Consider the following 144,179-nt stretch of genomic DNA (forward strand, 5'->3'; position numbering starts at 1 on the left):
CGCTTCCTCAACGGAGGCATCTACCAGAAGTATGGGAGGCCTTTTTTCCCTTCCCTTCATGCCATTAGAGGATCTCCAGCAGCAGAGGCGTCAGCAGCAGTACCAGTAACAGCAGCATCATCAGCAGGAGCACCAGGCTGCTGCTCACTCGCCTGAAGCTGCAAAGGCCAGAAGGGGCCAGCGCTTGGATGTGGCTTGAGAGCACCTTGCTGCGCATCAGGGGGCCATGGGGACCCGTATCTGCACTGGCAGTCCTACTCAGAAGGACTTCCATGAAGGTCTGGTTTCTCTGTTCAAAGGATGCCCATCGCTCCTCAAGAGATGTCATTCTATTATGAACACTCACCATGTTTTCCATACCCTGGTGAGTTATCTCCGCCATGGAGGTTGCCAACCTTTCCATGGTGATGCGTTCATGCGCCAATGACTACGCAAAGGCTCAGCTCATCTTCGCTATGGACTCCTCCATTCGCTCCACACTCGCAGCGACCCTGGAGACAAAACCTGCCAGAGATTCCTGCATCTGTGCATGGAGATCCATCACTTCTTCTCTTGCGGATGGATCCAGAGGCAGAGGGTCGACATGCAACTGAGCTGAGCTGGCAGAGTCCTGCGCCCTCCGAAAAGGACTCTCCACTGCTGTCCCTGTCTCCACAATCTGCTGATGCTCACTTGTGAGCTGTGAAACACCAGGTGACAACACTACTCTATGTCCCGAAGGTCCCCCCGAGGTGTGAGTGTCTGCACTGGTGCTGGGTGCGCTTACTTCTGCTGACGCTGCGCCCTCAGAGGTTGGAGCTTCCTCTGAGGAGTCTGGCTGCTCAGCCTCTTCCTCCTCCACAGTGGGGACGGGGGCTCTGGATGGTACTGTGGGGGAGTAAAGGAAGGAGTTAGAGATGTAATGGCAAGGTTCTTCTGGTGACTCGCAGCGAGTTGACATCTGCTGACACCTGCATCCATGCAGCCTTGGTCTCAGTGGGAGGCCTCTTCCTCCCTGACCTAGGGAAGAGGACCTCCCTGTGGGCCCTAACCCCATCCAATAATGCCTGCAGTGAAGCCTCGTCGAATTTGGAGGCAGCTCAGGGCCTGGCACTGGCCACAGCTGCTGCAGGCTCATCTGCCATCCTGTATGGTTCGTTTGGAAGCCTTCAGAGGATGCAGTGCTTGCTGTGGACCTTGAAAGCACCACGAATGATGACATCATACTGTGGGGCTTTCTGACTGGAAATAGTCAATTAGCAAGGGTTCCCACACGCTGGAAATGAATTGGCCAATTGAGGGGAAATTGCATCGATGTGGCAGACCCATTTAGATTCGTGTGGGAACCCCGACATTCGGGGAACCCGACAATTCACCGCACCTGCGGGAAAATCGACCCCCTTGTATTCAGCTTGTTTCTCCATTCAACTATGAACCTGACATTTATCATAAGTCTCCTTTTCCTGCTTCATTTTAATCTCTATATGTTGAGTCATCCCAGAAGCTTTAGCTTTGGATGCCTTTCCTTTCCCCCTCGTGTGAATATGTCTAGTCTGTACTCAAACTATCTCTTCTTTGCAGACCTCCCATTGCTCATTTACTGTTTTGCCTACCAATCTTTGATTCCAATCCACCTGGGCCAAATCCCTTTTCAACTCACTGAAATTAGCTTTCCTCCAATTGAGTATTTTCACATTACGTACTGACTGGCACTCAAAATGTTGGGCGGTTTGCATGTAGGCATACTATTAATGTAACAATTGACATTTTTCTGTTGGTCAGATTCATTTTTGACAGACACAATTTTATTATTTACTCAATAATGCTTCAGCATGAGCAGAACAGAATAGTTATTTGAACATTTTATTGGAATTTTAACTGTTAATTCATAATTGAGTTAAGTTTCTACATGAATAATTTTATTGATGGTGCACCTCTCAAAAGCAAAACATGCAAAAAATATATATAAAAGCATATTTTTTGTACTAAACACAACTTTTAGACACATTTATAGCAAGAAATAATAGCAAGTTCATTGGATGTTTGAAGTACTCAACATCATCTAGTAGCGGTCAAAATAACATTTAGTAAAAGCAAGAAGAATACATTAAAAGAAAGCTTAATACTTGTGATTTTCTTGCATTCAAGCGTTAAATGTTACTTTGGGAATGATGTTGCTTGTTTATCGATATCTGTTACATTAGGTAGGCTATTTTTTAATAAGAAAATTGAATATCAGACACAGGTGCATTGAACTATTCCAGACTATGTTCCCTTTAACCAGGCAACAGCTTGGGCACACACGAGCTGTTATGTTAATAGCTACTTTTGTGCATTATGTTGCAACTGAGTATAGAAACCACGTAGGAATTAAAAGGAATGTTATTATTCAGCAAAGCCAAATCCATATCATGTTTGTGTTAGATGATCTATTCCAAAATCCTAAGTAACGAGTATAATTGTTGGCTATAAGAGATCCCAAACCTATCTTTGATCATTTACGAGACAATTAACTGAATTCTTTGAACAGCGAGTTTGATTTGGATGCCTAGGGATCAGTGTGATTTCATCAACTGGCAGTGTCTTTTAGCCCGACGTCTGAGGTTGTATCAGGTGGATTGATGACCTGGTAAATAATTTTGAAACCTTTTGCTGTAACTGAAGAATCTGACAAGAACTTCAAAGTCATAACATTGCCTATAACAGAAGGAAAACACAATTGGTGAGTTTCATTTACCTTGTACTGTAGTACCTTGACATCCTCATCAATGCCAATAAATTATAACCTGTCATTAAGTTAACCTGTCAGCCATGGCTCAGTTGGCAGCACTCTTGCCTCAGAGTCAGAAGGTTGTGGGTTCAAGTCCCACTCCAGGGACTTTAGCACATAAATCTAGGCTGACACGCCAGTGCATGCTGAGGGAGTGCTGCACTGTCGGAGGTGCCGTCTTTCAGATGAGATGTCAAACCGAGGCCCCGTCTACTTCCTCAGGTGGACGTAAAAGATCCCATGGTGCTATTTCGAAGAAGAACAAGGGAGTTATCCCTGGTGTCCTAGCCTGCTGTGCGCAAATTGGCTGCCACATTTCCCACATTACAACAGTGACTACACTCCAAAACTACTTCATTGGCTGTAAAGCGATTTGAAACATCCGGTGGTTGTGAAAGGCGCTATATAAATGTAAGTCAGTCTTTCTTTAATCGCCATTTTGTAGCAGAATCAAAAATAGAGCAACTAGTCATACAAGTGAGTAGTAAACATTGAACATCCATAGAAAAATATATTTTCTTGTGGATAGTATTATACAGCTGGAGAAATCTAGGGCTTCAATCAAGATATTCGACAAAGGAGTGAAAAGTGTGTGATATACGAACAGGCCATGATCAGTTGGATTTTTTTTACCGATAGAGACTATAACAGCGCTTAAAATGCAAACAAATAAACATGAAAAAGGGGAGAAAACAAAAGGATACAGGAAAAGGGTTAGGGAAATAAGATTAGAGTAGATGGCCCAAACTTCCTCAGGGTTCTAGTCTTACTGGGGACATTATTGGGGCAGATGGGGCTTGCCGGAGCAGAAATTGGGGCATGACTGTTACGCCGTAACCCCGAGTTGTTTGTGTGCTGGGGTTTCCGATTGGTAAGCAGGGGGTCAAGGGCAGGGCTCCTTTGAAACTGATGTCACAGAAGGAGGTGGGACTGGTGGGATAACATCACCGATACTTGGTAGACACAGCATTCTGTATGCCTGCTATATGTTACATGGCACAAGTGGGGCCCAACAAAGTGGTAAAGACTTGGGGGGAGAAATTCAGTATAGCCCCGTTTGGGGCACTAACTTCGCCGGGGCGCTACCCGGAAAAATTAGCTCCCCCGCACCAGAAATTGGTCAGTTGCGCCCCAAAGGGAAGCGGGGCGCTACTGGAGGTGCCCCGCCTCCCTCTTGGGGCGCTGCGAGTGAATATCATGGCGCTACGTGCCGCAGTGCCACACGCTGCGGCATGTCGCGCTGCGGTATTGCAGGCCTTCCTCCCCTTCTTAAAGGGGAGGGGCCTTGTGCAGCGCGACCTGGGGCCCCGCTGGGCCCCCGGGGATCGGGAGTGCAGGCATAAGAGCCCGGCACCCAAGAGAAGTGCCGGGCTCTTGGAGCACAGCTAGCACTCCGCGGGGGGGTGGGGGGGTCCTGGAGATAAGCCTTAGACGTAACTTTATCAGTTATATCCAAGTTTGGCAGAAGACTGATTGTGACATGTGAAATTTATTGGGCTGTGAGCTGAGCCTTATATTAATTCAACTTTCCTTTTGCCAACATTACCTGTTGTAGTTCCAGAACCAAAGGGATTAGAATTCATTGTCCTCCTGAGGTCAGTCACTTTCTTACATGCATCTGCATTATTGGTTTGAGGTTGTTTTGACATGAAAGATAGTCCATGGACCTCAGCAACAATCTGTATGAGTCAGTTAAGTTTAAAGGGAACAGTTTGCTGCAGTTGTATTGGACTGGAATGGCTATTAGTAACTAGTGCCGCCATAGGTTGTAACAGAAGTGAAGCCATATTTACTTGTATTGATGATTTGCTCAGATACTGCTATCACAAATAATTTAAGCTTTGACTTCATATTCAATGGAGGGTGTGTTATAAAAAATATTTTCAACATATTGCTTAAGGTGGGTTGATCTCAGAATATTATAACACATTCAAAAGTATTTCTAATCCAGCATATTGTTCTATAGGGATTTGTATTAAGTTGTATGGTTACCTGTGCTAATGATGTCGCTTGGTAATTTATTTCCACAAAATCTGAAAGCACACAAAATATGAAGTTTGAAATTGAACATTAGACATGGATAGGTTCACTAGTAAAGATTTAAGTTTGAAACTGAACATTGGATTTGAGGTCTGCAAAATAATCAGAGACTTGTTTTTAAAGGCGTACTAAGTCAAAATTAATCAGAGACTCATTATTAGCTCAACCATATTTACCAGTGTGGAACACAACCGTTGCATTACATTTACTGATATGCACCGAAGAGTTTTAGTTTTGGGAGACAGAAAGAAATCTTGTTTATGAACTTCCAAGATGGTAATCCTGAGGAGTTGAACACTTTTTGCCTTCCCAGGTTAGACTTGGCACAAGTAGATCTATGGGATGGCACTCTCTCTCTTCACATTGTCCCAAAAGTGTACTAAAAAAATCAACTTATAGAAGAGCAGACCTCCTATTACAACAGCTCTGTTTGCCACTCCTTGAATAGAGCGTTTTTGATGGTGTTACACACTGGGGGTGCGTCTCTTTGCTATTATGAGATTCCCAGAATGGTCTATGACAGAAGAGCACACAAAAAAATCCAATAGAGAAAGATGAACATCTGTAACATTAGATATAGGTACAGTAACTATGAAAGAACAAGAGCACAGGACGGCTACTCAGTATTCGTGACTGAGACATAAACCACCAATTACATTTCAACTGGTTACTCAGCATGTGCTGGAATCTGCCACCTGGACAGGTGAACTGGGCATTTCAAGTATACCAAATACCTGTAAAGTGAATGTTGCGACATGTGATGTTCCGTTGAGCATGGGATGGATTGTTATATATGTTTTGCTTTACCATAACTCTTGATGAAAGGGCTACGTGTTGTCCTTTTACTTACTCTTTTGCGCCCTTCTCCGTTGAGCATTTAGCAACTTGCTGTTGATATAGTCTCCCAGCCTGTTTACTTTTTTGTCCAGCATCTTTTTCAGAGCAGGCTACCAAGGTGCTTGAGCCTTGCTTGGTCCATATAAAAGGAGACTGACAATTGATTTTTGCTGCTGTTGGGAGGCTGGGTGGGTGGGGGGGGTGGGCGTGGGGGGGGAGGGGGAGGTGGGGGGGGGAGGGGCGGTGGGGGGGGAGGGGGGCGGTGGGGGTGCTGGACACAGGCAGGAAAAGAATCTTTTCAAGATGTTCCATTCACTCCACAAATTCCCCTAGACAAGACTATGTCCAGAATATCGATGTAAGCTTTCACGATATGGAAATCCATATGGAAAGTGGATAAATTACAATACAGAAACAAATGTTCAGCCCAACCAGTCTGTGTTGGTGGTTACCTTCCACACGAGCAGCAGTCCTAATTCCATGTGTCCACCCTGCTCCCTTATCCCTTTATTCCCCTTTCCTTCAATCATCTATTTAGCCTATTCTTAAATGTCTCTGTTTCAATGACTAACTCTGGTAGTGCATTCCACAGCCTAACTACCTTCTGTGTAAAAAAACCTTTGAAAGCACTTTGTTCTTGGGCAGTAGCCAAAATGGGCGATAGTGAATCGGCTGTCCATTTTATACTCCGTTCGGTTTGTTATGAGGAAAGATTAGAGGAGTGTAAAAGTCGAGGAAGAAGAAAATTAAGGGACAATCTCATTTTGGGAGAGAAAAGGTTAAGGAACAAGGTAAATTCATATTATTGTTTTAAAGTCAGCCAGACTAGTAGAACACAATGGAATAACATTAAATTTAAAAAAAAAATTAATTTAAGAAGATATTGACCTGGAACTTGTGGTTGTAATGACAGCGAAACTGTCAACGTTCGCCGTCATTACTCTGTAAAACTGACAGCAACCTCTGGCATCTGCACATGCACAGTTAAACGTGGAAATCTGGAGGTTTCTGCCAGTGATGCCCTGCTCTTTCACAGGGTGCGCTGTTTCAGTCCTCGCAGATGGAATCGATGAGAAATCACTGAATTGACGTGCACTTCAACTTTTTACGCACTATTCTCGCTGTAAAAACCCTCAAAAAAGTTGAACCTTGTTGAATGAGGTGCAACTATGTTTTTAAAGGCGCACTAAGTCACAATTACTGCTGACCAGCCTCTCTGGCCCTGAAAAACTAATTTTAGATTGTGGAATCTCATTTCCTCCATTACATCATGAAAATTCCATAGATTTTTAAAATAATAAAAAATCATTTTTATTTTAGTTTTCTAAAGTTTGTTATATGATATTTCAGCTTCTACCTTAATCTCATGTGTATGTCTCAATCTTTATTTCACTTTCTGTAATTTTATTAAAAAGTGAATGATAAAACCTGCTTTTTACATCCTGGTTTGCTGACTGTGAGAATTCTTCAATGTGATTGGCTGCTTAGCCTGCTTGATGACATCACTGTTGCTGGATGCCACAGATGCCCTATGGATGGCATCAGATGGAAATTCATGTCAGAAAAGGTTAAATTGTTGCCAGAGAGGCCGCTAAATGTTTGTGAGTAGCTTTTTTTGAGTTCAGTGGCGAGCGCTGTCACTTCACCACTGACCGCAAAATCCAGGCTCTTATAAAAAAAAATTCTTTACTCCATGGCTAACAAACATATGCCAGCTTAGGGCTAATATTACAGTAATAAAGCTACTCGATATTTGGTACTAGATCTTTCATGGCATTGCTCATAGGTGGTGAGTGAACTAGTTCCAAGATTGTCGGTTCTCATCGTTCTGGGATCTGATTGGTTTCTGCCAAGCATGTGATGATTAGCATGGACCAAACAGAAAGCCAGGAATAAATCCTACAGATAGACACAAAACTTTTGGTCAGTAAGATTAGCTTTTTTCAGCATCACAGTGTGTGAGATGAAAACTTTAATGCTAAATACAAAAAACATAATAGAAGACAAAAATCAATAATGCACTCTAATAACTTTAAAGTTGATAAAAATATTGCATTACACCATAGCCTCACTCACCTGAAAACATGACCAGTAGGAGTTGGATGTTTGACTTGAGTCAGATCAGGTAATGGCCCAGAAATTCGGGTCGGGGGCTTCCCGCGGGTGCAAGCCCCCGACCTGCACTTACCTTGCGCGCCGGCAGTTGAGCTCTGGGCTCCTGTGGAATTCCGCTCCGGGGCCTGCTCCAACTCCCGGCACGCTGTGCTTGTGTGTCCCAGGGGCGTAGTTAGTGCGATGCGTCCCCTGGGATCACGTGAGCCATGGGCAGCCAATCAGAGGAGGGAAAAGCCCATTCATAAGATTGACAGGAAGACCTGTCAAAATTATGAATATACGGGCCCCAAAATAACAGTAAACCTTCAAATAATTTTATTTTTAAATCACACTTTTTAAATAAACTATAAATTACATTAAATAACTATTTTAAACAATAATTTAAATTTTTGAAAAAGATAATTTTATAAAAAAACGGGGCTAAAAATAAACTTACCTTGCTTTAAAGTATTTAAAAATAATAAACCTGTGGAAAAAATATTTTAATTTTAATTAATTGACCACTTACCTTTTAAAATGCAGGCCTTACGCCTGGTTTTTACATTTCTAAAATCTAAAGACTTACCCTCACGGAAAAACCTGTAAAAAAAACTTAAGTTCAAAGCGCACGCGCAGACTCCCGCGCGCACGCGTTCGACCTCTGAACCCCTTCATTCAGAGGAACGGAAGTGCCGGTTTCCCGTGCATGCAGGAAACTGGCACTTCCATCGGGTCCACGCGTGAGTACCCCGTGCGTACTCACGCGTTGGGACCCGAATTTCTGGGCCAATATCTTTTATGTGCTCTCAATTCCAACTTCTATTTGTATGGGGTTGCAATTTTTGGTCAGATAGGGTCAGGATAGATTGGATGGGGGCATAAGATCATCTGGATTGGAAACTGTCAGAAATCTTGATTATTTTCCAATTTCAGTTAATTGGTGCACCTCCAATATGGTGCATATTTGAGGTACCACATGTGTACATTGGATTGTGACACTTCAAAAGATGTGGGTTAGAAGCAACATTTATTTCTCCACAATTCTTTTCTAATCCAGATATATAATTGATGGTGACTTAATTGTTTGTCCAGCTAACTCCGATCAATGGATGCGGAATGACAACAATCAGTTTTTCCACATAGAAATCAATTAAAATTTTATCAACTATAAAACTCATTTATTCTACACATTTCTGATTTATACCAAAATAAGCCCATGACCCTGGTCTTTCGTGGGGAAAGGGGTCACCCATTGACATGAATCTTGCCATTCATGTGGAAATGACTTATGAAATAATACTGGGCGGCCTGCTGGTGGTGCTGTCCAGGGAGAGTATAAATACTCGGGCATGGGCCCAGCTTGCTCAGGACATTCTTTAACAGGAACTAGTGAAGGACACAACTAGATCTCCATGTTGAAAAACAGTTGATTAAAGCTTTGTTTAACGCTTAGACCAAGTACCTAGTCGTTTTCTTACATCACCCATGTCTTAAATTCCTAAATATTTCCAATGCATCTCTTGCAGTACCAAGTGGATTTTCACAGAAATCACAGAAACCCCACAGTGCAGATAGAGGCCATTTCGGCCCATCGAGCCTGCACCGACACATATCCCACCCGATCCCTGTAACCCCTACACCAACACATATCCCACCCTATCCCCGTAACCCCACGTATTTAATCCCCCTAACACTAAGGGTCAATTTATCATAGCCAAACAACCTAACCCGCACATCTTTGGACTGTGGGAGGAAACCGGAGCACCCGGAGAAAACCCACGCAAACACGGGGAGAATGTGCAAACTCCACACAGACAGTCACCCGAGGCCGGATTCGAACCCGGGTCCCTGGCGCTGTGAGGCAACAGTGCTAACCACTATGCCACCATTCTGAATTTTAGTTAATTTCAACATTTCGTGCACAAACATGATAGCTGCTACAAGAGCAAATCTGAAATCTATGTGAAACTGGGATGGTTTGACATTTGCCCAAACTCACTGTATTACCATAATGCAGTTCTATCACATTATTAGTCCATTGTAACAATAAACATTTACCTGCCAACCAAGCCTAGCAAGTCATCGTAACTGTCATAAACCTCAAGGTAGTCAGACAAGCAGGATGGGTCATCTTCTACATCAAATTCCAGAAAATGTAAATGGATGCGCTGCTTGTACTTTAGTCGGATGTGCCAGTAACAGATCTGTTGATGCTCATACTCATCTGGGTAGTCTGGGGACTTGATAATGCGCTCTGGATCTGTTAGAACACCACCACATTGTTTTGCTGAGGAACGGAAAACACAAGTAAAGGAATTATACTTTGTAATAACCTTGGGGGTAAAAAGCTTCTGTGTGGAAGATATACACAGGAAAAACAGCTAGGGCAAAATTCTGTCTTTATTTCTTCACCCTGAGATATCTATCCGAACCTGTACCTCCCACTGTAGAGCAGTATTCCTACATTCAACCACGTCCTTTTTTATTGAGAGGTTAGGATAGTCTAAGCCACAAACATTGCTGTGATTCTCAGTTGGCCTTGAGCGGAAGCATTTTGTTGTTTCGTGGCTGATCTGGTAGTAGCCACACCTAAGGAAGGGACCTCCAAATCGCCCTCCAGTCTCACGCGAGACAACAAAGGAAATGAAAGGAACTGTTTTCCTCACACCCATTGACAGTTCAGCTGAGATTGTATAAACTTAGCCTATAAGGGAGGCTCGATGTAACTGCAACTCAAGACTGACTTTTGAACTCCTAATGGACATGTCACTTTCTAGCATTATAACCACTGGACCAACCATCATCTTCACTTTAAATGAAAGTAGAAAAAAAAAACAATTTTCTATTTTACTAATGTTTTATATATTAATCCTGACATGAATCTTGTCATTCACGTGGAAAGACATGAAATAATACTGGGCGGCCTGCTGGTGGTGCTGTCCAGGGAGAGTATAAATACTCGGGCATGGGCCCAGCTTGCTCAGGACATTCTTTAACAGGAACTAGTGAAGGACACAACTAGATCTCCATGTTGTGAAACAGTTGATTAAAGCCTTGTTTAATACACAGACCAAGGGCCTAGTAGTTTTCTTATGTCAAATCCTGTTCACAAATTTAGTACTCCTCAATAACACATAACGATTTGTATGATTATAGTTTATGTGGCTGTACTGTCACAGTTGTAACTTATGTGACTGGCATTTGTGTGTAGCTGCATTTGTAATTACTATAACTGAATAACTTTCAAAATTGAGGTAATGAAATATAACGCAGCTGCATCGAACGAACCATGCAGATTGTAGCAGTAAGCATCCCACAGTTCCGTTTTATTAATTCGATATCCGTAGTTAATGATGCCAGTTTTTCCGTGTCCACAGTTGGTTCCAGCTTTTACGATTGGATACCCGACTTTTCCTCCAGCAAGCCATCCAGCTGCACACACGTGAAACCCTGCATATATAATAAACAGCAGAGTTAACCTGATCAGTGTAGGGTACTTGAAAATTGTTTCAAGCAGATCTCCAGATTGGTCACTCGGGATTAGTTGTTTCCAGAAGTCTTTAGCAGTTTCTCAGCGGCAGTTTTCTGGTTGGTTGGTTGATTTTTGATTCGTATGAGAGGTGATCCCATTGAAACATATAAGATTCTGCGGGGGATTGACAGGGTAGATGCTGAGAGGTTGTTTCCCCCTGGCTGGAGTGTCTAGAACCAGGGGGCATAGTCTCAGGATAAGGGGTCAGCCATTTAAGACCGAGAGGAGGAGGAATTTCTTCACTCTGAGGGTTGTGAATCTTTGGAATTCCCTGCCCCAGAGGGCTGTGGATGCTGAGTTGTTGAGTATATTCAAGGCTGAGGTTGATAGATTTTTGGACTTAAGGGGAATCAAGGGATATGGAGATCGGGCAGGAAAGTGGAATTAAGGTGGATGATCAGCTATGATCTTATTGAATGGCGGAGCAGGCTCGGGGGGCCATATGGCCCACTCATAGAATCATAGAAAGTTACAGCACGGAAGGAGGCCATTTCGGCCCATCGTGTCCGCGCTGGCCAACAAAGAGCTATCCAGCCTAATCCCACTTCCCAGCTCTTGGTCCGTAGCCCTGTAGGTTAGAGCATCCCAAGTGCACATCCAAGTACTTTTTAAATGTGGTTAGGGTTCCTCCCTCTACCACCCTTTCAGGCAGTGAGTTCCAGACCCCCACAACCCTCTGGGTGAAGACATTTCACCTCAAATTCCCTCTAAACCTTCCCCCAGTTACTTTAAATCTGTGCCCCCTGGTTTTTGACCACTCTGCTAAGGGAAATAGGTCCTTTCTATCCACTTTATCTAGGCCCCTCATAATTTTATACACCTCAATAAGGTCTCCCCTCAGCCTCCTCTGTTCCAAGGAAAACAGACCCAGCTATCCAGTCTTTCCTCATAGCTAAGATTCTTTACTCCCAGCAACATTCTTGTAAATCTTCTCTGTACCCTCTCTAGTGCAATCACATCTTTGCTGTAATGTGACCAGAACTGCACGCAGTACTCTAGCTGAGGCCTAACTAGTGTTTTATACAGTTGAAGCATAACCCCCCTACTCTTGTATTCTATGCCACGGTTAATAAAGGCAAGCATTCTGTATGCCTTCTTAACCACCTTATCTACCTGGCCTGCTACCTTCAGGGATCTGTGGACATGCACTCCAAGGTCCCTTTGTTCCTCTACACTACTCAGTGTCCTACCATTTAATGTGTATTCCCTTTCCTTGTTAGCCCTCCCCAAATGCATTACCTCACACTTCTCTGGATTGAATTCCATTTGCCACTGTTCTGCCCACCTGACCAATTTATTGATATCTTCCTGCAGTCCACAGCTTCCTTCTTCAGTATCAACCACACAGCTGATTTTAGTATCATCTGCAAACTTCTTAATCATACCCCCTATATTCAAGTCTATATCATTGATATATACCACAAAAAGCAAGGGACCTAGTACTGAGCCCTGCGGAACCCCACTGGAAACAGCCTTCCAGTCACAAAAACACCCATCAACCATTACCCAGTGCTTCCTGTCTCCGAGCCAGTTTTGAATCCAACTTGACACTTTGCCCTGGATCCCATGGGCTTTTAACTTCATGACCAGTCTGCCATGTGAATCTTTATCAAAAGCCTTGCTAAAGTCCATATACACTACATCAAACGCACTACCCTCATCGACCCTCCTTGTTACCGCCTCAAAAAATTCAATCAAGTTTGTCAGACACGACCTTCCCTTAACAAATCCGTGCTGACTATCCTTGATTAATCCGTGTCTTTCTAAATGAAGATTTATCCTGTCCTTCAGAATTCTTTCCAATATTTTTCCCACCACCGAGGTTAGGCTGACTGGCCTGTAATTACCCGGTCTATCCTTTTCTCCCTTTTTAAACAAGGGTACCACATTAGCAGTCCTCCAGTCCTCCGGCACCACACCTGAAGCCAGAGAGGATTGAAAAATGATGGTCAGGGCCTCTGCTATTTCCTCTTTTGCTTCGCTTAACAGCCTGGGATACATTTCATCCAGGCCTGGGGATTTCTCCACTTTTAAAGCTGCTAAACCCCTCGATACTTCCTCTCTCACTATGTTTATTTCATATAATATTTCACACACCTCCCCCCCGATAGCAATGTCTGCTTCGCCCCTCTCCTTTGTAAAAACAGACGCAAAGTATTCATTAAGAACCCTACTGACATCTCCCGCCTCCACACACAGATTACCCTCATGATCTCTACTAGGCCCTACCCTTTCTTCAGTTATCTTCTTACTCTTAATATATTTATAAAACATCTTTGGGTTTTCCTTGATTTTACTTGCCAAAAATTTTCATGCTCTCTCTTTGCTTTCCTAATATCCTTGTTAATTGCACCCCTGCACTTTCTGTACTCCTCTAAAGATTCTGGAGTATTTAGCCCTCGGTATCTGTCATACGCCTCCCTTTTTTTCTTTATCCTACCCTGTATGTCCCTAGACATCCAGGGGGCTCTAGATTTGTTAGTCCCACCTTTTTTCTTTAAGGGCACGTATTTGGTCTGAACCCTCCAGATCTCCTCCTTGAATGCCTCCCACTGCTCTGACACTGATTTACCTTCAAGTAGCTGTTTCCAGTCCACTATGGCTAAATCCCCTTTGAGTTTAGCAAAATTTGCTTTTTCCCAATTTAGAATTTTTATTCCTGGTCTATTCTTGTCCTTTTCCATAATTACCTTAAATCTAACAGAATTATGGTCACTAGCACCAAAATGCTCCCCCACCGATACGCCTTCTACCTGCCCAGCATCATTCCCTAAAACTAAATCCAGAACCACCCCCTCCATTGTTGGGCTTGCTACATACTGGCTAAAAAAGTTCGCCTGAATGCATTTTAGGAATTCCGCACCCTCCATACCCTTCACACTAATTTTATCCTAGTTGAAATCCCCTACTATTACTATTTTTGTACTTCTCAGAAATTTGTCTACATATTTGTTCTTCTATCTCCCTCTCACTGTTTGGGGGTCTGTAGTACACTCCCAGCAGTGTGATCGCCCCTTTTTTATTTTTCAGTTTGACCCATATGGCCTCGTTTGATGATCACTCCAACATATCATCCCTTCTCACAGCTGTAATAGTTTCTTTAATCAATACCACGACCCCCCCTCCCTTTTTACCTCCCTCTCTATCCCATCTGAAAATACTGTAACCAGGAATGTTGAGCTGCCATACATGCCCCTTTCAGCCATGTCTCTATAATAGCTATAATATCATCGTCCCAAGTATCTACCTGTGCCCTCAGCTCATCTGCCTTGTTCGCTATACTCCTTGCATTGAAGTATATACCATTTAGTACAGGCAAACCTCCTTGTTGACTACTATCTAGCCCTGGATTCCTCTGTCCTCCCAATTTACTTTCTACATTTTTGTTTTCCAATTCCAGTTTTTCTTCCCTCCCTATTGACTCTATACTTAGGTTCCCATCCCCCTGCCAAGCTAGTTTAAACCCTCCCCAACAGCACTAGCAAACCCTCCCGCGAGGATATTGGTCCCGTTCCCGTTGAGGTGCAACCCGTCTGGCTTGTAGAGGTCCCACCTCCCCCAGAAACGGTTCCAATTCCTCAGGAATCTAAAGCCCTCCCTCCTACACCATCTCTCCAGCCATGCATTCATCTGCTCTATCTTCCTATTTCTGTACTCACTAGCACGTGGCACTGGTAGTAATCTGGAGATTACTACCTTTGAGGTCCTGCTTTTTAACCTCTTTCCTAGCTCCCTAAACTCTTCCTGCAGGACCTCATCCCTCTTCCTACCTATGTCGTTGGTACAGATATGGACCACAACCTCTGGCTGTTCACCCTCCCCCCTCAGAGTGCCCTGCAGCCGTTCAGTGACATCCTTGACCCTGGAACCAGGGAGGCAACATACTATCCTGGTATGTTGGAACCGCTCCAATTTCTTATGTTCTTATGTCCCCCAACATCTTCCGTTCTGATTTGCTGCTGTTTTACTTTGAGATTGTGGCGGATCGCCACCTAAACGGGCGCAATCCACTTTTCCGTCCGTGGACAATAAATCGGGCACCTTGCCTTTAAGAAGCATGCTGCCTTTAAGGCATGACAAAGGAGCGGGCGTCGCCCTCAGTGTGTACACAAAAGCGCGGGCGTCGCCCTCATTCGGTTTTCGGGTTTAGCAGAGAGAAGAGCTGGGGCAGCCATCTCTCAAGAGAATGTAATAAAAAGCCATGTGTTCCTCAGATCGGTTCGGCCTCCATTCGTGTTCCATGGCAGCCTCAACAAGATAATCAATAAAGTGGAATGGCTTCACCTTAACAGCAGAACAATACATTCTGCATTATATGGCACAGATGGTCCTTTTAAAGCAACATATCATCCAAAGTAACAAAGCAAATGGGCGATCTGCTACGGTACAACTCTGTTCATGCTTCAAGCGTTGCACTCAGGCTCATGGTAAGTTAGAAGACATACTGTTTTGTAATAATACAAGATAACTTTAAATTGACTTCAATGGAAATAAAAATCAGGAGAGATGTAAAACGAGCTGCTGATTTGATATCACTCGTTTTACACTATTGCACAAAGTTAAAATTACCCCCATAGTTTCTTTCCTCATTAAAATTTGATTTCTTTAAACAAAAAATTATTTTTTTAAAGCAAATGATAGTTCTCTTGCGTTAAACAAATAGGAAGTGAGGGTAGGAATTAAAATGGTGGAGGTCGAGGAGGCCTCTTAACATCCACCCTTGGAGCGCAGGGATTTAGATGGAGGCTTAAGGGTGAGGTGAGTGACAGCAGAGCAAGGTGGAAAGGCAGATACAGGGACAGAGCCTGTTGTTCAAAGGGGAAAAGGTAGAAGTAGTGATGGGAGCGCGGTGGTGCTAGGAGGGAGAGCAGCTGTAGGAAGGGGTAGGGGACACGATGAGAATGAGGGGATGGGGAGGGAGACACTCAATGGTCACATTTTCCAAGCAGACCCACCCTAATGCAGCCTTGTAGCCATTGGTGGCTTCTTTTCCATTATACTGTGGCAGAGCCACCAAGGGACTCTTATATCGATGTACATAATTATCTGTAACAGAATGAATCTGTACCTGTATTCGTTTTACTACATGTAAATAGCGCGGTCTCTAAAGGGTTAAGACCAAACGCGATGGCATCACCACGTGGGTCACGTGACGTTCCCAACGGCGGGAAACGTGATGACGTCATGATGTCAGAGGGAGGAGCCCTCTCTCTCAGTCCTCGTGGAGCCAGCATTGAGCATAGACCTGTTTGTTAGTTCTCCTGCATTTGTTTGTTACTTCTGCAAAACAGTATTAAACTTAGTTTAGTTAACAGACTGACTTGATCTCAGTCTTTTGATTAGGAATCTGACAATTCCTACAGTGGTGACCCCGAACTTTCGCGAACGATCTTCACGGAGGAAGCGACGCGCAACGAGATGATGGAAGCGAACGCGGTGGCTTTGAAGCTCCCTCAGTTCTGGGAACAACAGGCGGCCTCCTGGTTCGTGCAAGCGGAAGCTCAGTTTGAACTGCGAAACATCGTGGCAGATCAGACCCGTTACCGCTACGTGGTCTCCGCACTCGACGGCTCCACGGCTTCAAGGATCATCAACCTGCTTGAAAACCCCCCGGTCGACGGCAAGTACGAAATGCTAAAAGCACGGTTAATTCGGGTCTTCGGCCTCATGAAGGCGGAACGCACACGCCGTTTACTTACGCTGCCCGGGTTAGGCGACTCCAAGCCATCGGAGATGATGTGCCAGATGCTCGCACTCCTTGGCTCCGAACCGCAATGCTTCCTCTTTCGAGAGTTGTTTTTGAGCCAATTGCCCGAGCAGGTACAGGCAGCCCTCGCAAGATCGGATGCTACGGATTGCGTCGCACTTGCTGCTGAGGCAGACACCATTTATGCGGTCACGCAGCAGTACTGCGCCGCCACGAGGCGACCCCCCTCGCGGATTCCGCCCCGACGCCTCCATCGCCCGGCTTGTGCTTTTACCACGCCCATTTCGGTGCGAGAGCCAGATGCTGCCGGCCTCCCTGCAGTTTCACGCCTCAACCGAAGAAAAAACACCAGCGCCAAGTCTGGGAAAGGAAGCCCGAGCCTGAGGGATGTCCCACGGCCGCGATGGTGATCAGCGATTCCAGGAAGCTCCTTTATATTACTGATTCCATCTCCGGCCGACGGTTTCTATGCGACACAGGGGCGCAGTGTAGCATCCTGCCCGCCTCCGTCCTCGACATCCAGACTGGGAGGCGTGGTTTTCCCCTCCAGGCCGCCAACGGCGGTGCTATCCGTACTTTCGGTAAACGGCGAGCCCAGGTGTGTTTCGGCGGACAGCGTTTTCAATGGGACTTAATCACCGCCAAAATCTCGCAAGCCATCCTCAGTGCCGATTTTTTATGCGCCAACAGCCTTTTGGTGGACGTGAGAAATCGCCGTCTGATTAACGCGGCCACTTTCAACTCCATCCCTTGTTTCCGCAGCACAGTTGTGTCGCACACGGTTTCCTGTGCTACGCCCGCGTCTAACGATTTCACTCGCCTGCTCGGGGAATTTCCGGAGCTAACCAAGCCTACTTTCTCCTCATCCACCGCCAAACACGGCGTGGAGCACCACATCGCAACGACCGGCTCTCCGGTTTACGCACGAGCTCGGCGCCTGGAACCCACCAAACTCGCGGCCGCTAAAGCAGAATTCGCCGCAATGGAGCGGTTGGGGATTATTCGCCGGTCGAATAGTCCCTGGTCCTCACCACTCCATATCGTCCCGAAACCTGGTGGCGGATGGCAGCCATGCGGTGACTACCGACGCCTTAATGACGTTACAACCCCCGATCGGTACCCAATACCCCATATACAGGATTTCTCCGCGCATTTGGCGGGAAAGTCAATATTCTCGAAGGTCGACCTCGTACGGGGATACCATCAAGTGCTGGTACACCCCCAAGACATCCAAAAGACGGCGGTCATTACTCCCTTCGGCCTCTTTGAGTTCCTCCGGATGCCTTTTGGGCTTAAGAATGTGGCGCAGGCATTTCAGTGTCTGATGGATTCAGTGCTGCGGGACCTTCCCTTTTTATTCGTCTACCTTGACGATATTCTGATCGCCAGCTCCACCAAAGAGGAACACATCTGCCAGTTGCGCACTCTCTTTCGCCGCCTCCATCAACATGGTTTGATAATCAACCCGGCCAAATGTCAGTTCGGACTACCACATATCGACTTCTTGGGCCACCGCATCACTTCGGAGGGTGTGATGCCGCTTCAGTCGAAGGTAGAGGCGATTACAGCGTTCCCACGGCCGCAGTCCATCAAGGCCCTCCAGGAGTTCCTGGGTATGGTAAATTTTTACCACCGTTTCGTTCCCAGGGCCACTCAACTAATGCAACCACTCTACGAGGCTCTCAGGGGAAAGCCGGGTAAAGGGCCCGTGGTTTGGATGCCCGAGATGGACTGCGCCTTCAGCGACACGAAGACCGCTCTTGCAAACGCCACTATGTTGGCACACCCACTGCCGGGTGCCACTATCGCTTTCACGACCGAGGCTTTGGACTAGGTGCCGTGCAAGAACAGTGGGTCGGCGGCACGTGGCAGCCACTGGCGTTTTTTAGTTGCCAACTACGACATAATGAGCGCAAATACAGCACGTTTGACAGGGAGTTGTTGGCGCTGTTTCTGGCTATCCGCCATTTTCGATTTTTATTAGAGGGACGCCACTTCACCGCCTTCGTGGATCACAAGCCACTGACATTTGCCATGGCCAAGACCGCCGAACCGTGGTCGGCTCGACAGCAGCGACAACTTACCTTTATTTCGGAGTTTACTACCGACATCCAGCACGTGGCCGGAAAGGACAACGTGGTGGCTGATTGCCTTTCGCGTGCAACCGTCCAAGCCGTTCAGCTGGGGATCGACTATTCCCAACTGGCTGCCGACCAAGCCACCGATCCGGACACACAGGTGTTCCGTTCCGACTCCTCCTGTCTTGGGGGATCCCCGCCCGATCGTTCCGACCTCCTGGCGTCGCAAAGTTTTCGATGCCATACACGGACTTTTGCATCCTGGCGTGAAGGCATCTCAAAGATTACTGGCATCTAAATTCGTCTGGAGAGGGATGCGTAAAGATGTTCGCGACTAGGCTAACACCTGCATCGTGTGTCAAAAATCTAAGGTTCAACGACATGTAAAAGCCCCCTTGGCCACTTTCAAAGTGCCAGAACGCCGTTTCGACCATGTCCACGTCGACCTCGTTGGGCCGCTTCCGCCATCACAAGGGTTCACACACCTCCTGACCATGGTCGACCACACTACAAGATGGCCAGAGGCGGTTCCTTTGACATCTACCACCTCCGCTGATGTCGCCAGGGCTTTTATCTCCTCGTGGGTCGCACATTTCGGTGTCCCGTCAGATATTTCGTCTGACCGCGGTCCACAGTTTTCGTCTGAATTTTGGAACACTGTAGCCTGAGGTTTGGGCACCAAGCTCCATTGCACCACGGCCTACCACCCGCAGGCGAACGGGTTATGTGAGCGGTTCCATCGGTCGCTAAAAGCATCGCTAAGGGCCACCCTTCAGGGCACGGCATAGGTGGATCGGCTTCCGTGGGTTCTGCTTGGTTTGCGCACAGCGCCTAAAGAAGACCTGCAGTCATCTTCCGCGGAACTGGTGTACGGCCAACCACTCCGGGTGCCGGGTGATTTCTTGCCATCGCCAACTAAGCCGTGGTCCGCGGCTGATCAACTCAGCACCCACCGAGAAACGGCCGACTCCTTTAAGCCGATTCCGACGTCGCACCACGGCCTTCCTTCCTCTCATACTCCAACGGAGTTAAGGCAGGCCGAGTTTGTCTTCGTTCGCCATGATGCCCATCGCAGTCCACTCCAGCCTCCTTATACGGGCCCCTTCTGGGTGTGGGAGGCAGGCGACAAGAGCTTTTTGGTCGACATCGGGGGCAAACCTAACTACATTTTGATTGACCGACTCAAGCCCGCGCACCTGGATCTCGACCGGCCGGTCGAAACTGCACAGCCACCACGCCGTGGTCGACCGTCTGCTGCTACTACGTCCGAACGGATCGTTCCACCTGTCAGCCCATCTACCGCTCAACAAATTCCTCTCCGGGAATATAGGAGTCGTTCGAACAGACTTGTCCAACCTCCTCTTCGATTGACTTTCACTGTTAAAGACAATTCTGGGGGGGCGCATGTGGCAGAGCCACCAAGGGACTCTTATATCGATGTACATAATTATCTGTAACAGAATGAATCTGTACCTGTATTCGTTTTACTACATGTAAATAGCGCGGTCTCTAAAGGGTTAAGACCAAACGCGATGACGTCACCACGTGGGTCACGTGACGTTCCCAACGGCGGGAAACGTGATGATGTCATGACGTCAGAGGGAGGAGCCCTCTCTCTCAGTCCTCGTGGAGCCAGCATTGAGCACAGGCCTGTTTGTTAGTTCTCCTGCGTTTGATTGTTACTTCTACAAAACAGTATTAAACTTAGTTTAGTTGACAGACTGACTTGATCTCAGTCTTTTGGTTAGGAACCTGACAATTCCTACAATACCATGCCATGCCACCGGCCATCTCCCACCCAAAGGAAAAGACCAAGAGAGAAGTAGAAAAAGACAAAGAGAGGGGAAAGAAAGAGTTAAAGGAAGAGAACCAGAAGAAAAGACAAAAATTGTCAGAAGAATAGGAGTAACAAAGAGACAAACACAAATACACTGGGAGAAGTAAGAACTATATTCTCCAAGTTACCATGTGCAACAGCATGGGAGAGAGAGACTAGTAATATATCATATTTGCTAAATAGGGCCTCACATGCCCTATTTAGGCATCACCACTCTGTGATGCTTCTGGTTTCAACCTGAATAGGATTTCCTATCAGGAAATGAAGAACTACTGGTATCACTGGCCCCCGGTCACATCTGCAGCTGCACATTTCTATCACTAGACAGTGCTTCAAATACTCCAGTTCCCCAAGTTTCTTGAAATTTTCAGAGAAACTCCATCCGCCATCTTGGCTTTGTGCAGGTAAGTTTGATTGTATTTTTATTTAGATGTTTAGTTTTTGTGTATTTTGTAATATTTTTGCTCATTGTAGGTTTCCTGGTACCATGTTCAGTCACCAACCCACCTGTCCCCTGCTCTAAAACAATAGTTTTAATCCATGTTTTCAATTTTGAATTCCCAGTATGGTAGGGATTGCTTAATGTGCCCAATGTCGCACAAGTGCACATCAATGCCAAATTAATTGCAGAATCTCCCCTGAACTGATAAAATTCACTAGGGTCAGTGGTGGAGCTTCCCGATGGGTGCAATTCTGGTATAAGTGCTGGTACTGCAGGCATGTGCATTTCTGTACCTTTTTAACCAACTAAAACCATGTCTTACTTTCCTGTGGAGACACAGTCCCACTTCCTTGTCAGCTCTTCTAATTCTGAAACTTGAAATTGTATTCTTTAAACTAAAGGATGACGGGGTGGGGTGGGGGGGGGGGGTTTCCTAGAAGTTGTAGTGAACCTGAGAACTCTGGAATATAGTTTCTTTCATTCATTAATGTTACCAAAAATATGTCAGCATGAGTAGAAATTAGGGAAGCTTGCTTACTCGTGTGACTTTTTTTGCTAACATTTGCAACAAGTGACAAATATACTGCGCTGTTAGCACTATTTCCACAAGATTATAAAACATCAGAACTTTCCGGTTGTGCGATAAGGAGTTTGGCTGTGATGCCAAAGCTTGACTACTTGCTAACCATAATCTGAACCTTGAGGTTAAATTACAACCTTTAAATCACTCCAGAGTGATAGTTTTGCTTTTAATCTAATCTGGAGATTCACTCCAGTTTTGATATTCCGTTTGCTGGTGGCAGTGTTAGGCATCAATTCTATGGACCATCAAAAGGCGTTTGATGAAGTACCACATGTAATGATCAGTAACATGTCATTCTAGAATGGTACACTAGGTGGAGCTGTATGTTTAATAGTGGGCTACCCACAAGGCAGTAGTCAAGATGGATGCCTGTACACTAGTCCACATGGCTGAATAAATGACTAGCTCAAGCTAGCTGTTCATAATGAAAACGTCTAGTTATTTATGAACATAACACGGTACCAGGATTGGTAATATCTGCTGAATATTGTGAAACGCGACATGAAGAATTTGGAGCCACCGGAGGGTTTGAAACTCACGGGGAATGTCGACTGCAATTGGCGGACTTTCAAACAACAATTCGAACTCTACATTGCTGCCATCGGGTTCGGTACGATGCCAGACGCAAGGAAAATAGAGTTACTGCTCATGGTTGCAGGCCCGCAGGCGATAGAGGTATTTAATACATTTGTATTTGATCAAGAGGAGGACAGAGAAAAAATGGACGATGTGCTAAAGAAGTTTGATACACATTGTTCTCCCAAAAAGAACAAGACCTATGAGACGTACGTGTTCCGTTCACGGACACAGCAGCAAAATGAGACTTTTGATAGCTTTGTGACCGATCTGAAACTGAAAGCACAGACATGTAATTTCTCTGAACTGAAATCATCCATGATTCGTGACCAGATTGTGTTTGGTATTCATGATAAAAAGGTCAGGGAACGTTTGTTGAGAGAAACTGAACTAACATTGGAGAAAGCTGTGAAAATATGCCATGCCAGTGAGCTAGCTCAACAGCACACAAAGACTTTCAGTGAAATTAATAATAATGCGACTGTAGTAAGTGATAGTGCTGCTGTCGGTGCTGTGTCCTACAAGGGGAAGAAACATGGGCAGAACAGAAATGCAAAGCAATCGGAGGATGGAATTTTTAATTGTAAACGCTGTGGTTACCAACACCAGTCAAGACAATGCCCAGCATTTGGCAAAATGTGCACAAAATGTAATGGAAAGAATCACTTTGCCAAACAATGCTTTTCAAAAGTAAAAACAAAGAAAGGGCAACAAGTCAATGTGATTGAGGACACTGATTTAAGTGAGACATTTTTTGTAGGAATGGTGTCAAGTGACAATATCGAAAAGGATACAGAAAATGTGCAGCCCTCAGGAATGGACAATGCTGAACATAAAGTTAATGCAGTAAAAGAGGACAAATGGATAATGCCAGTGCAAGTAAATGGAGCATTAGTTACATTGAAACGAGACACTGGGGCAAAAGCAAACTTAATCAGTATGAGTGACATTAAAAATATGAAAGAAAAGCCCAAAATACAGAAAAAGTCAGTACTACTGAAGAACTATAATGGACAGAAAATAGATAGCTTAGGTGTATGCAGACTTAAAGTGACAGTCAAAGACAAAGTGCATCATCTCATGTTTTCTGTTGTGGCTGAAGGACTTGATTCACTATTAGGTGACAAAGCTTGTGAGGACTTAGAACTGGTCAAGAGAGTCTACCGTATAAACTGTGCCATAAGCAGACCAGATGACTCAGTGGATTCTGTAGTGAGTAATTTCCAGGATGTGTTCAAAGGATTTGGAGTTCTACCATTCACTTACAAGATCCAGCTAAAGGAGGATGCTCAGCCAGTGGTACGTGCTCCACGGAGAGTTCCAGCACCCCTGCGTGACCGGCTCAAGAAAGAACTGGACAGAATGATCACACTAGGAGTCATCAGGAAAGTCGAAGAGCCAACAGACTGGGTTAACTCCATGGTATGTGTAAAGAAAAAGAACAATGATCTAAGAGTATGCATGGATCCAAAGGACTTAAATGCAAACATAAAATGTGAACACTACCAGATTCCCAAGCGAGAAGAAATCACCAGTGAAATGTCAGGTGCCAGATACTTCACAAAGCTCGATGCCTCACAAGGATTTTGGCAACTAAAACTGGATGAGGAGAGCACCAAATACTGTACCTTCAACACACCATTTGGCAGGTATTGTTTCCTCAGAATGCCTTTCGGGATAATATCTGCATCTGAAATCTTTCATAGAGTGATGGAACACATAATTGAAGGTCTGGAAGGAGTTTGGGTCTATGTTGATGACATCATCATCTGGGGCTCCACACTGAAAGAACACAATGAGAGACTGACTAAAGTGCTACAGAGCATACGCTGGAATGAACTGAAGCTCAACAAAGCCAAGTGTCAGTTTGGCATCCAGGAAGTCACTTTCCTAGGAGATAATCTATCTGGTAAAGGAATAGAGCCAGATATGGAAAAAGTAAACGCCATACTCAAAATGCCCCGACCCACTGACAAAAAAGGAGTGCTATGCATCATGGGGATGATAAACTTCATTGGAAAGTTCATTCCTAACTTGTCAGCCAAGACAGCCTGTCTGCGAGACCTGCTACATAAAACAAATGAGTTCGCATGGACAGAAAGACATGAACAAGAGTGGATGAACCTCAAAACCGTGCTGACAACCACACCTGTACTCACCTTCTTTGACCCAACAAAGAGGATCAAAGTGTCAACGGATGCATCAAAAGATGGCCTAGGCGCGGTCTTGCTACAAGCAGAGGGTGAAGATTGGAAGCCTGTTGCCTATGCCTTCAGGTCTATGACTGACTCTGAGTGTCGATACACCCAGATTGAAAAGGAATGTCTAGGCTTGGTAGTTGGACTAGAAAAGTTCCATGGCTACATATATGGACTTCCCACCTTCACAGTTGAGACAGACCACTGCCCACTGGTTGCCATCATAAAAAAAAATCTGAATGAGATGTCTCCAAGGATTCAACGACTCATGATGAAGCTGCAAAGATATGACTTTGAACTGATCTACACACCAGGCAAACACATAGTGTTAGCAGATGCACTATCCCGAGCACCCACAATGAGTCATGTGAGCTCTACTGAGGAAGACGTGGATGTTCATGTGAGTATGGTCACTGCTGCGCTGCCCATGTCAGACACAAAATCAAAGCAAATAGCAGAAGAAACAGTAAAAGATACAGTGTTACAAACAGTAATAGAGAACATTCATCATGGTTGGCCAAAAGGTTCCTGTCCAAAGTACTATCACATCAGGTCAGAGTTAAGTGTCGCAAGGGGACTATTACTAAAACAGAACAGAATAGTCATTCCACAGGCTCTACGTCAAGACATGCTCAAAAGGATTCATGAGGGACACCTCGGAATTGAAAAATGCAAAAGGAGAGCAAGAGACACTGTTTATTGGCCTGGCATAAATAAGGACATTGAGAATATGATAGGCGAATGTGAGACATGTCAGAAACACCAAAACAAACAAGCAAAGGAACCAATGATAGTAGCTGACTTACCAACAGCACCATGGCAAAAGGTTGGTATGGACCTCTTTCATTTGAATGGTAAAGACTATCTAATAGTGATCGACTACTATTCTAACTATCCTGAGATGGCGCTGCTCTCAAGCACATCAGCAAGCAGTGTCATAATGCATGTTAAATCCATCTTCGCCAGACATGGAATTCCCAGGATTGCCATTAGCGACAATGGTCCGTGCTTCAACTGTAAGGAGTGGCAACAGTTTGCAGCACATTATGACTTTCAACACATCACATCCAGTCCTCTGTATGCTCGTCGAATGGTAAGGCAGAGAAAGGTGTTCAAGTTCTCAAACAGCTACTGAAGAAAGCAACAGAAAGCAAGTCTGATCCTTATCTCGCCCTGCTGAGCTACCGAGCCTCCCCTTTAGACTGTGGTTCTTCACCTGCTGAACTCCTAATGGGTCGCAAGTTGCGCACCACGCTACCCTGCTGTGCAAAAGAAAAGCAGAGTAAGGAACTGAGTCAGAGACTTCAACTGTTAAAGCTGAAACAGAAATCACACTATGACAAGTCATCCAAAACTCTGAAACCATTGACAAGGGATGATGTCAGGATTGAGGATCCAGATGCATGGAACAGGAAAGCTACAGTTCTTGAGGAAGTAGGACCAAGGTCATACACTGTTAGAACTGAGGAAGGACAGATTCTCAGGAGGAACCACCGTTCCCTCCTGAAAACACAAGAAACTATCCAAGAGCAAATCGATGACAATGCCGCAACTGAATCTTGTCACTCACCACCAGAACAATCTAACACAAACACACATACAGGCTCTCATGCAAACGCATCAGACTTACCTGTGCTGAGAAGATCCACACGTGAAGTGAAAAAGCCTGATAGACTTAATCTTTGAGGACAAAGAAAACTATAATAAAAGAATGAAAAGCTTAGATTTCATAAAGTAAAGCTTTGAAAATGTGTTGACTGTTGTGAAGATGTTGATGTCGCTATGATTGATTGATATTGATTGATATTGATTTTGTTTAACCTCTAAGGAAGGGGGATGTAATGATCAGTAACATGTTATTCTAGAATGGTACACTAGGTGGAGCTGTATGTTTAGTAGTGGGCTACCCACAAGGCAGTAGTCAATATGGATGCCTGTACACTAGTCCACATGGCTGAATAAATGACTAGCTCAAGCTAGCTGTTCATAATGAAAACGTCTATTTATTTATGAACATAACACCACGTATTAGGCTTGTTTGCAAAATTGAAGCCCATGGGATAAAAGGGGCAGTAGCAGCATGGATACAAAAGTGTCTAAGGGGTAGAAAACAGAGAGTTGTGGTGAATGGCTGTTTTTTGGACTGGAGAGAGGTATACAGTGGCGTTCCCCAGGGTTCAGTACTCGGACGAAAACCAAGTACTACGGATGCTGGAAAGCTGAAATAACAGAAAATGCTGGAAATACTCAGCAGGTCAGGCAGCATCTGTGGAGAGAGAAAGAGAGTTAACTTTTCCGGTCGATAACATTTCATCAGAACTGGAAAAAGTTAGAGAGGTAACAGTTTTTAAGCAAGTACAGAGGCAGGGTGGTGGTGGGGGAGGCGGGGAAGAACAAAAGGGAAGGTTTGTGATAGGGTGGAAGGCAGGAGTGATTAAATAACGAAAGGGATGATGGTGCAAGGTAATAGGGGGTGGTAATGAGACAAGAAAAGGACCAAAAGATGGGTCTAGAGGAGCTGTAAATAACAACAGCAGAATCATTATCATGAGCTGCTGTTCGGAAAAATGGGAGCACTGATTATGATCTGAAATTGTTGAACTTCGTGTTGAGTCCGGAAGGCTGTAAAGTGCCTAATTGAAAGATGAGGTTTCTCTTCCTCAAGCTTCCGTTCAGCTTCATTAGAACAGTGTATGAGGCCGAGGACAGAAAGGTCAGAGTGGGAGTGGGGCAGAGAATTAAAATGACAAGCAACCGGAAGCTCAGGCTCGTGCTTGTGGACTGAATGGAGGTGTCCCGCAAAGCAATTACCCAATCTGCATTTGGTCTCCCCAGTGTAGAGGAGACCGCCTCATGGGCCGCGAATACAGTATACTAAATTGAAAGAAGTACAAATACTGAACCATTGCTCTTTTTGATATACATTAAGGACTTGGACTTGGGGGTACAGGGCACAATTTCAACATTTGTAGATGGCACGAAACTTGGAAGTGTAGTAAACAGTGAGGAGGATAGTGATAGACTTCAAGAGGACATAGACAGGCTGGTGGAATGGGCGGACACATGGCAGATGAAATTCAATGCAGGAAAGTGTGAGGTGATACATTTTGGTAGGAAGATTGAGGAGAGACCGTTCACGCTAAATGGTACAATTTTAAAGGGGGTGCAAGAAGAGAGAGACCTGGGGGTGTTTGTGCACAAATCTTTGAAGATGGCAGGACAGGTTAACAAAGCAGTTAATGAAGCATATGGGATTCTGGGCTTTATAAATAGAGGCATAGAGTACAAAAGCAAGGAAGTTACACTAAACCTATATAAAACACTAGTTTGGCCCCAGCTGGAATATTGTATCCAATTCTGGGCACCGCACTTTTGGAAGGACAAGAAAGCTTTGGAGAGAGTACAGGAAAGATTTACTAGAATGGTTCCAGGCATGAGAGCTTACAGTTACATGGATAGACTGGAACATACGAACATACAAATTAGGAGCAGGAGTAGGCCACTCAGCCCCTCTAGCCTGCTCCGCCATTCAATAAGATCATGGCTGATCTGATTACTCCACATTCCCACCCACGCCCGGGAGAAGCTGGGGTTGTTCTCCTTAGAGCAGAGAAGGCTAAGAGGAAATTTGATAGAGGTGTTTAAAATCATGTAGGGTTTAGATAGAGTAAATAAAGAGAAACTTTTTCTAATGGCTGAAGGGTCGATAACCAGAGGGCACAGATTTAAGGTGATTGGCCAAAGAACCAGAGGCGACATGAGGAAAAGCTTTTTTATGCAACGAGTGGTTAGGATTTGGAATGCACTGCCTGATAGAGTGGTGGATACAGATTCAATAGTAGTCTTCAAAGGGGAATCGGATAAATACTTGAAGGAGAAGAAATTGCAGGGATATGGGGAAAGAACGGGGGAGTGGGGACTAACTGGATTGGTCTTCGAAAGCACTGGTGCCGACTCGATGGGTCGAAATGCCTCCTTCTGTGCTGTACTATTCTATGATTCTATGATCTTGGCTGTCAATGTCAGTGTAGATATCATTCGTAAACTCTGTAGAGCGTCGGCCATCAATGTTAAGAACATCCATAAAGTTGATGTATGACATCTATACTGAAGGATTGGCAATCGTAATCTTTGGCAGTTTATTGAGTGATAATCTACAGTTGGTCATTTGGAAATAATTCAGTGGCAGCCTTTTGACGCATGGCCACCCTATTTCTGTTTTTGGGTTTATATTTTACCTCTGTTTTCCATTCCTTGTTCTGGTTTCCTGTGTTTTAAAGCGACGACTCTAATAATCCAACCTCTGGTAGCAGAGTGCTTGTTTCCATCAGAAACATGATGGGAAAATGGAACTTGGAATTAAAAAAATGGATAAAAATACCAACTTCGATCCATCTATATATATAAATGAAAGGATACTTCTGTCTGTCATTCCATCTGTCTGTCTGTCTTGAATTAACTCGAAAGTTATAGAGCATACCTACACGTGCATTACGTCAAAAGAAAGCTGACAATTCCAGAACCGTCCTAAGTGTATTTACGTTTCGGCCGGACAAAAATTGTTCGCGTGTTATGCAAAAAACCTTCAAAATTAAACTCATTATCTGCAAAGTAGCATTGATTGACTGACGTCAAGGTCGACCAATCCTGTGCCGGCATGATTGACCAATCCTACAGTTCAGTCGCCTGATGGTTGGCCAATCGCTGCGTCTGTGGGCGGGACTAATGCTTTTCAACTCAGGCATCGGGCAGCCATTGCTTCACTACTTCCAGCTCAAACTCTGCTAATCCAGCTTTGAAAAAGTTAGTATCTCTTTTAAAAATTACATAACATTTACCAAAAACGTTTTATAAGTACTTTCACTTTCATCTTTGAAGCTATTAAAAGGTAGAAATGTTGCCCGGCAGCAGATTCACACAGGGACAGACAGACAGGCCCCAAAGCCTGGGACTCGATTTAAACCGCCCGGCCCAAAACAGCCCTGGCAAAGCCGGGCTCCCCCAGCTTTCTTTACAAAGCACTGTTGCTTAAATTGAGATATTGTGGCCAAAACATAACATACTAGTTTTGCTCACAGGGGTAGATTAAAGGTTTCAATAAAATCAGATTTACTCTTTGAGGAGGGTTCTATTAAACTTTGAAAAAAGTTATATCATGGTAATTGAAAGTGGCAGCGAGTCAACAGAATTAATTCCTTTCCCAAAATGTAATTTCCATCTGACAAGAATTGCTTGTTCTCCCAGAGCAGAAACTCAATAAGTGTAATTTGGTTTTGTATTTTTGTCTCTGTGTGCTGCCAATGACATTTATAGTTTACATAAGCTGCAGTAATGACAAGTTAAAAAAAGTTCTAGAAAATGTTTAAATTTTAACACTTAAGCATCCTCAAAAAAATGAAGAAAATGCAAAGGTTACAGTTCTGTACAAAACAGTCCTTTAACTCTTTGTTTTGTTGATGTATAACATGTGGTCAGACCCCATTTGGAGTAGTGTGCAGTTCTGGTCTCTTGACCCTAGAAAGGATATAATTACCAAATCTAGCAACAAAGACGATCTTTGAAAGAGCCGGCACAGGTACGAAGGGCCAAATGGCCTCCTTCTGTGCTGTATGATTCTATAAGGAACTTAAGTTGGCAAAGGCGAATTTAGACGATCTGGTCACTATGGTGAAGTGCCAAATACCAAGGGGCATGAGTTATCTGGTTAGCAATAGAATTGAGGGTTCTCAGCAGAAGCACAGAGCTAAATGATCAAATGCTATGTGCGACATAATGGTCCTTAAGCTGCTAGGACTGTGGAAATGCCATGACAAGGAAGGCATTTAAGGATGAATAATGCAGAAAATAAGGTTAGACAAATATCCTGACATTTTGCTGGATTCACCTTTTTAGGAGGTGGACAGGGAGAAACACGTTGTTAGGGAATCAAATGGGTTGAGTAGAGTTCATTCTGGATAAGATTGCACATAATCCATGAGGCTAGTCGGCTGAATGACCTCTGTTATTCTGTGCTCTCTTATAATATTACTGAGAAGACTCTTTCAGATATTGTTGGCATGATCCCAAGCAGCCAATTGAACACACTCCAAAACATGCACAAATTAAATTTATCTGACATACTCTCTGGGGAACTTTACATAGAAATATAGAAGATAGGAGCAGGAGTAGGCCATTCGGCCCCTCGAGCCTGCACCGCCATTCAATGAGATCATGGCTGATCCTCCAAATTCAGTACCCCGTTCCTGCCTTCTCCCCATATCTCTTGATCCCTTTAACCTTAAGAAATATATCCAACTCCTTCTTGAATATATTTAATGAATTGGCCTCAACTGCCTTCTGTGGTAGAGAATTCCACAGGTTCACCATTCTCTGGGTGAAGAAATTCCTCCTCATCTCAGTCCTAAATGGCTTACCCCTTATCCTTAGACTGTGACCCGTGGTTCTGGACTCCCCGCCATCGGGAACATCAACTTTCTAATTGACAGCACATGTGGTTGGCAATGTAATCCCCCTGCAGAAAGTTCCATGTCAGTTTTTTTGCTTGTTACATGGAGATGGTGCTTATTTCATCCTTGTAGGAACTGAAGTTCAGTTAATCTTTTGAGTATTATTGTTTCTCATCCCTCTCTGAAGGCTCTGACTCACGCAATATAATTTTACAGCTGACAAACATCTCTCGGTACCTTGTCCAAGTGGCCATTCTACAGGTGCCAGCCGAGACTGTGAGTCTTGCCATAATTCGAGACCACATTAGTAAGGATTTAGAAATTCATTGGTTAATCAAGGATGGTCAGTATGGATTTGTTAAAGACAAGTTATATTTGACAAATTTAATAGAGTTTTTTTTGAAGAAGTGACTGACTGAATAGATAATGAAAATGCAGTGGATGTAGCATATGTGGATTGGAAGGCGTTTGATAAAGTGTCTGGCGAGACTTGTTAGAAAAATTCAAGTGTACGGTATACGAGGAAATGAAGCAGTATGAATGCAGAGTTGGTTACTGGACAGGAAGCAAAGAGGTAAATGGGTTTGCTCAGACAGGAGAAGGTTGGGAGCGATGTGCCCCAGCAATAAGAGCTGGATTCAGTCTTATTTGCAGTTCCTATAGATTATTTGGACTTGGGTATAGGGAAGAAAACCTCATAATTTTCTGATGACACAAAAAAGGGAGATTTGGCCAACAGTGAGGTTGACTGTAAAAGACTTCAGGAAGGCAGAGGTTAACAGAGTGGACAGACAAGCGGCAGATGCAATTTAATGTGGCTAAGTGTGAGGTAATACATTTAGGGAGAAATATACACTGAAATAGACACTGAAGGTGGTGGATGAGCAGAGAGACCTATGCGTCCAAGTCCATGAAACTGTGAGTGCAGATAGATAAAGTCATGTAAAGGCCAATAGGATTTTATCTATATATATAAAGCGGTTCTTCTGTCTGTCATTCCGTCTGTCTGTCTGTATTGAATAAACTCAAAAGTTATAGAGCGTACCTACACGTGTGTTACATCGAAAGAAAGCTTACGATTCCAGAACCGTCATAAGCGTATTTACTTTTCGGTTGGACAAAAATTGTTCACGCGTTATGCAAAAAACCTTCAAAATTAAACTCATCTGCTAAGTAGCATTGATTGACTGACGTCAAGGTCGACCAATCCTGTGCCGGCACGATTGACCAATCCTACAGTTCAGTCGCCTGATGGTTGGCCAATCGCTGCGTCTGTGGGTGGGACTAATGCTTTTCAACTCAGGCATCAGGCAGCCATTGCTTCACTACTTCCAGCTCAAAATCTGCTAATCCAGCTTCGAAAAAGTTAGTATCTCTTTTAAAAATTACATAACATTTACCAAAAACGTTTTATAAGTACTTTCACTTTCATCTTTGAAGCTATTAAAAGGTAGCAATGTTGCCCGGCAGCAGATTCACACAGGGACAGACAGACAGGCCCCAAAGCCTGGGACTCGATTTAAACCGCCCGGCCCAAAACAGCCCTGGCAAAGCCAGGCTCCCCCAGCTAGTTTTTATAAATAAGGGCATAAAGTTCATGAGTAAATAAGTAGTGATGAATTTGTAGCTAGGCCATAGTTAGAGTACAGTGTACAGTTTTGGGCATCCCATTATAGAAAAAAACATTAAAGCCTTTGTAAGTGCATAATGTAGATTCACCAGGATGATGCCAGAGATGGAAAACTATAGTTATGAGGAAGGACTTGAGGTACCAAGACTATTTCCACTGGAGCAGAGAAGGCTAAGTGGAAATTTAAGAGGCTTTTAAAGTTATGAAAGGATTTGATAGGGTGAAAAGGGAAAGACTCCTTCCTCTGGTTGGGGAGCCACTGACAAGGGGTCATCAATTTAAAATTAACCTAAAGAGGGAGGTGAGAGGATCGGAGAAATTTCTTTACACTAGGGTTATTGGAGCATGGAATGCTTTGCCATAGCGAGTGGTTGAGGCAGAAGCTATTGTGTCCTTAAAGGAAAATTGGATAAATATTTGAAGTGGAGGAAGATACAAGGCTATGTGGAGAGAACAGGACAGTGTGAGTAGTTTTGGATTGTTCCAGCAAATTGCTAACAAAGACACGATGGGCTGAATTGGCTTCCTTCTGTGCTGTAAAGTTCTGTGGTATTTTAATGGCCTCCGCAGCTTGGGAAACATCATGGCCTAGATATTGGGTATAGCCCCGCCAGCACGTTTGCGCCGAAAATTTTGCGCCCGCCGCGGAGCCAGTTGTGCCCACCCCATATTCACTTTCAGCACCCCAAAGCGGAACCGGGCGCTGGTACAGGGTGTGTCCGCCCCGCTTGGGGCGCTGAAAGTGAATTTCAGCGCTCCCGGTCCCGCTGCGCCACCCGATGCGGTGCGGCAGGCTGCTGTACTGCAGGCCTCCCCCTTCTCTTAAGGGGGAGGTGCCTGCAACGGCCGGAGCCCCGATTGCAAGTGCCGGCAAAAGAGCCCGGCACAACGGAGAAGTGCCGGGCTCCACGGAAACCAGCCGGCAATGCCGCGGGGGGGGGCGGTGGAGGAGGCCGGGGAAGGAGGTGCGGGCAGGCGGCCGCTGAAAAAGCGGCCGCCCCGCACCTCCACCTTAACTTGCGCCGCTAAGGCTGCAGTAAGGACCCGGTCTCCCGATGTTGTTAGCGGCCGCCACGGAAGAGGCGGCCGCTACTGAAGATGGGGATCGGCGTGGTTTTGGGCGGTACCGGGGCACTGCGCACACCGATGACGTCATCGGTGCCGGCGCAGCGCTACCGGCTAACGCCGATGTTAGGGCCCACCTAATTTCGGGCGCGACGCAACTTCCGGCGCAACCCACTCTTTCGCCCCTAATTGGGCGCAAACGCAACTGAATTTCTAGGCCCATGTTCCACACTCTATTCAATTCAATTCAATTCAAATCGCTTTATTGGCATGACAAGTTACATCTTATGTTGCCAAAGCATCGGAAAACATTCATGTTTTTTCACAAAAATACAGATCTATCCATACAGTGTATAAACAGATATATCCCTGAGTGTATAAATATACTTTCATATAATTTATATATACTCTTTTCTTATATTTAGTGGTTGTCCCTCTGTTTATGGCAAGCTGTAACATAGTGTGCCGCTAGTGTTACGCAATTTCTCTCTTCCCCTAGTAGGTATGGGAGTTTTTGGTCGTCATTCAAATTTCTGAACTCCTGGCATATTTTTGTGAATTTTGGGTAGAAATTCTCCCTTATGCCCTGATATTTTCTACAAGCTGTGAGGAAGTGGATCTCTGTCTCCACCACTCCCTGACTGCAGTGAGAGCATATCCTGTCCTCTCTTGGTAGCCGGGTCTGCCTGTGTCTACCTTTTTCGATCGCCAGGCAAAGTTTTTCTCAGTTTGCTATCCTTTACCATGGTCAGGTAATCAGCCATGTTGTATTGTCTGTTTAGGGCCAAGTAGCAATTGAGTTTGCTTTGGGTTTTTGTTGTTTCTGCCCAATATGACAGATATTTTTCCTTTTGCTTAGCGACGATTGTGTTGGGTCGAATTCTTTGTGTTCCGCTGTCACTGTCCTGGGGCTGGTTATTGTTAGTAGTCTAGAGTTGTAGGCCATTCAACCAAAGGGAGGGGTAATCATCACAAATTATTCCAATGCTGCCCTTGCCTAATACCCACATGAACACGCTTTTCATCATTGTATTGTGATCATCGGTGAGAACCCTGGCAGATTTCCCTTTCTCGCCCTAACCCAGATGTCTTGAGACTAATTGTAGTGCCCTACTGTCGCTCCACCTGTGATTAACTAATTCAGGACAGACCAGGAATGGAGCCTGGGGCTCTCGGGGTTGCATGGTTCAACTCCAATTACATTTACCAACTGACCCATCAGAATACATTATCATTGTTTAATTCAAATGGTGCTTAGCTTGTTTTTCCAAAGCAAGTTATGTGGAGAGACTGGAGAATCTGGGGTTGTTCTCCTTCGAGCAGAGAAGGTTCAGAGGAGAGTGGCTAGAGGTGTCCAAAATCATGAAGGAATTTGATAGAGTAAATAAAGAGAAACTGTTTCCAGTGGCAGAAGGGTCGGTAAGCAAAGGACAGTGATTTAAGGTAATTGGCAAAAGAACCAGAGGCGACATGACAAAACATTTTTTTACACAGTGAGTTGTGATCTGGAATGCACTGTCTGAAAGAATGGTGGAAGCAGATACCATAGTGACATTCAAAAGAGAATTGGATAAATAGTTGAAGGCAAAAATATTGCAGGATTATGGGGAAAGAGCAGGGGAGCGGGATTAATTGGATAGCTCTACCAAAATGCCAGCATGGGCTGAATGGCCTCCTTCTAAGAACATAAGAACATAAGAAATAGGAGCAGGAGTAGGCCATTCGGCCCTTCAAGCCTGCACCGCCATTCAATGATCTTCTGCCTCAGTTCTATTCACCGGCCTTATCGCCATATCCCTTGATGCCCTCACTAGTCAGAAATCTATCGACTTCTGTTTTGAATATACCCAATGACTGAGCCTCCACAGCCCTCTGGGGTAGAGAATTCCAAAGATTCACCACCCTCTGTGTGAATAAATTTCTTCTCATCTCAGTCCTGAATGGCCTTCCCTTTATCCTGAGGCTGTGGCCCCTGGTTCTAGACTCCCCAGCCAAGGGAAACATTCTCCCAGCATCCACCCTATCAAGCCCTGTAATAATTTTGTATGCTTCAATGAGATCCCCTCTCATTCTTCTGAATTCAAGAGAATACAGGCCTAGTTTACTCAATCTCTTCTCATACGACAGTCCCGCCATCTCAGGAATCAATCTCGTGAACCTTCGTTGCACTCCCTCTATGGCAAGTATATCCTTCCTTAGGTAAGGAGACCAAAATTGTACACAGTACTCCAGGTGTGGTCTCACCAAGGCCCTATATAATTGGAGTAAGACTTCTTTACTCCTGTACTCAAATCCTCTTGTAATGAAGGCCAGCATACCATTTGCCTTCCTAATGACTTGCTGCACCTGCACATTCACTTTCAGTGGCTCATGTACAAGGACACCCAGGTCCCTTTGAGCATCTGCATTCCCCAATCTTTCACCATTTAGGAAATACTCTGCCTTTCTGTTTTTTCTACCAAACTGGATAACTTCACATTTATCGACATTATATTCCATCTGCCATGTTCTCGCCCACTCACTGAGCCTGTCGGGATCCCCTTGAAGCCTCTTCACACCCTCTTCACAACTGACACTGCCACCTAGCTTTGTATCATCAGCAAATTTGGAAATGTTACATTTAGTCCCCTGTATCAGTCTATGATTCTATGATAAGTTGAATTAAGTATTTATGACACAGCCCAAAGCTCCCACATTTGAATTTGCAGTAGGGCTTGTTGTTTTTATTTTCATTCCTTTTATTTTCTAACCTAGATTTTCAAAAACTCCGTTTCAACTCTGAAACGACCGCAATCCAGAGTTAATGCTAAGTTGGCTTCTTGAAAATGCACTGCAGCAAATTCTAGTTGGAGGTTCAAAATCCGTTATCAAAAGCTGTGCTTTTTTTTCAACAAAGGAAATTAAATTCTGTAATCTAAGTCACAATAAAAATCTTGGAAGAAAATTAAAAGAAAGATTTCTGTATAAAAAAAAATGTTTCCTTTAGAATAATGTAACAGATGTTTGAATAGGAGCCTGTGGCTAGTCTGATCTTTGTCAGCCATTTTGGGCCAGATCTTGCTGGTGTCAAATTTTGTTTGATAACGCTCCTGTGACGCGCCTTGGGATGTTTTACTATGTTAATGGCGCTATATGTTGTTACTGGAGGGGGGCATCTCACGGCATGCCCCATTAATTGGACTTTTTCCTGCACCCTTCAGTTCGAAAATTTTTTTGCGCCGTAACTTGCTGGAAGTGCGAGCTGATAACTGCGTGGCGGGGGCAACGCGGCATCTGTGACCTTAGTGAACGGCGGGACCAACAGTGTATCTCCCTAACCAATGTTAAGTGTTGAGAAAGAGACAGAGGAACAACCGAAAAGGAAATGGGGTGAATTAGTCAAATCAGGTACAGAAAGAGAAATAAAGAGAGGCAAAGAAAGATTGGATTAGAGAGAGAGAAATTATTTTAATGCAGACTCCGGCCCATTGTTTTCTCTTGGAAAATAGGGGAACAACTTTCTACAGTTGCAACACTGCAGATTGACTCTTAAGTTGACAGCAGCTCTGAGGAATTCCAGTGTCACCAGGCAGATCTTTTTATATTAAAAAAGTTTTAGTTGAAAAAATGGTCAGAATATTAAACTGGAGGCAGGTAAGGAGTGGGCGGGGGTGGGCGGGGGTGAAGAGAGGGGAGAGGAGCTAGAAAGCGGTCGGGAAACCCAGGGGAACAGATTTCCTGCAGGCCCTGCCGAATTTAACGGCAGGGTCTGATTAGCATTTCAATGCTCTGTTTCCTGCCCACAGCCAGCTAGACGGAGAGGATGGCTGGCTGTCGGGTGGGTAGGCCTGCGGCACTAGGCCGTAGAGAGGAGGAAGGGAGGGAGGGATTGGGGGAGTGGTTGGGGGCCGGAGGAGGATTGGGGGTGGGGGGGATCAGGGGCTGGAGGAGGGATGCCGGAAAGGCGATCAGGGGCTGGAGGGGGGAGGTTGGGAAGGCGATCAGGGGTCAGAGGTGGGAGGTTGGGATGGCGATCAGGGGTCAGAGGGGGGAGGTTGGGTAGGCAATCAGGGGTCGGAGGGAGGAGGTTGGGTAGGCGATCAGGGGTCGGGGGGGGAGGTTGGAAAGGCGATCAGGGGTCGGAGGGGGGAGGTTGGGAAGGCCATTGGGGGCTGGAGGGTGGATTGGATTGGAGGGGGATTTAGAGGCCGGGGGGAGGTGGGGGGTGGGTGGTCAGAGGCCTCGGGGTGGGAGGTGGTTGGGGGGAGATCCTTGCCTCCCTTTAGCTGGCAGGTTCCCCGATGCCAGGGAAACCCGCCCGCCCACAGTTAAATTTAAAATGGTGGATCACCATGAGGCATGCCAGCCTGATTATAGTATTTAAATAGGCGACCTGCCTCCTGGGAGTGGATTGGCTAACCCCCTCCCCCCCCCACCCCCATCCCGCCTCCGTTAAAACCGGAAGTGGGCAGGTTGGGGTCGAGATTCAGTTTTTTAACTCTTTAACCTCACACCCGACCCTAACCCACCTGTTTTTTGGGGGTTATAATTCCCCCCAATATCTGATATAACTGTGAAAACTAGTCCAATAACAGGAGGAACTTTGTTACTGTAAATTAACTCGATAGAACCAAACAAAACCCACAAAACAATCTATTAAACAAACTGCTTTAAACAATTCACTTTTACTTGCCTAGTTTTCTTTCCCTTTTCCCTCATTCTGTCTTCTAACTCTCATCCTGACGTCTTCTAATATGTTGCATTCAAACTAATCATAGCTTTTTTCTAAATACTTGCCCTCTATTTTCCCTCTGCCTCCCTGATCTCTCAATTCAAATTGGAAGACAGACCCACATCGTAACATTGGCATCCAATTGGATGAAAACTGCTCCAAAGGATTCTTTCCTGCGAGTCTTGGCCCAGAACTCCGAAGATTAACGTGATTATGTCATAGACACAACCAGATCAGCTTTTGACATGCACTTGACACACATAACACAGGCACACTACCGTCTATCATCCAGTCAGCTGGCAGCCTGATTGTATACAGATGAGTTAATTCATCAGTGCTACTCAAATGGTTAATTTGCAATTCCAAGTGAACTCCTTACACAATAGTTTGTGGTTTTGTAGGATAGGTTGTGTGACACTCAATGCAGATAAGCCGTTGAATGCAATGCAAGTATTAAAGTAGGGGAAGCAGGTGATCTGTTGTCTCATCTGCTAGTCTGCTGTCTATACGCAGGGGCGAAGGGTCAATTATGTAGGAAAGCTCCAGTTATTTTCCACACCTTTTGAAGAGCCTGTCTATCTACTTCATTGGCCAGTGTCAGGAACACATTGTTCTGCACAGTATAGAATGATTCCCTGTAATTGGCACAGTATTTCCTTGCCAGGCTATTTCTGCTGCCCTTCACGTAAGTTACAGAGGGCTTTGAGGAGAAGTCGCAAGAAGCGGTGAGCATTTCTTTCCTGCACGTGATGTATCCTCTACGAGTTGAGACGCAGGCCACCACCTGCTTCCCATGCTTTGAAGATTCGAGACCTGAGTGCTTCTGCCAGCAAATTCACTGACACTCCTGCATTCAAAGTCCACCAGGTAGCCCACAGATCTGTGCAATGGATGAATTCTGGCACAGGTTTTTATTTTCACTCTGACATTTGCAGAAAAATCAGTGGATGGGGGAAAAAAATGTCACAACTCAGGAGCTCATCCTTCATGATCCAGTCACATGGATTTCGTGTTAGTTTTGCAATTATTTTTGTAACAAACAGGACTTGCGTGTAATTGGTTTATAAGTATTTATAACCGTCATGAGTAGTGGGGATTAGGTAAACTGTTCACAAAATAATTATGATGGGACGATTAGGGACTTAAAAGAAATATATTAGCAATTATGGAATAAAATAACATAGGGGAATACCATAACTTATATTTATACATTATAATACAGCAATATAAAAAGGTTGTTATTTAACATGTGCTATTCAATTGCTGTGAATAACCAGTGTTATTCAATACTTTGAAATGTCTCACCTGCACTATGAAGAAAGCCTATTACACCCCACATCCCCTCAACCCACAATCTCTTCTGATTTACAAGCTGCAAATGGTGTAAGCATGCACCTCTTAATTTAACCCCTCCCCTCACCACAACCCTACCCTTGCACCTTTCTCCTTTCAGATACCCAAGAACTGCAACCTGCCCAGGCAGTGGTGGAAGAGCAAGAAGGGAGTGATGATGAAGACACACCGTCACTCGATTTCACACTTTGGCACTGCGTGTAATTTAGAGGATAACATAGAGGTGGGATCTGCACATGGCGAGACAACGGGCACTGAGTGGCCTGCAGCCAGGGCAGGGGGCAAGCATAGCACAGGTATTAGCTCACCGGAGGGCAGGCTCGCACATGAGTTCTGCTGCAGAGGACTCAGATGAGGACTTCGATGGGGCAGGCTACAGAAGAAGGCTGATGGATATGTGCAATGAAATGCTTGGTGCATTGGGAAGCCTGCTGTCAATGCCAAGGAGCATGGAGGAGTCCAGCACCAACTTGGCACAGGGCTTTGCGCAGAGCTTGGAGCCCATCCTTTCCAGCATGGAACTGGTGGCCAACTCCATTAGCACACTTGTGAACCCAACCATGATGCAGCGTCTGATGGCCGCTGTCTCATCTTCCATTGCAGCACGAGAAGCAGCCAGCCAATGTCTGAGTGCTGCAGTGGAAGCTCAGACTTCTGCCATGCAAGGTCAACTTGCTGCCATATAAGTTCAGAGGGCTGCCATCATGGATTACAGTGTCCTCCAACAGATTACTAGGATTGCTGAGGCCCCAGGGGAGTGGCAGTGGCTCCATGGAACTCAAACCTGCTGTCCTCTCTCAGGATGACCGCATTCGTCCTCCCATCACCAGTGCCCTTGCTGTTGCCTGTCAGCCCAGGCTGTTGCCTGTCAGCCCAGACTGCTGCCGCCCATGCTGAGATGGTGCAGTCTGCAGCAGGGCCTTCTAGGACCAGAGCTGCTCAAGGTCGCCCTCCAAGGTGATTTGTAGTCTCCTCCACTGAAAGTCAGCAGCCTTCCACCAGCCATGCTGCAGCCACTGGGGTAGCACTGTGTAGGAGCACTAGGACAGACAAAGGCACACGGAAGACAGGCACTAAAGAAATGCACAAGGGTGATTGGTTTACGTTTGTGTGCAATATGGCATGATTTGATTTATAAATTTGGTTTTGAATGTTTATTTTGTGGTAGCTTTTATTTTTACATTGTGGCCAAGTGGGCACGGTGATAGTCAGTGACAAAGGGAATGTAAGGTGTGGGACTGTTGGTGAATGGAGAATTGGGGTTGCGTTTACCAGTATCACCCTAATGAGTTCTTCAAGGATAGCCCCAGGAGAAAGGGGCTATCTAGGTTGCCTCCTCCCTACCCCTTCCTCCTCCTCAGCTGCTCGCCCTGTAGCTGGTGGCAAGGGCTGAGCCCTCATGATGGCGAGGTTGTGCAGCATGCAGCAGACCACCACAATTTTGACATCTGCTCTGCCGAGTACTGCAGGGCTCCTTCAAAGCGGTCCAGGCAGTGGAAGCACATCAATGGTTTTGTGTGGCAGCATGGCTTTCATTGTATGCATGCTGCGCACATGTGTGTGGGTTGTGCACTGCAGTAATGAGCCATGTTGTCAGCGGATAGCCCTTGTCGCCCAGTAGCCACCATTTGGTTTGCTATGATGGCTGAAATGCAGCTGGCACAGTGGACTGCTGCAGAATGAAGGCATCATGTCTGCTGCCAGGATACCGAGCATTGACCTGCATGATGCACTGCCTATGGTCACACACCAGCTGGACGCTGAGGGAGTGGAATCTCTTTCGGTTCCGGTTCATGGCCAAATTGAAAAGCGTTGCCTGCAAAGCGAAGTGCATGCAGTCAATGGCACCCTGCACCACTGGGAAGCCTGCAATCTTAGCGCATCAGCGAGCACAAGGGTTTGCTATCAATTACTCATAAAAGACGGAGAGTTAGGAGAGTAACTAAAGGCTTTTATTAGCAAAGAACAGAGCATGTCTCGCGTGGTTGACTGGGTTCCAAGAAGGCAGGGGGCTGCAGAGCGGTCACCTTTATACCTGGGCCTGTGGGTGGAGCCAGGGGCGGAGCCAGCAGAGACATGCTGAGGCATGCATAGGTACAACAGTGTGCAACAACAACAACAACAATAACAGTGGTTTACCACATTCACCCCTTGTTTAAAATTGAGTCCGGCGGGGTGAAGTGTACTAAAGGTTCGTGTAAGTAAGTCTATCAGGTGGCCTTGTATGCCGTCCTGATCGTCGTGGTGGCGGCGGTGATGGTGCAGCATCCAACGTTGAATCAGGCGTCTCATTGAGTGGTTGGGTGGTCAATGACGGGTCCTGGGGCTGCGGCATGCCGTCTAGCAGGGTTGGGTTGTGGGTAGTGGTGGATGGAAATGGTAGTGTTTCAGGGACACCCGAAGGTGCGAGATCTCGTGTGGAGGCTGTGTCCTCCCGCCCATCCGGGTACGCTACGTAAGCGTACTGGGGGTAGGCGTGGGTAGCGAAGGAGGTGTTTCGGGGGCACCCGAAGGTGCGAGGTCTCGTATGGAGACTGTGTCCTCCCGCCCGTCCGGGTACAACACGTAAGCATACTGAGGGTTGGCATGGAGGAGGCTCACCCTCTCGACCAGGGGGTCCGTCTTATGGGACCTCACGTGCTTCCGCAGTAGGACGGGTCCTGGAGAAGTCAGCCATGTCGGTAACGAGATCCCCGATGTAGACTTCCTGGGGAAGGAGAACATTCTCTCATGAGGGGTGGCATTGGTGGCTGTACAGAGCAGTGACCGAATGGAGTGGAGCGTCGCAGGGAGGACCTCCTGCCAGCGAGAGGTCGGAAGGCCCTTAGATTTCAAGTTTAAAAGGACTGCCTTCCAGACCGTCGCATTCTCCCTTTCCATCTGGCCATTCCCCCGGGGGTTGTAGCTGGTGGTCCTGCTTGTAGCAATACTTCTCGCGAGCAGGTACTGACGAAGTTCATCGCTCATAAAGGATGAGCCCCTGTCGCTATGAATATAGCTAGGGAAACTGAACAAGGCGAAGAGGTCATTCAGACATTTAATGAACGTGGTACTGGTCATGTCTGAGCAAGGGATGGCAAACGGGAAACGGGAGTACTCGTCAATTATGTTGAGGAAGTACACATTGCGGTCAGAGGAGGGGAGGGGCCCTTTAAAATCGACGCTCAGCCATTCAAAGGGGCGCGTGGCTTTGACCAGGCTTGCTCTGTCTGGCCTATAAAAATGCGGTTTGCACTCGGCACAGATTTGGCAGTTCCTGGTCATGGTCCTGACCTCCTCGATGGAGTAGGGCAGGTTACGGGATTTGATGAAGTGAAAAAACCTGGTGACCCCCGGGTGGCAGAGGTCATTGTGGAGGGTCTTCAGTCTATCAACCTGCGCGTTGGCGCATGTACCACGTGATAGGGCATCTGGGGGCTCATTGAGTTTCCCGGGCCGGTACAAGATATCGTAATTGTAGGTGGAGAGTTCGATTCTCCACCTCAAGATCTTGTCCTTCTTGATTTTGCCCCTCTGCTTATTATTAAACATAAAAGCTACTGAACGCTGGTCAGTGAGCAGGGTAAATCGTTTTCCGGCCAGGTAATGCCTCCAATGTCACACAGCTTCCACAATGGCCTGGGCCTCCTTTTCGACAGAGGAGTGTCGAATCTCGGGGCCCTGGAGGGTCCTTGAGGAAAAAGGCCATGGGTCTCCCCGCCTGGTTAAGGGTTGCAGCTAGGGCAAAGTCGGATGCGTCGCTCTCCACTTGGAAAGTGATGGACTCATCCACTGCGTGCATCGTGGCCCTCGCAATATCTCTTTTTATGAGAGTGAAGGCTGCACAGGCCTCTGCTGCCAGGGGGAAGGAGGTGGACTTGATGAGGGGTCTGGCTTTGTCCGCATAGTTGGGCACCCACTGAGCATAGTACGAGAAAAACCCTAGGCATCTCTTCAGTGCTTTTTGGCAGTGGGGGAGGGGGAGCTCCATAAGGGGGCGCATCCTGTCGGGGTCGGGGCCGATGACTCCGTCCTCCACTACACAGCCAAGAATGGCAAGGCGCTTGGTACGAACAAGGAGGGGGGGGGGATTTTAAGGGTGGAGAGGCTGCAAATGGTGCGCGGCGGGCAATTTAAAAGCTGCTGGCTGCAGACTGTGAGTGGGGGGAGGAGTCCGTCGTACGCTAATGTGACACTCTTAAGGTGGCACTGAAAATCCAACCCCAGTAGAACGGCAGCGCAGAGATGGGGCAGGACCAGGAGTTTAACATTTTTGTATTCTGTGCCCCTTACTGAAAGGGTCACTACACAGTAGCCACCGACGTCCGCTGACTGGGCTTTGGAAGCCAAAGAGATCCGATGGCGCGTCGGCAGGACCGGGAGAGAGTAACTGCGCACCGCGTCGGGGTGGATAAAGCTCTTCGTGCTCCCGCTGTCAAAAAGGCAGGTAGTGACGCGGCCGTTTACCGTAATGTCCATCATGGACCTGGACAGTTGATGAGGGAGAGATTGGTCCAGCGTCACGGAGGCCAGCGTATGGTCGAGCGAGTCGATGTGGCCGTCAGATGAGGCGGTGGTTGAGTCCGGGTCCCCCGTGGTTGAAGTTGGAGACGTCCAAGATGGCGGACAAAATGGCGGCGCCCATGATCCCGATCCCCACGCGGCTGGGGGAGCCCAAGATGGCGGACAAGATGGCTGCCCCCACGGTTCACACGCGGCGCTGCTGGCGTTAGCGGTTTTACCTTTGCAGGCGCTGACATAGTGTCCTTTCTTCCCGCAGCCGGAGCAGGTAGCGTTTCTCGCCGGGCAGCGTGCTCTGGGGTGTTTTGCCTGGCCACAAAAATAACATTTCTGTGCCTTGGACATCGCAGCAGCAGTTGAAGGTGGCGGTCCCATGACCCAAGGTTGTGGCGTCCACGTTGCGGAGCGGTTAGGGGAGAAGGCGTCCATATTCCTGTGGGCCGCGTCGAGCGAGAGCGCGAGGGACACTGCCTTTCTCAGGTCCATTTCTCCCTTTTCCAACAGTCTCTGCCGGGAGTAGTCGGACCTTAGACCCGCAACGAAAGCATCTCGGATCAGTCCCTCCGTGTGTGCTGCGGCTGGTACTTCTTTGCAATCGCAGTCTCGGCCGAGTATCCGTAGTGCCCGTAGGAAGGCCTCCACCGATTCCCCGGGCTGCTGTCTGCGGGATCTTAAGAGGGGCCGGGCATAGACCGTATTTACCGGGCGTGCGTATTGCCCTTTTAGCAGATCGATAGCCGCCGCGTAGGTCGTCGCGTCCTGGATTATTGTATAAACTTGGTGGCTCACCTTTGAGGCCAGGATTTCCAACTTGTTTTCGTCCAGGGTCACAGTTGAGGCTTGCAGGTAGGCCTCGAAGCAACGCAGCCAATGCGCAAATTTGGTAGCCGAACCCGCTTCTTGGGGGTCTAGGTCCAGGCATGTTGGTCTGAGGGCTCGCAGCAGCTCCTGCTGCTCAGCGTTTGGTGCAGCAGCCTGCTGCTCAGCGTTTGTTGTCGACATTTTGTTTTTGCTAATAAAATTGATGCACTATCAATTACTCATAAAAGACGGAGAGTTAGGAGAGTAACTAAAGGCTTTTATTAGCAAAGAACAGAGCATGTCTCGCGTGGTTGACTGGGTTCCAAGAAGGCAGGGGGCTGCAGAGCGGTCACCTTTATACCTGGGCCTGTGGGTGGAGCCAGGGGCGGAGCCAGCAGAGACATGCTGAGGCATGCATAGGTACAACAGTGTGCAACAACAACAACAACAATAACAGTGGTTTACCACACTCGCTCTACCTGCTTGTCTCTGATAAGAGAGAATGAAATGTAGTCAGCTCTCTTTGAATAGAGAGCCTCAGTGACCTCCCTTACGCAACAGTGGACAGCAAACTGCGAGATGTTGCAAATATCTCCAGCTCCAGCCTGAAAGGAGCCAGGTGCATTAAAGTTCATCGCCATGGTCAACATCACAGCCACTGGCAATGTGGTCCTTGCCCTGCTCTGAGGTTGCAGTTGTGGAACAGCAGGTGGCAGATTTCAGTGAGGACGTCCTTACCGAAGCACAGACATCTCACACATTGTTCCACACTGAGGTTCAGATAGGAGAATTGCTCCCTGAACACCCTGGGCAGATATGGCATCCTGCTGAGAGCTCTTCTCCCCCTCCTCATCCTCCTCCCTCTTCCAGCAGCTTGTCCTGCTCTGTGTGGCCTCTGTTCATTCTGCAAGTCATGCTGTATTCCTAGGGGAATTCCCACTAGTGCACCCATGTCTGGCAGCAACTGGTTTGGGCAGAAGCCTTAAAGTCAGCAAAAAGTCCTTCAGCACCTGCCACACTTGAGCAACTTTAAAGAACTCTAGAAGGCACCGCACACTGGTACAATCATGCCAACAGCCAGAAGAAATCAACCAGCAACTAACCTGTAAGTAGTTGATGATTCCTTTAAATTGCGCTGGTGGGGGACCCTTCCTGCTGCTGAATGTGTGTCCAGCTGTGCGAGGTTAAGGGAGGGTGCTAACTGGAGCGTTGAGCTCCAAAATGGCACTGTTGGCACAAAATTGCGTTGCACGTTGATTGACGTCATGATCTGCCTGCTCTGCATACTTCCGGTGGACGTTCACTGCATGTGCGCTAACGCCCGCAACAATATGGTGATTCGCCCCACAAGTGTGCACGCGTGCCGCAGATGTCATTTTGCAGCTCTAAGGGCACTCATAGCGCCCAAAAAACAGGCGCTAACAATCCCAATTTTGCACCCATAATGTCTATTATTTGCAAGTCAAGAATTGGAGCAAATAGGTAAATAATAACAATATGCAAAACATACACTTCTAAGTTCAACTCTCTGATACTATCAAACAAAAAGACACAGAATTGTATAGAATCTACAGCACAGAAACAGGCCATTCAGCCCAACTGGTCTATGCTGGTGTTTATGCTTCACACGAGCCTCCCCCCACCTTACTTCATCTCATTCTACCAGCATATCCTTCTATCCCTTTCTCCCTCATGCACTTATCTAGCTTCCCCTTAAATGAATCTAGACTATTCGCCTCAACTAAACATTCTAACCACTCTCTGATACAATAGGAATCTGATATTTTCCCCACAGTTGAAGTTCTTTAATTCTGCCCTGTCCCAAGGAAAAAAATAATAACGTAACAGTACACCTATAAATATCATTGCTTACTGTCCTAGTGCAATCAATATTACAAAATACAAAGTGGATCATTTAACTTCGAACTGTATTAATAGTCTGTTTAAATAAGTGATATTCCATCTCATGTGTTAAATGCGCAAACTCTTTCCTACCTATTCGCTGAGCCATCTTTAACTGATTGATTGTTGCGAGGCTGCCTCCCTCATATTGACAGACCACTTTCGCTTCTCTGAAGGTGAGCTGGTATTTCCCTTTGCGTGACTCTCTGTGATAAACGCCAGCTGCTTGCTCTGTAATTACATGAAAAAGCAATAAGTCAGTTTCTAATAATTCTATATAATCCACTTTCATTATTACTGCATCAAGAAGTCAAGTCTTTCAATTTAGGTTTTATTTCATATATAAACATAGACCAAGATATTTTTTGGTTTCTACTTTTGTCATTTTTTTTTTAGTGCTGTGAAAGTGAAGCAGAGAAAATTTCACTGTTGAAATATAAAAAAACTGCAGAAATACAGGACAAATTTAAGCTAAAAACTGTGGAACTACTTATTTATTAGATCAAATACTACAGTGTGGGAGGATGTTATAATAGTACAGGTAGACTAGAAACGGGCAACAAAGGCTGTGGCTCCAATTACTGTCGAAGACACTCAATTACATTTTTAGAACAAAGGCCTAGAAATTCAGTAAGGCCCCGCCAGGTCTTTAGCGCCCGAAATTTAGCGCTCGCCCGGATTCCCGTAGCACCCGCCTGAAATTCAGTTGCGGCGCCCCAAGACGGAGGCGGGTGCTATTGCAGGGTTTGGCCGCCTCGCTTGGGGCGATGAAAGTCAATTGCAGGCGTCCAGCTGCCGCTGCGGCACCCAATGCGGTGCGGCAGGCTGGGGTACTGCAGGCCTCCTCCTTCTCTTAAGGAGGAGCTGCCTGCAGCCGTGAGATCGCCGCTGGATTCCCCCGGCAAATGAGCCCGGCACCACGGAGAAGTGCCGGGCTCGCGGGAGTCAGACACCAATGCCGCGGGGGGGTGGTGCAGGAGTCCGGGTAGGGAGGTGCGGCCAGGCGGCCGCCGGGAAAGCGGCCGACCGCCCGTCCACCTTTATGCGCCGGCCTCTCGGAGCTGCAAGGCACCGTTTTTCAAACGCTGTTTGCGGCCGCCACGGGCGAGGCGGCCGCAACTGAATTTGGCGGTCGGCACGGAATCGCATTGGAGCCGGGGCGCTGCGCACACCGATGACGTCATCGGTGCCGGCGCAGCGCTACCGGCTAACGCCGATGTTAGGGACCAACTGAATTTCGGGCGCTAAAAAACTTCCGGCGCAAACCACTCTTTAGCCAATAAGTGGGCGCAAACGCGACTGAATTTCTAGGCCAAACAGTTTTAAATGCCTTGGGAAGGGTGGAAGTTCAGATTTTGGAGAACAAGTAACAAATAATCTTTCATTTTAGAGGAAATGGTTTGGAAAAGCTTGAGTCACTTTTTATGCAAACATTTTTTATCACGTTCCCTTACAATAAAGATGTTGGGGAGTGTCTTATAATGCAATACTACAAGAGTGAATCCCAGCATGAAGGAATAATGTTGGTCAAAAACTTTTGTCAACTAAAACAAAGATGAAACTTTAAACCCAGTTAAAAAACAACAAATCACAAAGTCCGGCTGTATAATATTAGAATCTTAGGGCTGGATTTTCATCGGGCCGTCGAGGCGGAATTGGAGGCGTGTGGGGGGTTAAAATTGCAAAAACTGGCGGAAACTGGCGGGCGGGCCCAACCCCGCCTCCAAGCAATTTTCAAAAAATCGTGTCTACTGGTCCCGTCTCCGTCCCACCTCCAAGAGGCGGGATAGGCCGTTAACAAGCTCTAAATTGCCTCTATAATGCCATTTTGATAGGCCTCGGTGATTTTACCCCTTTTCCGACGTGAAGCACGCCTGCTCTGAAACACGACGGTGAAACCTGGCGGGAGCACAATTGGATTGCTGACTATCAGCTGCAGCTCCACCATTAAAGAGGATATTTGATCAGCGATCATTTGCAGGTGGCAGGACTTTGTTGTCTCAGGTCTGGGATAACTTTTAGAAGGCATAACCACAGCTGTGGAAGTTTGGAGCCTGACACCCATCTCCAGTGTGACCTCCTGGGAAACCCCTCTCGCCACCTTCACTGAGCGCTTCCTCAACTGAGGCATATACCAAGTAATCCTAAACCCTCAATGTGGAAGTCCCATTAGCAAAATGACACACGCCACAATTACAGCAGTAGCCATCAGATTTTTTATTTACAGTAATCATCTGATGGCTTTTTAACATAAAACATTATTTTTCTCCCAAGTGACTACCCTTGTGACTATTTGTGCAGTATCTTTCTCTTACGCGTGCTCCTACGTGGTGTTTCCCCTGTGGCTTCAGCAGATGTGGAGGCCCCTTGCTCACTTTCTTGCTGCTCCTGTCTCGACACCTTTGGCAGGCGTCCTCTGGGGTTGCGAACCTGTGAAGGCTCGTCAACAGTCTGCTGCTCCTGCGGCTGTGCAGGGGTTGAGACGCCGATCTCAGTTGGGTGTGGACTCTGGTGGGGCTCTGACCGAGGGCTCTGCAGTGGCATGGAAGTGTGAGCGCTTGGAGAGGAGCCCCCACTTCCTTGATGTCTGCCACCAACTTCCCTCTCATGGGTCAGGTCCCCCGCAGCGCTTGCAAGTGGCTTGAGAGCACCTTGTTGCACATCATGGGGACCTGTATCTGCACTGGCAGTCCTACTCAGAAGGACTTCCATGAAGGTCTGGTTTCTCTGTTCAATAGATGACCATCGCTCCTCCAGAGATGTCATTCTATTCAGAACACTCACCATGTTTTCTGCACTCTGGTTACTTATCACCTCCATGGAGGTTGCCATCCTTTCCATGGTGATGCGTTCATGTGCCAATAACTCCACAAAGGCTCTGCTCATGTTCGCAATGGACTCCTCCATTCGCTCCACACTCACAGCGACCCTGGAGACAAAACCTGCCAGAGACTCCTGCATCTGTTCCTGGAGTTCCAGCACCACTGATCTTATGGATGGACCCAGAGGCAGAGGGTCGACATGCAGCTGAGACGAGCTGGCAGAGTCCTGCGCCCTCCGACTAGGACTCTAGTCCCTGTCTCCACAATCTGCTGATGCTCACTTGTGAGCTGTGATACACCAGGTGACAACACTACTCTATCTCACGATGGCCCCACCGAGGTGTGAGTGTCTGTGCTGGTGCTGGGTGCGCTGAATTCTGCTGACGCAGCGCCCTCAGAGGTTGCAGCTTCCTCTGAGGATTCTGGAGACTCAGGCTGTTCCCCCTGGCTAGTGGGGACGGGTGCTTGCGATGGTCCTGTGGGGAAGTAAAGGAAAGAGTCAGAGATGTGATGCCAAGGCTACATGCACATTGCATATTGCAGATGATCATAAGTCCATCTGTTAGAGCTTCAGAATCGTTACCAGCGACTCATGCAATGTCATTGAGAGAGATGGAAAACTATTCTGTCACCAGCTTGCTGTGATGCACCCGTCTGTCCGTCCCCCACTTGCGCATCATCCTCCACTCCCACAATCTCCAGGACCGCATCCTCCCAGGGGGTGAGGTGGGCTACTGAGGGTGGCCCTTCTCCTGTCCTCGCTCTTTCTCTCTTATTGCGAGCTCTCTTTTCCTGCAATGAGGGAGACAAGTGGAGGTTGAGTGAGAATGAAGGAGTGAGTGTAGAGAATCCATAGCATAGATGCTTAGAAGGAGACAAAGATGGAGTGAGGTGGCAAAACCAAGGGCCCTCCCTGTGTGTTGTAAGTTGTTTTCATAGCATCACAGTGATAGGGAGTGTGAGGGCTGCATAGTCGAATAGTTAGGTGAATGTGACCATAGAGAGAGAGGGAATGGGTAAGGGTGCATGGATGTCAGTGTCAAGTGGGATGTGGAGGAAGATTGCTGAAGCTGAGTGCTGGTGAGGAGAGGCAATGGGGATCAGATTGAGGGTGATGGGAAATTCATACTCACTTTTCCAGTGTGCAGAAGGTCATGAAATCTCTTCCTGCATTGAATCCAGGTTCTGTGGGTTACTGACAAGGAGTTGACCTCCTCTGCCACCTGGATCCACACAGCCTTGGTTTGCTGGGGAGGCTTCTTCCTCCCTGAAGGGAAGAGCACCTCTTTATGTGCTCTTGCTCCCTCTACTGCAGGGCAACATCATCGAAGCGGGGTGCAGACCTAGGTCTCTGGCTGGCCATTCTTCCTGCAGGTGCCTCTCACTGCAAAGGCCAAAAGCTTGACAGTCTGCAGAAGAAGCAAGGCTTGTTGCAGACCTTAAATGCAGCAGCAATGATGATGTCATTGGAGGCGACTTTCAGACTGGAAAAACTCATTGGCCATGGGTTCCCACACGTTGGAACTCAATTGGCCAATTAAGTTAAAATCGCATCATTCTCCCACATCGATTTAGAATCGGGTGGATAATGCGAAATGAGGATTACACGACCCCAGCTCGCCCCAGTATCAAAATCCAGCCCATAGAGTCATACAGCACAGAAAGAGGCCCTTCGGCCCATCGTTTCTGTTAAGTCCGTGAATGATTTAGACACGGACTAGCAGGAGAGAAAACAAAATGATCTTTACTGGTGGAAGGCATAAACGAATCTAAACAACAGAGGCTCTCTAGCGCCTTTTATACAGGGGTGGTCACTGCCGGTACTGCAGTCTGAGACCAGTTATTCTCTTAAAGGTACATACACAACAATTCCTCCCCTTTTAGATAAACAGTACATAACATTCATTTAACAACTAATGATAATGAATTACAATCACAATTACTGTTGCTAGATACATTGGTTAAGTTTAAGCAATTATAAGTTCAGTCTTTGAGGAGGCTTCCTGATTCTGTCTGGATAACGCCTCTTTGGAGTATCAGGTTCTTCTGGCAATGTTGAGTCGGAATCAATGTCGTTGTTTGGTTCATCTGCTTCCAATATTACCGGTTCTGCGGTAGCTGCAATTGGAACGTCGATTTCATTACCAGGTGTATCAGATCGTGGTGTGGAGTTGACGTTTTCCAGTGACTCTAGAATCTGGTCAGCATGGCGTCTTACAATGCTCTCCCCAACGTCCACGGTATACATGAGAGGTCCTTGTCGTGTACAAATCGTTCCTGGCTGCCATTTCTCAGTGCGGTAGTCCCGGGCCAAAACTGGTTGACATATCTTAAAACTCCTGGTCGGCCTTTCATTCATATTCTGAAACTGCCTGTTCTCCACATCTCTTCGGACGTTTGGCTTAACCAAATCCAAGCGGCATCGTAGTCTTCGATTGAAGAACATCATGGCTGGAGTTTGGTTGGTAACCGCATGTGTCGCATTCCGGTAGGCAAACAAGAAGTTGTCCACCTTGTGTTGTAGGGGTATATCTTCATTACACATTGCCTTGATAGCCTTCTTGAATGTTTGGACAAACCTCTTGGCCAATCCATTAGTGGCTGGATGATATGGGGCAGATGTGTAATGCTTAACACCATTGTTCTTTAAGAACCTCCGGAACTCTTCAGACACAAACTGTGGTCCATTGTCAGAGCAAATCTGTTCAGGCAGCCCATTCCTGGCGAATATGGTTCGTAAAACTGCGATAGTTTTTCCCGTGGTGGTTGAGGACATTTTTATTACCTCTGGCCACTTTGAATGTGCATCCACCGCAATTAAAAACATCGAGTCCATGAAGGGACCAGCAAAATCAATGTGCACCCTTTGCCATGGAGATGAGGGCCACTCCCATGGATGCAGAGGAGCTTGTGGTGGGGCGTTTTGGACCTTCTGGCATCCTGCACAGCTCTTGGTCATCTCTTCGATTTCTCTATCGATTCCCGGCCACCACACAAACGCTCTGGCTAAGCTCTTCATTTTTACCCCACCCAGATGACCCTCATGAAGCTCATTGAGCACTCTATCCGTCAACTTAGGTGGAATTACTACTCTGGATCCACACATCAAGGTTCCTCTGCACACTGACAGCTGTTCTCTTCTTGGCGAAAATGCTGGCAGCAGTGGTTCGCCATGTGCTGGCCATCCCTTCACCGTTAAATCATAGACCCGTGATAGTGTCGGGTCATTCCGTGTTTCCTTTTCTATGTTTGCATTCGTCACAGGGAGACATTCGACTATGGTCGAGTGGAATAACTCCATTGGATCCACTGCAAGGTCTTCTTCTTCCACCGTCGGCAACGGTAGACGTGACAATCCATCAGCATTTCCATGCTGTTTAGTTCCCCTGTACTCGATGTCATATTGGTGTGCCCCTAGGAAAAGGGACCATCTCTGCAGCTGTTGTGCTGTCATTATCGGTACGCCCTTCTGAGGGTTGAAAATGGAGACAAGAGCTTGATGATCGGTTAGTAGAGTAAATTTTTGACCGTGCAGATAGTGATTGAACTTCTTCACCCCCCACACTAGGCTGAGGGCCTCTCTGTCAATCTGGGCGTAGTTATGCTCGGCAGAAGTTAACGAGCGTGACGCAAAAGCTATCGGCCTCTCCAAACCATCAAGGAATTTATGTGACAGTACCGCCCCAATGCCGCAGGGAGACGCATCACACGCCAGCCTGATTGGCAGTGCTGGGTTGTAGTGAGCCAATACTTCCTTCGAAGTGATTAAGTCCTTACTCTTCTGAAAAGCACGTTTACAATCATCGCTCCATTTCCATGCTACCCCCGTTCGTAGCAGGGCGTTCAGTGGATGCAGAATTGTCGACAAATTCGGCAAAAACTTATGATAGTAATTCACCAACTCGAGGAATGACCTCAGTTGTGACACATTTTCAGGCGCTGGGGTCTTAACAACCGCTTCAATTTTGTCAGGGGACTTATGTAACCCCTCTTCATCAATCACGTGGCCACAATACGATATCTGTTTCTTAAAAAATTCGCACTTGAGGCGGTTGGCTCGCAGCCCATGTTCCCGTAGTCTAGTGAGCACCTGTTCTAGGTTGTTAAGGTGTTCACTGTCATCTTCACCTGTTACAAGGATGTCGTCCAAGTAACACTGAGTCCCCGGAATCCTTGCAGGACTTGTTCCATCACTCTTTGCCATATCGCCGGAGCCAATGCTACTCCGAATACCAATCGATGATACTGGTAAAGACCTTTGTGAGTGTTTATCGTGAGAAACTTCCTAGAGGACTCTTCAACCTCCATCTGCAAATATGCTTGTGCTAGGTCAATTTTTGTAAAACGCTTCCCTCCAGACAGTGAGGCGAAGATGTCTTCTATCCTTGGAAGAGGATATTGTATTGTGTGAAGGACAGGGTTCACCGTCACCTTGAAATCCCCACAGATGCGAATCTTCCTTGGCTCTCCGGACTTATTGCTTAACGTTTTCTTCATGACAGGAACGATGGGTGTCGCCCACTCGCTCCAGTCGACCTTAGACAACACGCCCGCCTTCTCCAGATTCTCCAGCTCTGCCTCGACGGCTGGACGAATTGCATATGGTACCGGTCTCGCTTTGAAAAACTTGGGAACTGCATTCTCTTCTATTTTTAACGAGACGGTTACGCCTTTAAGCGTGCCCAGTTCTTGTTGAAATACCTCTTTGGCGTTCGCTAAGAATGTTGACAATCGTCCAGGAGTGACGTCGTCATCTTTTTTACCGTCCACCGTCATTGCATGAATGGAATGCCAATCTAAGTTTATCTTCCTGATCCATTCCCGTCCCAATAACGGTGGTCCACCATTTGGCAGTATGTAGAGATACAATTTCCGTATTTTCTTGCCATTATATTCGACAGGCACCCTTATTTTTCCTCTGGGGTATACTTTTTGCCCCGTATACGTCGTCAAGACGATGGATGTCTCTCTCAAGGGTATGTGTGAAAATAGCCGCTCATAGTCTCGTCGATTCATGACGGTTAGCGCTGATCCTGTATCCAATTCCATTTTAACTTGGGACCCTGCTATCGTGAGGGTGACCCAAAGGGTTCGGTGATCCTCTTTTGCGATTACATTGTGAAGTTTGAGACAGCTTAATCTCCTGTTCTCGGATTCACTATCGCTCATCTGGTCTTCGGAACTACTGTCCGTCATCTTTTGCACTTTCTTGTACGGTTCCCTAGTAGCCTTTTTGTTGTCGCTGGTCTTCTTCCCAGACCTACAAACTCGTGCAATGTGTCCAATCTTCCCGCATTGTCTGCATATTTTGTCTTTGGACCAGCAGTCCTTCTGGTCATGGTTAGTTCTGCCGCAGCGATAACATTTTGCAAATCCCCGTGTCATTTCGTGGGTGCCGTATTCCTGTGGTTTTTGTTGAATTTCTGCAGCTCCCCTGGCTGCTGCTTCATACGATACTGCCACGCTGAAAGCCTTATCAAGCGTCAGCTCTTTTTCTGCGAGTAACTTCTTCTGTGTTCCTTCACTCAGGAGTCCACAGACAAATTTGTCCCGTAGGGTATCTGCCAGTCCTGCTCCGAACTGGCAGTGCTTTGATAGCTTGCGTAGTTCCGTAAGATACTCAGCATTGCTCTCATCTTTGTGCTGAGTTCTCCTGTGGAATGTAAATCTTTCTGCTATCAACAGCGGTGCAGGGTTTAAGTGCTCCTGTAGAACAGCAACAATTTCGTTAAAACTCTTCGCCTTCGGTTTGGCTGGAGTAATCAGATCCCGCAATAGGCCGTACATTCTAGCGCCCATTACGTTTGGCAATATTGATGCCTTATTCCCCTCCGCTATTTCATTTGCCTCGAAATATACCTCGACTCTTTCCACATACGTGGTCCAGTCCTCTAATGTATTATCTAAAGCAGTGATACAGCCAGTCTTCGGCATCTTGCAAATCTAAAATGGCGTCTCCCGCGCTTTGCCTTCTTCCCCGATTTAACAAAATGGCGCCTCCCGCGCTTTGTCTTCTTCCCCGCTGTTGTTAGCGCTGCTTTCCACGCTTTCCTGCGCGTTAAATATTAATTTGTTTTCTTTTATTATCTTCCCGTCATGGAGCGGACCCTCTGGGACACTTCCCTCCCTCTTCTGAGGTCCGAACGCTGCCCAGCTTCGAAACACTGTCCGCGCCCTGTATGCTCCACCCTCTCTCATAGAGTCATAGAGTCATAGAGTTATACAGCACGGATAGAGGCCCTTCGGCCCATCGTGTCCACGCCGGCCATCAAGCCCTGTCTGATCTAATCCCATATTCCAGCATTTGGTCCGTAGCCTTGTATGCTATGGCATTTCAAGTGCTCATCCAAATGCTTCTTAAATGTTGTGAGGGTTCCTGCCTCCACAACCCTTTCAGGCAGTGAGTTCCAGACTCCAACCACCCTCTGGGTGAAAAAGTTCTTCCTCAAATCCCCTCTAAACCTCCCGCCCTTTACCTTGAATCTATGCCCCCTCGTTATTGACCCCTCTACTAAGGGAAAAAGCTCCTCAGCATCCATCCTATCTATGCCCCTCATAATTTTGTACACCTCAATCATGTCCCCCCTCAGCCTCCTCTGCTCCAAGGAAAACAAACCCAATCTGCCCAGTCTCTCTTCATAGCTGAAGCGCTCCAGCCCCGGTAACATCCTGGTGAACCTCCTCTGCACCCTCTCCAACGCGATCACATCCTTCCTGTAGTGTGGCGACCAGAACTGCACACAGTATTCCAGCTGTGGCCTAACCAGTGTTTTATACAGTTCCATCATAACCTCCTTGCTCTTATATTCAATGCCTCGGCTAATGAAGGCAAGTATCCCATATGCCTTTTTTACCACCTTATCCACCTGTTCCGCCGCCTTCAGGGATCTGTGTACTTGCACACCCAGATCCCTCTGACCCTCCGTCTTGCCTAGGGTCTTACCATTCATTGTGTATTCCCTTGCCTTGTTAGTCCCCCCAAAGTGCATCACCTCACACTTTTCCGGGTTAAATTCCATTTGCCACTGTTCCGCCCATCTGACCAACCCATCTATATCGTCCTGCAGACTGAGGCTACCCTCCTCGCTATTTACCACCCTACCAATTTTTGTATCATCCGCGAACTTACTGATCATACCTTTTACATTCATATCCAAGTCATTAATGTACACCACAAACAGCAAGGGACCCAGCACCGATCCCTGTGGTACTCCACTGGCCACAGGCTTCCAGTCACAAAAACAACCTTCGACCATCACCCTCTGCCTTCTGTCACTAAGCCAGTTTTGTATCCAATGTGCCAAGGCACCCTGGATTCCATGGGCTCTTACCTTCTTGACCAGTCTCCTGTGCGGCACTTTATCGAAGGCCTTACTGAAATCCATATATACCACATCCACTGCGTTACCCTCATCCACACACCTAGTCACCCCCTCAAAAAATTCAATCAAATTAGTCAGACATGATCTTCCCTTGACAAAGCCATGTTGACTATCCCTGATTAATCCTTGCCTCTCCAAATGGAGACAAATTTTGTCCCTCAGAATTTTTTCCAATAATTTTCCTACCACTGATGTTAGGCTCACTGGCCTGTAGTTCCCCGGTTTTTCCCTACTTCCCTTCTTGAATAATGGTACTACATTAGCGGTTCTCCAGTCCTCTGGCACATCCCCTGTGGCCAGAGAGGTCCTGAATATATGTGTTAGAGCCCCCGCAATCTCTTCCTTTGCCTCACACAGCAGCCTGGGATACATTTCATCCGGGCCTGGGGATTTATCCATTTTTAGGCCAGCTAAAACCGCCAATACCTCCTCCCTCTTGATGTGAATATGTTCGAGCATATCACAGTCCCCCCGCCCTATTTCTATGTCTACATCGTCCTTCTCCATAGTGAAAACAGATGCAAAAAATTCATTTAGAACCCCTCCTACATCTTCCGGCTCCACACACAGATTGCTACTTTTGTCCCTAATGGGCCCTATTTTTTCCCTAGTTATCCTCTTACCCTTAATATACTTATAAAACATCGTAGGATTTTCCTTTATTTTGCTCGCCAGTGTTATTTCATGGCCCCTCCTTGATCTCCTAATTTCTTTTTTAAGTATCCCCCTGCACTTTTTGTACTCCTCTAGGGCTTCCTCCGTCTTTAGCCTTTTGTATCTGCCAAAAGCCCTCCTTTTTTTCCTAATCCATTCTCGTATATCCCCTGACATCCAAGGTTCCCTGTGGTTTTTGGAACCACCCTTGACCTTTACGGGAACATGTTGCCATTGTATGATCCCAATCTCCCTTCTGAAAGCCTCCCATTGCTCTGATGCGGATTTTCCTACAAGTAGCTGATCCCAGTCCATTTTGGCCAGATCCTGCCTTATCCTATTAAAATCGGCCTTCCCCCAATTTAGAACCTTTATTTCCGGCCCATCCCTGTCCTTTTCCATGACCACCTTAAATCTTACCATATTATGGTCACTGTCACCAAAGTGCTCACCTACTAGCACTTTTTCCACTTGGCCGGCCACATTCCCTAGAATTAGGTCCAGTACCGCCCCCTCTCTTGTAGGACTTTCTACATGCTGGCTCAAAAAGCTCTCCTGGATGCACTTTAAGAATTCTACACCCGCTGAGCCTTTCACACTCTGACTATCCCAGTTAATATTGGGGAAGTTGAAATCCCCCATTATTGTTACCCTATTATTTACACATTCCTCTGAGATTTGCCTACATATCTGTTCCTCTATCTCCCCCTGACTGTTTGGAGGCCTATAGTACACTCCCAGCAAAGTGCTTGCCCCCTTTTTGTTTTTAAGCTCCACCCATATGGCCTCATTAGAGGAACCTGCTAATATATCATCCCTCCTTACTGCAGTAATTGACTCCTTAATTAATATTGCGACACCCCCTCCTCTTATACCTCCCCCTCTGTCTCGCCTGAAGATTCTGTACCCCGGAATATTGAGCTGCCAGTCTTGCCCCTCCCTCAACCATGTCTCCGTGATAGCAACAATATCATACTCCCATGTGTTTATCAACACCTTCAGTTCATCCACCTTACTTGCAAGACTCCTTGCATTAAAATAGATGCCATCCAGCCTTGCCCTTATATATTTGCCCTGTCTACCAAGCTGACTTGTTTTTTTCTCTATAATTGGCAGCACATCACCCCCTATTTCAGCTCCCCTCTGTATCCCATCCCCCTGCCAAGTTAGTTTAAACCCCCCCCCAACAGTGCTAGCAAACCTCCCCGCAAGGATATTTGTCCCGCTCTGGTTCAGGTGCAACCCGTCCGACTTGTACAAGTCCCACCTTTCCCAGAAGCAGGCCCAGTGATCCAGGAAAGTAAAACCCTCCCCCCACACCAACTCTTTAGCCACGCATTCATCTGCTCTATCCTCCCATTCCTATACTCACTAGCACGTGGCACTGGGAGTAATCCAGAGATTACAACCTTTGAGGTCCTGCTCTTTAATCTGTTACCTAGCTCCCTAAATTCTTGATGCAGGACCTCATCCCCCTTCCTACCTATGTCGTTGGTCCCAATGTGGACCACGACCTCTGCCTGCTCACCCTCCCCCTTAAGAATGCCCTGTAGCCGCTCAGTGACATCCCTGACCCTGGCCCCAGGGAGGCAACAAACCATCCTGGAGTCACGTTTGCGGCCACAGAAACGCCTATCTGTTCCCCTTATGATAGAATCCCCTACCACTATTGCTCTCCCACTCTTTTTCCTCCCTTCCTGAGCAGCAGAAGCGTCCCTGGTGCCAGGAAGCTGGCTGCTGCTGCCTTCCCCTGGTGAGTCATCCCCCTCAACAGTATCCAACTTGGTATACCTGTTTGAAAGGGGGATGTCCGCAGGGGTTCCCTGCACTACCTGCCTGCCTTTGTTGCTCCGCCTGATGGTCTCCCCCTGTGCTGCCCTACCCTGAGGCGTGAACAACTCGCTAAACGTGCTATCCACGACCCTCTCAGCATCGCGCATGCTCCAAAATTCATCCACCCGCAGCTCGAGCGCCGCAATGCGGTCTACAAGTAGCTGCAGCTGGATGCATTTCCCGCATGGTCGTCAGGGACACTGGCAGCGTCCCTGACTTCCCACATGGAGCAAGAGGAGCAGAACACGGGTCTGAACTCTCCTGCCATGACTTACTCCTTTAATTAATTTAAAAATTTATTCAATACCCCAGTTACAGGTATACTCTAGGGCGCTTTATTTACCAACTATCCCCACTACACCACAGAAATTTAACACCACAGAATTCAAGCTAGTATTGAAAAGAGAGAAATACTCACCAACCAATCACTTACCTGCTCCCTGGTGATGTCACACTTGGATTAATTTTTACCTCTCTCCTGGAACCTGGATTGGTATGCCTCTGACTGCTCCCTTTTAAGCCTTCAAGCTCTCCCGCCTCGGGCTGCTCCCGCGCAGGTCCGCTGCTTCTCCGGTCTCGGGGCTGTGGGCCTCGGTGCCTCTGACTGCTCCCTTTTAAGCCTTCAAGCTCTCCCGCCTCGGGCTGCTCCCGCGCAGGTCCGCTGCTTCTCCGGTCTCGGGGCTGTGGGCCTCGGTGCCTCTGACTGCTCCCTTTTAAGCCTTCAAGCTCTCCCGCCTCGGGCTGCTCCCGCGCAGGTCCGCTGCTTCTCCGGTCTCGGGGCTGTGGGCCTCGGTGCCTCTGACTGCTCCCTTTTAAGCCTTCAAGCTCTCCCGCCTCGGGCTGCTCCCGCGCAGGTCCGCTGCTTCTCCGGTCTCGGGGCTGTGGGCCTCGGTGCCTCTGACTGCTCCCTTTTAAGCCTTCAAGCTCTCCCGCCTCGGGCTGCTCCCGCGCAGGTCCGCTGCTTCTCCGGTCTCGGGGCTCTCTCTCTCCTTGCTTCCCGACTCGCTGCCCGGCCCCGTTGAAAGGCCACCTGATCGAGCTTCAGCCCGCCGCAGCCCAGGAAAGATCCGAGCACTACCTGCCACCAGCCCGACTAGCTGGGAAAGCACGGACCGAGGAACCCAGCCTGGCTCTGGACAGTCTCTCCTGCAAGTTTTGAACTCGATGGTTGACGGTCGACGCCCGTTTCTCGAGTTTCAATGGCCTATTATTTTTTTTTTCTTCTTTCTTCCGGCTCCGACCTTCAACAACGTCGTCGGAACTGTTGCTGAGTTGCAGGTAAGTTCGTTTCTAACTCGTCGCCAGTGTTAAGTCCGTGAATGATTGAGACACGGACTAGCAGGAGAGAAAACAAAACGATCTTTACTGGTGAAAGGCATAAACGAATCTAAACAACAGAGGCTCTCTAGCGCCTTTTATACAGGGGTGGTCACTGCCGGTACTGCAATCTGAGACCAGTTATTCTCTTAAAGGTACATACACAACAGTGTCTGCGCCGGCCATCAAGCCCTATCTATTCTAATCCCATTTTCCAGCACTTGGTCCGTAGCATTGTATGCTATGGAGTTTTTAGTGCTCATCTAAATGCTTCTTGAATGTTGTGAGGGTTCCTGCCTCTACCACCCTTTCAGGCAGTGAGTTCCAGATTCCAACCACCCTCTGGGTGAAAAAGTTTTTCCTCAAATCCCCTCTAAACCTACTGCCCCTTACCTTAAAACTATGCCCCCTGGTTATTGACCCCTCTACTAAGGGGAACAGTTCCTTTCTATCTACCCTATCTATGCCCCTCATAATTTTGTACACCTCAATCAGGTCCCCCCTCAGCCTTCTCTGCTCTAAGGGAAACAACTCCAGCCTGTCCAGTCTCGCTTCATAGCTGAAGCACTCCAGCCTTCCTATAGTGTGGCAACCAGAACTGCACACAGTATTCCAGCTGTGGCCTAACTAGCGTTTTGTACAGCTCCATCATAACCTCCCTGCTCTTATATTCTATGCCTCGGCTAATGAAGACAAGTATCCCATATGCCTTCTTAACCACCTTATCTACCTGTCCTGCTGCCTTCAGGGATCTATGTACATGCACACCAAGGTCTCTCTGATTCTCTGTCCTTCCTAGGGCCCTACCATTCATTGTGTATTCCCTTGCCTTGTTAGTCCTCCCAAAATGCATCACCTCACACTTTTCAGGGTTAAATTCCATTTGCCACTGTTCTGCCCATCTGACCAACCCGTCTATATCGTCCTGTAGCCTGAGGCTTCCCTCCTCACTATTTACCACTCCACCAATTTTCGTGTCATCTGCGAAATTACTGATCATACCTCCTACATTCATATCTAAATCATTAATGTACACTACAAACAGCAAGGGACCCAGCACCGATCCCTGCAGTACACCACTGGACACAGGCTTCCAGTCACTATTGTTTGTTACAACATAAGCTCAATGTTATGGAAGTATTAATAACGCAAACCAATAACTTTAAAAAGTGACTGAAGGGATTGTCCCCCGACCCACCCCCGTTCCAAGGAGAGGATTATATACACGGCACAAGAAAGGGAGAGCGACACAATGGCATAAATACTGATGTGAAAATCCAGACATGTGAATGCATCACATCAGTTTTGTATCTATTTGATTTCTCTTCACAAACACACTGCTCGTTTTAGATAGGAACATCTTTGCTAATACGATACTGAAAAACAATCTTCCCCATCTACCCTGAAGATAGGGTTCTATCATTGCAGGAAGTCTCCTTAGCTAAGAAACTATTCTTTGTGTGAACCTAAACAGTGAGCGGTGACAGCTATTTGACAGTGGGGAGCATCACAGCTGTGCCGGATGCTGTCCTTACCCAATGTCCACTAATACACACTTTCTAGCTGGGGCTTTTGGAGGTCACAGAATTTTACAGCATATAAGGAGGCCACTTGCCTATTGTATCAACCAGTTCCCCAAACCCTTTAAGTATTTTTGTTCAAATATTTATCTACTTCCCTTCTAAATCATGAATGGTGTTTTTTGTAAACCCTTCCCTAAGTCCAGGGTCATTGAGGTCAACTCCTTTGCTCCTACTAACACACATGGTAAGGTAGTGTGTATTACAGTATAATGCACATTCTCCCTGTGTCTGCGTGGGTTTCCTCCGGGTGCTCCGGTTTCCTCCCACAGTCCAAAGATGTGCAGGTTAGGTTGATTTGGCTATGATAAATTGACCCTTAGTGTTACGAGATTAAATACATGGGGTTACAGGGATAGGGTGGGATATGTGTCGGTGCAGGCTCGATGGGCCAAAATGGCCTCTATCTGCACTGTAGATTCTGTGATTCTGTGAATGTAATTCTTGGTCTAATTATTTATATATAATGCATGTTAATTTCTTGCATTAACTTTAAAAATGAAATATATATTGCATACAATCAATAAGACCTTCATAAATGGGCTGGTTATCTGAAACCTGATAATAGTTTGCACACCAATAAGAGACATATATATTTTGTAGGACGTCAGGACTTTGAAACATCAAAACATTTGCCAGAAGACAGCAGAATTTCAACAGCTTGAACGACAACAAACTAGCCAAAGGATTGGTGTTAATTAATTAAAGCCTAGTTTCAGAACACAGACCAGGACAAGAATCCTCCTCCATGGGGAAATTAATTTGTCGGTTTCTAAAACAAGGAGGTAAAAATAACACAAAGAAGAACTGCGGTCTTACCTAACCATATTGAGTTGTGCAGTATTCCATTTTTCAGCCCCCAGGTGCCTGTCTCGTGCCACAGTAAAATAAAGAGAAAGAAGGACAGAGGCATAGCTGCAGTTGTACTTCAAGGCTTAAGGGTGTTCTTGTAAGTGGCGTTGCTGTAACAGCTACAAGCAGATATAGCCATGTTGTGCTCCAACATCTGGTCACCAGATGTGCTTTACTTCCCAACTGCTTAATACTGTAGCTGTGATGTCAATGCGGTTGCCGAGATTGCAGTTGCTGCTGTACAACAGCACATTAATTGTAAGGCAGACAACTTTTTACTTCAAATGGTTTCAAAGTAATACCTAATGTATTATTATTGGTGAACATATTAATTAAAAGTGACAGTGCAGATTATGTAATGGTTTTCTAAGTGACATTTCAGTATCCTATTTCTCCCTTATTTTAGATAAGTCTCTTGGGGGGGGGGCTATGTAGACAGGGTTGGCAGCTGATCTCCCATTGCTCAACTGAAACTATGCAATCACCATGTAGGGCAGGGGTGGCAATTATTTGGGTTGGAGGGCCACTTAACAAGTTTTGGTGAGCTGTTGAGGGCCGCACACCAATGTTCCCCCTCACGCACTAATCGTGAGGTCCCGCATAGGCTGCTCACCAGCTCCTGCCACTGGAAGAGATACTGCCGTCGTACTCTGGGTACTGGGAGAGGAAAGACGCAGTGTCGGTCTCTTCGGTAAAAGAGTCATAGAGATGAGCAGCCATAACTCGACTCTAAAATGGATCGGGCATACTCGAGTACGCAGTGTATTCTGGGTACGGATGTCTGCGGAATGGAACCTTTTAAGATCGGGCTGGGGAGAATCGCTTTTGCAAATTGATAAATTGAATTAAGTATTACTGTGTGTTCCCTGGCTGCAGTTTGGGTCTGTCTCTGACCTATGAGAAGTGAAAGTGGATAGACTAATGTGCAGCTCGAGCTCCGGCTCGCGTTCTATTTCTGCCCCTTCCAGTGGGCCAGATAGAATGACTTTGCGGGCCGGATATGGTCTGCGGGCGGTATTTTGCCCACCACTGGTTTAGGGTATTTGAAGTATGAGCACATTGACTGCAACTTCGTGTTTTGGTACTGCCCCCTCCCGCTAAAGTGCAAGTGCAAAGATTCTGTTCACGGATTGTGTAAGGGAAAGCCAATTGGAATCCCGGTATCCAGTAGATCCTAGTTATGCCTGGAGATTTGGCTGCATCCAGTGCTGTTTTTGGACATCATCCAAAATAATTTTATTATGAAAAGCTTTTTTTTAATCCAAAATTGAAATCGCCTGGCAGAAAAGCCACTTCCAAGAACAAGTATTCCTTGTGGCCATTTCTCCCAACCACAGTACACAGAGCTAGGCAAACCACACTCACTTAAGTAGAAGCAGAAAATGCTGGAATTGCACAGCAGGTTTGTCAGTAGCTAACAAGATAGGCTAACATTTCAAGTCGAGACTCTTTACCAGACCACAGACGTGTTCTATATTTCCAACGTCTTTTATTTTTATTTCAGATTTTTAGTATTTGCCTTCTATTAAATCATTTTTATTTCCAAACCCACTCAAGTCTGTTTTAACAATTACATATTATGTTACACTTGAGTGTAAAAAACGTTATGTTTCCAAAATGCACATATATCATCATGTTTGCAGAGCACCCAATACTAGGAAAATCTTTAAATGTTTACCTCAGGAAGTTAGCTATTACCTTTTTCTTGAGGAGGCCTCTGTTGGGTTTATTATTTCTTGGCTCAAGTCGGCTATGATTGAGCATTAACTTTCCCGAACTATATTTGCTTTACTCATCGTAAGCCACATGGAGACATTTTATTGAGTCATTTAAAAACAAAAGAAATATTGTCTTGCCAAAAGCAAATTACTGCAGATGTTGGAAATCTGAAATAAAAACAAAATGCTGGAAACACTCAGTAGGTCAGGAAGCATATCTGGACAGAGAAACCGAGTTTACGTTTCAGGTCGATGACCTTTCATCAGAAGCCAAAGATGTTAAGAGCTGAACAGTTTTTAAGCAAGTGCTGAGCCACGGAAAGGGCTAGGGAAAGAACAAAATGGGGGGGGGTAAGTGATTAAATGACAAAAGGGACTGATGGGCCTTCAATAACCACAAAACTAGAAGTTATAGACTTAAACAAGTTGGCTTTTAATCACTAAGATCAGAGCTAACATCTCAACACGCCGACTGGTTCACAGGAATGAGTCATACAGATCCTGGGATCTTTATGTAAGAGAAGTCAGGGGCGGAGCCAAGAGCCAAGACCTGGAACCTCCCAGGTTAGTCGGGAAAGAGGAAGTGAAACTATACACAGTGGGGGAGGGTAATATACATGAGTGCAAAATGAATACAGGATCAAGACAAACAGATTTCATTACAGGGACAATGGTGCAAGGCAAAAGTGGGTGGTAATGGGACAAGTATAGAAATGAAAGATGGGTCCAGAGGAGGTGTAAATGGTTCCAATAGAATCGCAGAAGGTGACAAAAGCACGGAAAATCCGACAAAGTGGCCCGGGAATGCAGCAGAAGAAAAGCTGGTAGACCCCAGGGGTGCAGACCACCCCGATGATCATGTGCCAATAGGGGACCCCCACCCTAAGCACCAGCCCACAACCTCCTCCACTCCCAGTGGTTCTGGTGCAGCCATGCTCTATTACCAACATCTGCTATCTGAGACAAAATGGGAGCAGTGGTTACGATCTAAAGTTGTTGAACTCAATGTTAAGGCCAGAAGGCTGTAAAGTGCCTAGTAGAAAGCTGAGGTGTTGTTCCTCGAGCTTGCGTTGAGCTTCATTGGAACAGTGTAGGAGGCCAAGGACAGAGAGGGCAGAGTGGGAGTGGGATAGACAATTACAGCGGCAAGCGATTGGAAGCTCAGTGTCACGCTTATGGACTGAAGGGAAGTATTCAGCAAAGTGATGACCCAATCTGCATTTGGTCCCAATTTGGTCTCCACAATGTAGAGGAGACTTCACCGTGAGCAGTGAATACAGTAAACTAAGTTGGAAGAAGTTGGAAGATTTGGATCACAGGTCACACACAGATTACCAAGGATCTTAGGAATTGTAAGGCTTTTTATTAGAGAGCTACAGTTTAAGCATAATCAGATATTACTACATGCGATTGAAATAGATACAATAGACATACAACCCATGACAGATGAGGGCGATCTATGGCCCTGGAATGGAACGAAACGGATGGACAGTGAGGCAGTACGGTGGTCTCGGATTGGGTGGATTCCTGCAGTCTGCTGCAGCGGTCACTTCCGTTGGGTCATCCCTCGAACTGTTGAAGGTGTTAGGTAGTAGCCACCTCGGGGAAGCCTTCGCCCCTAACCGCCTGTTTTCCTCTCATGGTCTGGTGGATACCTGGTGTCAATCATTTTTACCCATCCCATCGTCCAATTACAAGGGAGAGGGTACCTATGACAGCCCCATCCCAGCCTCATGAGGTCATTTTCCTCCTCATCTCTGTTCTAAAGGTCTTGTTGCCCTCTCGTAGACAGCTTGTTTATCCTACAGCTCCTTGCTGCATCCCTTATCAAGCCTAGCTATGCCCATTCGAAGGCCTGTTTACGTGTTCTGACCTCGTAATTCAGCTCTGTGTACAACTATTTTTCTGACATGACTGGAATCTTTCTGTGTCATCAACTTAGGCAAACTGCTGATCTAGGGAACCCGTGACAGACTATTATTTCTTTCAATCTACGATTACTTACAAAGTACAATTAAATCGCTGTTTCACCCAGAAGGATTGTTCGGGGCTCTGGATGATGGGGATGGGGGAGGTGAAAGGGCAGGTGTTGCATCTCCTGTGCTTGCATGGGAAGGTGCTGGGGGAAGGGGCGCATGTGTTGGGGTGATGGAAGAGTGGACCAGGGTGTCATGGAGTGAACGGTCCCTTCAGAATGCTGAAAGGGGAGGGAGGGGGAAGATAAGTTTGATGTTTTTGTCTTGAGTTTTCTTCCAATTATAAATTCCTGAGGGATACAATGTCTGTCTGAAAATAGAGTTTATTTCTAGAGGGATAGAATGAAAAGTAGTGAAGTTAATGCTAAACTTGTATCGAACCTTGATTAGATCACACTTGAAGCACTGTGTGCAATTCTGGTCACCGTATTATAAAAAGGATATAAAGGCACTGGAGAGGGCGCAGAGAAGATTTACAAGGATGATACTAGAAATGCCAAGGTACACCTATCAGGAAAGGATGACAGGCTGGGTCTCTTTTCTCTTGAAAAGAGAAGGCTGAGGGGTGACCTAATAGAGGTCTTTAAAATCATGAAAGGTTTTGATAGAGTGGATACAGAGAGAATGTTTCCACTTGTGAGGAAGAGCAAAACTAGAGGACATCAACATAAGATAGTCACCAAGAAATCAACTGGGGAATTCAGAAGAAGCGTCTTTACCCAGAGTGTGGTGAGAATGTGGAACTGGCTACCACAGGGAGTGGCTGAAGCGAATAGTATAGATGCATTCAGGGGTGGTTAGATAAGCATATGAGGGAGAAGGGAATAGAGGGATATGCTGATAGGGTTAGATGAGGAAAGACGAAATGGGGCTCGGGTGGAGCATATACACCGGCACGGACTGGTGGGCCAAATGGCCTATTTCTGTGCTGTATGTCCTATATAATTCTATGTACAAGATAAGGGAGAACCAGTGGATGTGGTGTGTTTGGACTTTCAGAAGGCTTTCGATAAGGTCCAACATAGGAGATTAGCGTGCAAAATTAAGGCACATGGGATTGGGGGCAAGGTATTGACTTGGATAGAGAACTGGATGGCGGACAGAAATCAAAGAGTTGGAATAAATGGGTCATTTTCCGAGTGGCAGGCAGTGACTGGTGGGGTACCGCAAGGATCGGTCCTAGGACCCCAGCTGTTCACAATATATATTAATGATCTGGACGAGGGAATTGGATGTAATGTCTCCAAATTTGCAGACGACACAAAGCTGGGTGGGAGGGTATGCTGTGAGGAGGATGTCGTGAAACTCCAGCACGATTTGGACAGGTTGGGTGATTGGGCAGAAACATGGCAAATGCACTACAGGAAGCTTTGTGCTATCCGGAGGTGAGCTATCCGGCAATCTGGAGCCACCGGCAAAAATCAGCAGCCGTTTTTTATTCTTTTTGTTTGTTTTTTTTTGCTTTGTTTGAACAGTCAAGCTGTGCAAGGTCTATAGTTATAGCAACAGCTTCAGCTACAGAGCTTTAGGGCCACACCCAAGTGTTTAGAAGCTGTTGCTAAGCAACAGTGTTTGTTGTCAAATACGGAGATAAGAATCTCCGTATCTCTCAACATTAACTCTGGAGAGTACGGCAGTTTTGAGGCAACGGCAGCAGCCCAGTCCCGTGGGTGCCGGATAACACAAAGTTTCCTGTATAATGTGGATAAATGTAAGGTTATCCACTTTGGTGGCAAAAACAGGAAGGCAGATTATTATTTGAATGGCAATAGATTGGGAGAAGGGGAAGTGCAAAGAGACCTGGGTGTTATTGTGCACCAGTCGCTGAAGGTAAGCATGCAGGTGCAGCAGGCGGTTAGGAAGGCAAATGGTATGTTGGCCTTCGTAGCAAGAGGGTTCGAGTACAGGAACAAGGATGTCTTGCTACAGTTGTACAGGGCCTTGGTGAGACCGCACCTTGAGTATTGTGTGCAGTTTTGGTCACCTTACCTGAGGAAGGACGTTCTTGCCATGGAGGGAGTGCAGCGAAGATTCACCAGGCTGATACCTGGGATGGCAGGAATGACGTATGAGGAGAGATTGTGTCGATTGGGCTTATACTCACTGGAGTTTAGAAGATTGAGAGGGGATCTCATCGAAACCTATAAAATTCTGTCAGGTCTGGACAGACTAGATGCAGGAAGGATGTTTCTGATGGCCAGGGAGTCCAGAACCAGGGGTCATAGTCTGAGGATAAGGGGTAAGCCATTTAGGACTGAAATGAGGAGGAATTTCTTCACCCAGAGAGTGGTGAACCTGTGGAATTCTCTGCCACAGAGGGCGGTGGAGACCAGTTCATTAAATATATTCAAGAAAGAATAGGATATATTTCTTGAGGCTAAAGGGATCAAGGGATATGGGGAGAAGGCAGGAACAGGGTACTGAATTTGGATGATCAGCCATGATCTCATTGAATGGCGGAGCAGGCTCGAAGGGCCGAATGGCCTACTCCTGCTCCTATCTTCTATGTTTCTATGTAACAGTTAAAACTTTATAAACACAGCCACTCTTTCATTGCTTCCACTACATCTTGTGGTTAATTCTCCAAACACATCAATATTCTGTCCACCAAATCTTCTACATTTTTTTGACAACATTACAGGGAATAAAACCCAATCATATAAAATGGACACTCTTATTCTGAGGGCAGGAGGAAATTGGCACTTACAGTATTGTTACTGTTAGCAAAGTGATGGCTTCAATTTGACTGCTATTGAAAAGACAGCAGCAATACTCACACTGCATTATCCTGCTGCATACAGCTGATTAAGAACATAAGAACATATGAAATAGGAGCAGGAGTAGGCCATTCGGCCCTTCGAGCCTGCTCCGCCATTCAATGAGATGATGGCTGATCTTCTGTCTCAATTCTATTCACCGGCCCTATCGCCATATCCCTTGATGCCTTTACTAGTCAGAAATCTATCGACTTCTGTTTTGAATATACCCAATGACTGAGCCTCCACAGCCCTCTGGGGTAGAGAATTCCAAAGATTCACCACCCTCTGTGTGAAGAAATTTCTTCTCATCTCAGTCCTGAATGGGCTACCCTTTATCCTGAGGCTGTGGACCCTGATTCTAGACTCCCCAGCCAAGGGAAACATTCTCCCAGCATCCATCCTATTAAGCCCTGTATTAATTTTGTATGCTTCAATGAGATCCCCTCTCATTCTTCTGAATTCAAGAGAATACAGGCTTAGTTTACTCAATCTCTTCTCATACGACAGTCCCGCCATCCCAGGAATCAATCTTGTGAACCTTCGTTACACTCTCTCTATAGCAAGTATATCCTTCCTTATGTAAGGAGACCAAAATTGTACACAGTACTCCAGGTGTGGTCTCACCAAGGCCCTATATAATTGGAGTAAGACTTTTTTACTCCTGTACTCAAATCCTCTTGTAATGAAGGCCAGCATACCGCTTGCTGCACCTGCACATTCACTTTCAGTGACTCATGTACAAGGACACCCAGGTCCCTTTGAGCATCTCCATTCCCCAATCTTTCACCATTTAGGAAATACTCTGCCTTTCTGTTTTTTCTACTAAAATGGATAACTTCACATTTATCCACATATTTCATCTGCCATGTTCTTGCCCACTCACTGAGCCTGTCGAGATCCTTTTGAAGCCTCTTTACATCCTCTTCACAACTGCCACTGTCACCTAGCTTTATATCATCAGCAAATTTGGAAATGTTACATTTAGTCCCCTCATCCAAATCATTGATATAGATTGTGAATAGCTGGGGCCCAAGCACCAATCCTTGCGGTACCCCACTAGTCACAGCCTGCCATCTTGAAAAAGACCTGTTTATCCCTACTCTTTGTTTTCTGTCTGTTAACCAATTCTCAATCCATGCTAGTATATTACCCCCAATTCCATGTGCCCTAATTTTGTTCACCAACCTCTTGTATGGGACCTTATCGAAGACCTTCTGAAAATCCAGATACACCACATCTACCGGTTCCCCTTTGTCTACTCCACTAGTTATATCCTCAAAGAACTCCAATAGGTTTGTCAAACAGGATTTCCCTTTCATAAATCCATGTTGACTCTGCCCAATCTTACTATTAGTTTCTAAGTGCTCAGTTATTGCATCCTTTATAATAGATTCCAGCATTTTCCCAACTACTGATGTGAGGCTAACAGGTCTGTAGTTCCCCATTTTCTCTCTCCCTCCTTTCTTAAATAGCGGGGTTACATTTGCTATCCTCCAATCTGCAGGACCTGTTCCAGAATCTATAGAACTTTTGAAGATGACAACCAATGCGTCCTCTTCCTCTTAGGCAGTCCCTCGGAACTGAGGATGAATTGCTTCCACATTAAAAATGAGTTCTCAGGTGACTGATGAGTCCAATGCAGGACCTACAGTCTCTGTCACAGGTGGGGCAGACGGTGGTTGAAGGGACGGGGGAGTGCGGTGCTTGGGTTGACGTGCGCTCCTTCCACTGTTTGTGCTTGACTTCCGCTTGCTCCCGGCGAAGAGACTCGAGGTGTTCGGCGCCTTCCCGGATGCTTCTCCTCCACTCTCTTGGACCAGGGATTCCCAGGTGTCAGTGGGGATGTTACCCTTTTTCAAGGAGGCTTTGAGGGTGTCCTTGAAGCATTTCCTCTGCCCACCTGGGGCTCTCTTGCCATGCTGGAGCTCCGAGTAGAGCACTTGTTTTGGGAGTCTCGTATTGGGCATGCAGACAATGTGTCCCGTCCATCAGAGCTGATCGAGCGTGGTCAAAGCTTCAATGCTGGGGGTGCTGGCCTGAGCAAGAACACTGACGTTGGTGCGCCTATCATTGCCAATGGATTTGCAGGATCTTGTGGAGGCAGCATTGGTGGTAACTCTCCAGTGCTTTGAGGTGCCTGCTGTACATGGCCCATGTCTCTGAGGCATACAGCAGGGCGGGTATCACTGCTGCTCTGTAGACCATGAGCTTAGTGCCGGTTTGAGGTCCTGGTCTTCAAACACTCTCTTCCTCAGGCGACCGAAGGCTGCACTGGCACACTGAAGGCAGTGTTGGATTTCGTTGTCGACGTCTGCCCTTGTTGACAGTAGGCTCCCGAGATATGGAAAGTGGTCCACGTAGTCCAAGGCCTTGTCGTGGATTTTGATAATCGGGGAGCAGTACTGTGTGGCGGGGGCAGGTTGGTAGAGGACCTTTGTCTTACGGATGTTTAGTGTAAGGCCCATGTTTTCGTATGCTTCAGTGAAGGTGTTGATGATGGTTTGGAGTTCGACCTCCGAGTGAGCGCAGACGCAAGCATCGTCTGCATACTGTAATTCGACAACAGAGGATGGGATGACTTTGGATCTGGACTGGAGGTGATGGAGGTTGAACAGTTTCCCAATGGCCACCTCTTTCAAAATCCTAGGATGTAGGTCATCCAGTCCTTGGGATTTATCAGCTTTTAGTCCCATTAATTTTGCTAGTACTGTTTTTTTACTAATAATAATTTCTTTAAATTCCTCATTCTTGCCACACCCTTGGTTTTCTCGTATTTCTGGGAGGTTTTTTGTGTCTTCCTCCGTGAAGACAGAAACAAAGTATTTATTTAATTTCTCTGCCATTTCCTCATTCCCCATTATAAATTCTCCCGTCTCTGACTGTAAAGGACCTACACTTCGCCAATCTTTTCCTTTTCACATACCTATAGAAGCTTTTACAATCCGTTTTTATATTTTTTGCTAGTTTGTGCTTATATTCCATTTTCCCTTTCTTTATCAATTTCTTGGTCCCCCTTTGCTGATTTCTAATCAGCAAGTGTGGAATTGGCATTTTCTAGTTTGCAAGCCAAAATTTCTTGAAGACAATCCTCGTTAGTACTGCTACAGATTTTTTTCTGTTGATCAGGTAGGTTTTTGACATGCACAGAAACACAATGCCAGGAATTTCTAAACCACATATTTAACAGTAACATACATTTAAGAAATTCCCAAAAGTGGAGTTTTTGTTTGCTGATATTCCTGCAGGCAACTAGGCAAGTGGGGATTGGAAAATCACGATTTTCTGGAAGTCACAACTGCCCACCCATTTTGAGCTGTGCACAAGTTTCCTGACATGGTTAGCAGCTGGTATGTTCTCTCGCACGCAGTGTAAACAGCTTCTCATTAGACAACCAAATTCTATGCAAATAAGGGCATAATGAGGCAACTTGCAAATTTCCTGTTAGTTTGCCTATTTAAAATGGCTGTCAAAAGCCAGCAAAGTCTGTCAGGGAGGGATCTTTTTCGAACCATTCAGTAGCAAGCAATGATTACCTCTCACAGAATTTCAAGCAAGAAGACAAAGAACAACAAAAAAGTTGCACGAGTGAGATCAAATGCCACAGGAGCTGGACTTCACAGACCAACCATATGCCACTAATCTTCGCACAGTTACTGAGCAATGATAGAGGACAGCTGCCTGTGCAGGCTCAGGTTCAGCAGCGAGACATCTGCTATGCCATCTGCTGCAAGGGCACCTTCACCAACCAGATTGCCAAGAGTGGCAGTCAAGGTCACCTCCGCCCTTTATGCCTCCAGCTCCTTCCAGGTTGTCACAGAGGGCATCTGCGTTATCAATTTGCTCCCCACAGATATATCAACCAGGTGACTGATGCATTCTTTGGCAGGCCAACTTTTTCTCTCCCTTCCACTGAACAGCAACAGCAGCATAACACTGCTGCTCAATTTAACCACACTGTGCGATTTCGTAAAGTATAGGATATTTCCTAAAGTTCATTGATGGCCCTCATGTGGTAATTCAGGCCTCTCAGCTCAATGCAGTGCACTGCATGAACAGAAAGGACTTAATTTTTTGAGTGTTTGGCTGTTCCATGACTACCAACACTAAATCATGCAAGTCAATCATCACTTCCCAGGCAACAGATACGATACTTTCATTTTAAGGCAATCCATAGGCCAGGCTTATTTGAAAGCAAAGGCAAACTGTAAGAATGGCTCTTCAGAGGCCAAGACTACCCTGTTCTGTTCTGGCTAATGACGTGCTTGGAGCAGTCATGGATAGAATCACAGCACAGATACAATGAGGCCCATGCAACCACCAGAATTACTGTGGAGCATACCAGAGGTATCTTGAAGCATTGTCTCAACAAATGGGCGGTGGTGGGGGCGGGGGCAGGGGTGCATTAGAGTGCCAGAGTCAGCAGGTTATTGTCGTATGCTGCACACTCCACAACTTTCCAATATAAAGAGGTGTTACCATGGAGGAAGGGATTATCCTGCAATCAAGACCAGAGTTGTATGCAGACACTAACAAAACTCTGTTGCCGCAGAAACACTGATGCAACCAGAAGTACATATTCAGCAAAGCATCAGGGCTGCCCCTGTATGTAACCTTGCGCTACATATGACAAAGAAAATGGCTAAAAGCACCTTCTACAACACTGTCCTCTGCACTTCCTCCATTAAAATCAATGCCCATCCTTTGGCACCATCTACGTAATGAGAATGCAACTCCCTGGACAAAGTTCAAATACAGAGCAACTAAATTTCTTTGCTGCTTGGTGTTTTTTGTGACTGAAGTTAATGTCTTTACCTGGGTGCCCTTGCTTAGCGCTAATGTTTTCTATGTAAATTCTATGTCCGTGAAATTCGGCAACTTAGCGTTGGCTGATAAGGCCGGTTTCAGAGAAGAAAATGGTGGCTACCTCGCTTCTGCCCACTTCCGTTGCAGAGTGCGGTGGCCACCATTTTGGGCAGGTCGGCAGCGCTGCCGTTGCCTGCACTCGCTGCAAAAATGGTAATTAGTCAGATTGTGATGCCAATCAACATGCAACCCTGAATTGACGCACGACCTGCTATTTTGGATGTCGCTGCTCCTTTCAATGCCCTCTCCAAAGCATGCACAGCTGAACGTGCGTTCAGCTGCACGATTGACCCCCTACCAGTACTTCTTAATTGGACACACGCAACTTTGAGATAGGTTTAGATTTTTGCTTTTGTACCGGTTTCTTTACATTTTACTTGAGTAGTGGCTTGGAGTAAGACATTTTAAAAAGTTGTTAAAGTATGGCCGGGATATCCGGGATTGAATCATCTGCCTGTGGTACCAGTGAACACAATCCCAATTCCCCTTTCAACATTTGTCCCACTCCTTACCTTCCCTCTGTTATTGACCATCACAGCGTCCTCTTGGCTACAATGCAGAAATAAAAGCCACCACAAAGCAAACTTTCCAATCCAACTTTATCCATCTATGCATTAAATATTATATCAAAAAACTAACTAATCACCCTTGTGTATTCCCTTAGTGAGTGTCTTGTGTGTGCCTTTACCTATCCTACTGCTCCTACGCAGTGGTACCCCAATGGCTGCAGCATAGCTGGTGGAAGGCTTCTGACTTTCGGAACAGGTGGCTGGGAGTGTGAAATCAAGTGACGGTCTTCTTCTTCTTCTTCTTCTTCTTCTCCTCCTCCTTCTTCTTCTCCTTCTTCTTCTTCTCCTTCCCCTCCTCCTCCTCCTCTTCCTCCTCCATCTCCTCCTCCTCCTCCATCATCTCCTCCTTCTCCTTCATCATCTCCATCTCCATCACCATCTCCGTCATCATCATTTCTTGGGTGTCTACACGCATGCACTTCCACTGAAGTTCTGGAGCGTTTACTGACAGTGAAACTGAAGGAGTAGGACGACGGCACTTCTCAGGATGGTTGGGGAACGGAGTTTGTGGCGGGGACTGCACAGCAGCGCCATGTGGCTTGTGTATGCAGATTGACCAGTGATACTTTGGGCAGAGCAGAAGAAAATGAACATGTAGTGGGATGAGTTACTTGACATAATCCAGTCTGTTAGGAAAACGATGTAGACCTAAATAGTTTGTACCAAGATTAGCAAAGTTCTGTTTTTACCCCCCTTTCTAAATATGATAGATGCTCTAACTCAATCTATGAATCAGATTGTATTTTTTTTATTTGTCCTCAGCCTGTGGGCAACACTGCATTTATTACCTGTCTTTAGTTGCTCTGTCGAGGTAGTGATGGGCCTTCTCATTGACCCACTGCAACCATTGTGGTGACGGTGCTCCCACGCTGGTGGGAGGTAGGAAATTCCAGGAATTTGATCTAGCGGCACTGGAGGAACAGTGGTATGCCGAAGTCAGGATGGTGTGTTGCTCGGAGGTTATGGTGTTCCGACGGTCTTATTGCTCGTCCCATGGTTTTGCTGCTCTTGTCCGCTTTGCTACAGGGCACAGGGCTGGGCGGTGCTCTCAAAGTGAGCTTGGTGAGTTGTTCTGATGGATGCTATAGATAGTGCATACTGCAGCCACAGTGTGCCGGTGGTGAAGGGGTTAGATATTAAGTCCAGTAGAAGAGGTGCCAACCAAGCAGATTGCTCGGTCCTGGATGGTGTAAGTGCCTCGAGTGTTTTTGCAGCAGCACCACCCATCTAGAGAGCAGCAACAACAACAACTTGCATTTATTTAACGTAGAATAATGTCCCAAGATGCTTCACAGGAGCACAATCACAAAATTTGACACCAAGCCACATAAGGAGATACTAGGACACTTGGTCAAAGAGGTAGGTTTTAGGGAGCGCCTTAAAGGACGAGAGAGATGTGGAGAGGTTTAGGGATGGAATTCCTCAGAGTGGGGCCTGAAGACACAGCCACCAATAGTGGAGTGATTTAAAATCGGGGATGCTCAAGAGGCCAGATTTGGAGGAGCACAAAGGTCTCAGAGGGCTTAGGGCTGGACGAGGTTACAGAGAGAGGGAGGGGCGAGGCCACAGAGGGATTTGAAAACAAGGATGAGAATTTTAAAATCGAGGTATTGCCAGACCGGGAATCAAATGCCTTCTCATCTCCTCTCGAGATATTTTGCCAATGATTTTAAATCTATGACCTCTGGTATTGACCCACTCACCAGAGAGAATAGTTTTTCTCTATATACTCTCCCAAAACCTCTCATTATCTTGAAAACCTCCATTAGGTCACCTCATAACCTTCACTGTTCCAAGGAGAACGGCCCTAACTTTTCAAAACGCTCCTCATCTCTGGTAATATTCTTGTAAACCTCCTCTGTAGCCTTTCTAAGGCCTTTACATCTTTCCTGAAGTGTGGGGCCCAGAATTGTCCACAATACCCCAGCTGAGGCCTAACCAGTGATTTATAAAGTTCTAGCATGATCTCTTTGCTTTTATGTTCTATGCCTCTATTTATAAATCCAGGTAACCCATCTGCTTTTATAACCACCTTATCAATTTGCCGTACCATCTTTAAGGATTTGTGTATATGGACACCAAGGTCTCTCATCTACACTTTTCAAAATTGTGCCATTTATAGTATACGGTCTTTCCATATTAGTCCCCCCAAAGTGCATCACTTCACACTTCTCCACATTGAACTCCATCTGCCCTGCTTCTGCCCATTTCACCATCTGGACTATGTCACCCTGAAGTCCACAACTATCCTCATCACTATTTACGTTGCCAAGTTTCATATCATCTGCAAACTTTATAATCCCTACACCCAAGTCTAGGTCGTTTATAAAAAATGAAAAGTGTAATGGACCCAAAACTGACCCTTGGGGAACACCACTGCAAACCACCTCCCAGTCTGAAAGACATCCATCCACCCCCACCCTTTGCTTCCTGTCACGGAGCCAATTCTGTAGCCATACTATCACTTTCCCCTTAACTCCATGGGCTTCCATAAAGTTTTCTTTATTATTATTAGAAATGTTAGTCAATACACAATTTTTTGACAGATGGACAGACATCTGATGATTTTGGAGACCAACTGAGGAACTCCTAGGGCTCGATTTTGCCAGGCCCGAGGAGGCGGGACTGGAGGTGTGTGAGGTGGTAAAATCGCAAAAAATGGCGGGCGGGCCCGATCCTGCCTCCATCCCGCCTCCGAGCAATTTTCCCAAATGCATGTTTTCTGACCCCGTTTCCATCCCGCCTCCAAGAGGCGGGATAGGCCCTTAAGGCCCTTAACAACCAGTTAAGTGCCTTTATAATCCCATTTTGAGAGGCCTTTCTGATTTTACCACTTTTCCCACGTCCTGCACGTCTCCTCTGGAACACGCCAGTGAATCCTGGCAGCCTCACAAGTGGATTGCTTACTAACAGCTGCAGCTCCACCATTAAAAAGGAGTTTTCAGCAATCATCATTTGCAGGTGGCAGAACTTTGTTGTCTCAGGTCTGGGGGAACTTTTAGCAGGCCTACCCATTGTTGTGGAAGTTTGGAGCCTGACACCCATCTCCAGTGTGACCTCCTGGGAAACCCCTCTCGCCACCTTGACTGAGCGCTTCCTCAACTGAGGCATATACCAGAAGCATGGGAACCATTTATTTCCTTTCCTCCTGGACATCAGATTCGGACGAAGACCAGCCATGGCAGCAGCAGAACCATGAGCAACAGCAGCAGCAACAACAGGAGTTCCAAGCTGCTGCTCACCCACCTGAAGCTACACAGGCCAGAAGGTGCCAGCGCGCGACCACATAGCTGCCCGGGATGCAAGGGACGCACTCATCTTGGCCAGATTTGCTTAACCTGCACAATCAAACAATTTTGTCTCGCACCTTCTTATCAGACCATCAACAATAGCCAAGAACCTGCGGATTCCTATCACTCTGACCACCATACTGACAATTGCAAGTCGCCCTAAGCCCTCAATGTGGAAGTCCCATTAGCGAAATGACACAGGCCACAACTGCAACAGTTTGCCATCAGAATTTTTTATGACAATAAGCACCTGATGGCTTTTCAAAATTAAACACAACATTACACCCAAGTGACTACGGTAGCCAGCCTTACCATGGAGGTAGCCATCCTTTCCAAGGAGGTTGCCATCCTTTCCGTGTTGATGCGTTCATGCGCTAACGCCTCCACAATGGCTCTGCTCATGTTAGCGATGGACTCCTCCATTTGCTCCATGCTCGCAGCGACCCTAGAGACAAAACCTGCCAGAGACTCCTGCACCTCTTCCTGGAGTTCCAGCACCTCTCTTCTTCTGGATGGACCCGGAGGCAGAGGGTCGACATGCAGCTGAGCTGAGCTGGCAGAGTCCTGCGCCCTCCAACTAGGACTCTCCACTGCTGCCCCTGTCTCCACCATCTGCTGATGCTCACTTGTGAGCTGTGATACACCAGGTGACAACACTGCACTATCTCGCGAATGTACCACCGAGGTGTGAGTGTCTGCGCTGGTGCTGGGTGTGCTGAATTCTGCTGACGCTGTGCCCTCAGAGGTTGCAGCTTCCTCTGAGGTGCCTGGAGGTTCAGGCTCTTCCTCCTGGACAGTGGGAACGGGGGCTTTCGATGGTCCTGTGGGGGAATAAAGGAAAGAGTCAGAGATGTGAGGCCAAGGTTACATACACATTGAATATTGCAGATGATCAAAAGTCAATCTGTTAGAGCATCAGAATCATTATCAGTGACTCATGCAATGTCAGTGAGAGAGATGATAAACTATTCTGTTGCCAGCTTGCTCTGATGCACCCGTCTGTCCGTCCCCCACTTGCGTATCCTCCTCCACTCCCACGATCTCCAGGGCTGCCTTTTCCCAGGAGGTGAGCCTGGCTACTGAGGGTGGCCCTCCTCCTATCTTCACTCTTTCCCTTTTATTTTGAGCTCTCTTTTCCTACAATGAGGGAGACAAGTGGAGTTTGAGTGAGAATGAAGGAGTGAGTGTAGAGAATCCATAGCATAGATGCTTAGAAGGAGACAAAGATGGAGTGAGGTGGCAAGACCAAGGGCCCTCCCTGTGTGTTGTAAGTTGTTTTCATAGCATCAGAGCGATAGGGAGTGTGAGGGCTGCATAGTCGAATAGTTAGGTGAATGTGACCATAGAGAGAGAGGGAATGGGTAAGGGTGCAGGGATGTCAGTGTCAAGTGGGATGTGGAGTAAGAGGTTTTCAAAGCTGAGTGCTGGTGAGGAGAGGCAATGGGGATCAGATTGAGGGTGATGGGAAAGCCATACTCACTTTTCCAGTGCGCAGAAGGTCATGAAACCTCTTCCTGCACTGCAGCCAGGTTCTGTGGCACATAGACAAAGATTTGACCTCCTGGGCCACTTGCATCCACACAGCTTTCGTCTGCTGGGAGGCTTCTTCCTCCTTGAGGAAGGGAAGAGCACCTCCTTATTTCCTCTTTCTCCCTCCACCAGAGCTTGCAGGGCAGCGTCATCGAACCTTGGTGCAGACTTTGATTTACTGCTGGACATATTGGCTGGAGCAATCTATCACAGCAAAGGGCATAAGGTTTGCAGTCTGCAGAAGAAGCAAGGCTGCTTGCAGGCCTTAAATCCAGCAGCACTGATGACGTCATCGGAGGCGACTTTCAGGATGGTAAGACTAAGTGGGCCAGGGGTTCCCACACGCTGGAAATCAATTGCCCAATTAGGGGAAAATCACATATTTTTCCCACATCAAATTGGAGTCGAGTGGCTAACACGAAAAGCGGCTGACGCGCCCCTGGCCCGCCCCAATGGCAAAATCGAGCCCCTAGAGTCCAGGAACACCAGTTTGTAAATTTATGTGGTGGAGTATTGCACGGTGGCATAGTGGTTAGCACTGTTGCCTCACAGCGCCAGGGACCCGGGTTCAAATCTGGCCTCGGGCGACTGTCTGTGTGGAGTTTGCACATTCTCCCCGTGTTTGCGTGGGCTTCCTCCGGGTGCTCCGGTTTCCTCCCACAGTCCAAAGATGTGCAGGTTAGGTTGATTTGGCTATGATAAATTGACCCTTAGTGTTAGGGGATTAAATACGTGGGGTTACGGGGATAGGGTGGGATATGTGTCGGTGCAGGCTCGATGGGCCGAAATGGCCTCTATCTGCACTGTAGATTCTGTGATACTGTGATACTTGTATTGTTCAGGTATCAGATTACTACCACAGAGGATTGATTTTCTTACAGTCTACTCATCGCCAAGAATATTATCTTGGAGCTAACTCAACTCAAAAGAAACCCAGTAACCACCCCCCGTCACCCCACAACCATCACCAGAATGGTCAGATTTTGAAATATGAGCCACCAAGCCCGTAAAAATCAAACAATAGAAACCAGAAATAGAAGCACAAATAGGATTAAGTTGCCTGAGCCTCAGAAGCCGGATTGCCAGGGCTGAGGACTATATGTAGACGCAGTGCTACTTTGGACACTGATGCTAAAGTTGTAATGTAAATCCAGAGTTAGGGCCCAACCTGACTCTGGAGCAGAGTGAGACTCCCTGGAGGAGGCAGTCTCACACCACCTCTGTGCGGAACACCTCCGTTCAGTCCGTAAGGGTGACCCCGAGCTTCCGGTCGCCTGTCATTTTAATTCACCACCCCATTCCCACTCGGACCTCACAGTCCTCGGCCTCTTGCATTGTTCCACAGAAGCTCACCGTAAACTCGAGGAACAGCACCTCATCTTCCGATTAGGCACTTTACAGCCTTCCGGACTCAATATCGAGTTCAACAATTTCAGATCATAACCTCGGCCCCTATTACATTTTTACTTATATTTTTTATCCACAGCTTTGTTTTGGCCTTTCCCCCCACCCCGCTTTCTTTATTCTTTTTCTCTCTCCCACATGGCAGCTGTCTCCCACTCTGCCAGCGCATTTTGCACCTAATCTAGAGCCGTCTTTTGTCTCCACTAGTCCTATCACCATCTCGTCTCGTTTTGAATACCTCTTAATGTCTCTTCTTCTCTTTTGTTCTCTCCCAGCCTGGCCTCTTAAACTATTTCATTTCCTGTGCCTCTTTAGTCTTGACAAAGGGGTTTTCACCCAAAACGTTGACTCTATTTTCTCTCCACGGCTGTTGCCTGGCCTGCTGAGTTTTTCCGGCATTTTCTGTTGTTATTTCACACCACTTTGGTTTGACATTGCACGTAGTGTAAATGCAGTGTAGTGAACAGCTGGGTTTAACATGTGCCCAGGAAGCAACCTTGTGCCTCTTGAACTTTTTAAAAATCTACCTGTAGTTAATTAAATTCTTTTGACAATGAGGACACATGCACCACATTCTCTTCTGGGCAACAGAGATGAAATTTTAGTCAAGGCGTGTGATGAATCTAGGGCCTGGTTGCAGCCCAAACTGGAACAACCAGTTTCAGACCAGGAACTGCATTTTAACTGCACCCTTAGTCTGCATAACTATGGCAGAAGCATTTTAATGAATTTGGGGAGGCGCTACAGGCTATGTTCTCACAACAGCAACAACAACTACCATTTATATATCACCTTTAATGTAGTAAAATGTCCCAAGGCATTTCACAGGAGCGTTATCAAACAAAAAGGAGATATTAGGATTGGTGACCAAAAGCTTAGTCAAAGAGGTAGGTTTTAAGGAGCATCTTAAAGGAGAGAGAGGTAGAGAAGTGGAGAGGTTTAGGGAGGGAATTCCAGAGCTTATGGTCGAAGCAGCTGAAGGCTTTGGCACCAATGGTGGAGCGAACAAAATTGGGAGCACGTGTGACCAGAAATGGAGGAGTGCAAAGATCTCAGAGAGTACTAGGGCTGGAGGAGGTGGCAGAGATAGGAAGGGGCAAAGCCATTGAGGGAATTGAAAACAAGGACGAAAAGTGCCAGAGTGGGAGCCAATGTAGGCCAGCAAGCACAGGAGTGATGGGTGAATGAAACTTGGTGTGAGTTAGGATACAGGTAGCAGAGTTTTGGATGAGCTCAACTTTACGGAGGGTGCAGTGTGGGCATCCTGCCAGGAGAGCACTGGAATAGTCGAGTCTAGAGATAACAAAAGCATCAATGAGGGTTTCAGCAGCAGATGAGGCAGCGGTGGAGATGGGCGATGTTACGGAGCTGGAACTAGGCGGTCTTGGTGATGGAGCGGATATGGTGTCGGAAGCTCATCTCAGGGTCAACTCGGACGCCAAGTTTGTGAATGGTCTGGTTCAGCCTCGGACAGTGACCGGGGAGAGGGATGGAGTCGATGTCTGAGGAACGGAGTTGGTGGCGTGGACCGCACATGTGACCAGAGTGACCAGTGATACTTTGGACAGAGCTGAATAAAATGAGCATGTGGTGGCATGAGTTACTTGACATAATCCAGTCTGGTAGGAAAACGATGTAGACCTAAATAGTTTGTACCAAGATTAGCAAAGTTCTGTTTTCCCCCACTTTCTAAATGTGATAGGCTCGCTAACTCAATCTATGAGTCAGATTGTATTTTATTTATTTTGTCCTCGGGCTGTGAGCAACACTGGCAAGGCTGTATTTATTACCCGTCTTTAGTTGCTCTGTCAAGGCAGTGATGGGCCTTCTCATTGACTCACTGCAACCATTGTGGTGACGGTGCTCCCACGCTGGTGGGAGGTAGGAAATTCCAGGAATTTGATCTAGCGACACTGGAGGAATAGTGGTGTGCCGAAGTCAGGATGGTGTGTGGCTCAAAGGTTATGGTATTCCCATGGTCTTGTTGCTCTTCCCATGGTCTTGCTGCTCTTGTCCGCTTCACTACAGGGCACAGGACTGGGTGGTACTCTTAAAGTGAGCTTGGTGAGTTGTTCCGATGCATGCCGTAGATAGTGCATACTGCAGCCATAGTGCGCCAGTGGTGGAGGGGGTAGATAATAAGTACAGTAGAAAGGGTGCCAACCAAACAGAGTGCTCTGTCCTGGATGGTGTAAGCTTCTCGAGTGCTTTTGCAGCAGCACCCATCTAGAGAACAACAACAACAACTTGCATTTATATAGCGGCTTTAATGTAGTAAAACACCCCAAGATGCTTCACAGGAACAAAATTTGACGCTGAACCACATAAGGAGATATTAGGACAGGTGACCAAAAGCTTGGTCAAAGAGTTAGGTTTGAAGGAGCATCTTAAAGGAGGTGAGAGAGGTGGAGAGGTTTAGGGAGGGAATTTCTGAGCTTAGGGTCTAGGCAGCTGAAGGCACGGCTGCCAATGGAGGAGCGGTTAAAATCGGGGATTAAAAAAAAGAAAGACTTGCAAGATAACATGGAGGGTCGATGAGGGTAGTGCATTTGATGTAGTGTATCTGGATGTTAGCAAGGCTTTTGATAAGGTCTCACATGGCAGACTGGTCACAAAAGTAAAAGCCCATGGGATCCAGGGCAAAGTGGCAAGTTGGATCCAAAATTGGCTCAGAGTCAGGAAGCAAAGGGTAATGGATGATGGGTGTTTTTGTGACTGGAAGGCTGTTTCCAGTGGGGTTCCGCAGGGCTCAGTACTAGGTCCCTTGCTTTTTGTGGTATATATCAATGATTTAGACGTGAATGTAGGGGATACTAAAACCGGCTGTGTGGTTGATGATGAAGAAGAAAGCTGTAGACTGCAGGAAGATATCAATGAACTGGTCAGGTGGGCAGAACAGTGGCAAATGGAATTCAATCCAGAGAAGTGTGAGGTAATGCATTTGGGGAGGGCTAACAAGGAAAGGGAATACACATTAAATGGGAGGATACTGAGAAGTGCAGAGGAACAAAGGGATCTTGGAGTGCAGGTCCACAGATCCCTGAAGGTAGCAGGACAGGTAGATAAGGTGGTTAAGAAGGCATACGGAATGCTTGTCTTTATTAGCCGAAGCATAGAATACAAGAGCAGGGAGGTTATGCTTGAACTGTATAAAACACTAGTTAGGCCTCAGCTAGAGTACTGCGTGCAGTTCTGGTCACCACATTTAGCTGCCGGGTTCCCCAAGGACTGATAACCTGGCCGGCCAGAGTTAAATTTAAAATGGAGATTCAAAATGAGCCACTCATTCAAAGCCTCCTGGGAGCGGGTTTGCCACCCGCCTCCATTAAAACTGGATATGGGCGGGTTAGGAGTTGGGATTTAGATCTCTATCACTTTAACCTCCCATCCGACTGCCTGTTTTCTGGGGTAAAAATTCCCCCCAATGGCTTTCTTCTTCCCAATATTTAATTGGAGGAAATTTCTGCTCATCCAGTACTGGATGTTGGACAAGCAACGTGACAAATCAGGGGCAGTGGCGGGGTTGAGATAGGTGGTGGTGAGGTAGTGCTGGGTGTCATCAGCGAACATCTGGAACCTGTAGTGTCTGTGTGTAGATAAAGACACTGAAGACAGGAGTTGGTTCATAGGTATTTACTAAGCAAGTCTGGGGGGGGGTTTCTAAAGGATATACACAATACACAGGCTTATATAGCCCAAGTGGCAATTACCGGCATTACGCACACCTGGGGCTCTTAAAGGCACATACACCATAATTGCTCTTAAAGGCACATACACCACAATTCCTCCCCTTCTAGCTAACTAGTACATCATATTTTAAGTAATTATTAATTACATGTTATATGCAAAATAATATACATTGCTGCATTAATTAATTATAAGTTAGTCTCTCAGGAGGCTTCCTGACTCGGTCCGGATAACGCCTCGGGGGTGTAGTAGTTTCTGGTGGTGTAGTAGGTTCTTCTGGCAAGGCTGATTTGGCTTGAAGGCCAGTGTCGGGTTCATCGGGCTCCAGTATCACCGGATCGGAGGTAGATATGGGTATCTCTACTTCATCGTTAGATGTATAGAGTGGTGGTGTAGGTTGTCCCTTTTCGGATGACTTGATGATTTGGTCAGCATGGCGCCTTATTATGCTGTCTCCGATGTCCACGGTATACATCAGTGGTCCTAATCATGTGCAGATAGTTCCAGGCTGCCATTTCTCGGTACGGTAGTCCCGGGCCAAAACCGGTTGGCCTATCTGGAAGGCCCTAGTTGGCCTTTCATTCATGCCCTGAAACTGCCGGTTCTCCACATCCCTTCGGATGTTGGGCTTGACCAAATCCAGCCGGCATCTTAGGTTTCTATTGTAGAACATCATGGCGGGAGTTTGGTTAGTAACCATATGCGTTGCATTCCTATATGCAAATAAGAAGTTATCCACCTTGTGCTGAAGTTTTATGTCTTCATTACCCATGGCCTTGATGGCCTTCTTGAAGGTCTGGACAAACCTTTCAGCCAATCCATTGGTGGCGGGATGGTATGGGGCGGACGTGTAGTGCTTTACCCCATTGTTCTTTAAGAACTTTCTGAATTCTTCGGACACAAATTGCGGTCCATTATCAGAACATATCTGCTCCGGCAGCCCATTCCTGGCAAATATGGTCCTTAATACTGTGATGGTTTTTTCCGTGGTGGTGGAGGACATCTTTATTACCTCCGGCCACTTGGAGTGTGCATCAACTGTGATTAAGAACATTGAGTCCATAAATGGACCAGCAAAGTCGATGTGCACCCTTTGCCAGGGAGATGAGGGCCACTCCCATGGATGTAGAGGGGCCTGTGGCGGAGCATTTTGGACCTTCTGGCATCCTAGGCAGCTCTTGGTCATGTCTTCGATGTCTCCATCGATACCTGGCCACCATACAAACGCCCTAGCTAGGTTCTTCATTTTCACTCCACCCAGATGCCCCTCGTGAAGCTCCTTTAGTACTTTATCCTGGAGTTTGGGTGGAATCACCACTCTGGATCCACACATCAAGGTTCCTCGGCACACTGACAGCTGTTCTCTTCTTTGCGAGAATGCTGGCAACAGTGGTTCGCCATGTGCTGGCCATCCCTTCACTGTTAAATCGTAGACCCGTGAGAGAGTAGGGTCATTTCTTGTCTCCCTTTCAATGGCAGAATTTGTCACCGGTAGACATTCCACTATGGTAGAGTGGAATATCTCCACTGGGTCTACTGTAGGTGCCTCTTCTATCATTGGCAACGGTAGGCATGATAAACCGTCAGCATTCCCATGCTGTTTTGACCCTTTGTATTCAATGTTGTATTGGTGTGCCCCTAGAAAAAGGGACCACCTCTGTAGCCTTTGTGCCGTCATAATGGGGACACCTTTTTTAGGGTTGAATATGGAGATGAGGGGTTGATGGTCAGTCAGCAAGGTAAATTTTTGTCCGTGTAGGTAATGGTTGAATTTCTTCACTCCCCATACCAGGCTGAGTGCTTCCCTGTCTATCTGGGCATAGTTACGCTCAGCTGAGTTCAATGAGCGTGACGCAAAAGCTATCGGCCGTTCCGAGCCATCAGGGAATCTATGGGACAATACCGCTCCTATGCCGTAAGGGGATGCATCGCACGCCAGTCTGATTGGTAGTGATGGGTTGTAATGAGCCAAAATTTTCTCGGATGTGATTAAGTCTTTACATTTATGGAAGGCATGTTTACAGTCTTCGTTCCATTTCCAAATCACTCCTGTCTGTAGAAGATCATTAAGAGGGTGTAGAATAGTTGATAAGTTCGGTAAAAATTTATGATAGTAATTTATTAATCCCAGGAATGACCTTAATTGTGAAACATTTTCAGGTGCTGGGGCTTTTATAACTGCTTCAATTTTTTCAGGTGACTTATGCAATCCTTCCTTATTAATTATGTGGCCACAATATGATATCTGATTTTGGAAAAATTCGCACTTGGGCGATTTGCTCGTAGGCCCCGTTCTTTCAGCCTAGTGAGCACCTGCTCCAAATTGGCAAGGTGCTCGTTGTCGTTTTCTCCTGTTATAAGGATGTCGTTTAGGTAGCATTGAGTCCCCGGAATCCCTTGCAGGACTTGCTCCATAGCTCTTTGCCAGATAGCTGGAGCTGATGCTATTCCAAAAACCAGTCGATTGTACTGGTACAGGCCTTTGTGTGTGTTTATTGTGAGATACTTTTTAGAGGTCTCCTCAACCTCCATCTGTAGATATGCTTGTGCCAAGTCAATTTTTGTGAAACGTTTCCCTCCGGATAGTGAGGCGAAAATATCTTCTATCCTCGGAAGAGGATACTGTACCGTGTGAAGGACCGGGTTTACAGTCACCTTAAAGTCCCCACAGATGCGAATTTTTTTCTGTTCCTCAGAGTTATTTTTCAATGTTTTTTTCATGACTGGAACGATGGGTGTTGCCCATTCGCTCCAATCTATTTTGGATAATACGCCTGCCTTTTCCAAATTCTTCAGCTCTGCCTCGACTGCCGGACGTATTGCGTATGGCACCGGTCTTGCCTTAAAAATTTTTGGAATTGCTGTATCTTCCACTTTTATTGAGGCGGTGATGCCTTTCAAGGTTCCTAGTTTTTCTTGAAACACTTCTTTGGCGTTGGCCAAGATGTCTTTTAATCGTTCAGGTATGATGTCATCATTGTTTTTTTTCTTACTGGTCACCGTCAGTGCCTGAATGGAGTGCCAGTCTAAACGTATCTTCCTTATCCATTCACGTCCCAACAACGGTGGACCACCATCTTGTAGAATGTATAAATACAACTTTTGTATTTCTTTGTCGTTGTATACCACAGGCACCCTTATTTTTCCTTTGGGGTAGACTTTCTGCCCCGTATATGTTTTTAAGATAATGGATGTGTCTTTTAGAGGTATATGCAAAAATAGCCTCTCGTAATCTCGTCGATTTATTACGGTTAGAGCTGACCCTGTATCTAGCTCCATTTTAACTGGGGACCCTGCTATTGTGAGGGTAACCCAAATGGTTTGGTAATCCTCTTTGGCAAGTACATTATGTAATTTGAGACAGCTTAGTCTCTTGTTTCGGAGTCGCTATCGCTATTCTGGTCTTCGGAGCTATTGTCTGTCATCATTTGTACCTTCCTGTACTTTTCTTTATTGATTTTTTGTTTTCTGTCAGTGGATTTATTTTGTCCAGATTGGCATACCCATGCAATGTGTCCAATCTTACCACATTGCCTGCATGCTTTGCCCTTGAACCAGCAGTCCCTCTGGTTATGGGTGGATCTGCCGCAGCGATAACATCTTCCGAACTCCTGTGTCATTTTATGGGTGCCGAAGTCCTGTGTCTCTTGTTGTATCTCTGCAGCTCCTTTTGCTGCTGCTTCGTATGATACAGCCATACTGAAAGCTTTGTCCAATGTTAAATCTTTTTCAGACAGCAGTCTTTTTTGTGTTCCTTCACTTAAGAGACCGCAAACAAATTTGTCTCGAAGATAATCCGATAGTCCTGCTCCGAATTGGCAGTACTTTGATAGCTTTCTTAATTCGTTTAGGTAATCAGCGTTACTTTCATTCTTGTGTTGATTTCTCTTGAAGAACTTGAATCGTTCCGCTATCAGCAGCGGTGTTGGGTTTAAATGCTCCTGCAGGGTATCAACAATTTCTTTAAAAGTCTTGTCCTTTGGTTTGGCTGGAGTGATTAAATTTCGTAACAGCCCGTATGTCTTCGCGCCCATTAAGTTCAGAAGTACTGAAGCTTTTTTTTCATCTGTTATTCCATTTGCAGTGCAATAAACCTCTACTCTTTCCACGTATGTGGTCCAATCTTCTATTTCGCCATCAAAAGTCTCAATATTACCAGATTTAGGCATTTCAGAAAAGATATGGCGCTTCCCGCGCTTTTTTTTTTCTCTCTGTAGCAACGATATGGCGCTTCCCGCGCTTTCCCGCCGCTGCTACCGATAACAACGCTGTTTTACTGTGGTTTCCGTTTATTCACTGTTGGAGACTCGTTCCCGACGGAGGTCTAAACGCTGACCTGCTTGCCGCGCCGGCCGTCTCTCGAGTGCACCCTCCCAGTCCGTTATTGCTTGCCTCCGATTTCGCTGGCTGTCTCAGCTGTAGAGCCCGCCGCTGGAGCTCCAGCCTGACGCCCAGGAAGGATTAGTGCAGTACCTGTCACCAGCTTGGCCAGCTGGTGAAACCACAGTTTCTCTTACTTTCTTGAGTCTTCTGGACGCTGGAGGATTCGATGTCCTTGAGGTGCTGCCGAATTGCAGGTAAGTCCGTTTCCACCTCGTCGCCACTGTAGTGTCCGTGTGTAGATAAAGACACTGAAGACAGGAGTTGGTTCATAGGTATTTACTAAGCAAGTCTGGGGGGGGGGGGTTCTAAAGGATATACACAATACACAGGCTTATATAGCCCAGGTGGCAATTACCGGCATTACGCACACCTGGGGCTCTTAAAGGCACATACACCATAATTGCTCTTAAAGGCACATACACCACAGAACCTGATGTTGCATTTTCAGATGATGTCGCCGAGGGGCAGCAGGCAGATGAGAAATCAAATCAAATCAACTTTTATTGTCATTGATCGTGCACAAGTGCAGTACAACGAAATGTAGGCTTACGGCTCCCGAGAGTGTACATTTAGATTAAGACATTTAAACATTCAACATACATTTGGCTTGTAATACACCAACATAAACATAACCATAATAAAGTGCATTGGCAGATGTGCAGGCTTTAGAGTTTATTTGTGGAGTTCAGTAGGATGACAGCCCTGGGAAAGAAGCTGTTCCTAAATCTGGTCGTTCGGGTGCGAATGCATCTGTAGCGTCTCCCAGATGGCAGGAGGGCGAACAGACTGTGGCTGGGGTGGGTAGGGTCTTTGATGATGGACCGTGACCTCCGTAAACAGCGTTTCTGGTATATGTGCTCTATGGTCGGTAGCCGGGTGCCGGTAATGCGTTGGGCAGTTTTGACTACCCGCTGCAGGAAATAGGAGGGGGCCAAGGATAGACCCTTGTACCAGAGGTAACGATGCGGGAGTAGGAAGAGAAGCATTGTAGGTGATTCTCTGGCTACGACCGGATAGATAGGAATGGAACCAGGCGAGGGCAGTCCTGCCGAGTTGGATGATAAAGGAGAGACGTTGGAGGAGGATGGTGTGGTCAACCATGTCAAAGGCTGCAGACAGGCCGAGAAGGATGAGGAGGGAAAGTTTAGCAATGTCACAGTCACGTAGGATGCCATTTGTGACTTTGATAAGGGCCGTTTCAGTGCTGAATATGTAATGCTTCTTAGTAGATTAAGTCACTGTTTTTAATGCAGGTCATTTCTGTGTCTTGTATAAACATTTAATAAAATCATTCTGAACCAAAATTGTTTTAAATTTCCTCCCATAATACCTTTAGATTTAGCACAGCTGTGCCTTTTGGGATATTTTGTAATAAAGTTACCGGTCCCCTATGCAGTCACCTCACTGAGTGGGAAGGAGAAAACATTTATGGAACAATGCTGCAATCAGGATCATGAGTCACTTAAGCAAATCAGTACAATTCAAGGAATACTTTACAGAAACTGGATGTTAAAAATGTTGTCAAGCATTTTTCTTCATATACTTCCGAAACGTTTGTGAATTAATGTATTTTCATTAGGTTTCGAAGTGAGAAGAATACCATGGACTCCACTGCCATTTTCAGTCTGTAAAACACGTTTAACATACTGCTTTGCTAATCCCCCACTGAACTCAGATTTCCTGCCACATACTCAATGTGCAGTGGACCGAGAACCACTGTTGCAACCTAATGTTACACACATACCCAGTCCAGCCATTACTAATTCCTCTTGGCTTATTGCCTTGTATAAAACAAAACTTCCCAGACATAAATTGGAATAAAGAATAGATGTTGGCAAATTTTTGACTGTTGCTCTCCAGGGGTGTAACTAGAAAAATATTCCTTTATGTATCGGTTGCCCATCCAGTTGTGGACTGTGGAGTTCTTACATCTACAGTAAGTGTACACACTAATATTACATGTATGCTATTTAATAGCTAACACCCTGATATAACTGAGTTTAGCTCTATTAAAGAACATTTACCTGAGGTTAGCAGATTATTTGAGGTTAGCACATCTGTGCTGGGATGGTTGGTACTTAGGGCTAGATTCCCACCGGTTCATGGCATAATTGACTGCACTCGTGAGGTTGCATATGCCTTTCATTCGTACCTTTCATTAATAGCCTCCGCCCCTTAAAATAGAAAACCCAGTCCATCGTATGTGGTATGCTCCTTCCAAGTGTTAGCCCAGTAAAGGGTGGGGTGTGAAGGAAGTGAGGTTGATGGTTGCTGGGCCTTTAGGAAGGATGCAGCTATGTCCCCCCATCTACTGGGTCTGAAGAAGACCCTGCAAGTGAAGGCACTATGGCCAGTGATGAAGTGGTTACTTGGTACTGTACAATTAGTCATTTCACTGGGATGTTGTTTGAGTGGGATGCCAGGGAGGTTGGGATATGACATTGCCCTCAGGGCGCTAACGGGAGGCGCAAAGCAACCCAATTTCCACCCCCCCCCATAGCTTTAGAAACTGCCCTATAGTTAGCCTTCTCTCCATAAAAAATCATAGCTTTGCCCTATAGTCTGCAAGCCCTTTCGTCTGTCACTTACAGCCTTCTCTTGCAAGAAGAGAGAAAAAGGGACATGTGCAAGAAAGAAGATTGAGACAGATGATAATTTCCAAAGGGCCCAGGACAACAGCTAGTTTGTGAGCGTGTAAACATGCAGCTGTAAGGATCCTAATGATAGCATAATACTTGATGCTTGATACTTTTAATAACCAAAATGGGTGGCATTGTGATATGGCAAAATGACATTGTGGAATAAAAGAACATGAGCATGCTGCCCAGTTACGAAGATCAGCAGTTTGTAAACTTCACTGCATTATCCCACTGTGATGACATTCCAAATTATCCCTGAAGAACAATAAAGAAGCTTGGTGCCAATTTAATATATTGTGATATGACTGCTCGCTTACTTGCCAAAATAATTTTCCCCACCTGCTCTCAGGTTTGGGCCAAGCACCCATCCAATGTTGCTCTGGCTGTATTCTTTATTGCGGGGTGGCCCTATCCACCAAATAGAGCCACTCATCACTGTAGGACCCCCAAAACCTGGAACTGCCCCAACCTCTTTGGTAAGAAAATGAGGGTACATACGCCCAGCACATAATGCACATTAGGAGTACCAAAGACTCCGAGTAAGACTCTAAAACACAAGCAGTACCGTCAGATTGTTAGTTTATTTTACTTGCACAGGAGGAGTGGGCCTTTGGCGTAGCGGTAGCATCCCCGCCGCTGGGCCAGAAGGCGTAGGGTTTTGAACCCTGCTCCAGGCAGTCCCGGCAAGTAGAGTCGGAGCTCCGGCTCTAAATTCTGGGTTGACATCCAGCGGGATACTTGCGTCCGTGGGTGTGGGTGGCCCCCCCCCTCGTATGGGTTGTGGGAGCCCATAAAACCCTCCCGCCATAGGACTAACCACCCTAATGGCTGGTACGAAGATGGTTACGGTCACGGAAGGAGCGTTAATCGCGGCCAGAAATCCTTCCACCACTTCATACAGTTCCCCAAAGGGAACAGTGTGAAGACACGTACGACGACGACTTGCACAAGGAGAGCGTCCCGCTAAGTCAAAGGCTAGCAGAGACTCTCTGCAGAATTACAGATTAACAACATATTTATACAGTAAACAGGTTATGGTTTCATCATGTGTCTTTCAAGTCAGACAAAGGGACAAAGAGTTCTTCAATCCTTAACTAAGTTTCTACATATTTCAAAAGTCTGGCATAGAGAAAGACTATTGATAATACAATGGGTAGTTATTTATTCCAGGCTATTTAATTAAGACCATCAGTATTGTTTGGAATGTAGTTACTTCATACAATATGTTTCTCCTGTTATCTGGTGGCCAAGCCTCTGGCCAGGTGGCCTGCTTAAGGTTCCCTTTACTCATGTAAATGGTCTTTGTTTACAACGCAGATAAGCAACGCTTTACAGTGTTTAGTCAAGGTTAACAAGTTTAAGGAAGGAAACAAGGACATTTCTGCAGAGGCTTCTGGGAGGACCGGGACTCCATTTTGTTTGTCAAAAAGGGGCACATGTAACTATATTCAGTTTTAAAAGGTACATTTCCACACTAGTTAGATGACCTTGTATTGTCAGTCCCCATATGTCAATAAACACAAATACAATAGTGTAAGAACGGAAGTTCCTATCTGAATAAAGGTATTCGACTCGATGAATCAAATCAACAGGCTTTAATGAACAACGAAGTTAACAGTGAAACTACAGGAGAAATGGTACACAGGTCTTATCAGCTTGCTGGGCACTCGACGACTGCTGGAAGATTCTGGAAGCTGGCGTCATGACGTCATCGCGTTCTTCGCGCCACTGGCGGTCACGTGAGCGGTGTCATGACGTCATCACGTGGAGTGCAGGAAAATACCATACAGTACAGTTAACAGGCAGTTTAAAGGTGCAGTCCGCGGCTGCACTACACTGTAGTTAAAGGGATTATTACTAATTGTTCTGAGACCCTTGGTGGCTCCGCCACAATAGCAAAATACTGCAGATGCTGGAAATCTGAAATAATGCTGGAAACACTCAGCAGGCCAGGCAGCATCCGTGGAGAGAGAAACAGAGTCAACGTCTCAGGTCTGTGACCCTTCATCAGAACTGGAAAAAGTTAGAGATGTAACAGGTTTTAAGCAGGTGCAGAGGCAGGGAAAGTGGGGAGGGGAAGAAAGAACAAAAGTGACGGTCTGTGATAGGGTGGAAGGCAGGAGCGGTTAAATGATGCAAATGGGGATGGCAGAATCATCAACAGCTGCCATGTGAAAAAAAAGGGGCAGGGATTATAATCTGAAATTGTTGAACTCAATGTTGAATCCAGAAGGCTGTAAAGTGCCTAATCGAAAGATGAGGTGCTGTTCCTCGAGCTTACATTGGAACAGTGTAAGAGGCTGAGGACAGAGAGGTCAGAGTGGGAGTGGAGCGGAGAATTAAAGTGACAAGCGACCGGAAGCTCGGGGTCACCCTTACGGACTGAACGGAGCTGTTCCGCAAAGCGGTCACCCAATCTGCGTTTGGTCTCCCCAATGTAGAGGAGACCGCATTGTGAGCAATGAATACAGTATACTAAATTGCAAGTAGAACAAGTAAATCGCTGTTTCACCTGGAAGGGGTGTTTGGGGCCCTGGACACTGGGAAGGGAGGAGGTAAAAAGGCAGGTGTTGCATCTCCTGCGCTTGTACAGGAAGGTGCCGTGGGGAGGGGAGGGGCTGTTGGGGGTGATTGAGGAGTGGACCAGGGTGTCGTGGAGGGAGCGGTCCCTTCGGAATGCTGAAAGGGGAGGGGAGGGGAAGATACATTTGGTGGTGGGATCACGCTGGAGGTAGCGGAAATGGCAGAGAATGATCCGTTGAATGTGGAGTCTGGTGGGGTGAAAGGTGAGGACAAGGGGAACCCTATCGTGGTTCTGGGAGGGAGAAGGGGTGAGGGCAGAAGTGCGGAAATAGAACGGACACAGTCGAGGGCCAGGCCAACCACGGTAGAGGGGAATCCTCGGTTGAGGAAAAAGGAAGACAAATCGGAAGCACTAGTATGGAAAGTGGCATCGTCAGAGCAGACGCGGCGGAGATGGAGAAACTTGGAGAATGGAATAGAGTCCTTACAGGAAGCGGGGTGGGAGGAAGTGTAGTCGAGGTAGCTGTGGGAGTCAGTGGGCTTGTAGCGAATGTTTGTCAATAGCCTATCCCCAGAAATGGAGACAGAGAAGTCGAGGAGGGAAGAGAAGAGTCGGAGATGGGCCATGTGAAGATGAGGGAAGGGTGGAAATTGGAAGCAAAGTGAATGAAATGTTCTAGTTCAGGGCGAGAGCAGGTAACGGCACCAATACAGTCATCAATGTACAGTACCAGAAAAAGAGGTGAGGGAGGGGACCTGAGTAGGACTGGAACAAAGAGTGTTCCACATATCCCACGAAAAGGCAGACATAGCTAGGACCCATGCGGGTTTCCATAGCAGCACCTTTAATTTGGAGGAAGCGAGTGGAGTCAAAGAAAAAGTTGTTCAATGTGAGAACAAGTTCAGCCAGGCAGAGGAGGGTGGTGGTGGATGGGGACTGGTTGGGCCTCTTCAAGGAAGAAGCGGAGCGCCCTCAGGCCGTCCTGGCGGGGGATGGAGGTGTAGAGGGATTGAACATCCACAGTGAAAAGGAGACGGTTGGGGCCAGGAAACTGGAAACTGTTAAAATGGCAGAAGGCATTGGAAGAGTCACAAATGTAGGTGGGAATAGGCTGGACAAGGGGAGAAAAAATAGAGTCGAGATAGGAAGAAATCAGTTCCGTGGGGCAAGAACAGGCTGAAATGATCGGTCTACCAGGGCAACCCTGTTTGTGGATCTTGGGAAGGAGTCAGAGCTGTGCAGGGTTGGGGGACTATGAGGTTGACAGTCCCTCCCCTCCCACGGCACCTTCCCGTGCAAGCGCAGGAGATGCAACACCTGCCCTTTTACCTCCTCCCCTCTGTAGTGTATGTACCCGTCTACCTTTAAGAGAACTATTGTATGTAACCGTTCACCTTTAAGAGAACTATTTTAGGTGTGGCACTACTTTGTTTGGCTTCTGTATATGGTAATACCGACGGTGACCACACCAGTATATAAGTGTTGTGCCAGGAGTTATTGGGCAGATTCGCCCTGACCTTCGAATAGTAAAGTCCTGTTTTAAGTTACTCTTGGAGTCTGTGTATTAATTAACTAAACAACCCACAGACTTTACAGTGGCGACGAGTCCGATCGTACCCTACGGCAACAATAATTCCGAAGCAGTTAACGAGCGTCGAGAAGAGGCAACCGCCCTCGTCATTCTGCTGGGAGAAAACTCGAGTCTGCAGAGCTGGAAAGGAGGAAGAATTCAGAGACAAAGACTTCCATCAGCAACAGGCACTGACTGTCCCTTCTGCCACGGTGAGGAGTGAGCCGATCAGCACGAGAAGCAAGGCGGCCACGGTGACTGTGAGTAAGGGAAAAGTAAAAAGAATAACCGGAGGATAAGGGCGGTGCACTCGACCACGGTCAAGGGGGAAAGGAGCCGGACAGAAGTCGGGCCCAGAGGCGCTGAGACTGGGGCAGCGTGGAGCAAGGAAGCCGCGGTACAGACAGGCTGGGGACGCAACGGCGTCGTGAGACAGCTAGACCGCGACCGGCGAAAAAGGCCGGGCAGCGACCGAAGCCACGAAGCGCTGCGACCGGGAGCGTAGGCGCGGGAAGATATAAAAACTCAGCCGCAGCCGGGGAGGGAAGCACCGGACTACGAGACGGCTGGGAGAGGCGTTTGGGAGCCGAGCGAGCGGGAGAGGCAGAGCCGACCAAGGGAGACTGCGCGAGAGCCAGTCCAGCGGCTGAAACTGTTCTCCGTCAACGGGGTGTACCCAGCGCCGGTAGAGCCGAGCGAGCAGGAGAGGCAGAGCCGACCAAGGGAGACTGCGCGAGAGCCAGTCCAGCGGCTGAAACTGTTCTCCGTCAACGGGGTGTACCCAGAGCCGAGAGAGCGGGAGAGAGACCGAGCCCGAGCAAGGGGAACTGAGCGAGAGCCAGCCCAGCGGCTGAACCTGTTTGCCGTCAACGGGGTGTACCCAGCGCCGGTTGCCTTGCCGAGAAAAGGGAAAGCACTGAAGCCGACGCGCAGGCTGTGAATCTGAAAGCCAGCGGCCGTCGCCTGTGGGGGAAAGTGTACCCCTCCCGCTAGGGAAGAAATGCGGGAAGCCGCCATTAGGCGGGGAAGAAGACAGAAGCGGGAAACCGCCATTGAAGTGGGCGGGGAGAGAAGATAAGCGCGGGAAACCGCCATTTTCGCGGGAAAACCGCCATCTTAGAAAAAAAAAAAAAAATAAGTTAAAGAAATAATTCGGGGTGTTATCAGAAAGAGAGGAAGATGCCTAAGCGTGGTAACATCAACGATTTTAATGCCGAGGTAGAAGACTGGGCCACGTACGTGGAACGCATCGAGATCTATTGTGAGGCCAATAAAATAGAAGAAGATGACAAAGCTATAACCTTGCTAAACTCGATGGGCGCGAAGACATACGGGCTCTTGAAGCATCTACTATCACCAGCTAAACCGGCGGATCAGACTTTCGATGATATTGTGGCTGTTCTGAAGGATCACTTGAACCCCACACTGTTGATGTTGGCGGAACGATTCAAATTCTATGCGAGAACGCAACGGAAAGACGAAAGCAACGCAGAATACTTGGTCGAACTGCGTAGACTAGCGAAATACTGCCAGTTTGGAGGGAATCTGACAGAGGCATTGCGAGACAAGTTCGTGTGCGGGTTGGCAAAGGAAGGAACGCAAAAGCGACTACTCGAAGAGAACGACCTTACACTTGACAGGGCTGTCCTTATTGCAGCATCGCACGAAGCCGCAGCGAAGGGAACTGCGGAAATGCAGCTAAAGACAGCAGCACTAAGTGTGGATCAAACTACCTCGACAACAACAAAATGCTATCGTTGTGGGAAGACAACACACGACCAGAACCAATGCTGGTTTAAGAACCAGGAATGTAGGAAATGTGGCAAACTGGGTCACATAGCTAAGGTATGCCGGTCAGGGAAGAAGACCAACAACCAAAGGACCAACAACCAAAGGAAGCCATCACAGGAAAAGTACAACAAGGCACACAAGGTGGCTGAGAAGAGTTCAGACGAACAGAATTCAGACTCAGACCCAAACGGCCAGGAGCTGGGTAGTCTGAGAATTCACAATGTGAGTAAGGAAGCTGACCTACAAACTATCTGGGTCATGCTAAAAATAGCTGCAATCCAAGTGAAAATGGAGTTGGACACTGGATCAGCTCTATCAGTCATAAATCGAAGGGATTACCACCGGCTATTCTCACATATACCCTTAAGAGATACCAAGTTCGTATTGCAGACATACACGGGGCATAAAGTATACCCCATGGGAAAGATAAGAGTCAAAGTGAGAAATAGGGGTAAAGAACACCCAAGAATGAACTTATACGTACTACATGAGGGAGGACCACCACTTCTAGGACGGGAGTGGATCAAGAAAATAGACATGGAATGGCACTATCTAAAAGCCATAACGAGTGAGGACTCGGTGCAGACAATCAGCTCAGATTCTGAAACGGATGACAATAAGACCAACCCAAATATGAAAGACAAGGCTGAAATGGACTTGCCGATGAAGGTTGGAAAAACGAAGGCATGCATAAAGGCTTATGCTCCAGAGAAGAACAAAGTTTCAGAGCAGAACTCCACCGAACAACGACAACCTAGTTTGACAGAAAATTCTGAGCCTGTTCAAGTTACGGACATATCCATGACGGAAGAACACCGAGCTCGGACTCAAACTTATTTCAAATTACGACAACAATTAGAACAATTGAGTTACCGTCTCGTACAAGAGATGAAAACAATGAAAAAGTTCTATGACACCGAATGGGAGAATCTGGAAAGACAACAGAAGCAGCTAGCTCAAGCAGAGAGCGACCATAGCGCCATCGTGACCAATTACCGATCACATCTCCCTTATGCTGTTCAGGAGTTAGAATATTTGCAGGAAGAAGCAAATGAAGAGGAATCTTCAGGAAGCCAGGATTTTATTCCAGTTCTTCTCTACGACTCCTTACAAGCAGAGTGTGAGAAGTTGAAAGAACAGTATGAACAGGCCCAGGCTACAATTCTGGAAGGGGTTAACTCGGCAACCTCCGAAAAGCTAGTTTCAGTGGAAACATATGAGCAACTGAAGGTTGAACATGAGCAAGAAGTCCAAAGGCTGCAGGAAATTCTTGATGAGCTCAAGGCCAAGACAGACTCATCGGTAGAAGTTCCATCCATAGATGAGAAATTAGAGGTGAAAGACATGACAGAACATGAAAGACAAGATGTACAAGAACTCATAAAAATATTAAAGGAAACCCAAGACAAATATGGGGCGGCAATGACCGAGATTCAACAACTTGAAGAACAGATTCAACTGGGAATCCGTTCAGTGGAAGAAAAGGGAACTGTAAGAAACACAGAGACTGTAAGAATGGCCTCTGAACATGAGCTAGAGAGCATCAAGGCGCAACTTCTCCGAGCGCTGGAAGCCAAAGCACAAGAGGAAAAGAAGGTGAAAGCATTGGAGGAAAAGGTGGATGAAATGGAGAAGACTCTGACCCACAGTGTTCCCGTGGAAGAGTTAACGGTCAGCCAACTCCTTCATATGCTGAAGGACAAGACTCTACAATGGGAACAATCTGAACACGAGCTTCAATCTTCAAAGGGAAGGAGTTCGGAGCTCTCAAAAGTTATGGAAATAGCTGAGGTTGCAACACAGATTTTACAGGGATGCCAAAAGTACGCTGAATCACGTCAATGTGAACAGCAGGATGTTGAAACAGCTGCTCCAGTAGAAGGATTGAATAGCCTGAGCAATCAATCCCTGAGGGAAGGGGAAGTATTGAAATCACAAATGAGGTCATTAGTGAAGGATTTGCAGGAAACCCAGGAAGAGCGGGATGAATATGAACGCATGAAGAAGTCTCTTCAGGAAAGATGTCTAGGGAGGGAACAACAGTCGGCTAACGTCCAGTTGGGTACGGAAGAAGTAGCAGGCCCTCTCGCTAGACTAGCTCAGGACGACACCGAATATTACCATGACCTGTTGAGTGACACGGAATATTACGATGACTTGGTCTGCCCAGCTTGTGATGAAAACTCCCAAAGTGCAGAAATCAGGATGAAGCACTTAAAGTCTAAGGAACATAGGGAGATGGTGGCGCTACAGCTGGCAGCGGATAAGGGAGCCCCGAGAGTCTCCAAGAAGCAGAAAAGAAAAAGACGAAGCAGAAGACGATAACCATCTAAATCATTATCACTTCTATCAGATCATGCACGTGGGCCCACGAAGGGGGCCAAATCAGTTGGAAAGTAGGAAAAATTACCAAGGCAGTCTAGCTGTTTGTAAAAGTCAGCACTGCTGGTTCAGCAGGATGGAAGTTCAAGCTGTTAAGCCAAGGGAAAGACTATTGGATGAGTCACACTAGAAATGTGAACCGGCTACACCACAGAGATGTTGTTCGGACCGAGTCAAGACCAGAGACTGAATCTGTGAACTGTTCCCGCAGAGACTGAATCTGTGAACTGTTTCCCGCAGAGACTATATCTGTGAATTGTTTTACATGAAGTTGATTATATGTTATGTTTAATGGGGAATAAGTATGTTGTAAGCTAAAAAGGGAGGATTGTAGTGTATGTACCCGTCTACCTTAAGAGAACTATTGTATGTAACCGTTCACCTTTAAGAGAACTATTTTAGGTGTGGCACTACTTTGTTTGGCTTCTGTATACGGTAATACCGACGGTGACCACACCAGTATATAAGTGTTGTGCCAGGAGTTATTGGGCAGATTCGCCCTGACCTTCGAATAGTAAAGTCCTGTTTTAAGTTACTCTTGGAGTCTGTGTATTAATTAACTAAACAACCCACAGACTTTACACCCTCCCACTGTCCAGGGCCCCAAACACCCCTTCCAGGTGAAACAGCAATTTACTTGTACTTCTTGCAATTTAGTATACTGTATTCGCTGCTCATGATGCGGTCTCCTCTACATTGGGGAGACCAAACACAGATTGGGTGACCGCTTTGCGGAACACCTCCGTTCAGTCCGTAAGAGTGACCCCAAGCTTCCAGTCGCCTGTCACTTTAATTCTCCGCTCCACTCCCACTCAGACCTCACCGTCCTCGGCCTCTTGCATTGTTCCAATGAAGCTCAACGTAAGCTCGAGGAACAGCGCCTCATCTTTCGATTAGACACTTTACAGCCTTCTGGACTCAACATCGAGTTCAACCATTTCAGACTATAACCCCTGCCCCTATTTTTTCACATGGCAGCTGTTGATGATTCTGCCATCCCCATTTGCAACATTTAACCGCTCCTGCCTTCCACCCGATCACAGACCGTCCCTTTTGTTCTTTCCTCTCCACCCCCCTTTCCCTGCCTCTGCACCTACTTAAAACCTGTTACATCTCTAACTTTTTCCAGTTCTGACGAATGGTCATGGACCTGAAACATTAAAACTGTTTCTCTCTCCACGGATGCTGCCTGGCCTGCTGAGTGTTTCCAGCATTTTCTGTTATGTCATAAACATATCTCTGCTGATGGGGATGGGGGTCTGATGGGGGAGGAGTTTGGGGGGACGGGAGAAAGCACTCCTGCTCCTCCTGGCCCATGCGAGAATAATAGACACTACGGGCTAGATTTTAACACCCAAAAACAGGTGGGTTGGGATTGGATCAGAGGTTAAAAATTTTTAAATCTCAAACCCCAACACGCCCACTTTTAATGGAGGTGGGACAAGGGGCAGGTAGCCAACCTGCTCCCAGGAGGCGGTTGACAAGTTAAATATTTTAATGAGGCTGGGAGCCTCTGATTTTACCTGTTTTACCTGTAACTGTGGCCAGGCCTTGAGAAACATGGCAACTGAAGGGAGGCGAGGAAAGCTTTGGTGCGAATGCAAGTGCCTTTACAGCACTCCTCATGGGCCAGGAGGAGCAGGAGTGCTTCCTCCTGATCCCCCCAAACTCTGTATTGATTTCTTTGTGGGTTCAATGACGAGACATTTATGAAAGAGAATGTCTTTTAATCTAAAGCTTGTTCAACTCTTTTAACAGCATTTACAGGAGACATCATGCTAGTGATGCATCTAGAACGAAACTGAAACTAAACTAAACTGCCTTGCTTGTCTCGGTCACATGACCTCTGCTGGTCAGGCACAAGCAATCAATACATGCAAACATGCTGGTAAGGCATCATAATCAAACAGGCAAATACCATCTCTATTTGCTGATATCATTACATCTCCTTTTCTTAAAACAAAAGTATTTTACTTTTAACTAACAACATGTTTTCTTTGTATTAATCTGCATTTTAACTGTAACACTTAATGAACTTACATTATCATTATCATGATCAAGGTTTTTTAACCTTGCTTTGTGTGTTCACATGAAATATGTCAATACACTAGAACTTGAAGAAAGAATAAGATAACATTACTTCCTTCTATAACAATAGTCCTTAAATTTGCTCAATGAGTCTCTCAGGAGGCTTCATGTGTCTTGAGGATTTTCTGATTGATTGTCCTTGAATCTGAGTTGTTGCCTCAGATGATTGGTTCTCAGCTGTGTGATCAGGTTGTTCAACAGTATCAGTCTCTTGACCTGCTGTGGCTGGTCCCATGAGAAGATCTCGACGATTTCTTCTCAGAACAGCAACCTCATCTGTCTGAATGGTGTATGATCTTGGTTGAACTTCACTCAGGACAGTTCCCTTCTGAGTCCATGTGTTTGTTTTGTCTTTCAACCTTACTTGGTCACCAGTGTGGAGTTCAGGAAGGTTTTGTGTTCCTCTGTCATAGTAGTACTTCTGCTTTTCTTTCTGTTGCTCTTTGAACTTCCTCACTTTCTCCCCCTCTTTTGTTTTCAGGAGGTTCTCCGGGATGGGTAGGTTTGACCTTAGCCGACGTCCCATCAGGAGTTGGGCTGGTGACATACCACACTCGAGCGGCATTGTGCGGTATACAAGCATGCTCCGGTAGAAGTCAGTTCCACCGTCTTTTGCCTTGTACATCAGTCTTTTCACTGTCTGGACCGATTTTTCCAGTAGTCCATTGGACTGTGGAAAGTGAGGACTTGACGTTGTGTGGACAAAGTCCCACTCTTTGGCAAAGTGTCGGAAACTTGCATTGTAAAACTGTGACATGATTTCCTCACGTGTAGGAAGCTTGAAGTGCTCTCTCTTTATTGCTCTGTTTAGATCTCTTGGATCCAGGCAAATTCTGAGCTTTCCATTCTTTTTGTCCACTACGACAAGGGAACTCACCCACTCAGTTGGCTCATCTATCTTCCGAATCACGTTCAGGCTTTCCATCCTGTCCAACTCTGCCTTCAGTTGCTTTTGAAGAGCAAACGGAACTTTTCTGCATGGATGTATGACCGGTGTCATACTTTTATCTACTCTGATCGTGTGTTCTCCTGGAATGCAGCCTAGACCCTTAAATAGGTCTTTGTACTCTTTCATGAGTTCATCATAGACTGTCTCTCCTTCGCTTTCCACAACGAGGACTCTCTTTACCAGGTTCAGTCTCTCACAGGCTTTTAAACCTAGTATGGCTTGCACATCCTTTGGCACCACGATTAATGCTAGCGTGTGCTCTCTGTCCTTGTGTGTTACTTTGACAATGCATCTTCCTTTCACTGGTATATCAGTACCTGAGTATCCTGTCACTTTCACTTTTATTCCATGTATCTTTGGTCTGGGTCTAATTTTCTTAAAATCAGTCTCTGATATCACATTAACTTGTGCTCCAGTATCCAATTTAAATGGAATATGTATGTCATTCACTTTTAGTGTCAACATCCAGTCTCTTTCTTCTTTTTTGTTTTCAGACACAACATCTACATAGAACTCCTCTATCTCGCTCTCATCTACTGTATGGACCTTGCTTTGTTGCGCTTGGTTCTTACAGCAACGGGCATAATGGTTGTTTTTGTTGCAATTATTGCATGTTTTACCATATGCTGGACACTTTCTTGGTGGATGCTGTGTACCGCATCGACTACATGACTTTCGATTGTCCCTTTCATTTTCGTTCGCTGGCCACGCCTCTTTTTTCACATTGGCGCTCGTTTTATTAAACGGTTTGTATCCGTTCTTTCTCACTGCATCCACGTTGCCGCTATTGTCACTGAACAGCTCCTTTGCCTGCAACTTCACAGTCTCTGTAGCCCTACACAGTGCTATGGCTTTTCCCAGGTCTAGATCTTGCTCTCTTAGCAGTCTTTCCCTTAGACCATTATCTGGAATACCACACACCAGTCTGTCTTTTTTCAGCAAGTCTGTCAGTCCCCCAAATTCACACGATTTGCTTCTGTTTCTCAGTTCAGCCACATACTGATCAATAGTCTCACCCGTTTTCTGTACACATGTGAAAAATCTGTGCCTCTCAAACGTCATGTTACGTTTAGGTATGCAGTAGGCCTCAAACTGTTCCATTATTTCATCTAGTTTCATTTTGTCTCCATCAGCAGCGAATGTGAAGTTATTATACACCTCCAGCGCTTCATCACCCACGACATGTAAGAACAGTGACGATTTCTTTTTATTACTTTTCTCGTCAGCTCCGATTGCTGATAAATACAACCCCACACGTTGTTTGAATCTCCTCCAATTTTCAGCCACATTACCTGTCAACTGAAGCTTCGCCGGTGGGAGTAAACCTTCCATTTTTCACTTCGTTAGCTATTCTCTAATGGTAAGTAACGATGTTCTCTTTTGGCTTGCTAATTTGTGGAGAGCTGATTTAACTTCAGATTTTTTCTCTTCATCTCTTTCAATCACTTCTGACACCATGTATTGATTTCTTTGTGGGTTCAATGACGAGACATTTATGAAAGAGAATGTCTTTTAATCTAAAGCTTGTTCAACTCTTTTAACAGCATTTACAGGAGACATCATGCTAGTGATGCATCTAGAACGAAACTGAAACTAAACTAAACTGCCTTGCTTGTCTCGGTCACATGCCCTCTGCTGGTCAGGCACAAGCAATCAATACATGCAAACATGCTGGTAAGGCACCATAATCAAACAGGCAAATACCATCTCTATTTGCTGATATCATTACAAACTCCTCCCCTATCAGACCCCCATCCCCAATACAAAGAACCTCGGGGTTGGGGATCGGACCTCCCCAGGGATTGGAGCCCCCCCTACCTGCCCCTCTTGGGTCCGGGATCGGACCTCCCCTGTGATATACCTATCAATTCCTCCAATAAAAGGCGAAGAGTTACGAAGGTGACTAAAGGTTTTTATTGACTAAATAACAGAGCCCACTCTCGTGGGTGATCCGATCCAAGCAGGAGGAATACCAGCCAGTCGCTCACCTTTATACCTGGCCTGGTGGGTGGAGCCAAGGCGGAGTCGGCAGTGGTCATCCCAGGTATAGCAGTGTGGCAAGAGGCGACCTCGTACCGTGATACAATAGTGGTCAGTGATACAGTTATAACGAACAGTGGTGAACAGTGCTAACTACTAACAGTGATACGATAGTGAACGTGGTTTACCACATTCACCCCTTGTTTAGAATTAAGTCCGGCGGGGTGAAGTGTACTACCAATTCTGGTAGGTCAGTCTGTCCGGAGGCTTCGTAAGCCTCTCCGATCGCCGCAGCGGTGGTGTTGCCTTATCCGGTGCTGGTGCCTTATCCGGTGTTGATGCTGGTGTTTGCGTGGTCGGCGAGGGCTCGTGGGGTTCCGGCATGCCGTCTACCTGGACTGAGGTTGGGGGGTGTGGTGGCGGTGTTTCCGGATCGGCTGAGGGTGCGAGGTCTCGTAGGGAGACAGTGTCCTCCCGCCCGTCTGGGTACGCCACGTAGGCGTACTGGGGGTTGGCGTGCAGGAGCGGATCCTCAGAGGCCAGCAGTGCCGCATGCGAACTATGGGGGTGGCCATCTTCGTTTAGGGCAACTGAGGCCAGCATCCCCACACATGAGTCATGGGGGCGGCCATCTTTGTTTAGGGCAACTGAGGCCAGCATCCCCACACATGATTCATGGGGGCGGCCATCTTTGATTAAGGCAACCGACCCCAATAGTGCCTCATGGGGCCCTACCTCGTGGGAGACGCCATTTTACTCACCACGCCCGACCGCCTCGCCCGCAGATGACAACGACTCGCTCAGCTACACACTAGCTTCCGTCACCCTGGACCAAGCCCGCCCGCACCATCTGTCCAAGTCAATGATGGACATCAAAGTGAACGGCCACGCCACGACCTGCCTGTTCGACAGCGGAAGCACGGAGAGCTTCATCCACCCAGACACGGTGAGCCACTACTCCCTCTCTGTCCTACCAACGCGCAGCCGAATCTCGATGGCATCGAGGTCCCACGCCACGGACATCAGCGGCTACTGTGTCGTGACCCTGTCGGTTAAGGGCACGGAGTATAAAAACTTTAAACTCCTCGTCCTCCCCCATCTCTGCGCTGCCGTCCTACTAGGGCTGGACTTCCAATCCCACCTCCAAAGCGTAACCCTAGCATACGGTGGACCCCTCCCCCCACTCACAGTCAACAACCAGCAAACGTTAAACCGCCCACCGCGTAACACCTGCAGCCTCTCCACCCTCAAGGTCCCGCCACCCTCTCTGTTTGCTAACCTTACCCCTGACTGCAAACCCGTCGCTACCAAGAGCAGGCGGTATAGCGCCGGGGACAGAGCCTTCATTAGCTCTGAGGTGCGGCGCCTCCTGAAAGAGGGCATTATCGAGGGGAGCAGCAGCCCCTGGCGTGCCCAGGTCGTAGTCGTAAAGACCGGCGATAAAAACCGCCTGGTCATCGACTACAGCCAGACCATAAACAGATATACCCAGCTGGACGCATACCCCCTCCCCCGCATATCTGACATGGTCAATCAGATTGCACAGTATAAAGTATTCTCGACCATCGACCTGAAGTCGGCCTACCACCAACTCCCTATCCACCCTGAGGACCGCCAGTATACCGCCTTCGAGGCGAATGGGCGCCTATACCACTTCCTTAGGGTCCCCTTCGGTGTCACTAATGGGGTCTCGGTCTTCCAAAGGGAGATGGACCAGATGGTTGACCAGAACGAACTGCAGGCTACATTCCCCTACCTAGATAACGTCACTATCTGCGGCCGCGACCGGCAGGAACATGACGCGAATCTGGAGAAATTCCTCCGTACGGCCCAACGGCTGAACCTCACCTACAATAAGGAGAAATGCGTGTTTAACACCACGCGCCTTGCCATCCTCGGCTGCGTAGTGGAGAACGGAATCATCGGCCCCGACCCAGAAAGAATGGGGCCGATGGTTAGCAAACAGAGTCAATAAAATTGATATACCTATCAATTCCTCCAATAAAAGGCGAAGAGTTACGAAGGTGACTAAAGGTTTTTATTGACTAAATAACAGAGCCCACTCTCGTGGGTGATCCGATCCAAGCAGGAGGAATACCAGCCAGTCGCTCACCTTTATACCTGGCCTGGTGGGTGGAGCCAAGGCGGAGTCGGCAGTGGTCATCCCAGGTATAGCAGTGTGGCAAGAGGCGACCTCGTACCGTGATACAATAGTGGTCAGTGATACAGTTATAACGAACAGTGGTGAACAGTGCTAACTACTAACAGTGATACGATAGTGAACGTGGTTTACCACACCCTGGGATTGGAGCCCCCCCACCAGCCCCTCTTGGGTCCGGGATCGGACCTCCCCTGGGATTGGACCCCCGGGGTCGTGGATCGGGCCTATCTGGTCCTGCGGCCTGCTCTGGAGTTCTGCTTGCCCGACTGGATGCCAAGCCTGTCATCAGGCTGACTTCCGGGCAGGGAACCTGTCAATGACAAAAGACGCACGCGGTGGTGTTAAAACTCCACAGCATGCGGGGAAACCCGGACTTCCAGAGTTCCCGTCTGAAACTCCACCCCCCACCTACATAACCTGCCCCCTTTAATATCCAGGCCTACAGTTCTATCGATGCAAAATAGTTGGTTCTTGGTTCGTAAGTTATTTGAAAACAATCAGTTCAGTCTCCTTTAAGTGTGAGGCTCCTACCCACACAGAAAACATTACTGAAGTAAAAAAAAACTTTCATCAGCCTTCTCCCAGCTTTGGGCTATCTTATCCATAAGTAGATGAAGGAGTCACAATATACCATCACAAATTAAACCTACTTCAATGTGACTTATAAGCCACTTATGGAGCAAGAAACAAATGCTGGCATTTCATCCAGAATTAGCTGTGCGGCCTATTTCAGGCCAGTTTGCCCCTAATTTGTTTAAATAGTGTCTCCAATTCATTATTGAGCTCCAAATCATTATGGCTGTGTTTTACTGACTGCAGAAGATGTGAAGTGGCACAAATGACCAAATAACCAATCTGTTATCAAATCAAATCAAATCAACTTTTATTGTCATTGTTAGTGCACAAGTGCAGTACAACGAAATGTAGGCTTGCGGCTCCCGAGAGTGTACATTTAGATTAAGACATTTAAACATTCCACATACATTTGGCTTGTAATACATTAACATAAACATAACCATAATAAAGTGCATTGGCAGATGTGTAGGCTTTAGAGTCTATTTGTGGAGTTCAGTAGGATGACAGCCCTGGGAAAGAAGCTGTTCCTAAATCTGGTTGTACGGGTGCGAATGCATCTGTAGCGTCTCCCAGATGGCAGGAGGGCGAACAGACTGTGGCTGGGGTGGGCAGGGTCTTTGATGATGGACCGTGACCTCCGTAGACAGCGTTTCTGGTATATGTGCTCTATGGTCGGTAGCCGGGTGCCGGTAATGCGCTGGGCAGTTTTGACTACCTGCTGCAGGGCTTTCCGGTCATAGTAGCTACAGCTGCCATACCATACTGTGATACAGCTTGTCAGGATGCTCTCTATTGTGCAGCGGTAACTGATGAGCAAGTGTTAATGCCACAATGATTGGATAGTTACATTCTATAATATTTAAAGTGCTTTGAGGGTGTTTATTTTTTTGCTATCTGCAGAAAAGAACTTGCATTTATAGGGAACCTTATCACATCCTCAGGATATCGAAAAGTGCTTCATAAACAATCACTTCGAAATGCAGTCGGTGTTGTTATGTAGGCTAATAGCCAATTTGCATGCGGCAAGATCCCCCAAATAGCAAATGCTAACCTTGCCAGCGACACCCACATCCCAAGAATGAATTAAAAAAGAATTGGAAATTTAAAGGATTCAAATAGAATTATGGGAGAGGTGGCGAGCAAAAATACTTTCAAGGTTCTTCAAGAAGACATGGCACCTGGAGAGGGCTTTTACAGGGAGGACCAGTAATTGGTGGTGATTGTGGTGTAAGAATGTTGGCTAGGACACTAAGCTAACGCCCTGTTTTTCTTTGAATATTAACATAGAAAAATAGAAGATAGGAGCAGGAGTAGGCCATTCGGCCCTTCGAGCCTGCTCCGCCATTCAATGAGATCATGGCTGATCATCCAAATTCAGTACCCTGTCCCTGCCTTCTCCCCATATCCCTTGATCCCTTTAGCCTTAAGAAATATATCCAACTCTTTCTTGAATATACTTAATGAACTGGCCTCCACCGCCCTCTGTGGCAGAGAATTCCACAGGTTCACCACTCGCTGGGTGAAGAAATTCCTCCTCATTTCAGTCCTAAATGGCTTACCCCTTATCCTTAGACTATGACCCCTGGTTCTGGACTCCCCGGCCATCAGAAACATCCTTCCTGCATCTAGTCTGTCCAGGCCTGACAGAATTTTATAGGTTTCGATGAGATCCCCTCTCAATCTTCTAAACTCCAGTGAGTATAAGCCCAATCGACACAATCTCTCCTCATACGTCATTCCTGCCATCCCAGGTATCAGCCTGGTGAATCTTCGCTGCACTCCTTCCATGCCAAGAACGTCCTTCCTCAGGTAAGGCGACCAAAACTGCACACAATACTCAAGGTGCGGTCTCACCAAGGCCCTGTACAACTGCAGCAAGACACCCTTGTTCTTGTACTCGAACCCTCTTGCTACGAAGGCCAACATACCATTTGCCTTCTTAACCGCTTGCTGCACCTGCATGCGTACCTTCAGCGACTGGTGCACAAGAACACCCAGGTCTCTTTGCACTTCCCCTTCTCCCAATCTATTGCCATTCAAATAATAATCTGCCTTCCTGTTTTTGCCACCAAAGTGGATAACCTCACATTTATCCACATTATAATGCATTTGCCATGTTTCTGCCCAATCACCCAACCTGTCCAAATCGTACTGGAGTTTCACGACATCCTCCTCACAGCATACCCTCCCACCCAGCTTTGTGTCGTCTGCAAATTTGGAGATATTACATCCAATTCCCTCGTCCAGATCATTAATATATATTGTGAACAGCTGGGGTCCTAGGATCGATCCTTGCGGTACCCCACTAGTCACTGCCTGCCACTCGGAAAACGACCCATTTATTCCAGCTCTTTGCTTTCTGTCCGCCAACCAGTTCTCTATCCAAGTCAATACCTTGCCCCCAATCCCATATGCCTTAATTTTGCATGCTAATCTCTTATGCGGGACCTTACCGAAAGCCTTCTGAAAGTCCAAATACACCACATCCACTCGTTCTCCCTTATCTATTTTACCAGTTACATCCTCAAAAAATTCCAGTAGATTAGTCAAGCATGATTTACCTTTTGTAAATCCATGTTGACTTTGTCCGATCCAGTCACTGCTTTCCAAGTGCTCTGCTATTACATCTTTTATAATGGACTCTAGCATTTTCCCCACTACCGATGTCAGGCTTACCGGTTTATAATTCACCGCCTTTTCTCTACCACCTTTTTTGAATAGTGGGGTAACATTGGCTACCCGCCAATCTATGAGAGCTTTTATATCCATCTGAACAAATAGATAGGACATTAATTTAGTATCTCACCTGAAAGCTAGCATCTCCGACAATGCATTGCCCTAAACACAACCTAGGTTGTACGCTCAATTCCTAAAATGAGGCTTGAAGTCATAAGTAAATTGGATTTGTTAGGAATGTTTGTGTCTTTCACTATCAAGAAAGATGGTGACCTTAAGAAGATAAGAATTAGGAGCAGGAATGGGCCATTCGGCCCTTCGAGCCTGTTCCGCCATTCAACAAGATCATGGCTGATCTTCCACCTCAACTCCACCTTCCCGCACTATCCCCATATCCCTTGATTCCCTTAATATCCGGAGATAAATTCATTTTGAGCTCCATTTCTCCAACTGATAGCTGCAATTTTTCCTTAAAATTTGTTAAGTAATACCCTACCAGTAATGTCCTGCTGCTGGTGGAGACTTGTATTTATTCCAGTTACCAACAGAATTACTGGAAGATGCTGTATTCTGACCAGTTGGCTGCCTTCCTAAGTTCCCCTTCTGCTCAGGGGAGCTGTCTTTTCTAAGAATTTCAAAATGGGACAAAATGCATAGTTCAGGTCATTATTATTATCCTTCATCGCTTGGGCGTAAGTCAGAGTTGATGTTGAATCAGATTTGATGTGTCTGAAATTAGTTTCTTTTTGGAGGAACTGTTGTGTAAATACTCTGAAGTACAGTAGTTAGTGAAAAAGTGCATATCATGCGACATATGGATTTCCACTGTGCATTCAAATGAATTTTCTGCAGAGTAAAGATTATGCTTTAGTTTTAAAATATCCCTGTAAGAGAGTATAAATAGTGAGAAAGATTGTCAGAGTACATAAGAGGATTATTATAAGAATATGTTGGCAGTACGCAAGAGGATTGTGAGCAAAAACATGCAAGACCAGGATTGTGAGCATGCCTACAAGAGTATCAAGATTACTGAGAATGTGTATTTGTGAGTGAGAGAGAATACAAGAAGATTGAGACTGTGCAACAGGATGTTTTTTTTATTTCTTCAAGGGATGTGGGCGTCGCTGGCAAGGCCAGCATTTATTGTCCACCCTTAATTGCCCTTGAGAAGGTGGTGGTGAGCCGCCTTCTTGAACTACTGCAGTCCGTGTGGTGAAGGTACTCCCACAGTGCTGTTAGAGAGGGAGTTCCAGGATTTTGACCCAGCAACGATGAAGGAACGGTGATATATTTCCAAGTCAGGATGGTGTGCGACTTGGAGGGGAACTTGGAGGTGGTGGTGTTCCCATGCGCCTGCTGCCCTTGTCCTTCTATCTGGTAGAGGTTGTGGGTTTGGGAGGTGCTGCCGAAGAAGCCTTGGCGAGTTGCTGCAGTGCATCTTGTAGATGGTACACACTGTAGCCACGGTACGCCGGTGGTGTAATGATATCAGCAAATAGTGATGATATTTGTCTGTGTTTGATTACTTATGCCTTACAGCATATTTGTCTGTGTTTTTGATTGCTTGTGCCTTAGCAGCAGAGGTCATGTGACCAGACAAGCAGGCTGGGAGTTTTACTTTCGGTTTCTTTCTAGATGCATCACAGCATAGTGTGTTCTGTAAAAAGCTGTAGAAAGTCTTGAACAAGACTTTAGATTAAACAACATTCTCTTTCAGAAATGAGTCTTTATTGAACCTGTTGTGTATGTAATATGTGTGCTACTTTGAACCTATGGACAGGACTGCACTACTTGTAGGGCGTAGTGATACGCAGTACCACTCCTGGCCATAGGGGTAAAAATAGTACTGTGGGTACTGATCTCCCCTCAGTTCCCGCCTGTGGGCATGAAGTAAAGACCTACGTATAGTCCCTTCCTCCAACCAGTAAAGACCTGTTTGAGTTATACGTTTAAGTCTTTGTGTTAATTGTTCAATACAATACACATACTTAACACTGGCGACGAGTCAGGTTCTTACCCTGCGGCAGTTGAAGAGAGGTTTCAAACATCACCACCCCACTAGAAGCGACAGGCTTTAGGACTCTGAAGCCTCCATCAGCGACTGAGCACTGGAGTGCAGCAGCCATCCTGACAGCTTCCAGCGACGGACAGAAGTCTTTCTGCAGTTTCCTTGTTCAACCTAGGTGGTGGGGTAAGCCGTGCAGCGTTGGCTGCAAAGACAGGGCTGGGGAAGTTGGAGAAGATAAGGGCGATCGCAATCCCTGATAAGAGCCGCGGTGAAACGCGCGAGCGGGTAAGCCAGAGCCCGGGAGGGAGCGAGCAAGAGCCGCTTCGGTCGGGAGCCACTTCGCGATCCAGCGATCGCATCCGCTGATAAGGGCCGCACTCGGGCGATCGCGGCGAAGATAAGGGCCGCACTCGGGGGCTGAAGGGAGACGGCGTCGGGGGACGGGTGAAGACCGCCAAGCGCGGGAAAACCGCCATTTTGTGGGCGGAGGACGACGGCAAGAGCGGGAAGCCGCCATCTTTGATAACAAGTAAACAAAATAAAATCTGAGAAATTGCAAATCTACAATGCCTAAACACGGGAATATTAGCACCTTTGATAGTGACCTCGAAGATTGGGCCATATATGTTGAAAGAGTAAAAAATTATTGTAAGGCCAATAAAATTCGTGACCAAGATAAAGCTCTAACATTATTAAATTTAATGGGTGCGAAGACATACGGGCAATTGAAACACCTGTTATCACCAGATGAACCGGCGGATAAGACGTTCGATGAGATTGTTACTGTCCTGAAAGATCATCTAAACCCCACGCCGCTGATGCTAGCGGAACGATTTAAATTTTATGACAGAAGGCAGCTACAGCATGAAAGCAATGCTGAATATTTGCTGGAATTGCGTAAATTAGCGAAATATTGCCAGTTTGGAACGGGACTGACAGATGCACTACGAGACAAATTTGTGTGTGGTTTATTTAAACAGGATACACAAAAGCGACTGCTCGAGGAGAATGAGCTGATGCTTGAGAAGGCGGTCACTATGGCAGCAGCACACGAAGCCGCAGCGAGAGGCACGGCAGTAATGCAGCTACGGTCACCGGAGCTCAGTGCACACAAATTGGGTGTGAGTTCTGGCAAATGTTATCGTTGTGGAAAGACAACGCATGATCAGAACCAGTGTTGGTTTAAAAACCAAGAATGTAGAACTTGTGGTAGGCTTGGACATATAGCTAGAGTATGCAGGTCAGGGAAGAAGACCAGCAACAAGAAGTCACCGCAAGGAAAATACGCAAAGGTACACAAGGTGACCGAACAGGAGTCCGATTCAGACGCTAGCAGTAATGAACTGGCTAGCTTAAGCTGTAATGAACTGGCTAGCTTAAGAGTACTCAACGCTGGTAAGGGTGCAGACCTCCAGACAATTTGGGTCACTCTTCAGATAGAAGGAGTCCAAGTAAAACTGGAATTGGACACTGGATCGGCATTGACGGTCATAAATAAGAAAGATTACGGAAAGTTATTCCAACATATTCCCCTACAGGATACGGGGATTATATTGAAAACATACACGGGGCAAAGAGTGTACCCCATCGGGAAAATAGAGGTTGCAGTGGTCCACAAGGGCGAAGACAGTCAAATAATGGACTTATATGTGATATCTGAAGGCGGTTCTCCACTACTAGGACGGGAGTGGATTAGGAAAATGAATATGGACTGGCATTTCCTACAAACAATAACGAGTGAGAACTCGGTGAAGATAGTCGGCCCAGACTCTGGAACGGATGATGGTAAGCCCAACTCAGGTGCAAAAGACAAAGTTTCAGCACAGAATTCCACTGAGCAACAACAACATAGTTTAACTGTGGATTCTGAGTCTGGCAAGTCTACTGATGTGCCCATTTCTGAGGGACACCGGGCTCGAACTCAACTCCATTTCAAACTACAACAGCAATTAGAACAAATGCTTCGCCGTTTTGAGCAAGAGTTGAATGCAACGAAAGAGTTCTTTGGTATAGAGTTGGAACATCTGGAAAGACAACAGAAGCAGCTGATGGAGAAAATGGAGCAGGAGCACACAAAACGTCTGATGTCAGAGGAGTTAACGGTCAGCCAACTCCTGCATATGCTGAAGGACAGGACTCTGAAATGGGAAAAACTTGAACACGAACTTCAATATTCAAACGAAAGGGGTTCGGAGCTCTCAAAGGTTATTGGAAGAGCTGAGGTGGCAACACAGACTGAGATGACTGCAACAGAGCAGCCCTTGGATGCCAAAAGTACGCTGACTCACGTCAACGTAGAACAACAGACCGCTGAAACAGCTGCTCCGGTGGAGGGATTGAATAGTCCGATCAATCAATCTCCAAAAGAAGTTGAAGTAGTAAAATCTCAAATGAGGTCATTAGTAAACGACTTGCTGAAAGCCCAGAAAAAGCTGGATGAAGAGGTACGCATGAAGAAGTCTCTTCAGGAAAGATGTCTGGACTTGGAACAAAAGCTGGCTAACGCCCAGCTGGGTATGGAGGAAATAGAAGACCCTCTCGCTGGCCTAGATCAGGACGACACCGAATATTACTATGTCCTGTCCTGCCCAACTTGTAACTTCGACTCCCACCATACAGAAATCATGGAGGAGCACCGAAAGTCTACGGAACATCGGGAGAAGGTGGCTCTACTACGGAAAAAGGAGGAAGAGAAGGAGGAACTGCGCATGCAGCTGGCAGCTGACAGTGGAGCCCAGAGAGTCTCCAAGAAGCAGAAAAGGAAAAGTCGAAACAGAAGATGACCCATCTGAACCATTATTACCTCTACCAGATCACACACGTGGTCCCTCCGAACGGAGCCAATTCAGTTCGGAAGTTCAAACTGTTAAATCCATGGAAGGACTATTGAATGAGTCACTCCAGCAACGTGAACCGACTACACCACAGAGATTGAATCTGTGAACTGTTTTCCGCAGAGACTGAATCTGTGATCTGTTTTGACATGAAGTTATCTATGTATCTATGTTATTCTGTTATGTAAACCTGAAGTTATATATGTATATATGTTATTACGTTATGTTAAATGGGGAGATGACTGTAAAGCTAGGAAGGGAGGAATGTTGTGTATGTAATATGTGTGCTACTTTGAACCTATGGACAGGACTGCACTACTTGTAGGGCGTAGTGATACGCAGTACCACTCCTGGCCATAGGGGTATAAATAGTACTGTGGGTACTGATCTCCCCTCAGTTCCCGCCTGTGGGCATGAAGTAAAGACCTACGTATAGTCCCTACCTCCAACCAGTAAAGACCTGTTTGAGTTATACGTTTAAGTCTTTGTGTTAATTGTTCAATACAATACACATACTTAACAGAACCCAAAAAGAAATCAAAACATGATGTCAGAAGTGGCTGAAGGAGAAAAAATCTGAAGTTAGCAACTTGATGGGACAGTGAAAGCAGTTGTGGCAAGTAAGCGAAATCAGCTCTCCACATATTAGCAAGCCAGAAGAGAACATCATTGCTTACCATTAGAGAATAGCTAACGAAGTGAAAAAATGGAAGGTTTACACCCACCGGCGACGCTTCAATTGACCGGTAATGTGGCTGAAAATTGGAGGAGATTCAAACAACGTGTAGGGTTGTATTTATCAGCAATCGGAGCTGACGATAAAAGTAATAAACAGAAATCGTCCGTGTTTTTACATGTAGTGGGTGATGCAGCGCTGGAGGTATATAATAATTTCATATTTGCCGTTGATGGAGACAAAATGAAGCTAGATAAAATAATGGAACAGTTTGAGGCCTACTGCATACCTAAACGCAACGTGACCTTTGAGAGGCACAAATTTTTCACATGTGTACAGAAAATCGGCGAGACTATTGATCAGTATGTGACTGAACTGAGAAACCGGAGCAAATCGTGTGAATTTGGGGGACTCACAGACTCGCTGATAAAAGACAGACTGGTGTGTGGTATTCGAGATAATGGTCTAAGGGAAAGACTGCTAAGAGAGCAAGATCTAGACCTGGGAAAAGCCATAGCACTGTGTAGGGTTACAGAGACTGTGAAGTTGCAGGCAAAGGAGCTGTTCAGTGACAGTAGCTGCAACGTGGATGCAGTGAGAAAGAACGGATACAAACCGTTGAACAAAGAGAGCGCCAATGTGAAAAAAGAGACGTGGCCAGCAAACGAAAATGAAAGGTACAATCGGAAGTCATGTAGTCGATGCGGTACACAGCATCCACCAAGAAAGTGTCCAGCATATGGTAAAACTTGCTATAGTTGCAACAAGAACAACCATTATGCCCGTTGCTGCAAGAACCAAGTGCAACAAAGCAAGGTCCATGCTGTAGATGCAAGCGACATAGAGGAATTCTATGTAGATGTTGTGTCTGAAAACAAAAGAGAAGAGACTGGATGTTGACACTAAAAGTGAACGACATACACATTCCATTTAAATTGGATACTGGAGCACAAGTTAATGTGATATCAGAGACCGATTTTAAGAGAATTAGACCCAGACCAAAGTTATATGGAATACAAGTGAAAGTGACCGGATACTCAGGTACTGATATACCAGTGAAAGGAAAATGCATTGTCAAAGTAACGCACAAGGACAGAGAGCACACGCTAGCATTAATCGTGGTGCCAAAGGATGTGCCAGCCATACTAGGTTTAAAAGCCTGTGAGAGACTGAACCTGGTAAAGAGAGTCCGCGTTGTGGAAAGTGAAAGAGAGACAGTCTATGATGAACTGAATGTTGTGTACACACTGGGTAAGCTGATGTATACAGCAGACACGTTGTCCAGAGCTGTTGACCCAGGAGAGCCCGCAAACACAGTGAAAAGACTGAAGTACAAGGTAAAAGACAGTGGAACTGACTTCTACCAAAGCATGCTTGTATACCGCACAACGGCGTTCGAGTGTGGTATGTCACCAGCCCAACTCCTGATGGGACGTCGGCTAAGGTCAAACCTACCCATCCCGGAGAACCTCCTGAAAACAAAAGAGGGGGAGAAAGTGAGGAAGTTCAAACAACAACCTGATCACACAGCTGAGAACCAATCATCTGAGGCAACAACTCAGATTCAAGGACAATCAATCAGAAAATCCTCAAGACACGTGAAGCCTCCTGAGAGACTCATTGAGCAAATTTAAGGACTATTGTTAAAGAAGGAAGTAATGTTATCTTATTCTTTCTTCAAGTTCTAGTGTATTGACATATTTCATGTGAACACACAAAGCAAGGGTAAAAAACCTTGATCATGATAATGATGATGTAAGTTCATTAAATGTTGTTAGTTAAAAGTAAAATACTTTTGTTTTAAGAAAGGGAGATGTAATGATATCAGCAAATAGTGATGATATTTGTCTGTGTTTGATTACTTATGCCTTACAGCATATTTGTCTGTGTTTTTGATTGCTTGTGCCTTAGCAGCAGAGGTCATGTGACCAGACAAGCAGGCTGGGAGTTTTACTTTCGGTTTCTTTCTAGATGCATCACAGCATAGTGTGTTCTGTAAAAAGCTGTAGAAAGTCTTGAACAAGACTTTAGATTAAACAACATTCTCTTTCAGAAATGAGTCTTTATTGAACCCAAAAAGAAATCAAAACAGGTGGTGGAGGGAGTGAATGTTTAAGGTGGTGGATGGGGGGGCCGATCAAACGGGCTGCTTTGTCCTGGATGATGTCGAGATGCTTGAGTGTTGTTGGTGCTGCACTCATCCAGGCAAGTGGAGAGTATTCCGTCACACTCCTGACCTGTGCCTTGTAGATGGTGGAAAGGCTTTGGGGAGTCAGGAGTTGAGACACTCGCCGCAGAATACCTAGCCACTGACCTGCTCTTGTTGCCACGGTATTTATGTGGCTGGTCCAGTTAAGTTTCTGGTCAATGGTGACCCCCAGGATGTTGATGGTGGGGGATTTGGCGATGGTAATGCCATTGAATGTCAAGGGGCAGTGGTAGACTCTTTCTTGTTGGAGATAGTCATTGTGGCGCGAATGTTACTTGCCACTTATCAGCCCAAGCCTGAATGTTGTCTCGGTCTTGCTGCATGTGGACATGGATGGCTTCATTTTCTGGGGAGTTGCAAATGGCACTGAACACTGCAATCTTCAGCGAATTTCCCCACTTCTGACCTTATGATAGAGGAAAGATCATTGATGAAGCACTTGAAGATGGTTGGGCCTAGAACGCTGCCCTGAGGATCTCCTGCAGCGATGTCCTCGGGCTGATGTGATTGACCTCCAACAACCACAACCATCTTCCTTTGTGCTAGGTATGACTCCAGCCAGTGGAGATTTTTCCCTGATTCCCATTGATTTCAATTTTACTAGGGCACCTTTATGCCACTCTTGGTCAAATGCTGCCCTGATGTTAAGGGCAGTCACTCTCACCTCACCTCTGGAATTCAGCTCCTTTGTTCATCTATGTTTGGACCAAGGCTGTAATGAGTTCTGGAGCCAAGTGGTCCTGGTGAAACCCAAACTGAGCATCAGTGAGTAGGTTATTGGTGAGTAAGTGCTGCTTGATAACACTGTCGACGACACCTTCCATCACTTTGCTGATAATTGAGAGTAGACAGGTGGGGTGGTAATTGGCCAGATTGGATTTGCCCTGCCTTTTGTGGACAGGACATAACTGGGCAATTTCCCACATTGTCGGATATATGCCAGTGTTGTAGCTGTACTGGAACAGCTTGGCTTGAGGTGCTGCTAGTTCTGGAGCACAAGTCTTCAGCATGATAGCTGGGATGTTGTCGGAGCCCATAGCCTTTGCTGTATCCAGTGCGCTCAGCCGTTGCTTGATATCATGTGGAGTGAATTGAATTGGGTGAAGACTGGCTTCTGTGATGGTGGGGTTTGCAAGCATCCCTGGGATCACATGGGCCATGGGGAACCAATAGATGAAGGGAATCCCCCTTCACACTTTTGACAGGTCTCTCCGGATAGACCTGTCAAAAGTATGTAGGGGGTGGTGTGTGGGTCAGCCTCACCACTGACTTATGAGTGGTTCGAATCGCTCCCATTCCCTTGATTCTAGACCTTGGGCTTATTTGGGGGGGGGGGTGACAAAAGTGCAGCAGACAACTGGTTTTGGTGCAAGAAACTTTGATCTTTATTCAAGAAAGAAAATACAACATAACAATCTTATATTCTAATAAAAATGGGGAACATTTTAATACATACGAGGGAAATACAGTAGAAAATACCTCACCCCTCCCAATCCCACTTCCTAGCTAAGTTGAACTCTAGAGGACCAGGGATAACGCTCACCAAACGAATCCTTGACAGTTGAGCTGGTTCACGGTTTCGGGGTTCGCTGGATGTGTTGGTCGGTGTCTGCCGTACCCCGGACGTGGTAGAGGACTTCGACTGCTGGTCACTCTTCGCGAGCTCGCTGATGCGGTAGGCTGCGTTTTGGATTTATGGGGTGAGTACCCACTTTTCTTCTGTAGCGATAGGGTTTAGAGTTCCTTTTAAGTAAAAATCTTACCCGGGGGTAAGTCAGGAATGGATTGTAGAGTGGAAAATTTTCGAATCTTCAGTTTTCTCCTGAGTTGTTTTTCTTTGGTCGCGGTGGCTAGATATTACCAGGTTGGTTGGTGGTAATATTTTGTTGGTAGTTTTGTAATGCTCTTGTTGCTGCGATGTGTCCGATGATGTCCTGGGTCACTGAAGCTGTTGAACTTGGGTGTACGGTAGAATGCTGCCCCGTCTCGATGCTCCGGTTTCTTCTTGTGTGTTGCTTCTAGAGAGAACTGTCTTCTTGAGAAAACAGGCCTTCAATTATAATTTGAGGGGCCTTTTAATCTGCGTGCCAAATCAGTCCCGGTTTATTGTTTGATTTCGGTGGGCTCGTTAATGGTAACTTGATTAGAAATGTGTAAAATGGTTTCGGGATGCTGTACTGATTATTCAATGAGCTGTTGAACTCCTAGTTAATTGTCATAGCGATACTCAGGTTTCGAGTCTCCTGTCTGAGCCCGAGATTTCTATATAGGTTGGCGAGGTGATTTGCATTATGCATGTTTTGGATGGGTCCTGTGTTTTGGGTGGGGGCTGCTCCTCCGTGGGTCGATTGTTAGGATGTTAATGTCTGATTGGGGCTGAGTGAGGTTACACAATTCCCCAGACAATTTGATTTACTCCAATACCCAAACTGTCTTTACAGAGGTTGATCCCATTCCCTGTTGCGGCCTTTTCTCCCTTTACAGGCCCAACATGCCTTTTAAAATGTCAAATCTTGGTTTCCGACCTTGAATCTCCCCCTGTTAGGCCCAATGCATATTTTATCATCCTGAAGCTTGTTAGAAAGAGTCCAAAGTCATTTTCCTTAGGGTTTTCTTCCAGCTTTGGGGGATGTGCTGTCTCTCCCTCTAACTTAACCTTACTGTATGTACATAACCTACTTAAATATGTATAACTTACCTGTTAGGGCCGTTGCCCCTTTAACTCACCGTTTAGGGCCATTGCCCCTTTAAGACGCGCCTTAGCGTGCTGACGTCACGTCACGTACAACGTAGCGTGCTGACGTCACGGCACGTACGACGTGACGTGCGTGAGGCGGCTGCTGGCCCGACTCGGCCTTCCAGAAAGGCTGCCGGCACAGCCCGGCCTAGCGTCTTCGGCCACATCTACCAGCCGCCGGGAGCGACGCGATCTTCCGCTCTCGCGGCAAGCATCGGCTCAGCCTGGCCTCCAGCTCCCGCTCCCGACTTCGGCCTCCACGGCCAGAAACGCGACCACGCGCATCACGTGACGCCCCAAGCGCGGACAACGCTACCGAGCGTGATGAGGTCATCACGCTCCCCACAGGACTGCTACGTAGTCCTCGTGGAGTCCTCGCTGGGACTCAGACCTACACCACAGTGCTCCTACAGCAGCACAGGCTCCGGGCAGTTGTATCGTCCCCATGCTTGAGTCTTGGAAATTGTTTGTCTGTAAGTATTTTAGAATGCTATGGATGATTAGTGTGCACTGCATGTTGTAGAAAATGTTTAGTTGTAACTTTTCTCTGTCTAGCTGATTAACTAGTAGCTGTATTTTGATACACTATGTACAGGGCTAATTTAAAGAGAATGCCTCCCAGTTTACTAAATGTACTGTGTTCCTCAGGCGTAACTAAATCTGTGTATACATATCAGTTATGCGCTTGTATACTAATGTGTGCTTCCATTTCTGTGTTGTATTTCAGTTTTACAATTAGAATCGTTCAGTAAAGCGTTACAAGAAAAGTCAAGCCTTGTGATTTTATTGGAAGATATCGAGTTGTTCGCTATCTGTCTAGCTCTGCATAGAAACGCGTTGCGAGGGCAGAACAGTAAAAAGACAGCAGCACAGCGGGCTCAAGCGCAGGAAGATACCACTCAGCTACCATGAGTCTACGCTCAGGAAAACAATATACTCTAGAGGAAGTCGACCAGCCAATCGAGAAGAATGAGCCTCTCCCCGCAAACGAGGCCAAGTCACAGTCCTCTAAAGCAGCCTCTAGAACATCTCGGCGGTCCAGCAGACCGTCGTCACCGACAGCTCTCCCAGCAAACGACGCCAAGTCACAGTTCTCTAAAGTATCCTCTAGAACATCTCGGCGGTCCAGCAGACCGTCGTCACCGACAGCTCTCCCAGCAAACGACGCCAAGTCACAGTTCTCTAAAGTATCCTCTAGGTCATCTCGGCGGTCCAGCAGACCGTCGTCATCGACAGCTTCTACAGCCGCCAAAGCACGTGCCAAGGCAAAGGCCACCCAAGCGCAATTGTCCTTCGCTGAAAAAGAAGCTGACCTCATGAAGCAGAGAGCCGACCTCGACGCTAGTGTGATGAAGCAGAGAGCTGACCTCGAAGCTAGTGCGATGAAGCAGAGAGCTGACCTCGAAGCTAGTGCGACGAAGCAGAGAGCTGACCTCGAAGCTAGTACAATGAAGCAGAAAGCCGACCTTGTAAAGCAGAGAGCTGATATCGCTGCCATTCTCCACATTCTCCAAAGCCAGAGAGCTGCCGCTGCCGCTAAAGCCGAAGCCGCAGCTTATGAAGAAGATGAGGAGAGCGAACGCGGGGAGCCCAGCCAGGAAACATATGACCTGGAACAGCCCCTCAGTCCAGTGCAACGTACAAATGAGTATGTCCAACAACACTCCAAAGTGTTCCCAAAGGAAACATTCAGGTATCTCGACGTAGAACTAGCTACTCACCCCAGCAACAAACGGCCTGTTTTCGGAGACACTGAGCTCAAAAGAGAAGAAACGAGTAAGACTCACCTGCAGAGACCTCCACAACACTCGGCCAATCCAGCTAAGCAGTCCTCGCCCGAGCCGCAAAGCGCACAAGACTTCGCCAGGTACCTTACTCGCCGAGAATTGTTAAGTTCAGGCCTCCTAGAATTCGATGACCGTCCTGAAAATTATTGGTCATGGAGAGCATCCTTCCTGAGTACCACCAAGGACTTGAATCTGTCAGCCAGAGAAGAACTAGACTTGATGACAAAGTGGCTCGGAGCCGAGTCGTCAAGGCAGGCGAAGAGAATTCGCTCAGCGCACGTCCTCAATCCCACAGCAGGCCTCCACCTGGTTTGGCAACGTCTCAACGACTGTTATGGGACACCAGAAGTCATCGAACACGCACTGCTCAAGAAGCTTGAGGACTTCCCGAAGCTAACCAACAAGGATAATGTCGAGCTCAGAGAACTGGGCGACATTCTCCTCGAACTGGAGTGTGCCAAGGGAGAAGGTTACCTGACCGGCCTCTCGTATTTGGATACGGCTCGCGGGGTAAACCCAATAGTGGAAAAGCTCCCCCACAATCTTCAAGAGAAATGGATAGCTAAGGGATCCAAGTACAAGGAGGAAAATGGAGTGGCATTTCCCCCCTTCTCTCTCTTCTCCAGGTTTGTCCAACAACAGGCAAGGGTGAGGAACGATCCAAGTTTCGCTTTCTCCACCTCCAGCAGTTACGCTCCTTCGAGAACAGAGAAACCCACAAAGGACAGCAACAAAGCCTCTGTGAGTGTGCACAAAACAGAGGTTCCAGCCGAACCCTCAGTCAACCAATCCAGTTCTGCTGGGAATGAAGTGGATGACCCAGATCGTCAGTGTCCTATACACAAGAAGCCCCACCCACTCAAAAAGTGTCGAAGCTTTAGAGACAAGCCCATTGATGAGCGCACGTCATACCTGAAAGAGAACCGCATCTGCTTCAGGTGTTGTGGGTCGACTACGCACATGGCAAAGGACTGCAAGGCGACAATCAAGTGCCTTGAGTGCAACAGCGAAAAACACATAGCAGCCCTGCATCCAGGTCCTCCTCCGTCAACCACCGAGAGCGCCGCGGTTGACAAAGAGGATAGCGGGGAGCAAAGCGAAAGCACATCTTCAGTCACCTCCAAGTGTACAGAGGTTTGCGGAAATGCAAGCAGCCCACGCTCATGCTCCAAAATCTGCTTGGTTAAAGCATATCCTGCAGGGAGAAAGGAGAAGGCAATCAAAATGTATGCAGTGCTCGATGAGCAAAGCAACAAGTCCCTGGCGAAGACGGAATTCTTCAATCTCTTCGACGTCAAGGCCAGCACCGCTCCGTACACGCTAAAAACCTGTGCAGGGACAACAGATACTACGGGTAGGAGAGTCGGGAACTTCGTGATCGAGTCCATGGATGGGAAACTACAGCTTCCCCTCCCCACCTTGATTGAGTGCGACATGATGCCAGAGGACAGGACGGAAATCCCCTCCCCAGAGGTCGCACGCCATCAGCCCCACCTACAGCCAATTGCCAATAAGATTCCAGCTGTGGACCCGGACGCTCCAATCCTCCTACTCTTGGGAAGAGACATCTTAAGGGTGCACAAGGTACGTGAGCACATCAACGGGCCCCACGATGCTCCCTATGCGCAGCGGCTTGACTTGGGATGGGTCCTCGTGGGTGGAGTTTGCCTGGGAACAGTCCACAAACCAGCGGATGTCAGCGTCTATAAAGCAAACGTGTCGTGCAACGGTCGCACATCCTGTCTCAGCCCATGCCCAAACAGGATCCAGGCAAAGGAGGACTACGACGACATGACGCAGCATCATAGGTCAACCTCCTCTGCCTGTGAGGAAGAGGCAGGCCCCACTGTGAGCACAGATGGCCTAGGATGCTCAGTGCTTGAAAGGTCCAAGGACGATAGACACAGCTGGGCGGCACCCCTGCCGTTTCGCCCTCCTGGACGCCGTCTTCCGAGTAGCGGGGAGCAGGCTGCGGGGCGCCTCTGCTCGCTCAGGAGAACCCTGGTGCCGGGGTCCACCGACCCAGACACGCCTGCAGTCCCCACCCCAGCGATGCTCCTGACTCAAAAGATGAGTGCTATTTCAGCTCCCTCTGGAAACTTCGACATGGCCGAGCTGCACAGGAAGCAGTGGAAGCAAGTACAGTGTCGTGCAGACACTTCTTGGAAGAGATGGGGAGGAGAGTATTCGCCCACCCTACAGAGCCGTAGGAAATGGACAGAAGACAAGCCGAATGTCAAAGTGAGAGATGTCGTCTTGCTGAAAGACAGCCAAGCACACAAACGAACGGTCAGTGGGACTAGCCGTCAAAACTCTGCCGAGCAGGGACAAGAGGGTCCGCAAGGTGGAGGTGAAGACCGTCAAGGAAGAGACTGTCAAGGTGTTTCCGAGGCCAGTCTCAGAGATCGTAGTCCCCCTTTCCGAAGAAATCTAGAGAACGGACTCTGAGCGTGTGGCAGCCAAAGGACGTTTTCTCCAGGTTATTTTGTATCTGTAGTGGTACAAATGGAATTGTACCAAGCGGGGAGTGTGCTGTCTCTCCCTCTAACTTAACCTTACTGTATGTACATAACCTACTTAAATATGTATAACTTACCTGTTAGGGCCGTTGCCCCTTTAACTCACCGTTTAGGGCCATTGCCCCTTTAAGACGCGCCTTAGCGTGCTGACGTCACGTCACGTACAACGTAGCGTGCTGACGTCACGGCACGTACGACGTGACGTGCGTGAGGCGGCTGCTGGCCCGACTCGGCCTTCCAGAAAGGCTGCCGGCACAGCCCGGCCTAGCGTCTTCGGCCACATCTACCAGCCGCCGGGAGCGACGCGATCTTCCGCTCTCGCGGCAAGCATCGGCTCAGCCTGGCCTCCAGCTCCCGCTCCCGACTTCGGCCTCCACGGCCAGAAACGCGACCACGCGCATCACGTGACGCCCCAAGCGCGGACAACGCTACCGAGCGTGATGAGGTCATCACGCTCCCCACAGGACTGCTACGTAGTCCTCGTGGAGTCCTCGCTGGGACTCAGACCTACACCACAGTGCTCCTACAGCAGCACAGGCTCCGGGCAGTTGTATTGTCCCCATGCTTGAGTCTTGGAAATTGTTTGTCTGTAAGTATTTTAGAATGCTATGGATGATTAGTGTGCACTGCATGTTGTAGAAAATGTTTAGTTGTAACTTTTCTCTGTCTAGCTGATTAACTAGTAGCTGTATTTTGATACACTATGTACAGGGCTAATTTAAAGAGAATGCCTCCCAGTTTACTAAATGTACTGTGTTCCTCAGGCGTAACTAAATCTGTGTATACATATCAGTTATGCGCTTGTATACTAATGTGTGCTTCCATTTCTGTGTTGTATTTCAGTTTTACAATTAGAATCGTTCAGTAAAGCGTTACAAGAAAAGTCAAGCCTTGTGATTTTATTGGAAGATATCGAGTTGTTCGCTATCTGTCTAGCTCTGCATAGAATCGCGTTGCGAGGGCAGAACAGGGGATCTGTGAATTTTGAGACTCTTACAGTCCCCCCATGATACTTTACTTGCTATAGTGTCATACTAAGTGAGCAAAATTCTTGATCCCCGAGAGCCAACCTTCCCACTGTAGTTTACCTATCTAAGACCCAAAGCATACATTCCCCTTTAAATGTAGTGTTCAGATGCATACACAGGTAAAATTCAGTTACATTCATATCCAAGCACGGAGGGGGTCCAACACCCCTGCACCACTCGGAAAATACGGTACATACATAGTAAAATAATACGCAGTCAGAAACTTTATTACAATGATGATTAAGGCTCGTCCAATACATGATCATAAACTTATTGTAATGCTCGTCCAATGCCCTCTCATGTCGGGATCGGAGCTTTCTGCCCCTCCCCTTGCACTTTGTGCATAGTAAGTAGAAAACTATACTGAGCTGGCAGACCACTAAAATATGGGAAGCCATTCTGATCCAGGAAGGGACCTCTATATTTTCGAAAATATCCCACCAGGGTGGAACTATCTCGCCCCCTATCTCGACCATTTTTTGTTCCAGAGTATAGAAATGTTTTTGTGATACTTCTACGGCTTTGAATAAGGCGGTAAGATGTTCAGGTAGAGGGGGAATTTCATAGCCAAAGTATGTTGGGATAAATGGTTCATTCTCAGGTTGGCAATCAGTGACTAGTGGTGTTCCGCAGGGGTCAGTGCTGGGACCACAACTCTTTACAATCTATATTAACGATTTGGAGGAGGGGACCGAGTGCAACATATCCAAGTTTGCCGACGATACAAAGATGGGAGGGAAAGCAGTAAGTGAGGAGGACATAAAAAACCTGCAAAAGGACATAGACAGGCTAAGTGAGTGGGCAGAAATTTGGCAGATGGAATATAATGTTGGAAAGTGTGAGGTTGTGCACTTTGGCAGAAAAAATCAAAGAGCAAGTTATTATCTAAATGGAGAGAAACTGCAAAGTGCTACAGTACAAAGGGATCTGGGAGTCCTGGTGCATGAACCACAGAAGGTTAGTATGCAGGTACAGCAGGTGATCAGGAAGGCCAATGGAATCTTGGCTTTTATTGCAAGGGGGCTGGAGTATAAAAGCAGGGAAGTCTTGCTGCAGTTATACAGGGTACTGGTGAGGCCATACCTGGAATATTGCATACAGTTTTGGTTTCCATATTTAAGAAAAGATATACTTGCTCTCGAGGCAGTTCAGAGAAGGTTCACTCGGTTGATTCTGGAGATGAGGGGGTTGACTTATGAGGAAAGGTTGAATAGGTTGGACCTCTACTCATTGGAATTCAGAAGAATGAGAGGCAATCTTATCGAAACATATAAGATTGTGAGGGGGCTTGATCGGGTGGATGCGGTGAGGATGTTTCCACTGATGGGTGAGACTAGAACTAGGGGGCATAATCTTAGAATAAGGGGCTGCCCTTTCAAAACTGAGATGAGGAGAAACTTCCTCACTCAGAGGGTAGTAAATCTATGGAATTTGCTACCTCAGAGAGCTGTGGAAGCTGTGACACTAAATAAATTTAAAACGGAGATAGACCGTTTCCTAGCTGATAAGGGAATTAGGGGTTATGGGGAGCGGGCAGGGAAGTGGACGTGAGTCTAGGTTCGGATCAGCCATGATCCTATTGAATGGCGGAGCAGGCGCGAGGGGCCGTATGGCCTACTCCTGCTCCTACTTCTTATGTTCTTATGTAACATAGTCTTGCAGGTTGATTATGTTTTCAGTTACAGTGAGGTGAACAGTGAAAGGTTCAGGAATGGAGACAATCCGTTCCTGGGGCACTTGAACTTCTGCCTCAGGTTTAAAGCAGAAACTGCTGTCACTTACTGGACACCAGATGTGCTATCCATGCTGGTAATGGGGCGCACTTGTTGTGACACAATATGCCCCACCTCCTATGTATGCTACCTGTGGGGGAACATGGCCTTGTGCCATTACCTCCACGGTACAGTTTATAGGTCATGCGCCAGCAGCTTTAAACCCGCACTGTGGTCTAGAATAGGCGTTCAAGTGCTGGAGACACAGTATTATGTGTGCTCCCCGGCTCCGGCACCCAGAGAGGTCTGTACCTGTCATAGCATGCTCCCACTTTATGACATAAAGGTGGGACCGCTGTGAAACGGACGTGTGCACCCCCTTGAATGATCCCAATGTTCTCCACCCTGTATTCCGGTGCGGGTCGGGCTGTCCCACCCATGACCGGCATCCTCACTACTATCCCCATGATAGTGTGATTGGAATACCCGCAATCTATTGGGACAGGGCAGGCTTCAGAGGCTAGGTGGAGCTGACATGGGCTCAGCGAATTACTAAACGGGTGGAGGGCTGCGAGGTGCTTGTTGCTGATCCAGGAGGGGACTAAACCTTGTTTTAAATCCTCCAGGTTGCGACGGCCCTCGCCCAGCAACCATGCCCCATATAGCACACACACCTCATTCTGTGCAGCCTGATCCGAAGCATTCCTATCCTCCCGTATGAGTGCATTTACTGTTTTTGCGTGTCTTTCTAGCTCAGCATTAATTTCCTTTAAATGGACCATCATAGCTTGGTCCTCGTGTAGCTCTGAGCCTACCACTGTGTTTTCTTCCGTTAGGATCTTTTGTCGTTGGTTTTTCAGACCATTTATTTGTGTTTGCAGTTCTATATCGTCCAGGCTATTTATTACAGAGGATCCTGTATTGTAGGTAGTGAAAATATCGTTCCAGGTTCCCCTTCTTTGTCTCCCTGCGCCCATAGTTTACTCAGCGTGTAATGTGTATAGCTCTGCTTTGTCTATGTTGGCAAAGTTGAATTCGTAGAATTTCCTGAACATTTCTTTTAGTAGGGCCTGGCATAGCTGTTCTGTCTCTGTAGGGCACCATTCAGGTAAGTGTACTTCGGTAAGGTTTAGGATAACTGAAGCTACTGCATAGTGTACCCCCTGGTATAGTACCTTTTCGTTCGGCACTAGCACTAACCCATTTCCTGGTCCCTTGGTGGTGGTAGGACACCTCTCTATTACTGTCCGTGCTGTCGGGGTCGTGGGCAGGGGCTTTCGGGTGCGTGCTACGAGTTCAGTGGCGTTGACTGGGATCGGGGAGTGTGGGACCGCGCGCGCATGCAGGCTAGAATCCCACCCCATCCCCTTCCCGGTATCTTGCCATTGTCTGGAGAAGATGATGGATATGCCTGTGGGGCAGGCTCTCTCTGATCCCCACATGCAGATGTAAATTCCCTGTTCCAACTCCCACCACTTATCCCAACACACACTCACTCCCGCTTGGGTCCCCGTGATCGTCTGGTAGGTGTCGTTCCCCAGTCGTTCCCAGTCAGCTGTATGGTCCCCTATGTCCCTGCTCAGCTTCCTGAGCCACCACCACCTATCCAGGGGAATCCGTCCTTTGCATGTAAGACACACACGTTTCCCCTCAGCGATACTGATCCGTGTAGCAATGACCTGTACCCTGGGGCACGGGATGGAGGCCTCCCCGTAGGTGAACCCGGTCTGGCTGGAGTATTGTGTAGAGTTAGACCCCAGCCACCCTGGCCACCTTCCCTCATGGAAATAAATAGCGAGCTCCTCCACACCCGGTTCGCCACCCCCAGCGGTAACGAGCACCCATTAATGTGGGAGTCCTCCACGTCACCTCGGTCACCGATGCTCACCCCTACCACGGCGAGCAGGAGCAGAACCTTTCTCATGCCGATTTCCTCTCTGTAGGGACACACAAAACAGATAGCCATGTCCCGAGAAGGTTCTCTGGCTTGACAAAGTGATCGAGTTTCGAAACTTAAACTTACTTTGAAAATAATTAAATAATAAACCTAAAGCTACCAAAACTGTAAAAACACACCTAACGACATCAGAAACGCTATGTACATCCGCCGCCCATCTTTGGGCGGCCAGGCTAATACCTGTTCGGCCTCTGTTTTGTGTGGCTTCTGGGCAGCTTGTACACCTGGGCGTAAGGTGGCCTGTACCGCAGGACCCGGAGAGTCCTTCTTAAAGCAACTGGGGGTTTCCCTGAATCCCAGATGATCGGGGCAGTGTCCCCTCCTGTACTACGGCACACTAGCCCCTTCTGTGTGGCTGCTGAGTCCCTGTCCTGTCCTGTGGGTTCCGCGCAGCCTGAGGCCGCAGGCTGGGGACCCCTCTCGTTCTCTTTGCCCACCACTACCTCTCCTGTGAGTCCCTCACCGTTGGAGGCTGCAGGCTGGGGATCCCTATTCCTAGAATGATCCCTGACCTTGGGCATTCTTTTATGGGTTGCGACCCTTCCAGGGCTGAACCATTGAAACTGATGCGCTGGTGACCACGGTAGTTTTGGCTGTGGTGTGCGAGGAGACCTTTTTAGGGCTCCGGCTACCGGGGGTGCGTCCGAGTCCCAAATAATTGGTGGGACGGCCCCTCCAGTAATACAAGCCACTGCCCCCACCGGTGCGGTCTGTGAGTCTGCCACAGCTGCTGGCTGAGGATCCCTATCCTTAGGACGGTTCACCCTTGTTGGCCGTTCCCCTTTCTCGGGGTTGAACAGTTTACACTGGTTAATGTGGAACCACTTCGTGCGGCGGGGCATCTTTATGGCGTAGACCATGGGGCTTGCCTTGTCGACAATGTTGTATGGCCCCATGTACAATGGTTCAAAACTCCCTAACCGGGCAAAGTTCCTCACCATGACCTGATCCCCTATCTCCCACTCGTGGTGCTTGCGGGGTTCTAGCAGCAATCGGTTACTCCGATGTTGTTTTCCCATGTTGCCAGCAGCCTGCCAGTGAACCTGTTTAAGGTGTTCAAACAGATTCCTGATGAAGCTGTCCCGGTTCACCTCTCTAAGCTGACCTTCTGTGAGCACCGGGGCTAGCACATGGGTGGGGGTCCGCATAATCCTACCAGTCATGAGCTCGTGTGGGGAATACCCCGTGCTTTTTGACTGACTGGCTCGGATCCCCATTAGGACCAATGGTAAGACTTTTACCCACTTCTTGGGTGAGTCTCCCGTCTCCTTGCGCAACCTTTTATAGTGCGGTTTAAACGCTCCACAGGACCCGATGACTGCAGGTTGTAGGCGACGTGCCATTTCCCTTCAATGCCAAGTACCATGAGGGTCTCTTGCATGACCTGCCCGGTAAAGTGACTCCCTTGGTCGGACTCCACATACTGCAGTAGTCCCCATCGTGAGAACACTTCCCTGACCAGGATCCTAGTCGTACCCAATGTGGTAGCAGTTCGGCATGGAAAAGCTTCCACCCATTTTGAGAACACATCCACCAGGACTAGGCAGTACTTGTAGCGTCCCTGGGCGGTGGGTAGGGGCCCAATGTAATTGACCTGGATCAACTGCCATGGTCCCTCTACCCTCCTGATGTGTCCCATAGATACCTTCCTTTTCCGGGGGTCAGGGTTGTTAGCAGCACACACCAGACAGCCAGCACAAAACTCGCGGACATCTTCCCTGAGTCCTGGCCACCATCCTGCCTGTTCCACCTGTTGCCAGGTGGTCTCAGGTCTGGGATGCCCCGCTCCTGGACCCTCATGGGCTAGTTGGAGGAATTCACTCTGTTGCTGCTGCAGCACTACCCACTGCTCCCCCCTGAACAGCATGCCTTCCTTAACGGTGATGGCTGCTGTGCCGTACGGGCTATCTACCTTTTCCCCTTTACTGAGCACGTTCAGGACGGTTTTGAGGACGGGATCTTGGGTTTGAACCATTTTCAGGTCCAGTGCCAATGCTACCCCTGAACTCCCTTGTGTCCCGCCTCGGCCCCTGATTGCTGCTATGGGACTTAACCCGTATGGGTCCCAAAAAGTGCCCGTACGAGCACTTTCTTTTGCCAGTGCGTCGGCTTGCTGATTTCCCTTGCCACGGGGTTCAGTGGAGGAATGGGCTTTTACTTTGTGTATATAGACCTTTCCTTCCTCCCCCACGGCCGCCATGATTTTCTCCAGCAGAGGCTTAATTGCCAGGGGTCTCCCGTCAGTGGAGGTATATCCGCGATGCGACCAGATAGCCAGGTATTCTGTACATGAATTGCATGTGAACATACTGTCCGAGCAAATCGTGTACGGGGTAGGGAATTTCTCAGGGTGTGTGACCACCTACACTACCGCGGATAGTTCAGCATGCTGGGCGCTCATGGTGCTGGGGAGTTTAATTGCCAGGGCAATGTCCGCCTCTGGGTCATAAACTCCACACCCGGTAAGTCGCTCGCCAGCAGATATTGTGCTTGAACCGTCCACATAGATTTCGCAGCCCGCGGGGTGTATCCCGGCCTGAAAACCTAAGTTAACTTCCCATACCCTTTCTATGGAACACCGGTGGGCTGTCCCTGGGTAAATCATGTTGGCCGCGAGCTTTGACTCGCAGAGACATTTCACTTTTAGGTCCATCTGGGAGAGAAGTAGGGTCCAGCGAGCAATGCGGGCACTGCTCACTGTCCCGTCTTTGATTCTCCCATCCAGGAGCATCTGGGTGGGCATGTGATGTGTGAGGAGTGTGATGGGAGATGTTCCTGTGAAGATCAATGATCTTTTCACAGCCCAGTGAGTGGCGAGGAGGTGCTTCTCACAGTTGGAATAGCCCTTCTCCACATCTGTGAGTATCCTGGAGGAGTAAACCACCGGTCTCAGCTGGCCGTGCCGCTCTTGGAGCAGCACAGCACTCAGACTGTCCCCGCTGGCTGCCACCTCCATGAAAAACTCATTTCCCCCATCAATAGCCCCTAAAGCCGGCGCGGTCTGCAGATCTTTCTTGTGTTTCACGAATGCTGCCTCGCAACCCTCGTCCCAGACCCACCCCACTCCCTTGTGTAGGAGCCGGAGCAGAGGGGCTGCTGTGGCTGCGTAATCGTCAATGAAATCTCTGCAGTACCCGGTTAACCCTAGAAAAGATCTCACTCCTGTAACTGTGTTGGCGGCTGGTAACTCCTGCATTGCTTCCCTTCTAGCTTTATCGATGGCCCTTTCCCCAGCACACACAGTCAGCCCCAGGAATTTTACTTCCTGCTGGCCGATCTGTGCTTTCTTCGGGTTCACTTTGAAGCCTTCTTGTCTGAGCAGCTCCAGCAGTTCAGCCAGTAGTGGACCATGCTCCCCTCCCACATCGGTGAATAGGAGCAGGTCATCCACGTACTGTACCAACTGCCGGGGCCGGCTGAAGCCCTTCAAACAATTAGCCATGCATTGATTGAAAATGCTAGGGCTGTTGTGGAAGCCCTGAGGTAGACAGTTCCAGGTATATTGTTGGCCTTTAAATGTGAAGGCTAACTTGTACTGGTCCTCTCTCCGTAAAGGGATGGACCAAAACCCGTTGGAAATATCCAGCACCGTGAAGGTGGTCGCGGATGCTGGGATACTTCCAATGAGGTCGGCGACGGCTGCGACCGTGGGTGCACAGGCGGGGATGTTACGGTTGAGTACCTGATAGTCCACTGTGGCCCTCCAGGAGTTGTCCGGTTTTCTAACCGGCCACAGTGGAGAGTTTACGTGGGTGGCTATTGGTCTCGATACCCCCTGTTTGACTAAAGAAGCCATGGCCGTTTCCATGTCTGCCTCCGCCTCCCTGGGGAAATTGTATTGCTTTTGTGGTCGGGTCATGGGGTCCCCATTCACATTAACCTCGACCCCGTTTACCCTCCCACAATCGTGTTTGTGAGTGGCAAATGCGGCGAGGTGTGCCTGGTATTCCATCGGAGTGTTGCTGACCATCAGTTCGAGGTCGTAACCCTCCTTTGGTTTCACGGTGCACAAGGTCCCCTTGCCCTGTTTCTCTGGGATAACTGCCACTTCACTTTCTTTGCTGGTACATGCTCCCCACAGACAGTGGTTCCCAAGATCCACTAGAATCCTGTGGCCTATGATAAAATCGGCCCCCAGGATCCCCTTCCCTTCCTGCTCCCATTTCATTCAGACACAGGTCCACTTGGTGTGGAGTGCACCTAAACGAATGGACAGCGTAATGGAGAACGAGCTGGCCTGCTCATTACCTGTAAACCCCACTAAGCTATACGGGACCCCGTTAGACAGAGGTGAGGCGGCGGGGTTAGCAGAATAGACGATGGTGCTCGATGCTCCAGTGTCTAACAGATAAGTCCCTTTCACCTTCTCCACCTCCATCTGTACATATGGGCCCAGAAATTTGGGTCCCAACGCATGAGTACGCGTGGAGTACTCACGCGTGGACCCGATGGAAGTGCCGGTTTCTTGCATGCACTGCGTGGGAAACCGGCATTTCCGATCCTCTGAACGAAGGGGTTCAGAGGTCGAACGCGTGCGCGCGGGAGTCTGCGCGTGCGCATTGAACTTCCTTTTTTTTTCAGGTTTTTCCGTGCGTGTAGGCCTCTACATTTTACACAGTTAAAAACCAGGCGTAAGGACTTCATTTTAAAAGGTAAGTGGTCAATTAATTAAAATTAGAACATTTTTTCCACAGGTTTATTATTTTTAAATACTTTAAAGTAAGGTAAGTGTATTTTTAGCCCCGTTTTTTTATAAAGTTATTTTTTTCAAAAATTTAAATTATTGTTTAAAAGTTATTTAATGTTATTTATAGTTTATTTAAATAGTGTGATTTTTTCCAAATTTATTTTAAGGTTAACTACTGTTTTGGGGTCCGGAGTTTTCATGAGTTTGACAGTTCTTTCTGTCAATCTCATGAATGGGATTTTCCCTCCTCCGATTGGTTGCCCATGGCTCACGTGATCCCAGCAGACGCATCGCACTAAGTACGCCGCTGGATCACGCAAGCACAGCACGCCGGGAGCTGGACCAGGCCACAGACAGGAAATCCACGCAGGCCCAGGCCTCAACTGCCGGCGCGCTAGGTAAGTGTAGGTCGGGGGCTTGCACCCGCGGGAAGCCCCCGACACGAATTTCTGGGCCATGGTCTATTCCATGCATCGTGTTCAAGGGGACACAGTTAGACAGGCTGCGCTGGTTCTAGTCATGGGTCTGTGTTGTATGGGGCAGAAGGGGTTAAAGCACCAGTGGTGGTGGCTACCTTCCCTGGGCCATTTAATAAAGTTCGGAGCGCAGCTACGAATGAGTCAAACGTGGGGGGAGAGGTCGGTGTCTCGGTCTTTTGGGCAGGAGCTGGGGAGTTCTTTCCTGTGTTATCCTTCCACGGATTCCTACAGTCCCTTCTCCAATGCCCATTCTTCCCGCACCCGAAGCAGTTACGCTTCGTATCGGAAGGGTTACCTCCTTCCTGGTGCCACTCTTTTTTATTCTGACTAGGCTTTACTTCATGTACTTTTCCTTTAGGTGGGTGCTCTTCTGTCCCTCTACCGTTGCGGTAAGCCAGGGTCAGTTGTCTGACCACTGTCTCCTCGGTGACCCGGGGGTCCTTCGGGTCAAACCAAAGCTCAGCCTTGGCTCTGATCCGCAGCAAGCTGTTTGCCACCAGGCTTCGGGGCCAGTGGGCCAGCTCGTCCTGACTCAGGTGAGCCCGGTCGAGAACCCCACTACAGGCACTCCTGTACACAGGCCACAGCCTGTCTGCGAAAGCCTGTGGGGTCTCCCCTGCTAGCTGTGCTGTCCTCTCCACCCGGGAGAAGGGACTTCCATCATTCATGCCCATGGCCTCCAGAACTTCCTCCCAGATAACAGCGTATCTGCCCTGCCCCTTTCTGCTCTCCGCAGAGAGGGACTGGTAGAGTTTGCTATCCAGGGAGAAAAGTAGCATCTTTGCCATTTCAGAGTCATCGCACTCGTTAATGCCCGCTGCCTGTTCCACTTCCATGAAGTGGACCGAGGGTTTCCCTTTTCGAATGAGCTTACTCAGGTGGCTTACCATAGCCCTAAGCTGTTGGGTGCCATGGGGAGCCACGAATTTGCTTTCAAGGGGTCCTTGATCCCCACCACCGCCGGGCGGGCCAAACTTTTGCTGCCGGACCGGGCACATCGGCCCCGGCTCCGACCCTTCTTGCATTGGCTCGCCCACCTCTCCCTGCTGCCAAACCGAGTTAAAACCCGGCGCCACAGGTGGTGGTGGTGTGCACTCCCTGCTGGCCTCACAAATCGTCCGTCCCTCCTGCTGCCCAACCGGGTTGTTCCCCGGCGCCACAGGTGGTGTCTGAACAGTTTCCCCTTGCTCGCCCAGGTCCACCCGGGCCGCACCCGGGCTTATTAGGCATACCATGCCTTTGGCCCTGGACAGAGCAAGGTTCAAACTGTCGATTTGTTTCTGACAGGGGCCGTGATCTCCCGCCTCAAACCCCCTAGTGCTTGCTATTTTGTAAGCTGCCTGGACATCTCTCAACCTCTTCTCCTGCTCTCTTACTTGCCTGGCGAGGCGGGCGTTCTCTTCCCGTAACACCAGTTCGTTATTTTTGGCTTCGGTGACCTGACACCGAAAGTATTCCTGTCTGTTTCTGTGTGTTTCCACTAGCTGCATTTTTCTCCAGTTTTGTGCGTTTAGTTCTGCCAATAACCTTTCCCCTGCTAGAGCCCTTGCATGAGACTGTTGAACTGATTCCCGTAGCTCTGCTGCCAGTGCCTCAACGTGTTTATCCAAAAGCTGGATCTGTCGCTGACAGCATAACAAACAGATTGTTTTCTCCACAGATTTCTTATGGCCCTTGCTCTCAGTCCATTTGGCTGCAGCGTCTATCGGACGCTCAGCGTGCTTTGTAAAGTAATAAAGGATAGTATTCGACTGAAAACAAGGGCATATAAATTAGCCAAATCTAGTGGAAGGATAGAAGATTGGGAAGCATTTAAAAGCCAGCAAACAATAACTAAAAGATTAATTAAGAAAGGGAAGATAGATTATGAAAGTAAACTAGCAAAAAATATAAAAACAGATAGCAAGAGTTTCTACAGCTATATAAAAAGAAAAAGGGTGGCTAAAGTGAACGTTGTTCCCTTAGAGGATGGGACCGGGAAACTAGTGGTGGGGAACATGGAGATGGCAAAGACGCTGAACAAATATTTTGTACCAGTCTTTACAGTAGAGGACACTAAAAATATCCCAACACTGGACAAACAGGGGGCAATGGGGGGGGGGAGGAGCTAAACACGATTAAAATCACTAAGGAGATGGTACTCAGTAAAATAATGGGACTTAAGGCGGATAAATCCCCCGGACCTGATGGCCTGCATCCTAGGGTCTTGAGAGAAGTGGCGGTAGGGATTGTGGATGCATTGGTGATCATTTTCCAGAACTCCCTGTGTAAAGTCTGTGGGTTGTTTAGTTAATTAATACACAGACTACCAGATTAACTTAAAACAGGACTTTACTATTCGAAGGTCAGGGCGAATCTGCCCAATAAATCCTGACACAGCACTTATATACCGGTGTGGTCACCGTCGGTATTACAGTATACAGAAGCCAACAAAGTAGTGCAACACCTAAAGTAGTTCTCTTAAAGGTGGATGGTTACATACAATAGTTCTCTTAAAGGTAGACGGGTACATACACTACAATCCTCCCTTTTTAGCTTACAACATACTGATTCCCCATTAAACATACATTATAACATATATACAACTTTATACAAGACAGTTCACAGATTCAGTCTCTCTGGAGGTTTCCGGACTCTGTCCGGATAACGCCTCAGTGGTGTTGTAACTCCTGGCGGGGTAGTAGGTGCTTCTGGCAAGGTCGATTCGGCTTGAAGGACAGTGTCAGGTTCATCTGATTCCAGTATTACCAGATCGGAGGTAGGTGTTCTGGGTATCTCTGTCTCAACATTAACCGTGTAAGGTGGTGGAGTAGGTTGGCCATTTGTGGCTGACCCTATGATTTGGTCAACATGGCGCCTTATTATACTGTCCCCAATGTCCACCGTATACATCAACGGCCCTAGCCTTTTTCCAATAGTTCCAGGCTGCCATTTCTCGGTACGGTAGTCCCGGGCCAAAACTTGTTGACCTATCTGAAAAGATCTAGTTGGCCTTTCATTCATGCCCTGGAATTGCCGGTTCTCTACGTCCCTTCTGACGTTTGGCTTAAGCAAATCCAGCCGGCATCTTAGTCGTCTATTAAAAAACATCATGGCGGGAGTTTGATTTGTGACCGCATGTGTTGCATTCCTGTACGCCAACAAGAAGCTATCCACCTTATGTTGTAAGTTAATGGCTCCATTACCCATGGCCTTTATGGCCTTCTTGAAGGTCTGGACAAACCTTTCAGCCAATCCATTGGAGGCGGGATGGTATGGGGCTGACGTGTACTGCTTAACCCCATTGCTCTTTAAGCATTTCTTGAATTCTTCGGACACAAATTGCGGTCCATTATCAGAACAGATCTGTTCCGGCAGCCCATTCCTAGCAAACATGGTCCTTAACACTGTGATGGTTTTTTCTGTGGTGGTGGTGGACATCTTTATTACCTCCGGCCACTTGGAGTGTGCATCCACCGCTATTAGAAACATTGAGTCCATAAATGGACCAGCAAAGTCGATGTGTACCCTTTGCCAAGGAGATGAGGGCCACTCCCATGGATGCAGAGGAGCCTGTGGTGGCGCGTTTTGGACCTTCTGGCATCCTAGACAGCTCTTAGTGATTTCTTCGATGTCCCCATCAATGCCTGGCCACCACACAAACGCTCTTGCTAGGTTCTTCATTTTCACTCCACCCAGATGTCCCTCGTGCAGCTCCTTTAACACCTTCTGTTGAAGTTTGGGTGGAATCACCACTCTAGATCCACACATCAGGGTTCCTCGACACACTGACAGCTGTTCTTTTCTCTGCGAAAATGCTGGCAGCGTTGGTTCACCCTGTGCTGGCCATCCCTCCACCGTTAAATCATAGACTCGTGAGAGAGTCGGGTCATTTCTCGTTTCGTTTTCGATCATCGAATTTGTTACTGGTAGACATTCCACTATGGATGAGTGGAACATCTCTACCGGGTCCACTGTAGTCGCTTCTTCTACTATCGGCAATGGCAAGCGCGATAACCCATCAGCATTTCCATGCTGTTTGGACCTTTTGTATTCGATGTCATATTGGTGTGCCCCAAGTAACACGGACCACCTCTGTAACCTTTGCGCTGTCATGGTGGGAACGGCCTTGTTAGGGTTGAATATGGACACCAACAGCTGGTGGTCTGTCAGTAATGTGAACTTCTTGCCCTGCAGGTAATGATTGAATTTCTTTACGCCCCACACAAGGCTGAGGGCCTCCCTATCTATTTGAGCATAATTTCGCTCCGCGGAGGTCAATGATCGGGACGCGAATGCCACTGGCCTTTCCGAGCCATTTGGTAACTTGTGTGAAAGTACTGCTCCAATTCCATAGGGGGAAGCATCACAAGCTAGACGAAGAGGTAACGTTGGGTTGAAATGAGCCAACACTTCTTCAGAGGTAATCAACGCCTTGCTTCTGCGAAAGGCCTTTTTACATTCCTCACTCCACTTCCATGGTACTTCTTTCCGCAACAGAGCATTCAGCGGATGCAGCACCGTGGATAGATTCGGCAGAAACTTGTGATAATAATTAATCAACCCCAAGAATGATCTTAACTGTGATACGTTTTCCGGAGCGGGGGCCTTCACGACAGCTTCTATCTTGTCAGGTGACTTGTGCAGCCCCTCTCGGTCAATGACATGACCGCAGTACGAGATCCGTTTTTGGAAGAACTCACATTTCTTGCGATTAACTCGAAGGCCATATTCCTTCAACCTAGTGAGCACCAGTTTCAAATTTGTGAGGTGTTCTTCCTCGTCTTCTCCCGTAATCAGGATATCGTCTAAGTAACACTGCGTGCTTGGAATTCCTTGTAATACCTGCTCCATGGCCATCTGCCAAATTGCTGGAGCCGAAGCTACCCCAAAAGCCAGTCTATTATAACGATACAAGCCTCTGTGTGTGTTGATGGTGAGGTACTGACGCGACTCTTCCTCGACTTCCATTTGTAAGTATGCCTGTGCCAGGTCTATCTTGGTGAAGTGTTTCCCTCCAGCCAACGAAGCAAAGATATCTTCAATCCGCGGAAGCGGGTATTGTACCGTGTGAAGCACCGGATTCACTGTGATCTTGAAGTCTCCGCAGATGCGGACCTTCCCCGGTCCCCCTGGCTTGTTACTTGGTGAAGACTTCATGACGGGAACAATGGGCGTGGCCCACTCACTCCAGTCCACTTTTGACAGTACCCCTGATCGTTCAAGTTCTTCCAGTTCTGCCTCCACAGCAGGTCGTATCGCGTAAGGTACCGATCTGGCTTTGAAAAATTTTGGGCTTGCATGTTCTGCAATCTTAACCTTTGCTTTAATTCCTCGCAGTGTTCCCAGTCCTTGCTGGAATACCTCTTTAGCTTCGTCTAATATTCTGGACAACCGTTCAGGTTTGACATCTTCCTTTCCGGAATCTACCGTCATGGTGTTTAGTGAATGCCAGTCTATCTTTATTTTCCTGATCCACTCCCGTCCCAGAAGTGGTGGACCTCCCTCAGGCAACACATACAGGTCCATCCTTTGGTGCTCTTTGTCCTTGTATCTCACCTTGACTTCTATCTTTCCGATGGGGTATACTTTGTGCCCCGTGTATGTCTTCAATACTAGTTCCGTATCCCGTAGGGGAATATGCTTGAATAACTTTTTATAATCATGCTTATTCATGACCGTCAACGCCGATCCGGTGTCCACTTCCATTTTCACTTGGACTTTTGCAATCTGTAGTGTGATCCAGATAGCTTGTCAGTCAGCTTCATTACTCACATTGTGAATTCTCAGACTATCCAGTTCCTTGCAGTTGGAGTGTGAGTCCGAATTCTGTTCTTCCGGACTCTTCCTAGTCACCTCATGTACCTTTCTGTACCTCTTTTGTGGTGACTCATTATTGTTGGTCTTCTTTCCTGACCGGCATACCTTAGCTATGTGACCGAGCTTGCCACATTTCCTACATTCCTGGTTTTTAAACCAGCATTGGTTCTGGTCGTGTGTTGTCTTCCCACAACGATAGCATTTCGTTGTACCCGAAGTAATTTGCTGCACCCTGAGTGCCGCTGCCTTTAGCTGCATTTCCGCCGTTCCTTTCGCTGCGGCTTCGTTCGATGCAGCAATAAGGATAGCCTTCTCAAGTGTAAGATCGTTCTCTTCGAGCAGTCGTTTTTGTGTTTCTTCCCTCGACATTCCGCACACGAATTTGTCTCGCAATGCCTCTGTCAGATTCCCTCCAAACTGGCAGTGTTTCGCTAGTCTACGCAGTTCGACCAAGTATTCTGCGTTGCTTTCGTCTTTCCTTTGCGTTCTCGCATAGAATTTGAATCGTTCCGCCAACATCAACGGTGTGGGGTTCAAGTGATCCTTCAGAACAGTCACAATATCATCGAAAGTCTGATCCGCCGGTTTAGCTGGTGCTAGTAGATGCTTCAAGAGCCCGTATGTCTTCGCGCCCATCGAGTTTAGCAAGGTTATAGCTTTGTCATCTTCTTCTATTTTATTGGCCTCACAATAGATCTCAATGCGTTCCACATACGTGGCCCAGTCTTCTACCTCGGAATTAAAATCGTTGATGTTACCACGCTTAGGCATCTTCCTCTCTTCCTGATAACACCACGAATTATTTCTTTAAATTTTCTTTTATTTTTTTTTTCCAAGATGGCGGTTCCCGCGAAAATGGCGGTTTCCCGCGCTTATCTTCTCTCCCCGCCCACTTCAATGGCGGTTTCCCGCTTCTGTCTTCTTCCCCGCCTAATGGCGGCTTCCCGCGTTTCTTCCCCAGCGGGAGGGGTACACTTTCCCCACGGGCGACGGCCGCTGGCTTTCAGGCTCACAGCCTGTGCGTCGGCTTCAGTGCTTTCCCTTTTCTCGGCAGGGCAACCGGCGCTGGGTACACCCCGTTGACGGCGAACAGTTTCAGCCGCTGGGCTGGCTCTCGCTCAGTTCCCCTTGCTCGGGCTCTGTCTCTCTCCCGCTCGCTCGGCTCTACCGGCGCTGGGTACACCCCGTTGACGGAGAACAGTTTCAGCCGCTGGACTGGCTCTCACTCAGTCTCCCTTGCTCGGGCTCTGTCTCTCTCCCGCTCGCTCGGCTCTACCGGCGCTGGGTACACCCCATTGACGGAGAACAGTTTCAGCCGCTGGACTGGCTCTCGCTCAGTCTCCCTTGGTCGGCTCTGCCTCTCCCGCTCGCTCGGCTCCCAATCACGCCTCCCAGCCCTCTCGCAGTCCGGTGCTTCCCTCCCCGGCTGCGGCTGAGTTTATCTCTTCCCGCGCCTACGTTCCCGGTCGCAGCGCTTCGTGGCTTCGGTCGCTGCCCGGCCTTTTTCGCCGGTCGCGGTCTAGCTGTCTCACGACGCCGTTGCGTCCCCCAGCCTGTCTGTACCGCGGCTTCCTTGCTCCACGCTGCCCCAGTCTCAGCGCCTCTGGACCCGACTTCTGTCCGGCTCCTTTCCCCCTCGACCGTGGTCGAGTGCACCGCCCTTATCCTCCGGTTATTCTTTTTACTTTTCCCTTACTCACAGTCACCGTGGCTGGCTTGCTTCTCGTGCTGATCGGCTCACTCCTCACCATGGCAGAAGGGACAGTCAGTGCCTGTTGCTGATGGAAGTCTTTGTCTCTGAATTCTTCCTCCTTTCCAGCTCTGCAGACTCGGGTTTTCTCCCAGCAGAATGACGAGGGCGGTTGCCTCTTCTCGACGCTCGTTAACTGCTTCGGAAGTATTGTTGCTGCAGGGTACGATCGGACTCGTCGCCACTGTAAAGTCTGTGGGTTGTTTAGTTAATTAATACACAGACTACCAGAGTAACTTAAAACAGGACTTTACTATTCGAAGGTCAGGGCGAACCTGCCCAATAAATCCTGACACAGCACTTATATACCGGTGTGGTCACCATCGGTATTACAGTATACAGAAGCCAACAAAGTAGTGCAACACCTAAAGTAGTTCTCTTAAAGGTGGACGGTTACATACAATAGTTCTCTTAAAGGTAGATGGGTACATACATTACACCCTGGACTCAGGAAAGGTCCCGGCAGATTGGAAAACTGCTAATGTAACACCCTTATTTAAGAAGGGAAGTAGATAAAAAGCTGGAAACTATAGACCAGTTAGCCTAACATCTGTGGTTGGCAAAATGTTGCAGTCCATTATTAAGGAAACAGTAACAGAGCATTTGGATAAACATAATTTAATAGGACAGAGTCAGCATGGTTTTACGAAGGGGAAGTCATGTTTGACAAATTTGCTCGAATTCTTTGAGGATGTAACATACAGGGTGGATAAAGGGGAACCAGTGGATGTAGTGTATTTGGACTTCCAAAAGGCATTTGACAAGGTTCCACACAAAAGGTTACTGATCAAGATAAGAAATCACGGGATTGGGGGTAATATACTGGCATGGTTGGAAGATTGGCTATCTAACAGAAAACAAAGAGTTGGGATAAATGGTTTGTTCTCGGGCTGGCAATCAGTAACTAGTGGTGTTCCGCAGGGGTCAGTGCTGGGACCCCAACTCTTTACAATCTATATTA

The 144,179-nt window shown here is 47.2% G+C and overlaps 1 protein-coding gene across 2 annotated transcripts; it reads right to left on the minus strand.

The window, feature by feature from the left end:
• Positions 1–1,816: 1,816 nt before the first annotated feature.
• Positions 1,817–63,707, minus strand: tnfaip6 (tumor necrosis factor, alpha-induced protein 6). 2 transcript variants are annotated; one of them, XM_085986938.1, is made up of 6 exons: positions 63,489–63,703; positions 47,175–47,312; positions 11,009–11,170; positions 9,779–10,007; positions 4,742–4,782; positions 1,817–2,676 (listed from the first exon to the last, which is right to left on the minus strand). In XM_085986938.1, exons 1-6 carry the CDS (start codon positions 63,580–63,582, stop codon positions 2,549–2,551), a joined length of 792 nt encoding a protein of 263 aa, XP_085843064.1. In that variant the 5' UTR covers positions 63,583–63,703; the 3' UTR covers positions 1,817–2,548. The 2 variants fall into 2 exon arrangements, with proteins under 2 accessions (XP_085843064.1, XP_085843065.1); XM_085986939.1 differs by lacking the exon at positions 11,009–11,170 and having other exon boundaries at positions 63,489–63,707.
• Positions 63,708–144,179: the final 80,472 nt, after the last annotated feature.

This window comes from Somniosus microcephalus, chromosome 4 (genome assembly GCF_052327205.1).
Source record: "Somniosus microcephalus isolate GS21.2 chromosome 4, FLI_Smic_1.0, whole genome shotgun sequence".
Classification (NCBI taxonomy): Eukaryota; Metazoa; Chordata; class Chondrichthyes; order Squaliformes; family Somniosidae; genus Somniosus; species Somniosus microcephalus.

Excerpts from the sequence above, each read along its gene's own strand:
- tnfaip6 (XM_085986938.1), bottom strand. The coding sequence starts at position 63,582 with ATGCCTCTGTCCTTCTTTCTCTTTATTTTACTGTGGCACGAGACAGGC. Across the intron at positions 47,313-63,488 it reads GCACAACTCAATATGGTTAG|AGCAAGCAGCTGGCGTTTAT; the intron begins GTAAGACCGCAG and ends ATGTAATTACAG. Across the intron at positions 4,783-9,778 it reads TTGCTAGGCTTGGTTGGCAG|ATTTTGTGGAAATAAATTAC; the intron begins GTAAATGTTTAT and ends GTGTGCTTTCAG.